At 44.0% G+C, this 111759-nt stretch overlaps 2 protein-coding genes, 1 long non-coding RNA gene and 1 pseudogene across 3 annotated transcripts; 2 read left to right on the top strand and 2 right to left on the bottom strand.

Annotated features, from left to right (window-relative positions):
* Nucleotides 1-5035: 5035 nt before the first annotated feature.
* On the bottom strand, nucleotides 5036-25882 carry LOC136159544 (zinc finger protein 420-like). The gene is made up of 4 exons (XM_065921887.1): nucleotides 25808-25882; nucleotides 13147-13273; nucleotides 5808-6798; nucleotides 5036-5471 (listed from the first exon to the last, which is right to left on the bottom strand). Exons 1-4 carry the CDS (start codon nucleotides 25880-25882, stop codon nucleotides 5036-5038), a joined length of 1629 nt encoding a protein of 542 aa, XP_065777959.1.
* Nucleotides 25883-46242: 20360 nt separating this feature from the next.
* Nucleotides 46243-59919, bottom strand: LOC136161717 (uncharacterized). The gene is made up of 3 exons (XR_010661762.1): nucleotides 59894-59919; nucleotides 59213-59425; nucleotides 46243-46879 (listed from the first exon to the last, which is right to left on the bottom strand). It is a non-coding gene; the product is annotated as an uncharacterized lncRNA (long non-coding RNA).
* Nucleotides 59920-85548: 25629 nt separating this feature from the next.
* LOC136157642 (zinc finger protein ZFP2-like) lies at nucleotides 85549-100779 on the top strand. The gene is given in 6 exon segments (XM_065919461.1): nucleotides 85549-85635; nucleotides 86272-87312; nucleotides 87314-87418; nucleotides 88969-89108; nucleotides 90149-90257; nucleotides 100618-100779. Coding segments are annotated over 6 exon segments (1644 nt in total).
* A 4071-nt stretch (nucleotides 100780-104850) lies between these two features.
* LOC136158909 (zinc finger protein 665-like) lies at nucleotides 104851-106977 on the top strand (annotated as a pseudogene).
* The last annotated feature ends 4782 nt before the right edge of the window (nucleotides 106978-111759 follow it).

Raw genomic sequence — 111759 nt, 5'->3', positions numbered from 1 at the left:
AGAGGGGCTTCAGAAAGCACAGAGAAAGTTGCCCCAGGATCTAAAAGGAAATCGAGGATTGGCCTCCCACAGTTATTAATACCTGGGGTTCCTCAGGTGTAATTAGGAGGGGAGCTTGTGTGGGGACCCCTGGGCACCTTCAGTCCTGATTGTCTTGAGAGTCCGACCCCTGAGACCTGCGCCTCTGGGGGCAGTCTCTCTTCCAGTGTGGTCCTCTGAAGACCGGACATGGAGCCGGGGGCAGCGTAGATGCCTGAGGGCAAACCCGCTTGAGTTGCCCCTCCTTTCCACAGTAATAGCAACTCCATCCCTTTTCACCTGGGTCCCTCTGGGCATCTTTCTCAGGCTGTTTAAGAACGGTTTTCATAGCCATTGTGAAGGCTTCCACCTGTTCCTTTGTCTTTTTCTGTCTTTCTCTCTTTTCCTCATAATCCCTACCATAATAGACTGTCTGAGCCAGTTGGAACAGATTATCGAAAGACTGATTTGGTCCATAAGCCCGTTTTAATAGCTTATGGCTGGTACCTAGACTGAGTGAGAAATCTATCCTTTAAGATCACTTGTCCCTCTTCACTTTTGGGATCAATCTCAGTGAATCTGCTTCTCTCCGTCTATCTAGGAATTTACCAGCAACTACCTTCTCCTCCTGTGCTATGTCTGCCAATTTGCCAGAGTTTAAAGCTTTAGTTTAATGGGCTTCCTGGTGGCTCAGACGGTAAAGCGTCTGTCTGCAATGCTGAAGACCCAGGTTCAATCCCTGAGTCAGGAAGATCCCCTAGAGAAGGAAATGGCAACCCACTGCAGGACTCTTGCCTGAAAAATCCCATGGACAGAGGAGCCTGGTAGGCTACATTCCATGGGCTCACAAAGAGTCGGACATGACTTAGCGACTTTACCTTAAAGGTTTAGCACACCCCTGCCTGAGTCCTTCAAGAATATATTTGACAAAATGACTCTGATCCCATCTTCCTTTAGCTGTGTTGTAGTTCCAGTCTGGTTCTGTAATTGGGACCACCTCATTCCCAGTGGGGAGGGCGGTTATCTCCCTCTTCCCTATTGATTCATTACCAAGCCATTCATCTCCATAAGCAACTGCTTTTCCGAAAACTTTTTTGAGTCAGGAGTCAGCATTTGTCCCAAGATATATATCACATCCTTCCAAGTAAGGTCATAAAGCAGAGTAACACCTTTAAAAGCTCTAACATATTTTTCTGGGTCCTCTAAATAGTCTCCCAGATCCTCCTTGATTTCTTGTATTTCTTGATTAGAAAAAGGCTTATTAGCTCTCATAGACTGATTATTTCTCCCAGTGGGTTCTTCATGAAGAGGCAGCCACTTCATGTGTGGCTGTTCCTTGGTCTCCCTGGCTGCTCTTCATATATGATCCCAGGGATAGATTGGAGAAACCTGCTTTTCTTTACCATTGTCTCCTGTCCTCCATCTCATCTAGCAAAGTAGGAGGACAGGAGGGAGCTGAAGGTTTCACAGCCAAATCTATACCCTTTGAACATAAGTCTGGCATTTTGCAGAGGGAAAAGAGCAACACATATGCTACTTCTACCCATTTCCCTTGTTTTCTACAGAACCAATCTAATTGTAAAACAGTTATTATACTTAAGAGACCCTCCAACCGGCCACCGTTCGCCACCCTCCAGTGGGTACCGTGGCCATGCAGTATCACATAGGAAGACCAGGTGTGTCTACTTTAAGCCCTGGGGATCAAATCTATCCCAGTTTTTCAGGATACAGTTCAAAGGAGTGAGGCTGCAATTGTTAGCTCCCATCTGTAAGAGAAAAGAAGCTAACAGCACCATCTTTCTACCGGAGGCGCCCCTCCCTACTCTAGATGGGGGTGTAGACAGTGTGTACACCACAGCTTCCCTTCCCTGGTCGGACTTGTTCTGTCCCTTACCGACCCAGGGGCCGTACTTGTTCCTCCCGGTTCTACCACCAAGACGGGGTGGAGATGCACCAGGGGTAGACCTGATGGCTTCCCTGACTGACGTCCAGTGCCTCACCATTAAAACCTTGCTTGCCTCTGATGCCACCGGGGGTGCAATCAGAATAAGCTTCCGGAACACCTCCCAGGCTAAACCGCTGGGGGAAACAGTTGTCACCTGAGTGTCTGTGCACGACCCTGATATACTTCTGACCACAATAAAACCGATATGAACAGAAAACTGAGATGTTACTTCCAAGCGTCACCTCACCAGTATACGAGCCTGCTCTGGTCCAATAAGAGCCCGTGTTATCAAAGGGAAGAAAGAAACCCATTGCAGTTCCAATCTGAGTGACCTTTAACCTCACAGATGCTCTTGTAGCTAGAACTCCATCTAACTTCCGATCTTTTGATTCCTATCACGGCTAGGTGCTTCCTGACTACCAATCCAAGTGTGAAACCTGCTGTGAACTGCTATGAGATCTAAGTCACAGTGCCAGTACAGATCACAAGACCCTTGAAAATCTATGATGTGACAGAATAGGTTAGTACTTCTAATTTCCAAGGAGTTATGAAATGGCCAAAGAGACCAAAAGTTTGATTGAGAAAGGAGAGTTCAGTCCACATGTTTAGCCCATCACTGGTCAGTCCCTGAAGGAGACGCTGGGTGCCTCTTGGCATTGGCAGGTTGGTATAAATCCCCGACAGGTTTCTGCCATCAGCCCTATGAGGTCACCACAGAACCGCAGAGCAGTTCACTTGCTTCATGCAGGGCATTTCATTCATTCACGCAAGCACACCACAGAATTAGTAAAGTACAGCAGAAAACTTTTTCGCTAGGAGAACTAGAGCTCCAAGCACCCTTCCCTTGTCCTGAAGAATCCCTGATGAGCCCCCAAGATGATAGGTTGTTGCTGAATCATGCAAAGAGGTTGGGGTTCTTGGCCTCTGGAGAATTCAATCTGAGGCCAGAGACAAGGCTTGATTGCTCAGACATTCTATGTAGTAAAGTTTTATTAAAGTATAAAGGAGACAGAGAAAGCTTCTGACATAGACATCAGAAGGGGACAGAAAGAGTATCTGCTTGCTAGTGTTAGCAATGGAGTTACATGCTCTCCAATGAACCCAAGGAATGTGTGGAGGTTGTAAAGACCTCACCAGATCTACTCCTATAATTTACATTTTAAAATAACAGGATTAGCCAGAAGGTTTAATCCAGAGACTGTCCTCAGGCAGGATACATTATTTTTTTTTTAGGATACATTATTGTTATATAATCGTAAGGAATGTAGAGGAAAGAGAAAAAGTTTGTCCTTTCTTCTTCCTTGAGAATTCCAGACCCCTCTTTCCTTGGGGACCCCCAAGCTTCTTCTCAACCTGCCTAGGAAATCACTCTCTCACTACAGACAGAAGGACCTTGAAAAGCTGAGAAGAACGACCTCTCCTGTCCTCTGTCTCAGAAGAGATTCATGAACAATCAATTCCTACCTGGAGACCAGCCTGTGAGCTAATTTCTTGATTGTTTTCTCCCCAGAGATAGCTGCTAACACTCTGCTCACACAGACGGTGTGAGGTGACTGACTTCCCCGGTCCAAATCCAGCTAGACCAACCCTGCGGCCTCTCCTTGGACTGAAGCTGGGCCTCAGCTCTCACAAATGGACCAGGAGCCACGTCCTTATCCCGGCCCTCCCCTTAGAATCCCTGGAGCACATCCTGAACACCACACTGATGCTCCCACAGGACCAAACTAGAACTCAGTTGGGAGGGCATCAGTGAGGTCATTTCCTGACACTCGTCACATTATCCTGAAGGGAAACCAGATGGAAACCTCTTGGATAAAGATTCTTTCTGAATCATTTCAATGAATACAATTCCCTGGTGCCCAGGTCCCCACTCCAAGAAGTTATGAATCTGCAGGTCTACAGTGGGGCCATGAAAGGAGTCATCAGCAAATCCCATTTTGTACTGATGCTTCTTCCCCAAAACCAATGTTCAGGAGTCCTGAGCTCAAAGCCTCACACTCAGCACAGGTAAGACCTCTCTGTAGGGGAGGATTTAGGGCAGGAGTTTCTGAGAGAGGTCAAAGCTGGAATCAGGCAGAGAAATCAAGACTACTTTCAGTTCAACTTTTATAATTTACCATGAGTAAAGTGCCTCGGACGCCCTAGGATCAGTGTGGATTAATCCATTCAAACCAAGGCAAGGATTCTGGTGAGCACTCTACGGACTATTTGAGTGCTGAATTGCATTCACTTCAAATAATCTCAAATCCTGTCATTATTAACAAACATACATACATTGCTAAGAATTGTAACTTTCTAACCATAAACCTTCATCTCGTGATTCATGCTAATATATCCATTTTCTATGTGTTTTAACTATGGAGTACTCCCTACAGTCATTCTCCTTCAGAGAAACTTCTGAAAACAAAACCAATGAAATGCCTTCTAGTATGCAATCTCTGGTATTTACTTTGATTTAACTTTTGATTAACAACCTTTCTACATATTTGTTACATCACTTCCATAGGTTTCTTATATAAACTCTTGTGTTTTCTGATGCATGTTCAGGGCAAACCTCTTCCATCACTTGTTCCATTACTAGGGTTTCTTTCCAGTGTGTGTTCTCAGATGTTTAGTGAGATTACCACCATGACTAAAGGGTTTGCCAAATTCTGTACATTTATAAGGTTTCTCTCCAGTATGAACTCACAAATATGTAGTAAGAATTGAATTCCGATTAAAGGTTTTGCCACATTCTGTACATTTATACGGTCTCTCCCTAGTATGGATTCGCCGATGTTTAGTAAGATTAGAACCCGTAAAGAAGGCCTTGCCACATTCTGTACATTTATAACATCTATCCCCAGGATGAATTTGGTGATGTTGAGTAAGGGCCGGATTCGTAGTAAAGCCTTTGTCACATTCTTCACATTTATAAGGCTTCTCTCCAGTACGAATTCGCTCATGTTGAGTAAGTTGCAAGCACTGAATAAATTCTTTGTCACATTCTTTACATTTATAAGGTCTCTCTGCAGTATGAATTTCCTAATGTCACGTAAGATGTGAGCATTCAATAAAGGTTTTGTTACATTCTTAGCATTTATAAGACTTCTCTCCAGTATGAATTCGCTGATGTCGAGTAAGATGCGAGTATCGAATAAAGGCTTTGTTACATTCTTGACATTTATAAGGTCTCTCCCCAGAATGAATTCGCTGATGTCGAGTAAGATTTGAGCAATGATAAAAGGCTTTGTCACATTCTTTACATTTATAAGACTTCTCTCCGGTATGAATTCGCTGATGTCGAGTAAGATGCGAGTATCGAATAAAGGCTTTGTTACATTCTTGACATTTATAAGGTCTCTCCCCAGAATGAATTCGCTGATGTTGAGTAAGTTGCCAGCACTGAATAAAGGCTTTGCTACATTCTTTACATTTATAAGGTCTCTCCCCAGAATGAATTCGCTCATGTCCAGTAAGAAGTGATTGATGACTAAAGGCTTTGTTACATTCTTGACATTTATAAGGTCTCTCCCCAGAATGAATTCGCTGATGTCGAGTAAGACCTGAGCAATGATGAAAGGCTTTGTTACATTCTTTACATTTATAAGACTTCTCTCCAGTATGAATTCGCTGATGTCGAGTAAGATCCGAGTATCGAATAAAGGCTTTGCTACATTCTTGACATTTATAAGGTCTCTCCCCAGAATGAATTCGCTGATGTTCAGTAAGTTGCCAGCACTGAATAAAGGCTTTGCTACATTCTTTACATTTATAAGGTCTCTCCTCAGAATGAATTCGCTGATGTCGAGTAAGACCTGAGCAATGATGAAAGGCTTTGTTACATTCTTTACATTTATAAGACTTCTCTCCAGTATGAATTCTCTGATGTCGGGTAAGATCTGAACACTGAATAAAGGCTTTGCTACATTCTCTACATTTATAAGGTCTCTCCCCAGAATGAATTCGCTCATGTCCAGTAAGAAGTGAGGGATGACTAAAGGCTTTATTACATTCTTGACATTTATAAGGTCTCTCCCCAGAATGAATTCGCTGATGTCGAGTAAGATTTGCGCACTTAGTAAATGTTTTGTTACATTCTTTACATTTATAAGGTCTCTCCCCAGAATGAATTCGCTCATGTCCAGTAAGAAGTGAGGGACGACTAAAGGCTTTGTCACATTCTTTACATTTATAAGGCTTCTCTCCAGAATGATTTCGCTGGTGTTCAATAAGATGTGAGTTGTAAGTAAAGGCTTTGCCACATTCTGCACATTTATAAGGTCTCTCCCCAGAATGAATTCGCTGATGTCGAGTAAGATTTGAGCACTTAGTAAATGTTTTGTTACATTCTTTACATTTATAAGGTCTCTCCCCAGAATGAATTCGCTCATGTCCAGTAAGAAGTGAGGGACGACTAAAGGCTTTGTCACATTCTTTACATTTATAAGGCTTCTCTCCAGTATGATTTCGCTGGTGTTCAATAAGATGTGAGTTGTAAGTAAAGGCTTTGCCACATTCTGCACATTTATAAGGTCTCTCCCCAGAATGAATTCGCTGATGTCGAGTAAGATTTGAGCACTTAGTAAATGTTTTGTTACATTCTTTACATTTATAAGGTCTCTCCCCAGAATGAATTCGCTCATGTCCAGTAAGAAGTGAGGGACGACTAAAGGCTTTGTCACATTCTTTACATTTATAAGGCTTCTCTCCAGTATGATTTCCCTGGTGTTCAATAAGATGGGAGTTGTAAGTAAAGGCTTTGCCCCATTCCGCACACTTATAAGGTTTCTCTCCAGTGTGAATTCGCTGATGCTGAGAAAGAACTGAGCGATGCTTAAACACTTTGCTACATTCTGTACATTGGAAAGGTTTCCTTCCTCTATGAATTTTCTTATGTCTACTTAGATGGCATGATTTACTAAACAGTTTCCCACATATCTTACACTTGTTTTCTTTCTGTGAATTCTGAACAGTCTGTGGTTGAATAAGTTCTGAAGACTGATTAGAAACCATACCATATTCAGTACAAGTCCTCCCTTCAGTACAAGTACTCTTAACGAGAGAAAAACCTGACATTTGATCAAAGGTATTGCTACATGTATTACTTTTAGAATCCTTGTTTGACGATTCGGGTCCCTGATGTTTCTTAAGACTGGAGTCCCCTACAACAATATATCCAATTTCATTTCCTGAATACCTTCTCAGTCCACCAAAAATACTCTTGTAATTATTGGAGCTGGAGCTCTTACTAAAGGTCTGACTCATTTCATTGCACATGGAAAGTTGTTGTGTACTGAACATACCACAATATGTATTGAACAATGATGGTTGGATTGCATCTCTTCCAGTATCATCAACATTATACATCTTTGAATGGAGAGAAAATATCTGTTGGGGGAAGAAAAATGAGCCCCTGCTCGTGGATCCCTCAAATTGATTAGATTGTGAGTTTTCCCACTCACTGTTAAATTGTAGGTGTTCAGACATGCTTGAATGTATGTTTAGTCGAAGCCTATGTTCAGAATTGTTTGAATGAATATTTGCAATAGAGACTAGATTACCTCCCAGATTTTCCACGTTTCCTTTTAGAGAACATGTATGTTTCAAAAAAGGATGGAAATCTTTTCTTAAACACTTACACATCTTGGCAAATGTTGAAGACTGAAGTGGGTGTTTCTCCCAACTTGACTCGGGTCGCTCAATTCTTTTTCCAGTAATGTTAGCATTCTGTGTAACTGTCTCCATTTCTTTAAGTCCATATAAAGATCCTCTCTGTCTTTCATATACCCATGTACATTCCCAGTCGTTCCTTAAATTTAAGTTTCTGTGGTGAAACATTTGATATATTCCTAGGTTTGCCTTTGGGGACACATCTTCTAATGCTGGATTCTTTGGCATCAAATCCTGGGTGTCTTGTGGAGACAAGGCTGAAAGATATCAAATAACAGGTAATTTCCCCTGCTATTCTCAGTGAATATCTTTAAACATTTAGAGAAAATTGATGACCATAGCTAGTTTAAAACTAAAATAGAGATAAAAGTAGAGATGGAAGCATCAAGATGCCAGAGGATTAGGCAGATGTGAAGACCATCTCTGTCTCCACAAACGAATCAGAAATGAAACAATTCTCACAGAGCCCAGCTGAACACTAGCAGGGACCACTTGAAATCTAAAAAAACAAGAAAGGTTCCTGCTGGGCCAGGTAGGACAATAGAAAGAAGAAGGAAAAGGAAGGGGAGAGGAAGTGGGAAGGGGCCTGCAACCTGGGGGGACATGAAAGTGAGGAGTGGTCTCCACATTCAGGGAAGCACCTCGTCAGGCACTCAGTCTGGACAGGAGAGCCTCACTCTTTGTGGGAGAGAACATGGCAACCAGCGTGTGGCAGCAAAACAGAGAGAGACCTGCACACGGGGTCCTGACCCTGCCCTGCCCACCCAGCCTGAGAGGCATGTCCACCACTGAAGACAAGGGCTGGGTGCTGAAATGTGGGGTTCGGAGAGCAGACCCAGGCAGAGGATTGAGGTTGGCTGTGAGGAAACATCCTGAAGCGATGGGGCTGTGGGAAGAGCTCTGCAAAGGGGATGTTAGTGGTGGAAGCCTGAACCACCTGTGAGCAGAGAGGCATTAGTGAGTGATGCCCAAAGAAGAAGCCCATTGCATCCCTTGTCCCTTCTGCTGGACGTTCTCGCCCAGGACTATGAAGAACTCCAACCATGTAGGACTTTTGAGCCCACAGGCACGGCCTCCCCCATCTACATCCTCCACAATCAGCAGACTCCTACGCTTTGGGGCAGCTCAGAAGAAGACACCTGTGAGTTGTCCACACGCTCAGATGGAGCTGAAAGCACAGCTGAGCCCCAGGGATGAAGAAGAAAAGCTGACACCTCTCCCTGCAGCAACAGAAGCCACGGTCTCACACCCACGACCGGCTATCTAACCTCAGCCCCTACAGAGCATCTGAATCACCTACCAGCGCTCTCTCAGTCAAGGCAGGGGTAGCTCTAGCTGCTGTAGACTCTGTGGGCTCCCACACAAGGGGGCTGGGCCAGGACAGAGCCTGAGCTGCCCCCGAGCACCAGAGGGTCCAGCTCCACACTGAATGCAATCCCAGGACCTGACTTCACTGAATCTATGCTAGTGACCTTGTGAAAACAACATCTGCGAGACCCCAGGGTGATGTGCCATCCTGCCCATGCTTAAGGTGGGGCCAAGAGCAGTGCCTACACTACATCACATGAGAGCCGGCAGAATACATGGGAGGAGGAACCAGAGCACATCCTGAGCGAACATCCCCAGAGGAGTAATACTCAGCGACTTTTCTCCATGTGCGGTGCTCCTGTCCCACCTGCCTCGCACTACAGATCAGAATCACAGCTAAGATTCAGGTCTGGGGGCTCTATTCCACCACACAGGGAGTAGGCACCACCAGAGAGAGGGCAGTAACAACCACAGAACAATGGGGAAGCAGCTCTGAATATCCACAGCAGGCCCTGGTCACGGTTAACAGCAATCAAAGCCCAGATCAAGAGGATAAGTGCACAAACCTTGGGACCAACTTCCTCCACCAAGGTGCAGAGACCAGAAGGAGGACTAAAGGTTCCTGTAGCCTTCAAAAGAGAGACCACAAACTGAAGCCGGACAAAATGTTATGGCAAAGACATAGGTTATAGGGGAAGAAACAAGATAAAAGCCTCCAATCACCACTGAATTCAGGGGTGACAGGCAATCTAGTGGTTACTTCCTGCTTTTAGTCCTCTTCAGTGCAGACAGCAAATACTTTCACAAATCCTAGGTGCTTAGTAATTCTTAAATACACTTCTTGCTATACAAGTTTCTGAGAATTGTCTATTAGATGTTTCAATCTAAAAATCATAAATGATAGTGACAGAGAACTCATCAGAAACTGAGGACACATAAGACATTGTCAACGAAGCTGAATACAAATAAGATAAACTCAATAAAGTACTAGTTTCAAGAAATTAAATGAGATACTTTAAAACCATGACTGAAAGACGGAACTCTACTCATTGCTCTGTGGAGACCTAAATGGGAAGGAAATCAATAGAACGGGAAAAACTAGAGATCTCTTTAAGAAAATTAGAGGTACCAGGAATATTTCAAACAAAGATGGGAACAATAAAGGACAGAAACGGGATGGGCCTAAAAGCAGCAGAAGATATTAAGAGAAGTTGGCAAGAATACATGGAAGAACTATACAAAAAAGATCTAATGACCAAGATAACCATGATGGTGTGATCACTCACCTAGTAACAGACATCCTGGCATCCAAAGTCAAGTAGGACTTAGAAGGCATGAAGACCAACAAAACTAGTGGAAGTGATGGAACTCCAGCTGACCTATTTCAAGTCCTAAAAGATGATAATGCTAAAGTTCTGCACTAGATAAACCAGCAAATGTTTACCACTCAGCAGTGGACACAGGGCTGGGAAAGGTCAGTTCACATGCCAATCACAAAGAAAGACAACGCCAAGGAAGGCTCAAACTGCTACACAACTTCCCTCGTTTCAAACAGTAATAAAGGCTCAAACATTTTCCTGGCAAGCCTGCAACAGTACGTGACCTGAGAGCTTCCAGATGGTCAAGCTGGATTTAGAAACAGCAAAGGAACCAGAGATCAAATTGTCAACATCCCTTGGACCATATAAAAAGCAAGAGAGTCCTGGGAAAACAACTACATCTTTATTGGCTAACCCACAGTCTTTGATTGTGAGGATCACAAGAAACTGTGGAAAATTCTTCAAGAGATGGGAACACCAGACTACCGTACCTGCCTCCTGAGACATCTGTATGCATGTCAAGAAGCAACAGTGAGAACTGGACATGTGACAATGGAATGATTCCAAACTGGGAAAGGAGTATGTCAAGGCTGTACATTGTCACCCTGCTTACTCAACTTATATGCACAGTACACATGCAACATATCAGGTTGGACGAAGCACTAATTGGAATCAAGATATCAGGGAGAAATATTCATAATCTCAGATGTACAGATGACACCACCCTTATAGCAGAAAGCAAAGAGGACCTGAGGAGTCTCTTGATGAAACTGAAAGAAGAGGGTGAAAACGCTGAGAAACTCAGCCTTCACAAAATGAAGATCATGGCACCAGTCAGATCGTTTCATGGCAATCGGCAGGAGAAACAGTGAAAGCACTGACTTTATTTTGGGGGTTCCAAAATCACTGCAGATGGTGACTACAGCTATGAAACTAAAGACGCTTGCTCCTTGGAAGAAAAGCTATGACCAAAGCAGGCAGCATATTAAAAAGCAGAAACATTACGTTGCTGACAGTGGTTCATCTAGTCAAAGCTATGGTTTTTCCAGTAGTCATGTATGGATGTGAGAGTTGGACCATGAGGAAAGCTGAGTGCCAAAGAATTAATGCTTTTGAACTGTGGTGTTGGAGAAGACTCTTGAGAGTCTCTTGGAATGCAAGAAGAACACATCACTCCATCCTAAAGGAAATAGGTTCTGAATATTCATTGGAAGGACTAATGCTGAAGCTCTGATGCTCTGGCCATCTGATGCAAAAAACTGACTCACTGAAAAAGATCCTGATGCTGGGAAAGACTGAAGATAAGACAAGGGGATGACAGAGGATGAGATGGTCAGATGGCACCACTAACTCGATGACCAACAGTTTGAGCAGGCTCTGGGAGTTGATGATGGACAGAGAAGCCTGGCTTGCTGCAGACCATGGATTGCAGAATCAGACTCGAATGAGAAACTGAACTGAAGTGACTGATATGTATAATTGATACTCTTTTCTCTATAGGAGGACAAAATTGGAAAATAACTATATTCCAATTAGAACATTTAAAAAAGATTTCTTTATATAACCTAAAAATTGTCATAGTTTGAATCAACTACTAATAATATAGTGGAACATGTGCCAAGAGTTTATGCCAATTTCTTTTAAAATTCTATCAGGTAATATAATATAAAAAATTATTTTAGCAAGTTAGAATTAGGGCAAATACACTTAATATATTAAATATGAGATCATATAAGTGAAAGAGAAACTTTGAAGTCAACCTGAGATGTGCATTCTTTCATTTTTATGAGGTTTTGTTTTCTGCAGGGAAAAATTAGTTGAATTTGAAATTTGTATAGAAGGTCCTATGTGTCATTCCCTGTGGATAGGAAATTATAAACCAGAGGACAAAAACCCATCCCCAGTATTCCTAGAAGTTTGGTAGTTTGTGTACCACTCCACTCACACACACACATTTCTGTCTAGAGGTAGAAGGAAAGTTGAAAGGAGTGTCACATATTTACTCAGAAATTGGCAGAGTTTTCCTAGGGCCCCCAAGCAATGGAAGAGCAATGAATGAATGCAATTTGTCACAAGCCAAGAGGAGACTATTAGTTCACACTGTGGTGGAGAAAACTAGTCACTGGAGATAAATTCATGAATGATTTAAGAGACAGAATGGGTTAGGTGATACATTTCTATGACAGTAGCATACACAAACCCAGGTTTTCAAACCATTTCCATTGAAGCAAATCTTCCAAAGCCATGTGATGAAGGATGAGTTCCTCGCTGCTCCTTGGACCACTCACCTGAGTCATCATCTCCAGCCATTCATACCTACCTGGGTAAATGGCTGTTGTCTCCATTCTCCATATATTCATGGGGTCCTTCAGTTGCTCCAGAAAGGCGACCAGCTCCAGCTTAGAAACAAGCCCTGTTGATCAGAGAAAGGAAAATTTGTGTTGTTAAAGATTCTTCACTATCAAATCGAAAATGTATTCAGGTGAGACGAGAACGCATTTTGCTCTAGAAAACGATATCCAGAAATACTTTATTCAAAGTCACTCTACAATTCTAACAAACACCTAACAATCAGATCCTGAGATTCTGGTCAAGGAATACTAAGGCAAAAGTAAGTGGCATCAATGTGAAATTAAGAGAGTGTGCAACTATTTAATACCACAGAACTTACACATATACCAGTAACCTAGAATGAAGGAGGCAGAGTACATCAAGGAAGAAAACCGTCACCAGCATAACGAATCATGAAGCCCTTCTTTCTAAACTCACAGATACTGATTTCCCCCTAGAAAGCAGAGATCTGGAACTACTGTGGGAAGCAGAAAATTTCAGAAGACATTCTTGAAATGAAGAAACCAAAACCTAGTGGGTGGGTGAGTGATTCTGGAAGGCAGTTATCCTCACCCAAGGAGGCCAGGTTCCCGTAGTTCTCTACCATCACGTCCGTGTACAATTCCCGCTGACCGAGGTCCAGGCATTCCCACTCCTCTTGAGTGAAGTCTATGGCCACATCCCGGAACGTCAGCCGTCCCTGAAATACAAAGCACAGAGGGCATGTGGCCGTGGGAAGACTTCCTTATGTGACCCAAGGTGAAAACAGCAAGTTCAGAGACCTAGTCATGAAGTAGTCGCTTGGCTGGTATTACAAAATATATTTTTTACACAGTAATCCTTTCTACCCAATTTCTAATGTTAAGAAAAGAGGTGAGTTATGATCCACAAGTCATTAGAGTAGCTATTCTCATCTGAAAGAGAAATTATATAATCATCAGGGCAACATTAGCATATTTACTTTTCAGTGTTCTATTCCTGTGACATAGGATAAATTGTTTATCAAAGAAACAGGAAAAAAAAAAATTTTAAGTGTATTCTGAGCCAAGAGTTCTGAAGTGGGGCCATAGTGCCACATATTTAGCAAGGTTATTTGAGTTAGTAATGTTGAAAATTCTGCTCGATGAATGACGATTTTGAAGCTCAATGAAATAGAATAGTAAGGTAAGAATTCATACTTAAGTTGGAACTGTAATTGTTTTACAGATTTTAGTGGGCCTAATAGGATAGTCTGGAAGCCTTCCCAAGTGGCAGGCACCCTTTGAATTAGCAGGAGTGGGGGAAGCTTGGTCCTTTCCACCCGTGAGAAACAGGAGTAGTCAGAAGGGAATCCTTGAGGATATTCAGGAGTGGGAGAAGCTTGGTTCCCTCCCCACCTCAGAGATTAGGTTAGTTAGAAATAATGAATATCAGTAAATAATGAATATCAGTTGCTCTTATACCTTTTGGCAAATATTAACAAGCAGCCATTAAATGGCAGAGCTTAAACTTTACTTCAGCTTAGGTACTTCAGATTTTAACTAAGAAAACACAGACAGATTCACAGAGACAATGCTAAGAAAAGGTGATAGAAGTTCCTGTAACTGTAAAGAACACTAAAGCCAGGAAAAGTTTTAGTCACTCAGGCCTGTCCAATTTTTTGTGACCCATGAACTCTTAACTTGCCAGGTTCCTCTGTCCAAGAAATTCCCAAGCAGGAATGCTGGGGTGGGTAGACATTCCCGTCCACAGAAATTCTATGAAAAAAAATAACCAGAAAAAGAAGAAGAAGAAGAAGAAGAAATAATTGATCAAGTCTTGTTTATATTTTCAAGCATACATTCCAGTTCAGTTCAGTCGCTCAGTCAGGTCCGACTCTTCACCACCATGGACCACAGCACGCCAGGCCTCCCTGTCCAACACCAACTCCCAGAGCGTACTCAGTTCATCTCACTGAGGACTGACCCACACTCCAACAGGGCTGTATGCTCATTAAGGGTAAGAGAGAAAAATTTCATGTCACTAAACTCAGGTGATTTTGAATGGATTCAAAATGTACATAATGTTTGATGATGATATTCTTTATTTAAAATGAACTGTATATTAAATTTTGATACAGATGACCAAAGATGAGGACTAATTAGATTCTTGTAAACATTTTGGAAAATACAAAACTGTGATGACACTCTGTGATGTGAGCATGGAATGTACTGGAAAAGATCAGATCTGGGCTTGGGATGAAAACCCCCACTCCCCAAACCCAGCACCTCTGCTAAACACACCTGAGTGTTCATTTTCCAAAGCAGAAAGAAACAAAGAAGACATGAAATTACTCCATTAATTGTGACAGTTTAGGTACATCCCTCACTTTTTCTTTCCAAGAAACTTGTTCAAGTCAAATGGAAAAAGCAAACTCATAGAATGGGAATCTCACAGAAACACCTAAACCAGTGAACATGAGTCATGGGGCAAGAAGTACATGGAAGAATGCATTATCACTGCATGGGTATTTTGTCACTATTATGGAAATTATGATCTGAATCTATCATTAGAAAATGTTAGTTGGGGGACTTCGTGATGATCAAGTGACTAAGACCCTGAGCTCCCAGTGCATGGAGCTCTGGTTCTTTCCCTCATCAGGAAACCAGATCCCACATGCTGTAGCTAAGAGTTTGCATGTCACAACCAAGGAATCTGAAAACTACAAGGATGACTGAAGATCCTACCTGCCACAACGAAAACCCGGTGCAGCCAAATAAATAAATATTTTTAAAAAGTGTTTTATGCAAATGTCACTTCATGTATGGCTTCCCTGATCTGTAGCCTAATACTACATTTAAGTAGTTAGTCTCACTTATCAATATAGAGCAGTCTCTGCAATGGTTTTATCTCTTAAACTTTTCTGAAGAACTGTGGACCACTTAGTTCACTCTATTTATAAGGACAATCTGTAACTCCTGCTCTAATGACCTGAACCTGCATCCAGATGTAAACTCATCTCGGCATTTCCCCTACTTCACTATGATCCTAACGCCAGACCACATCCCAATGGGAGTCTCTGGTCGTAGTGCCTCCCCGTGTTGATCTCGCCCTAAGGGCATATAGTGAAGAACTGAAAGTCACTAATTCATGTTGAGAATTCATTAGGCTCTAGAGAAAGCCGGGATACAGACAATGGATAACAGGCTCTGGGATTTAATGGAGAAGTTAGTCTAAAGAGCTGCTCTTAGAGAGTGAAGTAAGCCAGAAAGATAAAGAACATTACAGCATACTAACACATATATATGGAATTTAGAAAGATGGTAGCGATAACCCTATATTCAAAACAGAAAAAGAGACACAGAAGTACAGAACAGACTTTTGAACTCTGGGGGAGAACGTGAGGGTGGGATGTTTTGAAAGAACAGCATGTATATTATCTATGGTGAAACATACCACCAGCCCAGGTGGGATGCATGAGTCAAGTGCTCGGGCCTGGTGCACTGGGAGGACCCTTAGGAGTCGGGTGGAGAGGGAGGTGGGAGGGGGGATCGGGATGGGGAATACGTGTAACTCTATGGCTGATTCATGTCAATGTATGACAAAACCCACTGAAATGTTGTGAAGTGATTGGCCTCCAACTAATAAAATAACATTAAAAAATAAATAAATAAAGAGCTGCTCTTCACTATACTAAGAAAAAATTGAAAAACTAAGAGGTAGATAATAACAAACCACCCAGGGAGAAAACTTAGAATCAGAGAATGAAAGGTTTTCAGGTTCTCAGTCCAGGCATTTCAGGAGGAAAATCAGCATAGCCCCAGACCCAGACAGGACATTTACCTGAGAAGCTGCCATTTCCTCCTCTTCTTCTTGCTGCTCTGAGTCTTCTCTGGGGATGTTATGTCGCAAACTCACATCCACAGGTTGAGAAAATACCTTCAACGGCATCCACACAGCTCTTTCACCTGCAACTGCTGCAGTGAAAACGAAGAAAAAAGGTTCTGGTCTCTCCTGCCCTTTTCTGAGCCTTTTTTGGGCTTCCTCTGTTCCTGATCGGTAGGCGGCAATCAAGACTAATCTGACATGTTAATCACATTCTGTGCTGGGTGCTTACCTTTGATGCATTCTCTTTGCAGACCACCCCTGAAAGTTCTCCTTCCTTTTTGCATTCCAGAGAGCAGATCGCAGCAGAATTGACGGGAGACAACAGACTTGACTACTGGGCTAGCTGACATACATCTGAGGGTGTTTGAAACATGGCGGGTGAAGACCCGCATTTAGGAGCCCTGAGCTGCAGCCTCACACCCCGCACTCCTGAGAGCTCTGTGGGCGGGAACTTCTAGAAACAAAGGAAGTCGGGCAGATTGCCTGGGGAGGGGCTCTCTCTAGGATGGGTGTGGCCCTCCGCTGCCTCTGCCTCTGCCCTTGGGGGAGGGGTGGTGGGGAATGCCTGTTTGGAATAACCTGGGGGCGTTGTGTTCCTGCAAAGCTTTGCTCTCAGAATTCTTTCCAAAGATGTCTTGCCTTTAGCGCTAAGTCCAACTCTTTGCCTCCCCCTGGACTGTAGAACGCCTGTCTCCTCTGCCAGTGGGGACTCTGCAGGGAAGAATACTGGAATGGGTTGCCATGACCTCCTCCAGGGGATCTTCCTGACCCAGGAATTGAACTCACATCTCTTGGCGTCTCCTACATTGACAAGTGGTTCTTTACCACTAGTGCCATTGGGAAGCCACAGGATACCCTGAGTACTTAGGTTTTTCTACTACCCTCTGCAACCTGGGGACACAGGTTTTCACAAAATGATTTGAACTGTGACCGCCTGTCTGCAAGCGAGGGACCTCCAACTTCAGAGACCAGGAGGCTGGAGGTGTTTCGGTCATTGCAGAAACCAAGCACCGACTCTTGGAGAGTTGGAGATCTCAGGTTTACTATGCCGGGGGCCAGAGGAGTTAACACTCCAAGTTCTGAGCCCGAAAGGGGTTACAGAGATTTTATACGTGGACAGGCATGATTAAGAGAGTTTGCAGGTTTGCAGGGGCTAGGGCAATTGCAAAGAGGAGGACAAGGATGAGTTAGATTAATTCTAGTTCCTAGTATTGTGAGTCCGCACAATATGAGACCTTCGTGATCATAACTTTATAAAAGGGAAGCTGAGTTACAGAGGCAAAAGGAGAAGGAGTCTATGAAAAAATCTGTAGTTTTCCTTCTTCATTGCACCCTCTTGCTGCTTCTATCACTCATTGTAGAAAGCATCATCTCATGTTTGATAGGACATTCAGAGCTCCCCGTCGTTTAGGGGACTATATTGAGCTATTAACATTTGTAACTTTATGGATTCCCCTCGAGAGGTGATGAACTGGGTAATAACTTTGAGAATACAAGGGCCACAAAAAGGGCCTGAAAGGACATGAAGTGAGTACCGGTTAATGGGAGAGGCCACAATTCCCAGCTCCAGGTACTGTTCCAATTACCCCAGGACTTTGCTAGTTCCTCTCTGCTTTTCATGATTCATTCCATTAGCTGTTGGGCCATGTCTCTGACTATTCCTAATTGGTTTCCACAAAAGCAGCGTTCTTCGTTCAAGAAGAGGCAGAGTCCTGCCTTTTCAGCTGTCAGTAGGTGGAGCCCTCTCCCATTCTTTAAAACACCTCAGTCAAGAAATCTAGCTGCTACTGTAAGGCCCTCAAAATGTGGCTACTCTCTCAATGTTGTCTGTGTTGTAGCCACGCGTTCTGGGAAACAAACTCTTTCAGAAGGACAACGCAGATAGTGGAGTGCAGTTTATGACACCAGCAGGGCCAAGGGAGAGTCTCCTCTTAGACAAGGACCCCAACCAGGTTTTGTGAAAGCCTTATATTCCCTAAGTGTATAAGGTTCCCTGAAACTAGTCTGAACAATGGAAAAAGAATGATACAATCAAAGTTAACCAGCAATCATATGCCTGAAGCCTAGGTAGTTAAGCCTAGGTAGTTAAGACCAACAAGCCTGTGGTCATACCCAAAAAGTGTAATAGAATGTATGATTCCATTCGGTTACACAGATAACTAGGGTGTTCTTTTAGGCAAAGGAGAGCCCTGAGGTCTCCTGGGGGCCTTTGTTTTCCAGTTGATATGTCGTTTCCATAGATACTATGCATATAGCTCAAAGTCCACAGTCCGGCCCAAGATGGAGTCCTGCTTTCAAGACAGAGCCTGTTCTGTTTCCTCCTTCATGTGAAGTCCTCGGATAGTGTATGGTAGAAGGTGATTGATGAAGCAATGCCTCCTATTCCAATACTTCCACTAGCCAAAACTTCCAAACCAACCAGTAGGGGATTAGCTGGATGGCTCTTTTTGACCAAGTCTGTGCTGTCAGAGGTACAGTGAGAGTCTGGTTGTTAGGGTCAATATTCATCTGAGGATCGAGGAAAGCTAAGGTGCAGATACCCATCCATTGACTTGTAGACATGAGTAAACATCTGTCCCACAAACAAAGCAAAGGCCTTGATGGGGCGGCACCATATTGTGTCTGTTGCAAGATGAGTGGGCCACTCACATTTTACAGTTTGATTACATTCGTCCCTGGCTAAATTGCCTACAACTTCACTTCCTCCATCATTTGTAAAGCATTCTGGAGTCTTTTGAGTTAACTCAATTGTCCTTAAGACTGGCCCTTGTAAGGGTGGATCTATCAGAGTTCCCATGGCTGTTGCAATATTTAATGTTACTGGTATAGCTAAATACCATGAAGCTCCTAGGGATGAGCAAAGCCAGCGATCCCTGGCCAGCTGGGGTTGGTGTCGTATAGAAGGTGAGGAGTTGCATTGAGAATCTGTTACAGATGAAGGTTTAACGGGGAGTTAACTCTATAACCTGCGTCATACTACCAACAGGCAGAGCCTGATTTTTAAGGGCAAAGTTGGTCCGTGATTTCATTTGTCTGCATTATTGTCCCTGTCCAGTAGGTTTTTCCATTTATTTGGCAGACAGACAGCTGTTCTGGGTTGTAACATCTACATGGCATTTGGGCATAGACGGAGGTACAGGGGCATGATGGCAATGCCATGGTGTCGGGGTGCGGCCCGGGGTTTGGATCCTCTGGTGGGGGAAAGGTAGAGGCAGTGGGGGACACAGCTGGGAACAATTTTTGGCACTCAGGACCCTGGATATACACCGCATGGTTATGAAGGCAGAAGGTGATCGGCCTATAGGATAGGCTATCTCTATATTGCTCTAGCTGATGGTTGAGTAAGGGATTTTTCCAAGGGTTGACTGTAATATTCACAGGTGCATGATCGAAAAGGAATGGCTCCATCCATTACAGCAAGGGACACTAAACGGCTCCAAAGCAGCCTGCACATAACAGGTAATTGAGCACTTGCAAAAGGTTTTCTCCGCATCTCTGAGTTGTCACGGCTATAGCAACTGAGCCTATCATGAAGTGGGGTAAGCTATTCTGTTAGCGATTTAGATACGAGGGAGAATCAGTCATAGAAACATCTAATTAGGATGAAGCTTCCCACTTCGGTGAGTTAACAGACAGCTAACCGCACCTTCTGACCCATATCCCAGTCCTGGGGGCGTTACTGAAGCTAGTCCTGTAGCAAAGTGTACAACAATAATACCAATGAGCAACAGAGGCCAAAGTTGACAATAAAAATCCAGTGATATCTTGAGAGCCAGATTATCAAGCTTCCGTGAGTTGACCAGCCAGCTGCCGGAGTGTGGCTCGAACAAGGCTGAAGAATCCTCAAGCTTCTGCCGTGCGTGAATGGCACGTGACTAGTCAGCTTCTGGAGCGGCTAGAGCAGGCGCAGCATCTTTGGGGGGTGAGTTCCATTGTTTTTGGAACCAGACCTTGAGGGGCTTTCTTGGGTCCCAGATTGTTTTCCAGGTGTCCTCATCACAGGGAGCCGCTGCCTTCTTGACTCTGGTTTGGTGGATCCAAGGGATGACGCCCGTAAGTTTAAGAGCACTAGGGGTTGCCAGAACAACTGTGTGAGGGCCTGTCTCCTGGCTGACATGGTTCTTCTTTCCAGTCTTCAACCCCTACGTCTTCTCCTGGAGGCCTGGGATGAACCCAATTGCCCAAAGGAATGGCTGTCCTTTCGAAGATTTCTCGGGTGATATGGTGGAAGACTTTTCCCAGGAAATGGAGGTGTCAGGACATCTCCAGGTCAGCTAATTGTTGGGAGTTTCCCTTGAGTTTTCCTATCACTGGGGGTTTTCTCCCATATAAGATCTCAAAGGGAGAATAGCCTGAGGATTCAGGGTGCATCGGGCTTGGAGTCAGGCTGGGGGGTAACATGTCAATCCAAGATTACTGGTCTCCTGACAGAGTTTAGCAAATGTAGTCCTGAGGTTACAATTCATGCGTTCAACTTTCCCTGAGCTCTGAGGCCTGTAAGCGTTGTGACGCTTCCATTTGAGGCCCAGTGTCCCGGATGAGGTTTGGATTATCTGAGACACAAATGCTGGCCTGTTGTCAGACCCTAGGGAGAGAGATAGCTTATATTTCAGGATCATGTCTCTTCACAGGGCCTTGGCCACTTCTCGTGCCCGTTCAGTGCATGTGGGGTACGCTTCAGCCCATCCTGAGCAGGTGTAGACTACCACAAGGAAATACTTGTAGCCCCTATAGGGCTTGACTTCAGTGAAGTCCACTTCTACATCATCAAAGTGCAGTGTTCCAACGGTCAGCACCCCTGGGTTGGGTCTTGGTCCTTGACTGGCGTTTTTCTGAGCACAAGTCACAGAATTAGCACTGATCTGCACGCATAGGGCTGGGAGCTTAGGGACGAAATAGAAGTGGCTCAGTAAGCTCGCCAGCGCAGGTTTTCCTAAAGGAGTTTTCTCATGATGCTGTTTTACCAGCTGGATTTCTATATTGCTGGACACAAGGAGTCTTAGGTCTGGGAGCTTCTACCAGCTCTCCTTTTCTTTTATTCTTCCCTCATTTAGAGCCCATTGATCTTCTTCCTTGGCATATTTTGGGGAGGCATTTCTGGTGCAAAGAGGACCTTAACGATTGACTCAGGTTCCACTGTTGGCCTCGGATGGGTCGCTGCTTCCTTGGCTGCCTGGTCAGTCAACTGATCTCCGTTGCTGATATCACTTCCTCGCTGATGGCCTTTACAATGGATGACTGCCACTTGGCAAGGCTTCCAGACTGCTTCTAAGGGTGAAGAATTTCTTTTTTGTTTGTAATCTCCTCCCTCCCCCTCTGTCAATAGTCCCTTCTTTATAAGTAGCTCCATGGACATCTAAAGTAGCAAAAGGCATACCTTGCCTCGGTATACGTGTTGGCTCCTTTCCCTTCGGCATGCCTTAGCGCCTGGGCGAGTGCCGACAGTTCAGCCCTCGGTGCTGACCACCCTTGTGGCAAGGCCTCGGCCTTCACTATCTCATGGGTTCTTGTTAAGGCAGAGACTGCTCTGCGCTGCCCGTCTTGGATAAAAGTGCTTCCGTCGGTGAACAGTTCCAGTTCTCCATTCTAGTGGGGAATGTCCATCAGGCCCAGCCTGCTCGAGTAAATCTCATCTATGAGCTCCTTACGGTTATGATCGGGGTTCCTGCTTCTGTGGGCAAAAACTGGTGGGGTTCAGTGTCCACACAGTCTTGACTTGGACCCATGGGTTTTTGGAAAGCAGTTCTTGATAGTGAATCATCCTGGAGTTGGCCAGCTGGTGGAGTCCAACCCCAGCGGGCCCAGGAATACCCGAGGGATGGGTGGTGTCGGCGAAGAAGAAGACAAACACACAAAGACGGTTCCGTGGAAGAAAAAGCTTCTTTTTTTTTTATTTTTAGAACAGATCAGTTTTAATAGAATGAACATTAACTCCCCCTTAAGTCACCACATATTACATCAGATATTGGTTTCGTGCTTCTATCAATATTTTTCCTTCCCATGTTTCTCCCCTGTGTATTCATCTGGAACATTTCCGATTACAGGGCTTTTCCCTGAATGTCCCATACACTAGTCTTCTTGGCTCAATGGCCTAACATTTTCACTCTAACAAAAACAACGTTCCACAAATTTCAGATATAGCATGAATTCGGTAGACAATAAAACAATACATGGGAAGGGCTACACAAACATGTTTGACATTTCTCAGAATAGCACCATGTGAAAACATTGATATTTTTCTTTACCTAAAATTGCAAAGTCTACAGTGATTAAATATGAAGCAGTAAAACACCTCTATTAATAGTCATGTAATGGCAGTGAGCTGGTTAATATCAATCTTCTATTGAAATCCTATGTACCCAATTTCCTAACTCTACAGAAATACCCATAATCTTCCTTTTTTTTTTTTTTTTTTTTAATGTTGCTTAAAGAAAGGGAAACAATGGACAAATAGCAGCAAGGAAATAGCAGTAATGAAAACCCTCTCAACCAAGGAGCAAGTAAACTAAAGCAGTATATCTACTTCTAAATCTAAGTGCCTCTACTCTTTTCTATTCTAAAACATTATCATCTTTTAAGTAAGCAGCCAAACTATGCCTGTGGCCTTTTCCTTTCTTTAAATGTTTTTTTTTTTTTTTTTTTTTTTTCCTTTTCCTTTTTGACATGATGTTTATGGACATGTCCTCAGCAAGAGCAATCATGAGCATTTCTAAATAGGCTTGTACTTTTCCAGGGAGGCCTTACTACTATATATTACATTTCCAAAAATTAATAGAAAGCCCAACAACAGTGAGACAGAAAGAGGAAAGAGACATACCCGAGGGGAAGAGCTGCCTTGCAGGTTCCTCTCTCATCCCATGGCCTTGTCACGGCCTGGGTCCGTCCCGGTGACTCCCGAGGGCACACAGTGGGCCCCCGGGGCAGCCCCGTGTGAGGAACAGCTGCCTTGCAGGTTCCTCTCTCGTCCCGTGACCTTGTCACAGACTGGGCGCATCCCGGCGGCTCCCCACAGCCAGCCGCTTATGTGCCCTGTTTCAGGGCAGTACCAGCATGGGGAATCTTTACATTTACATTTTGTCCTAGTGTAAGCTTATCTGCTTCTCTGGCCAGAATCACAGTGGCAGCCAATGCCCGGAGGCGTGGCGGCCATCCCGCGGTCACTGGATCCAGTGGTTTGGACAGGTATGCCTCTGGGCCCTGCCATGGCCCAGCTGTTTGTGTGAGGACCCCCAGTGCAGTGTGATTTTGTTCATGTACAAAGAGGTTAAAGCCCCCTGTCTTATCTGGCAGCCCTAATGCTGGAGCGCTGCTCAAGAGTCTCTTAATCTCCTTGAAGGCCTTTCTTTGTTCAGGTTCCCAACCCAGGGGGTCCTTACCAGACCCTGCTGTGGCTATAAACAAAGGCTCCATTATTTCAGAGAAACCTGGTCTCCAGATCAGCAGAATCCAGCAGCCCCAACTCATGGACTCTTTCTTGGCTTTCAACCGAAGTTTTGAACAGATGGCTTCTTTGGTCTCATGAGCAAGTGCCCGATGCCCTTTGGAGATGACAAACCCGAGGTGCTCGGCCTCTTGTCTGCTGATCTGAGCCTATTCCCATGCACCTTGTGGCCTGAGGTGTAGGGTAGAGGCGTCGGGGCTCTGGTGCCTCCAGCAGTCCCCTGGGAGGGACCGGCTAGCACCAGATCATCCCTGCGCTGGAGTGGGGGTGCAGTTCAAAGTGTCTCTGGGAGAGGCAGCAAGGTCTGTAGCCACGTGTTCACCAAACAGGGCAGGTGAGTTCCTGAAGCTTGTGGCAGTCTGGTTCAAGTCAGCTGTGTCTTTTTCCCGGTGTGTGGGTCATCCCTCTCAGTCAAACGAGGGCTGGCTGGCTGGTGACAGTCGGAGGCAAAAGAATGCATCCTTGATGGAGGCAGGTGAAGAGCATGTCTGAGCCGCTAAGAAACTCAGGAGACTGTAAGGATTTACGACCAGTGGATTGATGATGATCACTGCACTGTTGACGGCTCGGGGGTTCTGGACGGGGCTGTAGTCATTCCCTCCAGACTTTTTGACTGGTAAGAGTGGGGTGTTCCAAGGAGACTGATATTTGATTACGATTTCGGCATCTCGTAGGCGCTGGCTGTGGTCCCGAATTCCCAGGCGTGTCTCCCGTGGTCCTGGATATTGTTTCCGTCTGACTGGTGTGGCTTCTGGCCTCGGGCCCACTATAATGGGCACATGGTTATTAACCAAATCTGGGAGCCCCTTCTCTGCCCAGACATCAGGGAATTCTATTAGCATCCTGGAGGGATTTATTTGTTCCCTCCCCGAGATATAGAGCTGTCTTTGATCTTCCCTAGGCAGGGTTGCCGAGGTCCAGCCCTGGCAGGACCAGGAATACGCAAGGGATGAGTGGAGTCGGCGAGGAAGAAGACAGACACACACAGAAGTTTGCGAAGAAGAGGTAGCTTTTCTTTTTTTTTTTTCTAGGATAGCTCAGTTTTTATAGAATGAACGTTGCCTCCCCCTGAAGCCACCACATATTGCATCAGATAGTGTTTCGTGCTTCTGTCAATATTTTTGTCCCTATGGTTTTCCCCTATGCATTCATCTAGAACGTCCCTGATTACAGGGTTTTTTTTTTTTTTAAATGTCCTATATATAGTCTTCTTGCCTCAATGGTCTAACATTCTCATTCTAAGAAAAATAATGTTCCATAGATTCCAGATACTGTATGAATTCTTTGGGTAATAAAACAACACATGGGAAGGGTCACAGTAACATGTTTGACATTTCTGAGAAGAGTACCATGAGAAAAACCTGATATTTTTCTTTACCTGAAACCACAAAATCTCAATTAACAATGATTAACTATTAAACAGCAAAAACACCTCTAAAGCAGCAAAACACCTCTATTAATAGTGAGAAAATGGCAGTGAAGCTGGTTAATATAAATCTTCTATTGAAATCCTATGTACCCCATTTTCTAATTCTACAAAAATACCGATAATATCCGATGTTGTTTAAAGAAAGGGAATCAATGAACAAATAGCAGCAAGGAAATAGCAATAATGACAACCCTTTCAACCAAGGAGCAAGTAAACTAAAGCAGTATATCTACTTCTAAACCTAAATGCCTCTACTCTTTTCTATTCTAGAACATTATAATTTTTTAAGCAAGCAGCCAAACTCTCCCTGTGGCCTTTTCTTTTTTGACTTGATGTTTGTGATCGAGTCCTGAGCCAGAGCAATCATGAGCATTTCCAAAAAGGCTTGGACTTTTCCAGGGAGGCCTTATTACTATATATTATGTTCCCCAAAATTAATAGAAAGCCCAACAAAAGTAAGACAGAAGGAAGAAAGGGACATGCCGGGCCCCCGGGACAACCCCGAGGGGAAGAGCTGCCTTGCAGGTTCCTTTCTCGTCCCGTGACCTTGTCACGGCCAGGGCACGTCCTGGCAGCTCCCGACACACGGCCATGGCCGTCATCAGAGACGATTGTCTCCCCAGAGTGAGGCTCACAGGATTTCCGGGGGAACGGTGATTTGTGTCCGCAGCTCTACCAGTAGGTCTCCCCCTAGCGGGGGAATGGGGCATTCCAGTAAGTAGAGAACTTCCTGAGTCCCCAGATGGCCCCCTCGCTGACACGCATGAGCCTTGTACAGTGAGCGGGCTGTCATGTCCCCCGAGGCCCCAGCAAGAGTCGCTGATCAGCCTGTGAGGGGAGCCACAGCTGTGGTTACTGCGGAGGGTTCAGCCCCGGCATCCACCGTCAAAGTCATTGATTGGCCCGCAACTTCGTTGAGATCGTGGGTTCCCGGGGGCCTAGGATCAGGGAGCTGGGTCTTCCCAACTCTGATTCTGCTCCAGCGAGTCCGATAAGGTTTTGCAAGGCCGGCTTAGGCTGGTACCTTTCTGTGTTGGGTTGACTGAACTTCTTGGACCCTTTAGATGTCCCTCTGCGATGGGGGCACTCTTTCTTCCAGTGTCTGGTCTCACTGCAGTGGGTGCGCTGGTCGTGGCTTAGAGGTGATCTCTTCTTCGTTTCCCCTCTCCACGCGGGAACAGCCTGTTTCGTTAGATCTGAGCTCCTCAATGCCGCTGCTAGCAGGGCTGCTGCATTCTTTTTTGTTTGTTTGTTTCATTCTCTCATCTGCTTCCTGTTGGACTTCATGGTTTCAGTTCACAAAGACTTTATTTGCTACCTCCAGAAGCTGTGTGGCATTCATCCCAGCAAAGCCGTCCAGCGTTTGGACCTTCCGTCGCATGTCTGCGCAGGATTCAGCCTCAGGGGCAGTGTCTATTCGTTGATTCTCAGGTGTCTAGGGTCGAACAGGGTGTATGTCTGGAACGCTTCACACAATCTTTCATAGAAATCTGGGGGCGTCTCATCTACTTTCTGTATTATCGCTGTACTGTTGGACATATTGGTGGGCTTCTTGACTCCCGCTCGAAGTCCACGTAGAAAGGCATCACGGTAGCCACCCAGGGTTTCTTATCTTCTCTGATATTGAAATTCCAATTAGGTCTAGGCTCTGGCATTGCTCCTCATGCCCATCCTTCTACATCTAACACCTCTGCAGGGGCTTGTCCTCCGAGCCATTTTGGGTTTCTGTCGAGATGCGTCGTCTTTCCCCAGTGGTGAAGGAAGACATGAGGAGCTGGTGACAGTCGCCCGTGTAGGCTGGTGGGTGTGGAAAATGGACTCAAGGGGTCAGTCATAGCCCGTGGTCTATCAGAGCAAGCTGGGTTATGGTGTTTCCAGTTTAGGGGCTCAGTAGTGCTGAGGGCTGGTAATAGAGGTCGGAGCGGTCAGGCTGGACTGAGTCATCCTCGGTCACTTGTTGAGGACCTTCAGTTTCTCTCAGTGATATCTGCCAGGCTGAGGCCAGCTGGTTAGATTGTTTGGCTGAGCGGAGCTGCGTCCCTCCTTGCTCGGGGCTGGAGTCTTGCTCGTGAGGTGGTGCGGGGCCAGGGAGGGAGGTGGACTGTCTGGCAATGGGTCTGGCGCTGGCTGGGCTGGGGCTTGTGGAGTCAGGGGAATGTGTGGCGGGGGCATCAGTGGGTCTTCTACTGCATCTCCCTGGAATATAGGGCTTTCCCCCCATCTTTCTTTTTTTCTGAGTGATTGGGCCACAGATACACTACGCTGTTCCTGTCCGTTTGGGCAAAATCTTGCCCATGGGGCAGGATCTGTGCTGTTAGAAACGAGGAGTCTGTGTGTGGAAACTGTCTGGATGTCCCGGAGGCCCAGTGACCACCTGGAGCGCGGCTTGGACCGTGGGCAGGTCGAGCGCCCTCTGGTGGCCACCCAGCAGCAAAGGCTGGCCAAAGGAGCTCACATGAGTCACAAAGCTTCCTAAGGGTCGTCTTGGCTCCAAAATCTCCTCCAACGCCCTTCTTAAAGTTCTTTCTCATGCAATGTAAAACTGTTGGTTTAGAGGAGCTTCCACCCATGTTGACAAATCTAATCTACTTGGCGGGGTTTTGAGGAAAACCTAATCTCTTAGATGTCCGCTCAAGGAGTCAGTCGACAGAATAACCAGTAACCGATCATTTCTCCCTCCCTGTGTACCCTGTCCGAGTCGGTGACAAAAAGACAAACAAGGGTGGGCGCCCCCTCCAAAGAGGAGACCGCTTAGGTGTCCACTTGGCCACGCCCCAAGGGAGTTCTTAGGTGCCTCTTAGCATTGGCGGATCAGTATAAACCCCTGATGCAGATCTGTCTCGCAGGGAGGAACTCGGTCCCCCAGAGGCAGACACTACCTTGAGCCCTATGAGGTCGCCATGGAACTGCAAGCTAGCGCCCACTCGGACTCCACAGCCATGAAGGCCGTGAAGCCACTCAATCGAGCCTGAAGCTCGAGGGAATCAGGCCACACACTCGTTCATATTCATTTTCCATCCGCCTGGGCCACTCTCCCGAGGGAGATTAAAGATGCCTCCCGCGCTGCAGGCAGACACTGTACCATCTGAGTCACCAGGGAAGCCCTCACTTAATACTGGCAGGTCGGTATGAACCCCCAACCCGAACCAGCCTCTCAGGAGAGATCATGTCCCCCAGAGACCGGCACCGCCTTTCAGCCTCCTGAGGTCCTCACGGAACTGCAGATTTTGGATCCTCTTAGGCTCCATAGTCCCTGAACTGTGAAGCTCACTTTCACTTCAATCAGCAATAATGCATACAAGGTCACTCAGAGCGTATCACAATACCGCCCTTTTCCTGAGTCCCCAGGCCTCCCTATCTGATGCTCCATTCCTGGGAGCTCCAAGGAGGTGATCAGTCTCTTCTGCTTATTGGGGTAAGATCTCCTGACTGGGGATTGGCCCCAGGGCTTTACCTGACCCGTGGCCAATCCTGGTGAGTTGGTCTATCCCTTGAATGGGTCCAATCAGGACTCGGCCATCCAGAAAGTTGGAACAACGCTCCGGGAATACGATCAGGTGTCACGCCTCCTTGTTCATCTGGGGGCTCCTTCATTTTGACCTGGCTGAGCCATCAGTCCAGTGGCTCAAGGGGCCAGCGTGGTTGGAATCTCGCTGGGCCCTCCAGAAATGTTGCAGAAACCAGTACTCGAAAACCAAGCACCACACTCAGAGACTTGGAGAACTCCAGTTCAGTACACTGGTGGGCCCAGAGGAGTTAACCCTCCAAGACCCGAGCCCCAAAAAGGGGTGCAGGAGTTTTCATACAGGCATGATTAAGCAGGTTTGCAGCTTTGCAGGTGGTAGGGTGGTTGCAAAGAGCAAGACAAGGGTGAGTAAGATAAGCTCCAGTTCCCAGTATTGTGAGCCCCATTTTTTAGACCTACCTGATACGGAATTTGCAAGAAGCAAGCTGAGTCACAGAGGTAGAAGGAGCAGGAGGTCATGTAAAAATTGAACTTTTTCTCTTGACCATCACACATTTCATTGAAACTAAACCAGGGGCAGCAACGAAACTCTGGGTAAAAATGTATGTGCCTATACGCTCAGTCATGTCTGAATCCTTGTGACCCTTTGGACTGTAGCTCAGCTGGCTCCTCTGTCCATGCGATTTTGCAGGCAAGAATACTGGAGTGGAATGTCATTTCCTCCTCCAGGGGATCTTCCTGACCCAGTGATCAAGCCCAGGTCTCTTAGGCCTCCTGCATTGGCACTTAGATTCTTTAGTCATACTGCAAACTTGGAAGTCCAAAAGTATGTATGGGAATGGAGAAATAGCTGTGAAAATGATGCCTTAAATGCATATCTCATGATCACCAAAGAAAATAATGATCTGAGTTAAGTAATAAGTGAGTAACTATAGCCTGAGAAAAAATACCCGTGGCCTGAACGTTGAGAGTTAGGTTCTATTTGGTGGGAATGTTCGGACTTGAGCCCAGGAGACAGCGTGTCAGGTGACCCCAAGCCAGATGATGCTGAGGAAGCAAGGCAGGAGCCACACTATATACAAGTCTGTAGGAAGGGGCAGGTAAGCTGAATATTAAAGGTGACAATGAATGGAAAGGAAACACATCTCTCACATGAAGAGATTTAATGATCTTCCTTGTATGGGAAGATGGAAGCATCTGAAATTATTGAAATGGTTTCTTTCATATGCATCTAGCTATCTGGGGCCAATGCTTCTTCCTTGTCTGTTCACATCCTGATTCTAAGGAGACGACAGAGGACTAGAGATTTTGATGGCATCACCATCTCAATGGACATGAACTTGAGCAAAGTCCAGTAGACGGTGAAGGAAGGGGAAACCTGGCATGGTGTAGTCCCTGGGTCTCAAAAAGTTGGACACGACTGAGTGACTGAACAACAACAAACATAGAGACCGAAGCCTATCATACCCTGACTTCTGAATGGATGAGGGGGCTCCCTGATCACTAATTCACACCCTCTATGAATCAGTCTATTCAAGGACCAAAGTCTGAGCAACAGTGGTGGGTGGCAATCTCTCACCCCACCCCATCCCCACGCGCCCCAGCTCCTCAGCACTTACCAAATGGGAAATAACTGGTGGCTTCTGAATCGCGGCCTTTGTTTCACCTAGGCTCAGAGACCTGCATTTAGAAAAGGTTTCTTTAGTGTTAGAGTCAAGATTGCCGCATAAACGCCAATAACCTCAGATATACAGATGATACCACTCTACTGGCAGACAGTGAAGAGGAATTAAAGGGCCTCCTGATGAACGTGAATGAGGTGAGTGAAAAAGCTGGCTTAAAACTCATCATTAAAATCTATGATCATGACATCTGGTCCTATCACGTCATAACAAATAGAGGGGAAAATTGGATACAGTGACAGATTTTCTCCTTTGGGGCTCTAAAATCACCGCGGACGGTCCTTGCAGCCATGAAATCAAAAGATGCTTGCCTCTTAAAAGGAAAGCTATGACAAACTTAGACAGTGTATTAAAAAGCAAAAACATCCTTTGCTAACAACGTCCATCTAGCCTAAACTATGGTCTTTCCAATAGTCATTTGAGATTTGGACCATAAAGAAGGCAGGGCACTTAAGAACTGATGCTTTCAAATTGTGGTCCTGGAGAAAACTGGAGAGTCCCTCGGACAGCAAGGAGATCAAACTAGCCAGTCCTCCTGAAGGAGGAAGCAGACAGAACAGGCTCCATCTTGAAAGCAGGAGTCCATCTTGGGTCGGACTGTGGACTCTGAACTATATGCTCAGTATCTATGGAAATGACATAGCAATGGAAAACCAGACCCCCAGATGAAGGAGCCTCAGGACTTGTACCTAGACTGTCCATCGCCTAAAAGAATGTGCTAATTATCTCTGTAACAGAACAAAGTCATAAATCCCATCATGTTTATCAGGGTATGACCACAGGCCTATTGATAAATGTCCAGTGCTTAACTATCCAGGCTTATGACACCTGAATCATGGGTTAACTTCAATCGTTTCTCTCTTTTACCTTGTCCAGACTAGTTTCAAGGAATTTGGGGAGGTGGGTTTGAGCACGTACACTTAAGGTATATAAGGTTTTTTGAAAACCGGTCGCAGTCCCTGGCTAACAGGAGACTCTGCCTTGGGCCCGCTGGAGTAATCAACTGCATTCCAGTATCTGCACTGTCCTCCTGAGTGAGTTTGTTTCCCAAAACATGTGGTTACAACACTAAAGGATATCAATCCTGAATATTCACCTCTAGGACTGACACTGAAGCTAAATTCCAATATTTTGGCCTCCTGGTGTGGAGACTTGACTCATTGGAAAAGACCATACTGCTGGGAAATATTGATGGCAGGAGGAGAAGGTGACGACAGAGGATGAGATGGTTGTTTGGCATCACCGTCTCAATAGGAAAAGTTTCAGCAAGCTCTGGCAGATGGTGAAGGACAGGGACCCCTGGCGAGCTGAAGTCCATGGGCTTGCAAAAAGTCAGATACTACTGAGCCACTGAACAAGTCATATCCTTTTATGACTACTGAAAAAAACCATAGCTATATTTGCTGAAAACAAACTGTCATATTGTAAAAATCATAATTTCTGTAGTCATCACTGCATTTCCCAACATCCCTAAAATCCAAACACCAAATCACGTCGCAATGGGAGTGCGGATAGGAGTCACTGATCTCTCACTAAAAGAATATTTTCAACAGTTGAAAGTTTCTTATGCATGTTGAGAATTCATGATACTCCAAAGAAAGTGAGGATGCAGACAATGGAGAAAATGGTCTGGGACACAAGGAAGTAGTCTAAAGGGCAGGTCATCACTATTACAAAAAGAAATAGAAAAAAATAAGATGATAACAAATGCCCCAGGAAGAAAAATTAGGAGCAGAGAGCTAAAGGCTTGCTCCTTCTCAATGCGGACATTTTAGAAGGAAAAGCAGATGCAGTCCCAGACTCAGGACAGGATATTGACCTGAGAAGCTGCGATTCCCTCCTCTTCTTTCTCCTGCTCTGTCTCCTCTGGGATGTTATGCTGCAAACGCACTTCTGAGTTTTGAGAAAGTACATTGGAGGGCATCAGCACAGCTCTTTAAATGCAACCACTGCTCCTACAGACTGAAGGACCTTGAAAAGCTGAGAAGACCGACCTCTCCTGTCCTCTGTCTCAGGAGAGATTCAAGAAAAATCACTTCATACTTGGAGACCAGCCTATGAACCAAGTTCTTGATTGTTCTCTGCACATAGAGAGCTCCTAATGCTCTGCTCACACGGACGATGTGAGCTGACTGACTTTCCCGGTCCAAATCCAGCTAGACCAACCCTGCGGCCTCTCCTTGGACTGAAACTGGGCCTAAGCTCTCACAAATGGAGCCAAGTCCTTAACCCGGGGCTCCCCTTAGAATCCCACGGAGTACTGCCTACCCACCAGACTGACCAACACAAAACTCTGTGGGGAGGGCATCAGTCAGGTAATTTACGAGGCTGGTCACATGATCCTGAGGGGAAACCAGATGCAAACCTCTCGCCTAAATATTCTTTCTGAACCATTTCAGTGAATAGAAATCCCCGGTGGTCAGGTCCCCACCCTAAGAACTTGTGAATCTGCAGGTCTACAGTGGGGCCATGAATGGAGTCATCAGCAAATTCCGTTTATTCTGATGTTTCTTCCCCCAAACCAACGTCCAGGAGTCCTGAGCTCAAGGCCTCACACTCATCGCACCTGAGACCCCTCTGTAGGGGAGGATTTAGGGAGGGAATTTCTGAGAGAGGTCAAAGCTAGAATCAGGCAAAGAAAACATGAGTACATGCAGTTCAGCTTTTATAAGTTACCCTGGGTGAAGTGCTCTGGGCTCCCTAAGCTGATTGCGGATTAATCCATTTAAACCAAGGAAAGGATTCTGGTGAGCTCCTTGAGGGTGCTGCAAGGTTGTTGCTGAACCACAAAGATGCCGGGATTCTTTGCCTCCAGTGGAGAAGAATTCAATCCAGGGCCAGAGACAAGGCTTGACTGGATAGAGCTCTTGTGTAATAAAGCTTTATTAAAGTATAAAAGAGATAGACAAAGCTGTTGACATAGACATCAGAAGGGGCAGAAAGATTGCCCCCTCGCTAGTGTTAGCACTGGAGTTATATACTTTTAAATAGTTATTACAGTGAATCAAAAGAATGTCAGGAGGTTGTAAAGACCTCACTAGACCAACTCCCATAGTTTATATTTTAAGGTAACAGGATTAGCCAGAAGGTTTTTTTTTCAGAGACTGTTTTCAAGCAGGATAGATTATTTTTATATAATCCTAAGAATGCAAGATGGTTGTCTGAGGAGGCCTTACAAATAGCTGTGAAAAGAAGAGAAGCAAAAAGCAAAGGAGAAAGGGAAAGTTATTCCCATTTGAATGCAGAGTTCCAAAAAATAGTCAGGAGAGATAAGAAAGCCTTCCTCAGATCAATGCAAAGAAAGAGGGGAAAACAACAGAATGGGAAAGACTAGAGATCTCTTCAAGAAAACTAGAGATGCCAAGGGAACATTTCACGAAAGATGGGTTCAATAAAGGACAGAAATATTATGGACCTAACTGAAGCAGAAGATATGAAGAAGAGGTGGCAAGAATACATAGAAGAACTGTACAAAAAAGATCTTCACGACACATAAAATCACGATGGTGTGATCACTCACCTAGAGTCACACATCCTGCAATGTGAAGTCAAGTGGGCCTTAGAAAGCATCACGAAGAACAAAGCTAGTGGATGTCATGGAATTCCAGTTGAGCTATTTCAAATCCTGAAAGATGATGCTGTGAAAGTGCTGCACTCAATATGCCAACAAATTTGGAAAACTCAGCAGTGGCCACAGGACTGGAAAAGGTCAGTTTTCATTCCAATCCCTAAGAAAGGCAACCTCAAAGAAGGCTCAAACTACCGCACAATTGCACTCATCTCACACGCTAGTAAAGTAATGCTCAAAATTCTCCAAGCCAGGCTTCAATAATAGGTGAACCATGAACTTCTAGATGTTCAAGCTGGTTTTAGAAAAAGCAGAGGAACCAGAGATCAAATTGCCAATATCCGCTGGATCATCGACAAAGCAAGAGAGCTCCAGAAAAACATCTATTTCTGCTTTATTGAGTATGCCAAATACTTCAACTGTGTGGATCACAATAAACTCTGGAAAATTCGAAAGAGATAGGAATTCCAAACCACCTGACCTGTCTCTTGAGAAACCTGTATGCAGGTCAGGAAGCAACAGTTAGAACTGGACATGGAACAACATACTGGTTGCAAATAGGAAAAGGAGTATGTCAAGGCTGTATATTGTCACCCTGCTTATTTAACGTCTATGCAGAGTATATCATGAGATACTCTGGGCTGGATGAAGCACAAGCTGGAATCAAGATTGCCGGGAGAAATATCAACAACCTCAGATATGCAGATGACAACATCCTTATGTCAGAGAGTGAAGAGGAACTAAAAAGCCTCTTGATGAAAGTGAGAGAGGAGAGTGAAGAAGTTGGCTTAAAGCTTAACATTCAGAAAACTAAGATCATGGCATCTGGCTCCATCACCTCATGGGATCTAAATGGGGAGACAGTGGAAACAGTGTCAGACTTTATTTTTTGGGGCTCCAAAATCACTGCAGATGGTGACTGCAGCCATGAAATTAAAAGACACTTACCCCTTGGAAGGAAAGTTATGACCAACCTAGATAGCATATTACAAAGCAGAGACATTACTTTGCCAACAAAGGTCTGTCTCGTCAAGGCTATGGTTTTTCCAGTAGTCATGTATGGATGTGATAGTTGGTCTGTGAAGAAGGCTGAGCACCAAACAATTGATGCTTTTGAACTATGGTGCTGGAGAAGACTCTTGAGAGTCCCTGGGACTGCAAGGAGATCCAAGCAGTCCATCCTAAAAGAGATCAGTCCTGGGTGTTCAATGGACGGACTGACGCTGAAGCTGCAACTGCATTGCTTTGGCCACCTCATGCGAAGAGTTGATTCCTTGGAAAAGACCCTGATACTGCGAGGAGTTGGGGGCAGGAGGAGAAGGGGACGACAGAGGATGAGATGGATGGATGGCATCACCGACTCGATGGGCATGGGTTTAGTAGACTCGGGGAGGGGGTGATGGATAGGGAGGCCTGGCGTGCTGTGATTCATGGGGTTGCAAAGAGTCGGACACAACTGAGCAACTGAACTGAACTGAATGTAGATGGGGTAAAAAAAAACAAACAAACAAACAGCAAACTTTTGTCCTTCCTTCCTCCTTGAGAATTCCAGATCCCTCTCTCCTTGGGGACCCCCGGACTTCTTATCAACCTGCTTAGATATTGACACACTCATTCCTTCCATTTCTTTTAGATTTATGCTTCCAAGGGAAAAGGACATTGTTTTCATTCCATAATTACTTCTGCCATTTGGGGATATGGTCCCTAAATTGTTGAGATAACATATTTTCAGTTAAGTATAAACTCTAATATATCTTTCTCCTGCCGCTAAGTCGCATCAGTCGTGTCTGACTCTGTGCAACCCCATAGACAGCAGCCCACCAGATTCCCCGTCCCTGGGATTCTCTAGGCAGTAACACTAGAGTGGGCTGCCATTTCCTCCTCCAATGCGAGAAAGTGAAGTCACTCAGTCGTGTCCGACTCTAAGCAACCGCATGGACTGCAGCCTACCAGGCTCCTCCATCCATGGGATTTTCCAGGTAAGAGTACTGGAGTGGGGTGCCATTGCCTTCTCCGATATACTTTGCTGGGTTCTTTAAATAGTCTCCCAGACCCTCCTTGATTCTTTATATTTCTTGATAAGAGTACAGCTTATTAATTCTCACAGACTATTTCTCCCGATGGGTACTTCATGAAGAGGCAACAGCTTGTGTGGCTGTCCTCAGCCTCTCTGGCTGCTCTGCGCATACCATCCCAGGCACAGATTGGAGAAACCTTTTTTTTTTTTTTTTTAATCTGTTTCCTGTCCTCCATCTCATCCTGTATTTCACCCTTAGTTTTTGCTGTCTGAGGTTCTCTTACTTTGGTGGTCTGAGTTTCTATTGAAACCAGAGCAGTCTGAAGTTGTACTGGGATAGGAGTTGTTTGGACCTCTACTTGGGCCGTTTGAACCTCAGTTTGTGTTTCTACTGAGATCAAGGCAAACCTTCCTGGGGTGGGGGGTGGGGGGCGGTTCCCTGACTTTCAGTTTGCTCAGGTGGGAGCCCCGGGTATGGGGGCAAAGTAGGAGGAAAGGAGGGAGCTGAAGGTTTCACAGTCAAATCTATACTCTTAGGACATAAGTCTGGCATGCCTCACAGTGAGAAAAAGGGCAACACATAAGCTACTTCTACCCATTCCCCCTGTTTTCTACAGAACCGGTCTAAAAACAGTACTATAATTAAGAGACCCTCCAACTGGCCACCGTTTGCCATCCTCCAAGCATACCGTGGCCATGCAGTATCACATAGCAAGATCAGGCGTGTCTCCTTTACGCTCTGGGGATCAAGTCTATCCCAGTTTTTCAGGATATAGTTCAAAGGAGTGAGGCTGCAATAGTTAGCTCCCATCTGTAAGAGAGAAAAAAAGTGGCCAGGGCCATCTTTCTACCGGAGGCGTCCCTCTCTGCTCTAGATCGGGGTGTAGACAGACTTTACTCCAAAGCTTTCCTTCCTTGGTCAGACCTAGTCTGTCCCTTACCGATCCAGGCGTCGCATTCATCCCTCCCGGTTCTGCCACAGAGATGGGGTGGAGATGCACCAGGGGCAGACCTGATGGCATCCCTGACTGACGCCCAGCTCCTCGCCATTAAAGCCTTGCTTGCCTCTGATGCCACCTGGGGTGCCCTCAGAGTAACCTTCCGGAATGCCTCCCAAGCTAAGACCTCTGGGGGAAACTTTCATCACCTGAGTGCATGGGCACAACCCTGACTATATTCCTGGCCACAATAAGACAGATACAAACATAAAACTGAGATGTTCCTTCCAAGCATCATCGCACCAGTGTAAGCGATAGCAAAAGAGATGGAGAAGGGCTCGCCTGTGAGGAAAAAGTGACTTTTGTTCTTGAGTTATTAGGGCCATCCTTCCAGCTTATTCCGATTCCACGGAAAGAACTAGGAGTTGGGACAACAGCTCCTGGAAAGCAGCCTCTGGTCCACTGAGAGCGTGTTACCACAGGAAGAAACCCACTGCACTTCCGATCTGAGTAACCGTTATCCTCAGAGATGCTCGTGGAGCGAGAGCTCCATCTAGCTTCCTGACTTCCCATACCTAGCGAAGCTAGGCGCTTCCTGACTTTCCATTCCTAGTGAAGCTAGGCGCTTCCTGACTACCAGTCCAAGTGGGGGAGCGAAGTAACAGCACACAGTAACAGCATAGATCACAAGTCCCTTGAAAGTCTAGGATTTGACAGATAGGTTAATCGTTCTAGCTCCCAAGAAGTCATGAAATGGCCAAAGAAACTGGAAAGTTTGACCGAGAAAGGAGAGTTCGGTCCACACGCTTGCCCATTTCTAGTCAGTGCCCGAAAGAGACATTGGCTGCCTCTTGTCATTGGCAGGTCGGTATAAACCCCCAACAGGTTTCTGCCCTAAGGCGTATGAGGTCACCGAGGAACCGCAGAGCAGGCCTCCTCGCTTGCTTCACGCAGGGAATCTCGTTCATTCACACAAGCACACTGCAGAGTTAGTGAAGTGTAGCAGAAACGTGTTCACTAGAGCACAACCTACCAGACCTCCAAGCATCCTCACCTTGCCCTGAAGAATCCTGGATGAGACCCCAAGATGAAAGATTGCTGCAGAACCATGAAAGACGCCTGGATTCTTGGCCTCCTGAGGAGAAGAATTCAATCTGGGGCCAGAGACGAGGCTTAATTGTTCAGAGCTTTTGTGTAACAGTTTTATTAAAGTATAAAAGAAATAGAGAAAGCTTTTGACATAGACATCAGAGGGGCAGAAAGAATGCATCCTCACTAGTGTTAGCAATGGAGTTATATCCTTTTAATTAGTTACTACAGGGAATCAAAAGAATTTCTGAAGGTTGTAAAGACCTCACTAGACCCACTCCAATAATTTACCTTTTAAGATAACATTATTCTCCAGAATTTTTTTTTTCAGAGACTGTTATCAAGCAGGGTAGATTATTGTTATAATCCTCAGAAATATAGAGTAAAAAAGAAAAACGCTTTTTCTTTCGAGAATTCCAGACCCCTTTCTCCTTGAGGACCCGCGGACTTGTCAACCTCCCTAGAAAGTGACTCTCTCAGTGTGATTGAAGAGGGTCCTGTGAATAGACCCTGGGGTTCAGCAAGACTGCTGATCTCAAGGAAGATGATCATCTAGTGCAGGTGCTCACAGGACTGCCTTCTCTGAGTTCAGGGAACTGCAGGTTACCTGCTCCCCAGACAGATGCTGAGGCAGCAACAGCATGGAGCAGTTTAGGGAAACTGTCAACAATACTCTATATAATCCTTCTTATTAGAACCATCACAGTATCCAAGTAGTTAAAAAATGGGAGAAGAGATACAACATAGAAATGAGGGAATATATATGAAGTTATGAGAAGTTTAAAGCCAGTGAGCAAAGTAATTTCCACATATGTCATCTCTCTGTGTTACCAAAGAGTTCGTTGTGGTCTCCTCACTACAACCTTAAATAAGGTGGGAGAGGTTATTGTTGCTGGTGGGTTAACATTTCATTCATTGCAATCAACTGAAACACTAAAAGTCAATCACTGGTATTCATAACCATCTGTTAATTTAACACATAGTTGAAATAAAACCTTTTACAATCCACAGTATGATCCATGATTAAATACAGATCAAAAGTACAGAGAGAGATATTCATCTTTCTGTTATAATGATGTGAGATTTGTGATTTTTACAGCTTACCAAACAAAGCCTAGGAAGCACTTACCAAGCATGGTATACACTAATTCCATGCCTTGCCTAGGAAGGGTTTCTAATACATTTATAGGTTGTCACAGAAGCTGTCTTTATTTCAACACTGTCAAGAAATATTCATGACTAGTGTTGATATTATAAAGATACATCAATATTGCAGTGAAGTGTCATTGTGTTCTTCTTACAAATCAAGGATATTACCATTGAAACCTTACCAGCAGCTTCTGCTTTCCTTTAATACATGGAAAGATTGAAAGATCACTGACATCATGGCAACTCCCAGATATTTCACATCAATGACAGACACCTCCATTTAGATGCTCACTGTCCATTTTACATCATGGTACCCTTCATCTTCTAATGGAGGATAGATAGAAATGGTTGCAACACAATATAAAAAGGCTAATCTTTAATAAACCGTCAAAAACCTCCGTTTGCAAACACACCAGAAACAAAGCATAGTATGCATTACTTGAGTGCTGAGTCACATTCACTTCAAATACTCTCAGTTCACGTCACTGTGAACAAGCATACATACATTGCTAAGAATTGAAACGTTCTAACCATCAACCTTCATCTCACAATTCATGCTAATATATCCATTTTCTATGTGTTTAACTATGGAGTACTCCCTACAGTCATTCTCCTGCAGAGAAATTTCAGAAAAGAGGATTGATGACATGCCTTCTACTATGTAATCCCTGATAATTATTTCAATTTAACATTTGATTAAATACCTTTTGACATATTTGTTACATCATCTCTGTAGGTTTCTTATATAAACTCTTCTGTTTTCTGATGCATGTTTTGGGAAAACCTATTCCAGCACATGTTCCATTACTAGGGTTTCTCTCCAGTGTCTTCTCAGATGTTTAGCGAGATGACTACTCTGACCAAAGGCTTGGCCACATTCAATACACTTTTAAGGTCTCTCTCCGGTATGCACTCGCTGATGCTGAGTAAGAAGTGAGAGACGAGGAAAGGCTTTGTTACATTCTTGACATTTATGAGGTCTCTCGCCAGTATGAATTCGCCGATGTTGAGTAAGCGTTGAGTTGTAAGCAAAGACTTTGCCACATTCAGTACATGAATATGGTCTCTCCCCAGTATGGATTCGGCAATGTTTAGTAAGACTAGAAACCTTAATAAAAGCCTTGCCACATTCTCTACATGTATAACGTCTATCCCCGGTATGAATTTGGTGATGTTGAGTAAGGGCCAAATTCGTAATAAAGGCTTTGCAATATTCTTTACATTTGTATGGTTTCTCCCCAGTATGGATACGATGATGTGCAATTAACTCTGAGTGACAAATAAAGGTTTGGCCACACTCTGCACAATGATAAGCTTTCTCTCCAGTATGAATTTGCTGATGTTGGGTAAGATGTGAGCAACGGATAAAGGCTTTGCTACATTTTTTACATTTATAAGGTCTCTCTCCAGTATGAATTCCCTGATGGTAGGTTAGAGATGAGTATTGAATAAAGGCTTTGTTACATTCTTTACATTTATAAGGTCTCTCTCCAGTATGAATTCCCTGATGGTAGGTTAGAGATGAGTATTGAATAAAGGCTTTGTTACATTACTTATATTTTTTTACATTCTTTGCATTCTTTACATTAAGGCTTCTATCCAGTATGAGTTTGCTGATGATCCATTCGTTCTGAGGAACAGACAAAGGCTTTGCTACATTCTGTACATTTATGTTTCTCTCCAGTATGAATCCGCCCATATTGAATAAGACTTGAATTGTAAGTAAAGGCTTTGCTACATTCTGTACATGTATAAGCTTTCTCTCTAGTATGAATCCGCTGATGTTGAGTAAGAACTGAGTGACCTTTAAAACGCTTTGCTACATTCTGTACATTGGAAAGGTTTCCTTCCTGTATGAATTTTCCTATGTTTATTTAGATTGGATGGCTTACTAAATACATTCCCACATGTCTTACACTTGTTTTCTTTCTGTGGATTCGGAACAGTCTGCAGTTGAATAAGTTCTGAAGACTGACTAGAAACTTTACCATATTCAGTACAAGTCCTCTCTTCAGTACAGGTACTCTTATTGAGAGAAAAACCTGACATTTGATGAAAGGCATTTCTACCTTTATGACTTTTAGAATCCTTGATTGAAGATTTGAGTCCCTGATGTGTCTTAAGGTTGGAGTCTCCTTCAACCCAGTTTCATTGCCTGAATACGTTCTCAGGCCACCAAAAATACTCTTGTAATTATTGGAGCTGGAGCTCTTACTTAAGGTCTGACTCATTTTATTGCACATGCAACGTTGCTTTGTATTAACCATATCACAATATGTATTGAACAATGATGGATTGCATCTCTTCCATTGTCATCAACATTATATATCTTGGAATGGAGAGAAAATATTTGTTGGGGGAAGAAAAATGACCCCCTGCTCACGGATCCCTCCAACTGATTAGATTGTGTGTTTTCCCACTCATTGTTAAATTGTAGGTGTTCAGACATGCTTGAATGTATGTTTAGTCGAAGCCTAAGTTCAGAAATGTCTGAATGTGCATTTGCAGTAGAGACTAGATTACCTTCCAGATTTTCCAGGTTTCATTTTAGAGAACATGCATGTCTCAAAAAGGGATGGAAATCTTTTCTTAAACACTTACACGTCTCGGCAGATGTTGAAGACTGAAGTGGGTGTTCTTCCCAATTTGACTCACATTGCTCATTTCTTTCTGCAGTAGTGTTAGTTTTATGTGTAACTGTCTCCATTTCTTTATGTCCATGTAAGCATTCTCTCTGTCTTTCATATACTCTCGTATATTCCCAGGCTTTCATTAAATTTACTTTTCTGAGGTGAAATATTTGACATATTCCTAGGTTTGTTTTTGAGGATACATCTTCTAATGTTGGATTCTTTGGCATCAAATCCTGGGTGTCTTGTGGAGACATAGCTGAAAGGTACCGAATAACAAATAATTTTACTTGCTATTCTCCGTGAATACCTTTAAAGATTTAGAGAAAATTGATGACCATTAGCTAGTTAAAAATAAAATAGAGATGGAAGGATCAAGATGCCAGAGGCATAGGCAGATGTGGAGATCATCTCTCTCTCCACAAATGAAAGAGAAATGGAACAACTCTCACAGACCCCAGCTGAACACTAGCAGGGATCCCTCGAAATCTAAAGAAACAAGAAAGATTCCTGCTGAGCCAGGTAGGACACGAGAAAGAAGGAAAAGGAAGAGGAGAGGAAGTGGGATGGGGCCTGCAACCCTGCGGGGAGATGAAAGTGAGAAGAGGTCTCCACATTCGGGGAAGCCCCTCGTCGGGCACTCAGTTTGGACAGGAGAGCCTCATTCTCTGTGGGAGAGAACATGGCAACCAGCGTGTGGCAGCAGGACAGGGTGAGACCTGCACACGGGGTCCTGACCCCAGCCCTGCCCACCCAGCCTGAGAGGCATGTGCACCACTGAAGACAAGGGCTGGGGGCTGAAATGTGGGGTTCAGAAAACAGACCCAGGCAGAGGATTGAGGATGGCTGTGAGGAAACATCCTGAAGGGATGGGGCTGTGGGAAGAGCTCTGCAAACGGGATGCTTGTGGTGGAAGCCTGAACCACCAGAGAGCAGAGTGGCATTGGTGAGTGATGCCCAACGAGTAAGCCCATTGCATCCCTTGTCCCTTGTGCTGGACCCTGCTCGCCAAGGACTATGAAGAACTCCACCCACGTAGGTCTCTTGAGTCCCCAGCCACGGCCTCCCCCATCGACCTCCTCCACAATCAGCAGACTCCTGTGTCCTGGAGCAGCTCAGGAGAAGACACCTGTGAGTTTCCCAAATGCTCAGATGGAGCTGAAACCACAGCTGAGCCCCAGGGATGAAGAAGAAAAGCTGACACCTCTCCCTGCAGCAACAGAAGCCACGGTCTTACACCCACGACCGCCCGTGCAACCGCAGCCCGTACAGAGAATCTGAATCACCTACCAGCGCTCTCTCAGTCAAGGCAGAGGTAGCTCTAGCTGCTGTAGACTCTGTGGGCTCCCACACATGGGGGCTGGGCCAGGACAGAGCCTGAACTGCCCCCGAGCACCACAGCAGGTCCAGCTCGACATTGAATGCAATCCCAAGACCTGACTTCACTGAATCTATGCCGGTGACTTGTGAAAACAACATTTGCGAGACACCAGGGCCATGGGCCATCATGCCCATGGTTAAGGTGGGGCCAAGAGCAGTGCCAACACTACATCACATGAGAGCCTGCAGAACTCATGGGATGGGGAACCAGAGCACACCCTGAGTGAACATCCCCAGAGAAGTAATACTCAGTGACTTTTCTCCATGTGCGGGTGCTCTAGTCCCACTTGCCTCACAACACAGATCAGAATCACAGCTAAGATTCAGGTCTGGGGGCTCTGTTCCACCATGTTGGGAGCAGGCACCACCAGAGAGAGGGCAGTAACAACCACAGAACAATGGGGAAACAGCCCTGAATATCCACAGCAGGCCCTGGTCACGGTTAAGAGCAATCAAAGCCCAGATCAAGAGGATAAGGGCACATACTTTGGGACCAACCTCACCCACCAAGGTGCAGACAACAGAAGGAAGACTAACTAGGTTCCTGTAGCCTTCAAAAGAGAGACCGCAAACTGAAGCTGGACAAAATGATATGGCAAAGAAACAGGTTATAGGGGAAGAAACAAGATAAAAACCTCCAAACACCACTGAATTCAGAGGTGATAGGCAATCTAATGATTACTTCCCGCTTTTAGTCCTCTTAAGGGAGACATCAAACACTTTCACAAATCCTAGGTGCCTAATAATTCGTAAATCTACCTCTTGCCTCACGTGTTTCTGAGAATGTTCTATTAGATGCTTCAGTCTAAAAATCATAAGTGACAAAGAACTAATCAGAAACTGAGGACACATAAGACAGTGTCCAAGGAAGCTGAAACAAATAAGAGAAACTTAATAAAGTACTAGTTTTAATAAATTAAATAAGAAGAGAGACTTTAAAACTATGACTAGAGAAAGGGGGAACTCTACTCATTGCTCTGTGGAGACCTAAATGGGAAGGAAATCAATAGAATGGTAAAGACTAGAGATCTCTTTAAGGAAATTAGAGGCACTGGGAATATTTCAAGCAAAGATGGGAACAATAAAGGACAGAAACAGGATGGACCTAAAAGGAGCATAAGATAATAAGAGAAGTTGGCAAGAATACATGGAAGAACTATACAAAAAATCTGAGATAATCACTGAGATAACCACGATGGTGTGATCACTCACCTAGGAACAGACATCTTGGCATCCAAAGTCAAGTCGGTCTTAGAAGGCATTACTACCAACAAAGCTAGTGCAGGTGATGGAACTCCAGCTCAGCTATTTCAAGTCCTAAAAGAGGATAATGTTAAAGTTCTGCACTAGATAAGCCAGCAAATTTTGAAAACTCAGCAGTGGCCTCAGGATGGGAAAAGGTCAGTTTTCATTCCAATCACAAAGAAAGGTAATGCCAAAGAACACTCAAACTACTACACAATTTCTCTCATTTCAAACAATAGCACAGGCTCAAAATTCTCCCAGTGAGGCTTTGACAGTACGTGAACTGAGAGCTTCCAGATGTTCAAGCTGGATTTAGAAATGGCAGAGGAACCAGAGATCAAATTGCCAACATCCCTTGGATCATATAAGAAGCAAGAGAGTTCTGGAAAAACAACCACATCTGCTGTATTGACTACACCACAGGCGTTGATTATGTGGCTCACAAGAAACAGTGGAAAATTCTTAAAGAGATGGGAACACGAGACTACCTTGCCTGCCTCCTGAGAAATCTGTATGCATGTCAAGAAGCAACAGTGAGAACTGGACATGTGACAATGGACGGATTCCAAATTGGGAAAGGAGTACGTCAGGGCTGTATATTGTTACCCTGCTTATTTAACTTATATGTACAGTACATCGTGCAACATTCCAGGTTGGATGAAGCACAAATTGGAATCAAGATTTCAGGGAGAAATATCCATAATCTCAGATATACAGATGATAACACCCTTATAGCAGAAAGCGAAGAGGAACTGCAGAGTCTCCTGATGAAACTTAAAGAAGCGGGTGCAAAAGCTGGCCTCAAACGCAACCTTCAAAAAATGAAGATCATGGCACCAGTCATATCCTTTCATGGCAAACAGTGGGAGGAACAATGTTAACAGTGACAGACTTTATTTTGGGGGTTCCAAAATCACTGCAGATGGTGACTACAGCCATGAAAATAAAAGACGCTTGCTCCTTGGAAGAAAAGCTATGACCAACCTAGGGAGCATATTAAAAAGCAGAAACATTACTTTTGAAAATGGTCCATGTTGTCAAAGCTATGGTTTCTCTAGTAGTCATGTATGCATGTGACATCTGGACCACGAAGAAAGCTGAGCGCCGAAAAATTGATTTTGAATTTTGAACTGTGTTGTTGGAGAAGACTCTTGAGAGTCCCTTGAACTGGAAGATCACACCGCTCCATCCTAAAGGAAATCAGTCCTGGATATTCATTGGAACAACATGGTGAAGCTGAAACTCCGATACTTTGGCCACCTGATATGAAGAACTGACCCACTGAGAAAGACCCTGATGCTGGGAAAGACTGAAGATGAGCGGACAAGGGGACGACAGAGGATGAGATGGTTGGATGGCATCACTACCTCGATGGCCAAGAGTTTGAGCAGGCTCTGGGACGTGGTGATGGACAGGGAAGCCTGGCTTGCTGCAGACCATGGATCGCAGACTCAGACTCGACTGAGTGACGGAACTGAACTGACTGATATGTATAATTGGTTCTCTTTGCTGTTTAGGAGCACACAATTGGAAAAAAGCTATATTCCAATTAGAACTTTTAATAAGGATTTCTTTATATAACCTAAAAATTGTCATAGTTTGAATCAACCATTAATAGTATAGTGGAAAATGTGCTGAGAGTTCATGTCAATATATTTTAAAATTCTATGAGGTAAAAGAATATAATAAGGTATTTTAGCAAGTTAGAATTAGATCAATACACTAAAGATATTTAATATGAGATCATAAAAGTAAAAGAGAAACTTTGAAGTCAACATGAGATGTGCATTCTTTCATTTTCACAAGGTTTTGCTTTCTGCAGTGAAAAATTACTTGAATTTGAAATTTATTTAGAAGGTCATATATGTCGCTCCCAGTGAATAAGAAATTATAAATCAGAGAATAGAAACCCATACCCAGTATTCCCAGAAGTTTGGCAGTTTGTCTACCACTCCACTTACACATTTCTGTCCAGAGGTAGAGGGAAACTTGAAAACGACTGTCATACAGTTACTCAGAAATGGGCAGAGTTTTTCTAGGGCCCCAAAGAAATTGAAGAGCAATTAATGAGTGCAGTTTGTCACAAGCCAAGAGGAGACTTTTAGTTCACACTGTGATGGAGAAAAGTAATCACTGGAGATAAATTCATGAATGATATAAGAGACAGAATGAGGCAAGTGATACATTTCTATGACACTAGCAGACACAAACCCAGGTTTTCAAAAACCACTTCCACTGAAGCGAATCTTCCAAAGCCATGTGATGAAGGATGAATTCCTCGCAGCTCCTTGGACCACTCATCTGAGTCTTCATCTCCATCCATTCATAACTCCCTGGGTAAAAGGCTGTTGTCTCCATTCTCCTTATATTCCTTGGATCCTTCAATTGTTCCAGAAAGGTGACCAGGTTCAGTTTAGAGACAAGCCCTGTTGATCAGAGAAAGGAAAATTTGTGTTGTTAGAGATTTATTAGTATCGAATCCAGTTTGTATTCAGGTGAGACGACAACGCATTTTCTCCTAGAAAACATTTCCTGAAATACTTTATTCAAAGCCATCATACAATAGTAACAAACACCTAACAATCAGATCCTGACATTCTGGTCAACTAGTACTAAGGCAAATGTAAGTAGTATCGATGTGAAATTAAGAAAGTGTGCATCTATTTAATGCCACAGAACTTACACAATTACCGCTAACCTAGAATGAAGGAGGCAGAGTACCTCAAGGAAGAAAAACATCACCAGCATAACGAGTCATCATGAATCATCACTTTTCTTCCTAAAGTCACAAATACCCATTTTCCCCTAGAAAGCAGAGACCTGGAACTACTGTGGGAAGCAGAAAATGCCAGAAAACATTCTTGGAATGACAGAACAAAAACCCAGTGGGTGGATAAGCGATTCTGGAAGGCAGTTATCCTTACCCAAGGAGGCCAGGTTCCCGTAATTCTCTAACAACACGTCCCTGTACAATTCCCGCTGACCGAGGTCCAGGCACTCCCACTCCTCTTGAGTGAAATCTATGGTCACATCCCTGAACGTCAGCCATCCTTGAAATACAAAGTACAGATGCCATGTGGCCGTGAGAAGTCTTCCTAATGTGACCCAAGATGAATACAGGAAGTTCAGAGACCTGGTCGTGAAGTAGTGCCTTGGCTGGTGCTACAAAAGATATTTTTTACACAGTAATCTTTTCTACCCAATTTCTAATGTGAAGAACAGAGGATGAGTTATGATCCACAAAGCATTAGAGAAACTACTCTCATCTGGAAAAGCAATTATAAAACCATCTGGGAAACATTAGCATATTTATTTTTCAGTGTTCTACTCGTGTGACATAGGATACATTGTTTACCAAAGAAACAGGATTTTTTTTTTTTTTTAAGTGTATTCTGAGACAAGAGTTCTGAAGTGGGGCCAAAGTGCCACATTTTTAGCAAGGTTATTTGAGTTAGTAATGTTGAAAATTCTGCTCGATGAATGACGATTTTGAATCGCAAGGAAATAGAATAGCAAGGTAAGAATTCATACTTAAGTTGGAACTTTAATTGTTTTACAAATTTTAATAGGTCGAATAGAATAGTAAATTAAAAGATGCTTAGTCCTTGGAAGGAAAGCTATGACCAACCTAGACAGCATATTAAAAAGCAGAGACATTACTTTGCCAACAAAGGTCCATCTAGTAGAGCCTATGGTTTTTCCAGTTGTCATGTATGGATATGAGAGTTGAACTGTGAAGAAAACTGAGCACGGAAGAATTGATGCTTTTGAACTGTGGTGTTGGAGAAGACTCTTGAGAGTGCCTTGGATTGTAAGGAGATCCAAGCAGTCCATCCTAAAGGAGATCAGTCCTGGGTGTTCACTGGAAGGACTGATGCTGAAGCTGCAATACTTTGGCCACCTCATGCTAAGAGTTGACTCATTGGAAAAGACCCTGATGCTGGGAGTGACTGGGGGCAGGAGGAAAAGGGGATGACAGGGGATGAGATAGCTGGATGGCATCACCGACTCGATGGACATGAATTTGAGTACACTCCGGGAGTTGGTCATGGACAGGGAGGCCTGGTGTGCTGTGATTCATGGGGACATAGAGAGTCGGACACACCTGAGCGACTGAACTGAACTGAACTGAATAGGATAGTAACCTTTCTTGTGGTCTGGGCTCGGGTTGGAAAAGAATTTCCAGACATGAGACAAAATGAGAGGGAAATAAAGTTTATTAGAACGGGGGACGCTGTTAGAACAGCAGGCCAGTTCAAATGAGAAAGGATGTTGATCAGGGGTCCTCAGTCCACTTGCATAGCCAGGGTACAAAGAGTGGGATAGGGGTCTTGTTGATCATTTGCTGAATGGATGAGGCACATATACTAGGTGGGAGGCAGAGTAAGAAAAATACATTCTCCTTATGGGGTAGGAGGGGAGACAGTTTATGCTGCTCAGAAGGACCTGAAATCCATCAACAGCTACAACGTGGGGGAGGGAAAGATGCTAAGGGGTCTTGTTTTTCCATTCCTGCATTCCAAGACCCTCCTTGGTTTTATCTACTCTTTTGTCCCTGGGTCACCACATACCTCCCTCTCTTTATTTTTAGGGCCAATACTTTGGCCCTTGTTTGTACCCTGTTCATGTCTAACTATCTACCCACTTCCCTTGTCACACATTTGGGATTCCAGTTTCAAGGAAAAAGGGGCGATGACCGCTCTGGCTTCTTCAGGCTGAGCAGGGGTGCCATGGGAATCTGAGTTCCCTTTGCCTGTTCTGTCAGGGTGCATTTATGGAAGGCAATGAGAGTCCATGGAATGATAAGGTGACTTGTTTCCACATTGTCTAGGTGTTGGTCAGGGAATATTCTTGCACGACCACTTGGACATTTGTGGTATTTTAGAAGAAACAAACTTTACAAGAAAGTTGGGTACTCTTTTGCCCCCTTCTGATGCCTATGTCAGAAGTTTTCTCTATCTCCTTTATACTTTAATAAAACTTTATTTAAAAAAAAATACTAAAGTTAAGGGTACATGACCCAAAGATGAAAAAAAGTAGAAAAGTTGCTCATAGGCTAGCCAGGAGAACCAGGACTGGACATTGGTTCGTGACGCTAGTGTTGCTCTAGGCACAAGAAGAAGCAAGAATTTGTGCTCATAAAATCTTTACCTGAAAGTATCTGACTATCAGAAGGCCAGTTCTTCTGGGTTTTTCCCAGAGCACAGAGTGCCTTATTTCTGATCTCTACTCTGAACTCCTTTTGTGGGATGTTGAAAGTCAGGAACTTGCAGTGGTCATGATGTCATCTTTGTAGAGACAGCTGGCAGAGTCCAGTCAGCAGAGTCCCTTTGTAGCCACATATTTGACCATGCTTTGGGGGCATTTCTTGGCCATTGTGTCCCACAGCACTGGGAAGGCTCATTCCCAGGCCTAGGGAAGGTTCCACTGATAGACCACTCAATGTGCTGTTTCTAGAGCAGGCCTTGTGAGTAGCAAAAGTCTTTGGATCATACTTGTCTTACTAGCCTCTTGGTCCCAGAGAATATTCCCTCTTGTTCCTTCTTCCCATATCTAGAGTTACATTATTACAACAATTAATAGCATATGGAACTGCATATCAACATTTTATCACAGGCTCAGTCACAGATTTAGTAACCTAAGAAACCATCTTCTGAAAGAAGCAACATAGAAAATATAGCTATAGCTAGCAGTTAGTAGTCAGGTCATAAGTAAGAATGGTAAATCAAGAACTTTCATTAGGTAGAGCAGTATACCCCAGGTCATCTGACTGGTTGTATCTCATGGTTGTAAATCACGGAGCATCTAATCTTTATCTGAAAATTGTTTACTGAGATTAGCTTTAGAAAAAAACTTATAGTATCCTTTTTAACAATTTAATTAAATCTTTAAGAAATATAACATAACAAGAAACTATCTCAGAAGTAAGTCTTAGTAAACACTAGACTTTAATTAACAAAACTAGAAACTTAGTTTAACAATGAACAAAATTTAATATTCAGTGAAACAATTTTTTTTCTTTATGAGGGCATTAACCCTGTAGCCAGGGAAGGCTTTAACACATCAAATAAAAGTGAGACTTGTCAGGGAACTGGGAGAAGCCAGGCAGCCATCTTGGATTTCCCATAGCACTGACTCTTTGATTTACATCTATTGTTCACCCATTTTTAATTCTGCGATTCAGGAGCAGGCTATGGCCATGTTTTAAGGACATCAGGATGGCAAAAGCATAACCATGAGGGGTTATTTTTTTACAAGAAGAATGAGCTTTGTTTACATGTACCATAATCTTAAGTAATGCTTATTTACTTTACCAAAGTAACAAAAGATTTTTAAAATGAATATAAATCACTTAAAGGCAAAGAAATTCATAATGTCTTCTTGAAAGCTGCATTCTAAGAAAACTCTGTTCTATTAGCATAGAGAGAAGACTAAATTCCAGTCTGGTACCAGCTTACCAGATAGCAAACAAAACTTGTTCATCGGTTAACCATAAAAAATCTTTTCCATAAATCATGAAGTAGCACTATTCTTACAAAGGCATCAGAGTGAAACCACCAAAGGCATGTTTAAATCTGATAAAACTGCAACTGACAATGTAGCTTGGTCATTGCTATGACTTGTAACACTTTAACAGGATAACTAGAATTAGAGTTGACCACATTTTATTAGGGCATATCAGATCTATATGAACTCCACATAAGTTTAGGATATCTATATTAGTAACATCCACCATATAGTATAATCTGAGAAGATTTATCACCCCTTCAACAGTACTTCCCATATAATTTAACATGTCCAATGAACGCAGGTAGTTTAATAGCTCCCTGGGATGTCTCAGGGGCCCTCTGAAGAATTCCAAAGTCAGCAAGAAGTCAAGTTATTTAGGAAGTTTTGTTGACCAATATCAAAAGGGGTATAAAACTCAAGTCAGATAAAATCATATAGATCGCTCGGAAATATTATATTCACATAGCCAAAGTAACAAAGAAGATTTCAAAGGTAAACATAGAGCAGATCACTTCAGAAGTAAAGGAACTTAAAATCCATCATCAAAGGCAGCTCAACATCTCAAGAAAACGTATTTATGAACAAAACTCTTCCCTTGGGGTCCACTTTCCATGAAACCTTCTTATCACTTTCTGTGCCCATTAGTTTGTTCTCCCACCCTGAAACAGCCACCTGTAAGTCAGACCTACTTGCTTTTCCCTTCATAAAATGTAATTTCATTCCTCATACCTTCTTTACTGAAAATATACATCCTACTATCCTTAAGCAACCAAGAACTTGAGCATTCTGTACATTGGTGAACATAAATACCAGTGATAATTTCTAAAAAAAAAAAAAAAAAAAAAAAGTTCTAGAGAACATCTCAGGATGGCATCAAGCATTATTCATGAATAGTCCAAAATCTCTAGTTTCTCTGTAAGAGGAAGTTAGTCCTTAGGAATGAATGTTTCAGAATCTTCTTTTATTTGGAAATGACCTAGATATTCAATAAACTTCCATCACTTAGTTTAGCACAGTCCTAGAAATTCAGGTTACCACAATCTAGAGGATGTTTTAGACAGACATTTCTAAAGTATAATTATTCTTAAGAGTTTCTCTGAAAGCTCATATCTCTTTTACATTTTCTTTGAAGTTTTTTTTTTTCCTTTCCTAGAGATACTTTCCTTGTTGACAAACTTGTAACAGATATAAAAATATAACAACATTTAACTTATAATAAACCTAGGCACAATGAAAACACTGTGCTTAATGAGTCTTAGACATATCTACATTAGATTAGCAAACAAACATTAATACTCAGTATTTAATATTGAATATTTCCCAGTTCACATGCATCTGAAATTCATTTAGGTTAATTTCTCTTGCAGTTAAAACTGTCTGATTTGTAAGCGCTTACTTTTCTTTAGGCTAATTAAATTAGAACTCATTTACAACTTCAGCAATATTATGAAAATTAAAAAAAGAGCACACACTGAGACATACGTAAATCCAAACAGACAGACAGACAGAGACCTCATAGTTTCCTGCCTGAGAGTTAAAACATCTCATTGACCCTTTTTTGTTTGTTTGTTTGTTTGTTTGGCCTGATGTTCTGATTTGTCCAAGGCTGAGTGAGGTCTCAGGCAAAGTGGGGAGTATATTTCAAGGACTAGGAAAGGGTTAACTTCAACCTTTTCCCTAGGCAGGCCTTTTAACAAGCTAGTTGGTTTTAAATGCATATGCAAAAAGAAACGATTTTGTAGTTTCCAAGGGAAAGAAAATTTCATTTTAACCAGTTTTCTCTAGAGTCTAAAGAATGTCAGGGTCATCCTGTGTCAAAAAGCCATTATTTGTTTCTGTAGTCTTAGTTTTCTAGCTAAAATATAGACCAAATAATGCTCAAATTGACTCTGATATCAGGGGCAGCTCAGCTGATAAAAATTTTGGACTGTCCCTCTGGTGGGAACTGAGGTCTTTGTCCCATGAGGAGAATCTGAAGGGTTAAGGGAATTTGCAGGAGTGGGTGAAGCTTGGTCCTTCCCAGCCCTGAGAAACAGGAGTAGTCAGAAGGGAGTTCTTTGGGATGTTCAGGAGTGGGGGAAGTTTGCTCCCCTCTCCACCTGAGAGATAAGCTTCCTTCGAAGGGGATTCTTTAGAATGATAGGACAGTTTTTGATCCTTCAGGCTTTGGAATATAGGAGAAAGACCTGGACCAAAAGGAATCTCAGAATCTTTTCCGAGAGATCATGTGGATTTGAAAGGTCGAGTAGGGGTCATCTAGGAAATCTGTGGGAGAGAGACAGAGGGGCACAGGAGACAGGCAGGCAACAGAACAGAAGGAAATTTGAGTCCTTTCCCGTCCTTTGGCAAAACCTGGTGTGCCACTCAGAGGCCATTTCTGGGGGGACCCTCGTTTGTGTAGGAGCCAGGCCTTTTGGAGGGTCAACATTTCCCAGTTTCTGAGAATGGAGCCGAGGGTTGAGTATGAGAGAGCGTCCTGGGATGAGAGAGAACCCGCTCTTAGCCCACCTACCACAGAAGGGGCGAACCGAGTCACTGGCTGACAGGAAGGCGGCCCTTTTCCCCCGTCGTCTCTCCCTGCGACTGACGCACAAAATGGCCGCGCGGCCCAGCAGTCGCGTCCAACAGTGCAACGAGACCTGAGAGAGCCCTGCAGCGAGGCCACCAGGCGACACGGGCAGAGAAAGACAGAGATGCCCGGGAGCAACCTGGCGACTCACCGTTTGGTGATTCCCTGAAACGGGGAAGGCACGCTTGGGATGGCTCAGAGGCAACACCCAGGCTCCCGTAAACCAATCCAGACCAGAAGGGAGAGAAGTGACAGTGACAGGGAAGAAGCCTGAGGAATCCGCCTTGCAATACATCCAGGAGGCGGTGGCCGGGGACGATGGTCTCTGTTTTGCTTCAACCACTATGGGCCTGACATGGTGGACGGAAGTTGTCTTGCTGGGGGCGGATGCCCTTGTGGCCTGATCCGTTCTCTGTCCCCCCATCCTCACATGGGAGTCTTTCTGGGGCAGGCGCCCTAGTGGCTTTTATGTGTCTGACCTGCGCCCACACAGTATTGGTTGGCATAGGCCTCACTTGCAAGAAAGGCAAAGGAGAGACCCTCACCCATTCAAGCGGCAGCTACTTGGGGTGCAGTGGGCAGTGAGGCCTTTACAACACTCCAGAGGGTAACCCTGGCCAGAGTGCCTCAGCTGCTGCCACAGCACTTGCTGTTGGCAGAGGGTCCCTATGAGGAAGGAGGAGCAAGGAGATGGGGAAGAGACTCTAAGTCCCCAGACAAGCCACCCAAAATGTCATGGTCTGGGTGCGAGTTGGAAGAGAATTTCCAGACATGAGACAATAAGGGTCTGGTTTTTTAGTTTCTGCATTCTAAGACCCTCCTTGGTTTTATCTGCTCTTCACTCTTGGGGTAACCAGAACCTTGGCAGAAAGAATCATTTTAGCTATTTAGTATATATTCAATATCTTTCTGATGGTTTTTATCAGAGTCTTGAAAGGACAAGAGAAATAACTAAAAATCAGTAAAGTTGCTCTTGTACCTTTTGGCACATATTTTAACAAACAGCCATTAAATAGCAGAACTTAAATTTCACTTTAGTTTATGTACTTTAGACTTTAGCTAATAAAACACAGAGAGATTCACAGAGACAACACTGAAAAAAGTTGATAGAATTTTCTGTAACTGTAAAGAATACTAAAGACAAGAAAAGGTTTAGTCACTCAGTCCTGTCTCATTCTCTGTGACCCCATGGACTCTAACTGGCCAGATTCCTCTGTACAAGAAATCCCTAAGCAGGGATACTGCAATGGGTAGTCATTCCCTTCCCCAGAAGTTCTTCAAAAAACAAAGCAAAAAGAAAAGAAGAAGAAAAAATTGATCAAGTCATGTTAATATATTCATACATACAGTCCAGTTCAGTTGCTCAGTCAGGTCCGACTCTTTGCGATCCCATGGCCCACAGCACGCCAGGCCTCCCTGTCCATCATCCACTCTAGGAGCTTCCTCAAACTCATCTCCACTGAGTACAGACATACACTCAAATGGGGCTATGTGCTCATTAGGAGGAAGAGAGAAAATTTTTCATGTCACTAAACTCAGGTAATTTTGAATGGATTAAAATGTATATAATGCGAGAGGATGATACTCTTGATTTGCACTAAACTGTATGTTAATTTTAATACAGTTGAGCATAGATTAGGACTAATTAGATTCTTGTAAACATTTTGGAAAATAGAAAACTGTGATGAGACTCTGTGATGTGAGCATGGAGAGTACTGGAAAAGATCAGACCTGGGCTTGGGATGAAATCCCCCACTCCCAAAACCCAGCATCTCTGCTAAACACACCTGAGTGTTCATCTTCCAAAGCAGAAAGAAAGTAAGAAGACATGGAGTTATGCCATTAATTGTGTGAGTTTAGGCACATCCCTCACTTATTCTTTACAAGACACTTGTTCAAGTCAAATGGGGGAAAAAAAAAAAAAATCATAGCATGGGAATCTCACATAAACACCTAAAGTAGTGAACATGAGTCATGTGGTAAGAAGTACATGAGGAATGCATTATCACTGCATGGGTATTTTGGCACTATATGGAAACTATGACCTGAATCTATCATTAAAAAAATGTTAGTTCAGGGACTTTGTGATGATCCAGCGACTAAGATCCTGAGCTCCCAATGCAGAGAGCTCTGGTTCTTTCCCTGATCAGCAAACTAGATCTCACGTGCTATGGCTAAGAGTCTACATGTCACAACCAAAGAACCCGAAAATTACAAGGATGACTGAAGATCCTACCTGCCACAAGAAGACCCAGTGTAGCCAAAAAAATAAATATTTTAAAAATGTGTTGTAAGCAAATTTAACTTCATATATGACTTCCCTGATCTGTAGCCTAACGTTGCAGTCCTTTAATGGCCCCGAACCGGGTGGTCCGGAGTCGACAATAAGAAAGCAAAAGACAAAAAGAGGCTGATATTCCCTGGTTTATGCAGAGAACCTATAAAGCCCTTGACACAGGGCTTGTACCACTCACGAAGGCACAGGGCATCCTCTCAAGGAAGTCTTGAAAGCCCGGGTGAGAAAGTTAGCTCGTCAGGTTTCCATGCTCCAGAGAATTAGACTGAGAGGGAGACAAAGAGAGTGAGAGAGAGTGAGAGAAAGAAAGAAAGACACAGAGACCCAAGCTCTGATGGAACAAGAGTGATTTAATGATCTTTGTGTGAGCATATACAGGCTGTTAAGGAATTTCTTTGACAATAATAAAGATCAGAAAACCAAACATATAGTAACCATTACCAAGGAAACAAGGAATTAACATTGGTCATAAGGTCAGAAGAAAACCCGTATCTCAAGACGGATGGTCCTGACTAAGCAGATTTACTTAAGGGAAAGAGTTTACTGAAAGAACTCCATGCAGGCGATTCATCTCATTATCTCAGTCCTGGGAGCAGGACTGAACTGGTGTTAGAGTATAATATGACTTTTACACAGCAATATTTTCTACCGTAATCCTAAGCCAAAAAAAGATGAGAAATGACCCACAAACCATTTCAGAAACTATTCTGATCTGGAAAAGAGATGATAAAATAATAAGAACAATATTGGCATATTTATTTTTGAGTGTTGTATTTGTATGACACACGATGAACTGTCTGTCAAGGAAACAGGGAATATTTCTAAAAAGCATACTCTGACCCAAGAGTTCTTGAGTGGGACAAATGTGCCATTTCTTTTAGCAAGCTTAACTTTTTTCTTAGTATTGTTAACAAGCTTCTTTTCACTAGTGGTGTTCAAAATTCTGCTCCATGAATGACCATTTTGAATAGTTACCAAATACAATAGTCAGGTAAGCATTCATGCTTACTTTTGAACTTCAAGTGTTTTACACATTTTACAGTTCAAATATGATAGCATCCTCAGTAGCAACAATCATTTTAACTATTTAGGATATGCTATTTATCTTTCTCAGAGTTTTGACAGAGTCTTCCAATTATGTTGCTGTTCCACCTTTTTGCAACTATGTAGCAAACATTCCGTAAACAGCTTAAATTTACGTCACTTTATGTACTCTAAACTTTAATAACACACAGACGAATACATAGGGACAACTCTAAAGAAAGTTCACAGAAGTTTCTCTAACTGTAAAGAATACAAGAAAAATAACTGACCAAATCATATGAACATTTCCATGCATACATCTATTAAAATGGAACTATATATTCATTTCACTAAAATGAAACAATTGAAGGCCATGGAAAATATGTAAGAACAGTTTTCAAAGGTTAGAATCAATAAAAATATTCATGAACTGATGATGGCTTTTAAATAAGCCCTAGGTTTCTGCCTGCACACACAGATGCACACATAAACACACTTCAGGTAAAAGTAAGCTTCCATAAGTAACAGATCTTTTGGAAGAAATATTTTTAATTCGCCTTTCTTTAAAAAAAAAAAAAAAAGAAAAAAAAACTCATGTATTTTAGAATTTATGGTAAAACAAGCATTTACAAATTGTGCATGAATGCATGTTAAGTGACATGTTTCACATCTAACACTTTGCGACCCCATGGACTGTAGCCATCCAGACTCCTCTGTTCATGGGATTTCCCAGGCAAGAATACTGGAGGGGGTTGCCATTTCCTTCTCCAGGGGACCTTCCTAACCCGGGGATCAAACCCAGTTCTCCTGCATTGGCAGGCGGATTCTTTACCACTGAGTCACCCGGGTTCACTGAAAACAAATTTTTCTCTTTAGTAAGAATGATCAAAAACACAATATGAGAAATAGTGTACATTTTATTAGCAAATATACCATGACACCTATGTAGAACACATTTCCAGACCTATGTGAAGAAACTGTAAACCTTTACTGAAGCACATCAAGTCTGAATATCACAAGTTTTACTTGGAAGATGTGGTGACATAAAGACTTCAGTGACTCCAAATTCAGAACAATTGAAACTCAAAACAAACATGGATATTTCAAGTATAAGGCTCAGCTGTATCTAGGAGAGCCAACATAATTTTGAATTTAAAAATGAAAAAAACGTAAATAGAGGGAAATTACAGATTTCTGTAATTACAATCTGTAAATCTGTAATTCTGCCAAATTACAGATGAAGTTATAACTGTATAGACTAGTAAAACTTCAAAATAAATGAAGCAAAATAGTTACAATGTAGCCAAAGAAGCTCACCTAAAGAGAGACTTAGAGACATTGTTTTGAACAATAAAATAGAATGTAAACACAGCAAAATATTTTTTTAATATTGCAACAGGTGAGGTATTCCAAAGTAACAACAAAAATCAGAGGTGGAAAAAAAGTCAAAGGGCATAAAGGAAAGATTTAGGTTTCAGCGTTGTGTAATAAAGAATTTAGGGACTTGCCTGATGGTCCACTAGTGAGAACTTTCCCTGTCAATGCAGAGGACACAGGTTCCATCCCTGGTCAGGGAAGATCCCACAAGCCTCGGAGCAACTAAGCTAGTGTGCCACAACTGCTGAAGCCCACATCCTCCAGAGCCTGCCAGGGATTAATACAACGACTGAACCCGTGCCTTAGAGCCAGAGCTGCACAAGAAGATAGTGGCCCCTCCTAATCACAACAGAGAAAGCCCAAGACCATCAGAAAAATCCCAGTATAGCCAAAACTAAATAAATACCCAAACAAAACAACAACAAAAAAAGAATTTGGCAGGCTTTGGTCCCCAGGTTCTGGAAGTTTGTTAACTACGCTTGGAATTTAACTTTTTTTTTTTTTTTTTTCTCTCTCGGAATTTCCTTAGTGACTGAAGTAGCTTTATTACTCTCCGTGGGCCCTGATAATTTATGCTAACAACATGACCTACGGTCGGCTCCTAGTTTAATAATGAGATGACTCAGGTGGTGAGGCTGGGCATTTCACATAGACCAACGAAGTGACTAGAGATTTGGGGCTTTGAGCCAGGTGGGCTGATTAGCCAAACCTCTAAGGAGGGGAGAATGCTGGAGATGTTATCAATTCCACCTATGTAGCTAAACCCCAATAAAAACTTGGGACTTAAAAGCTTGAGTGAGCTTCTGTGCCTGGCAATACTCTGTCTTCTGTCACACCGATATGCCAGGAGGGCAATGGGTCCCTTGGGATGATGACTATGGGTAGGTTCAAACAAACCCACTCAGAAGTCAAGGAGCTTATCAAGTCCAAAGAAACAGCATTTCAGCAAAGAGAGACAGAACAAACACGGACTATGCCTCTTACCTGGGAATGAGTCATTTCTGCCTCCTTGTTTCCTTCTCCTCTGGTCTTCCTTCTCAGGTAAGATCAGTCTTGGGAAGTGACCCGAGTGTTGTAAACAGGCTGTTCAATACTTAGAAAACCACAGCGAGCTCCCTGTAACACAGCCCCACACAGAGGGAGGATCTCAACAGGTACAAATCACAATCCTCCACGGCCACTGACACAGCAGGGATTCTGGAACACAGAATCAAACGAGGTGTTTTTAGTTGTATTCTTTTCTTCAGAACTCGCGGCCCTTTCTGTGAAAACCACGCGTTCTAGGCTGACCCTCCCCTTCAAACCTTAGGCGAGACCCTGACCAAACTCCATACAGAATAGAGCCTCCTTCACCTCTTCGTGGATCAGGGACCTAGGGGTTGGGCAATGCAGGACTTGAAGCAGCGGTCTCTACAAGTTAGAAGGCAGAACTGCCAGAGAAGGACATGGACTCTAGAACGATGCTAACAGGAAGCGGACGTGGGCCCCAGGGACCCGGCAGCTAAGCTAACGGACCTCAGACCTTCTCAGGGCGATGCGAGGACACACTGGGGACAGGAAAATGGAGGCGGTACCCTGAACATCCGCAGAGACCCCCGAAACCCACGTGGGACAACAGGCCGTGGGACTACGACATCCGGGTTTTAAACTAACAAACAAACTCACCAGAACTTTCTGTCGCTCATTTAAACACAACTCCGGGTCTGCAGGATACTGCGCACGCGAGGGCGGAAAATCCGGTACAGAGGAAGTGAGTGCGCTGCCAGGGCCAAGGAGAGGTGACGTAAGGGAGAGGGTGGGACGAGGCCGGAAGCGCAGGTACGTAGGGCGGGGCCAGTGGGGGCGGAGCCTTACCTCCCTTCACCCCTCCCCAGTCCGTTTTGGGTCTGTTGGTCCTTCTGTCCAGCTGTGCTTCCTTTCTCTGCTTTTTATGCCTTTAAATCTCTTTGCCTTCCTCTGGAGCAGAGTTGCTTCCTGCCTTTTCTAAGTTAGTGTTTCACACAACTTAAGGCAAAAGAGAAGAATTTTAGAGCTGCCTCTATGGGAACCCGAGATGTTTACAGCAAGTTGAAAAACAGGGAAAATTCAAAAGCCCTTTGTGTGAGTGTGTGAAGATGGGTGTCTCCTCAGTGACGAAAAGTAGAACGTAATCACTTCAGCAGCAGCAGCAACAACAATTAACACAGGTGTATGGATGTGAGAGTTGGACTGTAAAGAAAGCTAAGCACTGAAGAATTGAGGCTTTTGAACTGTGGTGTTGGAGAAGACTCTTGAGAGTCCCTTGGACTGCAAGGAGATCCAAGCAATCCATCCTAAAGGAGATCAGTCCTGGGTATTCATTGGAAGGACTGATGCTAAAGCTGAAACTCCAATTCTGTGGCCACCTCATGCGATGAGTTGACTCATTGGAAAAGGCCCTGATGCTGGGAGGGATTGGGGGCAGGAGGAGAAGGGGACGACAGAGGATGAGATCGCTGGATGGCATCACCGACTCGATGGGCATGAGTTTGAGTAAACTTCAGGAGTTTGTGATTGACAGGGAGGCCTGGCGTGCTGCGATTCATGGGGTTGCAAAGAATCAGACATGACTGAGCGACTGAACTGGACTGAGGAACATATTTTGTGATATCAATCCTTGCATCTCATGACTAGAGAAGCACTAAATCCTTTCATGGTTATATCAGATCCTCATGATTAGCAAGAAACCTTCTGTAAAATGAGTGCTCAATGGCATTGAACTCCCCCTTCACCAAAACTTTATACATTGACCTTCCCCCACTGCCACTTTGGAGCAGTCCCTCACAACTATCTGAAGTTCTCCCTCCCAGGCGGCAGTCCACACTTTGCCCCAGTTCAGTCCAGTCGCTCAGTTGTGTCCCACTGTTTGAGGCCCATGGACTGCAGCATGTCAGGCTTCCCTGTCCATCACCAACTCCCAGAGGTTTCTCAAGCTCATGTCCATCGATTTGGTGATGCCATGCAACCATCTCATCCTGCCTTCAATCCTGCCCAGCATCAGGGTCTTTTCCAGTGAATCCTTTCTTTGCAGAAGGTGGCCAAAGTGTTGGAGTTTCAACTTCAGCAAGAAGAAAGCGATAAGGAACGATAGAGCCTCTTGCTGAAACTGTAAGAGAAGAGTGAAAAAGTTGACTTAAAACTCAACATTCAGAAAGCTAAAGTCATGGCATCCAATCCCATCACTTCATGGCAAATAGATGGGGAAACAATGAAAACATTTTGTCCCAAATAAAACTTAACTTGCAAATCTCAAGTTGAACATCTTTTTACTCAACACTAGCATCAGACTGTTTTCCAGTGAGTTGGCTCATTGTCAGATGGCCAAAGTGTTGGAGCTTCAGCCTCAGGATGAGACTTTCCAATGAATATTCAGGGATGATTTCCTTTAGGATTGACTGGTTTGCTGTCCTTGCAGTCCAAGGGACTCTCAGAAGTCTTCTCCAGCACCACAGTTAGAAAGCATCAATTCTTTGGTGCTCAGCCTTATTTATGGTCTAACTATTTCATCCATACATGACCAGAAGAAAAACCATAGCTTCTGGCAAAGTGATGTCTCTGCTTTTTAATATGCTGTCTAGATTTTTCATAGCTTTTCTTCCAAGGAGCAAGTGTCTTTTAATGTCATGGCTACAGTAAACATCCACAGTGATTTTGGAGCCCGACAAAAGTAATACAGTCACTGTTTCCACTTTTCCCCCATCTATTTGCCATGATGTGATGGGACTGGAGGCCATGATGTTAGTTTTTCTGAATGTTGAGATTTAAGCCAACTTTTTCACTTTCTTCTTGCACCCCTATCAAGAGCTTCTTTACTTCCTCTTTGCTTTCTGCCATTAAAGTGGTATTATCTGCGTATCTGAGATTGTTGATGTTTGTCAAGGAAATCTTGACTCTACCACAAAAGAAAGTGAAAATTGGTTGCACAGTCCTGTCCCACTCTTTGCAACCCCATGGACTGTAGCCCACTAGGCTCCTGTGTCCATGGCATTCTCCAGGCAAGAATACTGGAGCGGGTTGTCATTCCCTTCTCCAAGGGATCTTCCTGACCCAGGAATTGAACCCCAGTCCTCTGCATTGCAGGCAGATTCTTTACCAAGCAAGCCACTAGGAAAGCCCTACTACTAAAAATCCTTTTGTAAATGCAAGTCTCTGGGCTCAGGTGAAACAAAGCCAGCTATTGAGAACCACGGGCTATTTCCTACTCGCTAACTGCTGGTGGGGGTGAGGTTGGGGGCGAAGGGCCATGTGAGAGGAGTCCAGCTGCCTCATCTACCTTCTCTTATACCATACAAGGAATAAGGATGCGAACAATCGAGGAAGCAAGATTCCTTCCGGATAGCTAGATGCATATTAAAGAAATTATTTCAGTAAGCCTGGACACTTGCATCTTACCATACAGAGAAGATCACTAAAGCTCTTCATGTGAGGGATGTTTTTTTTAATTATTGTAACCTTTAGTAATCAGATTACCTGCCCCTTGCTGCAAACTTGTATACAGTCTCTCTCCTGCCCTGCCTCCTCAGAGTCAGCTGTCTCAAAATCACTTAACATACTGTCTCCTGGGGTCAAGACCTAACATTCCTACCAAATAAAACCTTATTCTCAACTTTGAGCTCGCATGTCTTTTTTTCTCAGCCGAGAGTTATGTCACTTATTACTTAACACAGGTCATTATTTCCTTTGTCGGCCATCAGATATGCACTTAGGCCATCATATTCACAGACATTTCTCCATTCCCACGCACACTTTTGGGCTTCCCAGGTGGCAATACTACTAAAGAATCCGCTGGTCAGTGCAGGAGGCCCAAAGACCTGGGCCTGATCCCTGGGTCGGGAAGATCCCCTGGAGGAGGAAATGGCACCCCACTTCAGTATTCTTGCCTGGGAATTCGCATGGACAGAGAGGCCTGGTGGACTCCAGTAAAAGGGGTCACAAAGACTCAGACATGACTAAGCGTCTAGGCACACGCATTTTTAATCCAGTGTTCACTGCTGCCCCTAGTTTATTTTCAAAGAAAGCTGTGATGGATATACCTTCAGGCTCCTGGTCTCTGAAGCTGGAGGTTCCTCACCTGCAGGCAGGTGGTCACAATGCAAGTCATTTTATGAAAATCTGTGTCCCCCAGGCTGCAGAGGGAGTGAAAAAAACTAAGTACTCAAGGTATCATGGGGCTCTCCAGGTGGCGCTAGTGGTAAAGAACCCACCTGCCAATGGGGAGATGTCAGAGATGCAGGTTTATCCCTGGGTTGGGAGTATCCCCTGGAGAAGGGCATGGCAACCCACTCCAGTATTCTTTCCTGGAGACTCCCCATGGGCAGAGAAGCCAGGGAGGGCCACACTCCATGGATTCCCAAAGATCTGGACATTACTGAACAATTTAGCATGCAGCAGACAGGGTATCGTTAGGAAGAATTCTGAGAACAAATCCTTCCAGCAACCGAAGACCCCCAGGTGATTCCCACCAAGCAGTCACTCGCCATCAGTTCAGTTCAGGTCGGTTCAGTCTCTCAGTCGTGTCTGACTCTTTGTGACCCCATAAACCGCAACATGCAAGACCTCCCAGTCCACGAACAACTCCCGGAGTCCACCCAAATGCATGTCCATTGAGTCGGTGATGCCATCCAACCATCTCATCCTCTGTCGTCCCCTTCTCCTCCCACGTTCAACCTTTTCCAGCCTCAGGATCTTTTCCAATGAGTCAGCTCTTCGCATCAGGTGGCCAAAGTATTTGAGTTTCAGCTTCAACATCAGTCCTACCAATGAACACCCAGGACTGATCTCCATTAGGATGGACTGGGTGGATCTCCGTGCAGTCCAAGGGACTCTCAAGTGTCTTCTCCAACACCACAGTTCAAAAGCAGCAATTCTTCTGTGCTCAGCTTTCTTTATAGGCCAACTCTCACATCCATACATGACCACTGAAAAAAAACATAGCCTTGACGAGACAGGCCTTTGTTGACAAAGTAATTCTGCTTTTTAATATGCTCTCTAGGTTGGTCATAACTTTCCTTCAAAGGAGTAAGCTTCTTTTCATTTCATGGCTGCAATCACTATCTGCAGTGATTTCGGAGCCCAGATGAATCAAGTCAGCCACTGTTTCCACTGTTTCCCCATCTATTTGCCATGAAATGATGGGACCGGAGGCCATGATCTTGGTTTTCTGATTGTTGAGCTTTAAGCCAACTTGTTCACTCTCCTCTTTCACTTTCATCAAGAAGCTCTATAGTTCTTCTTCACTTTCTGCCATAAGGGTGGTGTCATATGCATACCTGAGGTTATTGTTATTTCCCTTGGGATCTTGACTCCAGCCTGTGCTTCCTCCCACCCAGCATTTCTCATGATGTACTCTGCCTATAATTTGAATAAACCCGGTGACAATATAGAGCCTTGACGTACTCCTTTTCCTATTTAGAAACAGTCTGTTCTTCCATGTCCAGTTTTAACTGTTGCTTCCTGACCTACGTACAGGTTTCTCAAGAGGCAGGTCTGCTGGTCTGGTATTCCCATCTCTTTCAGAATTTTCCACAGTTTGTTGTGATCCAGAGAGTCAAAATCTTTGGTACAGTCAAGAAAGCAGAAATAGATGTTTTTCTGGAACTCTTGCTTTTTCGATGATTCAGCAGGTGTTGGCAATTTGATTGCTGATTCCTTTGCCTTTTCTAAAGCCATCCTGAACATGTGGAAGTTCATGGTTCACGTATTGCTGAAGCCTAGCTTGGAGAATTTTAAGCATCACTTAACTAGTGTGTGAGATGAGTGCAATTGTGCAGTAGTTTGATCATTCTTTGGCATTGCCTCTCTTTGGAATTGGAATGAAAACACCTTTTCCAGTCCTGTGGTCTCTGCTGAGTTTTCCAAATTTGAGGCCATATTGAGTGCAGCACTTTCTTTTTTTTTTCTTTTCAATTATTTTTATTAGTTGGAGTGAGCGCAGCACTTTCATAGCATCATCTTTTACAATTTGAAATAGCTCAAGTGGAATTTCATCACCCACACTAGCTTTGTTTGTAGTGATGCTTGCTAAGGGCCACTTCACATTGCAGGATGTTTGACTCTAGGTGAGTGACCACACCACCGTGATTATCTGGGTCATAAAGATCTTTTTTGTACAGTTCTTCTGTGTATTCTTACCACCTCTTCTTAATATCTTCTGCTTCTGTTAGGTCTATACCATTTCTGTCCTTTATTGAGCCCATCTTTGCTTGAAATGTTCCCTTGGTATCTCTAATTTTCTTCAAGAGATCTCTAGGCTTTCCCGTTATATTGTTTTCCTTTATTTCTTTGCATTGATTGCTTAGGAAGCCTTTCTTATCTCTCCTTGCTATTCTTTGGAGCTCTGCATTCAAATGGATCTTTCCTTTCCTCCTTTGCTTTTTGCTTGTTTTCTTTTCACAGCTGTTTGTAAGGCCCCCTCAGGCAGCCATTGTGCTTTTTTGCATTTCTTTTTCTTGGGGATGGTCTTGATTCCTGTCTCATGTACAATGTCACAAACCTCTGTCCATAGTACATCAGGCAATCTATCAGTTCTAGTCCCTTAAATCTGTTTCTCACTTCAACTGTATAGTCATAAGGGATTTGATTTAGGTAATACCTGAATGGTCTTGATGAAAATGAAAGAGGAGAGTGAAAAAGTTGGCTTAAAGCTCAACAATCAGAAAACTCAGATCATTGCATCCAGTCCCATCACATCATGCCACACAGAGGGGGAAACGGTGGAAACAGTGGCTGACTTAATTTTTCTGGGCTCCAAAATCACTGCAGATGGTGATTGCAGCCATGACATTAAAAGACGCTTACTCCTTTGAAGGAAAATTATGATCAACCTAGACAGCATATTAAAAAGCAGAGACATTACTTTGCCAACAAAGGTCCATCTGGTCAAGACTATGGTTTTTTCCAGTGGTCATGTATGGATGTGAGAGTTGGACTATAAAGAAAGCTGAGCACTGAAGAATTTGTTATAGCCATGCTTTCTGGGAAACAAACTCACTCAGAAGTACAATACAGATAGTGGATTGTAGTTTATTACACCGGTGGGCCCAAGGCAGAGTCTCCTCTTAGCCAAGGACCCTAACCAGCATTTGTGAAAATCTTTTATACCCCACGTGTATGTGTCCAAACCCACCACCCCAATCCCTTGATGCTTACAAAGGAAGGGTAAATACAATCACAATAACCCCATCATTCATGTGTTATGTGTTCAAACAGTTAATAATCAATAAGCCTGAGGTTACATTCCAACGAGTTAATAACCAATAAGCCTGTGATTGCATCCTGATAGATACTGTCTAGAGGCAGGGGTGATTAGTGTCTGTTTTCTCTTAGGTGATCAGTAACCTGGATATGATCTTCAAGGTTCCCCTGTACGGAGGGGGTCTTATCCTTCCATTGTCGTTCCCACAGGCACTAAGCAGAGAGTTCAGAGTCCACTGGAGAGGCGGCCGAGCACGTTCAGCACAGACAGGCCTGAGATGGCGTCCAGGCGCTATGAATTCCTTCTTCATTCTCCCCTCTTGATGCTCTTAACTCATATTATGAGCATCCTTCATAGGGATATATTGCACCCTGGCTCTCCAACTGCCAATTAGGGAGAATGACATCAACCTTCGGGTTACAAAGTTCATAATACATTGTAAAATTCAGCGTCCACAAAGGAGAACTATCAAGGCAACTATAACAGTGGTAAATACAGTTTTCCACCAATTGCTCTTCACCCAAGATAGGCTCGAAGTCCAGGAAGGAATGTTCTCATTTGACATTGCTTTTACCTGCTTTTTCATGTCATCTAAAGTAGTCAATACATTGTCAGAGAAGTCAAGAATGTATATACAACATTCAACCTTAATTATAGCACAGGTGCCTCCTTGAGCTGCTGTGAGTATGTCCAAAACCACTTTATTATGAATTACTGCTTTTCTCATTTAGATTTGCTCTTCATTTAAGGCTTGGGTGGCTTCTGTTTTATCTAGGAGCGCCTGTTTGTTAAATTAGTCAAGACCTCTACTTTAATCAAAATATATTTTTTATCCCTATAGAGGGTACGAGAAAGGCAGCAATATACGCATACCATTGAAACACAGATCTTGTCCACCTAGCATGTAAATAAGGTATATTTACTGGGGTTGTTGTAGGTTAGGCTTTAGTTACACTGGCATTTATATCAAATGTAACCCCATGACCCGAGTCTACTGACTGTAGGTCTTACACCAAGAGAGCAAGGAGAGGTTATGATTGACAAGAGAGAGGAAAGTCTCTTTGTCATCCCAGAAAAGAGCAGAGTGGTTTAAAATCTGCTTGGTGGAGGGGTGACACCCACCAAGGAAGTCCATCCTTCAGAGACAGAGGCAGAGTCCTACATACCCAGAAGTTGTAGGTGTTGTGGAAGTCCGTGTAGGAATGTGCCCATGATGTGAAAACGTTGTCCTGAGTTGAGACAGAAGTTAAATTCAAAATCACGTTGATGAGGCCAAGCAGCAGGGGTTGATTGTGCGGCTTCATCCTGAAGGGGCTCGTCTGGGATCTTCTTTTCCTTCTTCTTAAGGATGGTCTTAGTCTCCTGAGGATCAATGTGGTCCCTCTGTGCAGTCCACTCAGCGTTTTTTGGGTGTGCGTGGTATGCTCTCTTCACCCTCGTATGATGGATCAAGGGACAATACCTGCAACTTTAACTGCAGTAGGGGTAGTTAGAATAGCATAAGGGCCCTTTCACCAAGGGGCTAGTAAGTCATGGTTCCAATCTTTGACCCATACTTGGTCACCAAGTGTGAACTCATGACTCTATCCCCCAAGGGGAAACGGCACCCTTTCTTGTACAAACTTAGTTACCCGATTTATTACCTTACCCAGTTCCATCTGCTGTGAAATCCTATCCCCCCTTACCTGAGGCAAATTTGTTGACACCTGTTTTATTATGGGAGGAGGCCTCCCATACACAATTTCGTATGGAGAATAGCCTTGGGACTGTGGGGTCATCCTAAGACTGAGCAGAGCCGTTGGAAGCAAGTCCACCCAGGAGCAGTCAGTCTCTCTGATCCACTTGGAGAGTCTCTAAGTGTCCGGTTGGCTCATTCCACCATCTCAGAACTCTGGGCCTATATGCAGTGTGCAGTTTCCACTTGATGTTTAAAGTTTTGCTTACTTGTTGTACTAAATCAGCTACAAAAACCGGGCCATTGCCTGATCCAATGCTGGGAGGGAACCCAAATCTGGGAACCATTTCCCTAAGCAGGCACCAGGCTACTTCTGATGTTCTTTCAGTCGCGGTAGGAAAAACTTTTACCCATCTCGGGAACGTACATACCATGACCAGCAGGTAATGGTAGTGTCGGTGAGGTTTCATTTCAGTGAAGTCCACTCCCAGGTGGTCAAGGGGCAGTGTGCCTTTCAGCTGAATACCCGGAGGATTTTGTCTGAATCCCTGAGAGGCAGCATTCACCTGTGAGCAGGCAGCATGGCCTAGGTGGGTCACTTGGTGTGTCTGGCTTACCAGAGTGTGTGCCAGCTCCTCCAGTACCAAAAATTTGCCATTTGGCAATTCCCACCATCTCTTTTCAGTCTTGATGGCCCCTTCCGCTCTGGCTAACCTGACAGCCGTTGTCCTTGTTTTTTCAGGCTAGTGCCAACAGTATCTAGGACCCAATTAGAGTCTGGAACCTTGAGTCCTTCTTTAAAACAAACCCCAGATACCTTACCTCCTCTTTGTAGATCTGTGCCTTCTTCTTCGACACCCGGTAACCTGCTTCCATCAACAGCTGGAGCAGTGCATTTGTCCATTTCCAGCATTTTTCCTTGGTCTCAGGCAGCCAGCAGCAGCTCATCCCTGTATTGTAGGAGCCGACATCCATACTCTTTCGGATGGAATGAGTCCAGGTCAGAAGCCAAGGCTTCCCCAAAGATGGCTGGGAAGTTTGTAAACCCTTGTGGGGGAGTCCAGATGAGCTGTTTTTGGTGCTCCCGATTGGATCTTCCCATTCAAAGGCAAAGATGGACTGTGAAGCTGGTTGAGGTGTATGCAGAAGAAGGCATCCTTGAGATCTAGGCAAGTGTAAACTTTAGTCCTCGGTAGGAGGAGGCTAAGCAAGGTATAGGGGTTTGGAACAGTGAAGTGTAAAGTCACAGTAGCCTGGTTGACTAGCCTGAGATCTTGTCCAGGCCTATGGTCCTGTCCTCCTTCCTTTTTGACTGGCAGGATTGGCGTATTCCAAGCCGACTGGCACTCTACTAAAATGCCTGCTTGTTTCAATCTATTGATGTGGGGCAGTATGCCAGCTCAGGCCTCTATCCATAGCGGGTACTGGCACTTTCTAACCGGGATGGTGCCTGGTTTGAGCTCTATTATCACTGAGGCGTGATGTTTTGCCAGCCTGGGGGGAGGGGGGGTGGTCTTCCACCCAGACCTCAGGGAATAATTGAGTTAACTCTCTCTCATTCTCTTCCAGCCTACCCGGTTCTTCCTTCGGAGGCTCATGCAACCTCCACTCATCCTGGGATGGTATTGAGAGAGAGGACAAATAAGTCATAGGGTCCATCCAGAAGGCAGGCCTCTCCTCAGGGGAGAAAGTCACTTGTGCTCCTAGTTTGGAGAGCAAGTCTCTTCCCAACAGGGGTACTGGGCACTCAGGAATGTAGACGAATTCATGAATCAGTTGGTGCACCCCCCCCCCTCCCATCTGACATTTTCTGGGCTGGCAAAATGATTTAATCCTCTCTTCTCCTGATACCCCAGTTACAGCAGTAGACTTTTTGGACAGAGGTGCCACAGGTTTTGTTACTACCGACAGTTCTGCTCCTGTATCCACTATGAAGTCAATGTTTTGGTCCCCCACTTTTAAGGTTACCATGGGCTCTGAGGGGCCTGATATTTCTGAGCCCTGGCAGCCCTAGTTAATTTCCAAGTCAGTAAGCCCGACAACTGCAGGAACTTCCTCTTCCTTCCTTGCCTTAGGACATTCATTCTTCCAGTGGCCAAAAGCTTGCACCGGGCACACTGGTTTGGCTGTAACGGGGACCGGGGCCTCCCTTGGGACCGGTTCAAGGACTGTCCTGTCCCTGGGGCAGTTGAGGTTTTCCGGACGACCCGAGATAAGACTTTCCCAGAGCAGCAGCTAGCACTGTAAATCTCTTGTCTGTTCTCTTTCATTTCCTCCAGCTCTCTGGCAGAGCGCAGTCTCTGCTTAATTCCAACGTCTCCCTCCCCTTCTTGTCAGTACTCACCGGGAGAGGCGGGTATAGCTTGGGCGGTTCGGTTGGAGCCGGATCCTGGAAGTGTTGGCCAGAGGCTTCTGTCACCGGGATCAGAGCCTGCCAAAACGGCGGCTCTAGGACCTGCGGGAGAGCTGGCGGAAGAGCATTGGCGGCTGCAGAACTTCACCTGGCTCAGGATCGGGCATTAAGGAGGCCTCCGGTCCTGGTGGAGCACTGGGAGGCAGGCATGTCATTATCCAGCATAGGGGAGGGGTCAGGTCATCCCCGTCCAAATCCTGTAGAATTTCCTTTTTTATTATCAGTCAATTTTTGTGCCATTAATCATTTTCCCTTTCCCTTCTGGATACAGAACCTTGCCCAAGTAGGAGGGTCTCAAGCTAACCCTAGGATGCAGATTGATCCAATAGATGGAGATTGATCCAGGTGTCCTGGCTCTCCTGTCACTACTGTGTAGACTGCTTCCACTATTGTTGAGTTCCTGGTGTTCTCTGGTGACCATCCTGCTCCCATAGAGGGCCATTTGACCACAGAGTATGTGGAGGTGGTTAGGCTTCATCTTCACCCCATAGTCTCCTCCTAATCCCTTCTTTAAATTTTTAATCTTGCACTCCAATACACTTGCCTTAGATTCACTTCCCCTCTTCTTGCTTACCTTCTCGGACCTTCTTCTATATTTCCTTTTCGTTCTGTCTACGAAGTTCTCAGTACCCTATGTACGTCTGATATTTCCACTCAGTGACACTTAAATTGCCATTCTGCCTCCTTCCTAATTGGGGTTAGAAGAGCCTTACCTGCCAGATCCCAGAGGGAGAAGGGGGATCGGCGTGTCTTCACCCGCCGGTCAGCACAGCCAAACCAGAACATCACATGGTCCAAGACAGTTTCTCCCTTAAAGTCCGTCTGCCTTGGTGGGCTTGATCAGGTGTGGATGAAAACACAGATGGGTTAAATATCCCATGTCCCAGGCCATCTCCGGAAAAACCAATTCATACTCACTTCTGTATCCCCCTCCTTCTAGCCTAACAATTCCGAGGGGTCAAGAATTTCACAGCAGACAGGACACCTCCTGGGGGAGGGCAGAATATGAGCACGCAAGGACCAGTTTCCTATCCTAAAAATCCCCTGGCGATCACTTGGTAATAACTTTCCCCGAGACAGCGTGGACACACCTCCTAAATGACCTTCACAAATTAAATTTTTAAACCCTAGCAAGCTCGCCGACCTGTGTACCAAGCAATCGCCGCCTGCCTATTCCAAGCTCCTGTGGGTCCCCGCTCCTTCTAGTCCCTCCCAGGGGGGTGATCAGACCCCCTCTTCCACCCTACTGGGTGGGTTCCTCCTCCTCACCTGAGCGTTCAGTTCACCTGCTGCCATCCACTACCTGTTAATATGAAAGGTCCGGGCCTTGAGAAGCAGAATCCTTCCAGAGGGGCGAGGCGCCTTCCCTACTCTAGGAGATTCAAGCTACAAAGCCTCGGGGTGGCCTCAAATGAGACCAGTCTCCTCAAAGTGAGGAGTTTCCCGGCCCATGCACCAAATGTTATAGCTTTGTTTTCCGGGAAACAAACTCACTCAGAAGGACAATACAGATAGTGGATTGCAGTTTATTACTCCAGCGGCCCCAAGGCAGAGTCTCCTCTTAGCCAAGGGCCCTGACCAGCATTTGTGGAAATCTTTTATACCCCACGTGTATGTGTCCAAACCCACCACCCCAATCCCTTGATGATTACAATTGAAGGGTAAATACAATCACAATAACCCCATCATTCATGTGTTATGTGTTCAAGCAGTTAATAATCAATAAGCCCGCATTTACATTCCAACCATTAAATCACCGATAAGCCTGTGCTTACATCTGATAGATACTGTCCGGAGGCAGGGGTGATTAGTGTCTGTTTTCTCTTAGATGATGAGTAACCTGTGAAGGAGTCTTTTGGGCCTAGAAAAGAGAACTACAGTCTCAAAGGCTTCTTGCTGAATCATCTATCTTCGGAGAAGACAAAGCATAACTTTAGTTCCATCCTGATGCTCCAGGCCAGTTGCATCTATCTGGAACTTATCACCCCCTGTCCAGAAACCTTCCACCCCCTACACCCGCTCAGAAGACTTATCACCCCCTGCCCAACTACAAGTGTCATCTCAACAAAAGAATACTCAAAATATCCCACTTGATTGACGTTTCCCTTATCGCTTCCACAAACCTTCCTATAAGTATGAAGCCTCCCTGATCCCTTTCGGCGCTCAGCTTGGTCGTTTGGCCGACTGTCGCCCCTCCTTGCCTGAATAAAGGTAACCTACTTCTGTTGAGGTCGTCTTTCCTTTTCTGCCTCGCCGGAACTATGCCTTACATTTTTGGTGCCGAAACCCGGGAGGGGGCGAGGCACTCGTCTCACTCTCTCTCCCTCTCCCTCCCTCTCACTGTTTTCCCATTTTCCCCAGAGTCTGGGAGCGCAAACATCCTCCGAGCTCACTTCTCTGCCAGGGCTCTTAAGTTCCCCTCGGGGATGCCTAGTGCCTTCGTGAGCAGTGCAAGCCTTGTGCTAAGGCTTTATTGATGATTTGCGTACCCCCAGGCCTTGGCTTTACCCCCTTTCTCTCTCTCTCTCTGACGACCTCCAGAATAGGGACCTCTTGCCATTCGACCACTCTACATGCAACACTCCACTCAAGCCGGCCCCTAGATCAAGGTAAGATCCGATCCGGACGGAGTTCTAGAGGCACCCTAGACTTCAGTCCTCTCTGGGTCCCGGGGACCCCCGGCCCAGGGCCACTCTGTAGGCGACAGTGGGGCACGCTCCACCTCGACACAGAGCTCTCTTCTCATAACTCCTATTGCAACTGCGGGTGACGACTCGAGTTCCCAATAGGAGCCTCTGCTTCCCTTTCAATTATGGGGTCTGGCCAATCTGTCCCAAAAGATTCTCCTCTGGCCTGTGTTCTCAAAAATCTCAAACCACTCTCACTCACTGAACTCAAAGCTAACCGCTTAAAGCAACTCTGTACACAGATTTGGCCTCAATACCAATTAGACAATCAAGACCGCTGGCCTGAGGTTGGCACATTTGACTTTAACATTCTCCAAAATCTCACTGACTTCCTAAAACGGAATGGCAAGTGGTCGGAGATCCCCTATGCCCAAGCCTTTTGGGCCCTTCGGAGCAGGCCCTCCCTCTGCCAGGCCTGCTCCACCCACGAGGTCCTTCTATGCACCTTGCCTCCCAAGCAAAAGGGCTCTTCTTTCACAACTAACTGCAGACCGCAACCTTCTGCACCCCCAGAGTTCGACCCCGCTGACAAGCCCCCTCCCTGTCCGCCACCCCGCTGCCCCTCTCCTTCCCCTTCATCCAACTCACCTACTGGCACTGAAACCTCTCCTGACTCCCCCTCCCCCCTTCCTTCTCCGCCTGCCACACAGTCAGGTACCCAGCACATGTTTCCCCTGAGAGAGGTGGCAAGACCAGAGGGCCTCACCCGAGTCCATGTGCCATTTTCATTGTCAGATATGAGCCAAATAAAAGAAAAATACTCATATCAATATCAATTATGATAAAGTCAGAAAAATCACCCAAGGGACAGATGAAAATCCAGCCTTATTCTTGGCACGCCTCACAGAGGCAGTCCAAAAGTATACCAACCTAGATATCACTACCCCTGCTGGGTTACTCTACCTTCATGTTCAGTTCATCAGCCAATCTGCCCCTGACATCAGACGCAAGCTTCTCCAACTAGAAAAGGGCCCTGAGACCCCCCAGAGAGACCTTCTAAAAGTAGCCTTCAAAGTGTTCATTAATAGAGAGGGGGAGGCTAAGAGAGAAAAAGAACATAAAAAAAAAAAAAAAAAAAAAAAAAAGCTAAATATGCCCTTTTGGCAGCAGCAATTAAAGAAAGCGATCAGCCTGGCCCAAGTCATCCCAGAACGGGGTTTAAGACTCCCCCCGGACCCTGCTTCCGATGCAGCCAGTCAGGACACTGGGCAAAGGCATGCCCAAACCCGCGGCCCCCACAAAAGCATGCCCAACCTGTGACCAGTGGGGACACTGGAAGATGGACTGTCCCAGCGGGTGCCCTGGCACCGCTGGGGAGGTCCCCACCTCCCAGACCTGTAGAGTGGAATGTCCACAGGGACGCCCTGGTGCATCTGAGGAGATCCCCACTTCTCCCCAAAACCCCAGCCCAACTCTACAAGAATTGTTCCAATGTTGGGGCCCATGTCCTGAACACGGGCTCGAAACTTAGGGTAGACGGGGTAGTGGCCGGGAAAAAGACCTCTTTTATAATAGACACTGGAGCCACTTTCTCTCTCTTAACTTCCTACTCTGGCCCAACTCAAGACTCAGAAATCACAATCAAGGGGGTCTCTGGAGTTCCCCTAAGGCCAAAAATCAGTCCTCCATTACTCTGTCAATTTGGAAAATCAACCCTTATACACTCATTCCTCATAATGCCTCAGTGCCCAATGGCACTTCTAGGGAGAGATTTGTTATCCAAATTGGGGGTCTTTATTACCATACCCCCCCTCGATACAGTCTCTATATTCTGCATGCAAATGTCACCTGGGCAGTCCCTATCCCTCACCCCTGACCTTCCCTTGGATCTACCTGCCTTAGACCCCCAAGTCTGGGACACTGATCACCCATCAATAGCCAAACATCATCCCCCAGTCCACATTATCCTAAAAGACCCCTCGACTATAATCACCAAACAACAGTACTCTCTCACCCCGGAGGCCCACAAGGGACTTAAGCCTATCATAGACCATCTTCTTCAAGCCTCTATCCTAATTCCTACCCATTCACCACACAACACCACTATTCTGGCAGTAAGAAAGGGACCAAACTCTTGGAGATTGGTCCAAGACCTAAAAAAAATCAATGAGGCTATTATGCCGACATTCCCAGTAGTCCCTAACCCTTACACCCTTCTGTCTACCATACCCCCGACTGCAACCCACTTCACAGTATTAGATCTCAAAGATGCTTTTTTCACCATCCCCCTCCACCCCCTTTCCCAACCTCTTTTTGCCTTCACCTGCCAAGACCCCGAGACTCACGTTTCCCAACAGCTAACATGGACAGTTTTCCCCCAGGGGTTTAGAGACAGCCCCCACTTTTTTTTAGACAGGCTTTACAAAAAGACCTACAGACTCTCAACCTAGCCCTGAGTCATCTCCTCCAGTACGTAGATGACCTCCTCCTTTGTAGCTCAACCCGAAAACTCTGCCTCCAACATACTGCCAAACTCCTTGGGGCCCTGAGATCTTGGGGTTATCGGATATCCCAATCTAAGGCCCAAATAGTCCAGACAAAAGTCACCTACCTGAGACTTTCCATATCCCATCAACAAAGAACTATTCCCCCAGATAAAATCCAGGCCTTAATTAACTATCCACTTCCAAAAACAAAAAGGGAAGTCTCATATCAGCCTACAACAATGCTACAGACCAGAAGACAAAAGAGATAGCCCTGTCCCATCCTTCCCTCCAGTGCCCTGTCATCTTAGCTCTGACTCCACCCGACCCTCCCACCACCAGAGAAATCCTCTCTTATCTACACTCACTTTTTCATCCCTCATCCAAGACACTCCAACAGTTCCTCCGTAACCACTTCCCCATATCCAATGCTGACCAACAATATTTAGATAACCTTACCCGCTCCTGTCAAACATGTCAACGTACTAACCCCAATTCCAACCTTAAACCGACATCCTTTCCAACCCGTCAAATGCGAGGCAGCCTCCCAGCACAGGATTGGCAGATAGACTTTACTCATATGCCCCGGGTCCGGAGAGTCAGATACCTACTAGTCCTTGTAGACACCTTTTCAGGATGGGTAGAAGCATTTCCCACTACAAACAAAAGAGCCCACACAGTGGCCCAAATCCTCCTCTCAGAAATTATCCCCAGGTTTGGGCTGCCTTCATCCTTACAGTCTGATAATGGCCCAGAATTTACATCCAAAGTCACCCAACAACTTGTCCATTTTTTACAGATACCCTGGAAATTTCATATTCCATACCATCCCCAGTCCTCAGGAAAAGTAGAAAGGAGGAACAGAATAATCAAAGAAACCCTTACCAAATTAACCCTCGAGGTACATCTAGATTGGACTAAACTTTTACCAATTGTTCTCCTCAGAATACGGGCTTTGCCCAAAAAGCCCCTGGGGCTGAGCCCCTTTGAGGTAATGTATAAAAGGCCCATGCTCCCTCCTGGACTCTCCCCTGAACCTCCTCCCATACCAAACTTCCTACACTCCCCTCTGCTGGCGCAACTCCGCAAGGCCCTCTGGAGATATGTCAACCACAATCTGCCTGCCCCTGACCCCCAAGCCTCCCTGCCCCCTTTACAAACTGGGGACATGGTCTATCTGTCTGATAATCCCCAGGGTAACCTAACCCCAAAGTGGCAGGGACCATTCAAAGTCATCCTCCTTACCCCAACTGCAGCTAAACTCAAAAAGGTCACCTCCTGGGTACACCTCTCTCGTCTAAAATGGGTCACCTCCAATCCTGCGCTGCCCTCCTTAAATGACACCTATCAGGTCTCCCTCACAGGACCCACCTCCTTGAAATTCACCCGGCGACAACTCCTGTCAACCATCCGAGAGGACACTGAATGACCTAGACTCTCTTCAACCTACAACTGTTCCTGACCCAACTACTGCAAGACCTCTGGATCAGCGCCCCGACAGGAACTTCCTTCAAAGACCTGACTGCACTGGTGTCTCAACTGTGGCTCCAGGGAACCTTCTACAACCTGGCTCCAGACGAAATTGATTTCTTCACTCTTATTCTCTACATCATTCTACATCCTAATGAGCCCTGTTCCTCCTCAGATTCAAACCACCACCAACTAGGGGCCTTCTGCCCCTCGCCCTGACTGGCCTCTCCCTGTCTCTCTAACCATAGCTGCACTCCTAATCTTAATCCTTGCAATAGGCCTAGTAACTGTCTCCCCTCAGGACCTTCTCATTGCAAAAAAGGGAGGGACCTGCCTTTTCCTAAGAGAAGACTGCTGCTATTTTGTTAATAAAATGGGCATAGTCCAGGGCCGAGTCAAAGAACTTAGAGACAGAATTAAACGCCGCAGAAAAGAGTTACAAAACCTTTACCCTCCCCAAAACCTGTTCCAACAGACACTCCCTTGGTTGCTCCCTTTCCTGAGACCATTGGAACTTATCATTCTATTCCTCTTATTTAGACCCTGTCTCTTTAATCTCTTTCAAAGGTTTCTCCAAGAACGGATACGGGCCATCTCTTGAGATCAGGTCAAGACCATTCTTCTTCTCGAGAGCCTCACCTCAAGCTTAGGAAAAGAAGACCGTGGGCCCTAAGATCCTCCATTCCAGACCCAAAACCATCGCCCATGTCCAGCAGGAAGTAGCCAGAGAGATACGGCGCCCTTTTTCCCTTTTTTTTTATGATTTCAGGGTCTGGAATGAAGGAGTCATTTGGGCCTAGAAAAGAGAACTACAGTCTCAAAGGCTTCTTGCTGAATCATCTAACTTTGGAGAAGACAAAGCATAACTTTAGTTCCATCCTGATGCTCCAGGCCAGTTGCATCTATCTGGAACTTATCACCCCCTGTCCAGAAACCTTCCACCCCCTACACCCGCTCAGAAGACTTATCACCCCCTGCCCAACTACAAGTGTCATCTCAACAAAAGAATACTCAAAATATCCCACTTGATTGACGTTTCCCTTATCGCTTCCACAAACCTTCCTATAAGTATGAAGCCTCCCTGATCCCTTTCGGCGCTCAGCCTGGTCGTTTGGCTGACTGTCGCCCCTCCTTGCCTGAATAAAGGTAACCTACTTCTGTTGAGGTCGTCTTTCCTTTTCTGCCTCGCCGGAACTATGCCTTACAACCTGAATATGACCTTCAAGGTTCCTCTGTCTGGAGGGGGTCTTATCCATCCATTGTCGTTCCCACAGGCACTAAGCAGAGAGATCAGAGTCCACTGGAGAGGTGCCCGAGCACGATCAGCCCGGACAGGCACGAGATGGAGTCCAGGCCCTATGAATTCCTTCTTCTAAATGATGCTTTTGAACTGTGGTGTTGGAGAAGACTCTTGAGAGTCCCTTGGACTTCAAGAATATCCAGCCAGTCTATCGTAAAGGATATCAGTCCTGGGTGTTCATTGGAAGGACTGATGTTGAAGCTGAAATTCCAATACTCTGGCCACCTGGTGTGAAGAGCTGACTCATTGGAGAAAACCCTTATGCTGGGAAAGACTGAGGGCAGGAGGAGAAGGCGACGACAGAGGATGAGATGGTTGGATGGCATCACTGACTCAATGGACATGGATTTTGGTGGACTCCGGGAGTTGTTGATAGACTGGGAGGCCTGGCATGTTACGTTTCATGGGGTGGCAAAGAGTCGGACATGACTGAGTGACTGAACTGAACTGAAGTGAATGGATTAGACGTTTCCTCTACTTTCCTGCATTTCAGTGTGAATTTGCCAATAAATAGTTATGGGCACAGATACTAGGTCTTGGAGGGCCACACACATCCTAGAAGGAGCCCCTGCCCAAACAATCAGGCGGACATTCTTTGTTTCTAGAAGTTCCCGCCCTAAATGCTCCCTTCCTGAGTTCACAGGGGTGATGAGTGTGAGGCTGTAGTTCTTGGACCTGGGTCTCCCTCTTACATTGTTTCAGAAACCCTCACAGGCTGGGTCAGGTAACCTGGTAGTTTTGTCTGTTCTGTCTTGGGAATTGTACTGTGGCCTGCACTCTGTAAGGCAGAAAGAAAGGAGAAGAACTAGCAGGGGTGGTCTGCATAGAGAATGCAGGAAAGGTAAGCATCAAACAAAGGATGTGATTAGCATATCAGGTTAGTCTGGATTATCCGCTGCAGACCGGGAAGGAGAAAGTAAAAAGAGGAGCTCTGAAAACGGCAAAGGGAAACAAGAAAACTATTTCTTCTCGATCATTGCAGCAGTTGCAGATTCAAGAGTTGTGTAGAAGCATTTAAAGTTATTTACTTAACACCCAGATGTGAGTTTGTGATAAAAATCCCCAGAGGAGAGGCAGAGCTGGAGGAAGAAGAGGAGGAAATGGCAGCTTCTCAGGTAAATGTCCTGTCCCGGTTCTGGGGCTGTGTCTGCTTTTCCTCCTGAAATGTCTGGTCTGAACATCTGCAAACCTTCAATTCTCTGCTTCTAATTTTTCTGCCTAGGGTGTTTGTTGCCAACTGCTTATTTTTCTCCAGTTTTTCTTGTGTTAGAGGAGACTGGCTCTTTAGACAGTTTCTTCCTTATGTCCCAGAGCCTGTTATCCAATGTATGTATCCTGGCTTTCTATAGAGCATGATGAATTCTCAACATTGTTCCGTCAGTTTCAATGTTGAACATATTCCCTCTGTGAAAGACCAACACGGGGAGACACTGGTATAAGGGATTCCCAGTGGAATGCTGTTCTGTGTTGGTATCCTAGGGAAGTAGGGGAAACGCCATGATGAGTTTATATCTTGATGCATCTTCAGTTCTTTAAAACAGGAGCAAAAGGCAATGCCCTTGGAAATAGAAGGACATTAGGAAAATAGGACTCAGTGGTCTAGATTTTTTTTTCAGAATATTTTCAAAAACAAAAGAAATGTAGTTGACACAATCCTCTTCCTCTGTGTCTATAAGAAAGACTTACTAATTAAATGTGGTATTAGGCTACATGTTACGGGAGGTATATATGAAGTGAAATTTGCTTAAAACTAACATTTTTTAATGATGGATTCAGATCATGGTTTCCATAATATTGCCAAAATACCCGTGCAGTGGTAATGCATTCTTCCATGTGCTTTTAACCCCATGGCTCTGATGGTCACTGGTTTAGGTACTTCTGTGAGATTTCCATGCAATGCAGCTCATGTATTTTCCTTTTGTCTTTAACAAGTGTCTTGGGGAAAAGAAGTGAGGGATGTGCCTAAACTATCGCCGTTAATGGGGGAATCCGATATGCTCTTAAGTTTCTCTTTGCTTTGGAAGATGACTGTGTTTAGTAGAGATGCTGGGTTTGGGGGATTTTTGTCACTCCAGCCCAGGTCTGATCATTTCCAGGTACACTCCATGCTCACATCACAGAATCTCATCACATTTTTGTATTTTCCAAAATGTTTATAAGAATCTTATTAGTGTTAATCTATGTTCAACTATATTAAAATTTGAACTATAGCTCTTTGGAAATGATATAGATTTTCAGGAAATTAAAAAATTCAGAACCAGAGCTGTACTTTATGTTACATCATTCTCTATGTCTGTATTCTAGTTTATTTAAAGAAATAAAATAATATCATCCTCATATATATAAATATGTACAATTTTAATCAGTTAAAAAATTCTATTTGATTGGCATGACAACTTTTCCCTATTAACTATTAATAAGTATATAATCCCATTTTAGTTTATGAGTCTGTCCACAAACCTGTTAACATGATTTGATCGCATTTTTCTATTTTTTTAAGATTTTCGGAAGAAGGGAGTAGCTATCTACTCTAGTATTCTTGCTTGGAGAATCCTATGGACAGAGGAGCTATTATTTCTCTTGCACATTCATGATTATGTAAGAACTATCAGAAAGATATATAGTATACACTAAATAGTTAAAATGATTCTTGCTGTAAAGTTACTATCCTATAAGACCTCTAAAATCTGTAAAAGAATTAAAGTTCAGACTTAAGTATGAATTCTTCCCTACTATTCTCCTTTATTGCTGTTCAGAATGGTCATTTGTGGAGCAGAATTTGCAATATTACTAGTTCAAATAAGCTTGATAAAAATGTGGCACATTTTCTCCACTCCAGAACTCTTGGATCAGAATCTGCTTTTTAAAAATGTTTCTTGGTTTTTGGTAGACAGTTTATCCTGTGTCACACAAATACAACACTCAAAAATAAATATGCCAGTGTTGATCTGATTACATTATAGTTTCTCTTCCACATCAGAATAGTTTCTTGTGAATCATATCCTCTTTTCTTGGGGTGAAAAATATGGTAGAAAATGTTACTGTGTGATACCAGAAACTACACTAAATCAAAATCAGTTCTCTGAAATTGCTGCTTTCGTTTACGGTCAGGTTAGGAAGTCTTCGCTTGGCCATATGACAGTCGGTCAGTCAGTCAGTTCAGTCATTCAGTCATCAGTCCTGTCTGACTCTTTGCGATCTCAGTTGTGTCTGACTCTTTGTGACCCCAAAATACATGCATGTGTACTTTGTATTTCAGGGACGGCTGATGTTCCAGGATGTGGCCATAGACTTCACTCAAGAGGAGTGGGAATGCCTGGACCTCAGTCAGCGGGACTTGTACAGGGATGTGATGTTAGAGACCTACGGGAACCTGGCCTCCTTGGGTGAGGACAACTGCCTTCCAGAATCCCTTTTCCACCACTGGGTTTGGTGCCTGCATTTCTAGAACGTCTCCTGGAATTTTCTGCTTCCACCAACACCTTCAGATCCCTGCTTTCTAGCAGGAAATGGGTATCTGTGAGTTTAGAAAGAAATCCTTCATGGGGATTCAGTATGATTCTAACCTTTTTCTTCCTTGATGTAATCTGCCTCCTTCACTCTAGCGTGGTGGTGATTGAATCAGTTCCATGGTATTAAATAGTGACACCTTCCTCTTAAAATCACATTTACATTACTTACTTTCGCCTTGTAGTACTTGACCGGAATCTCAGGATCTGATTTTTATGTATCTGTTAGTATTGTAAGGGTGCTTTCAATAAAGTATTTGGGGGAATCATCCTCTAGGCTACATTAACATTCACCCGTGTGTTCTCTTCTCACCGAAATAAATATTGGGTTGGAAACTTGTGAATCTCTAGCAAAACAGCTACTCCTTTCTCTGATGAGCAGGTCTTGTGGTCTCTAAGCCAGACCTGGTCACCTTTCTGGAGCAAATGAAGAATTCCTGGGATGTAAGGAGAACGGACACAATAGCCACACACAATAGCCACATACGCAGGTAGGTGTGAATGGAGGGAGCTGATGACTCAGGTGAGAGGTCCAAGGAGCAGTGAGGAAGTCAGCCTTTGTGCTGTGGCTTGGGAAGCCGTGCTCCAGTGGAAATGATTCTGGAGAACTCTGGGTTCATTTCTGTTGCTGTCATAGACGGACATTGCCTGGCTCCTTCTGCCTCTCAATCATTCATGAATTCAGCCCCATGATTACTTTTCTCATCCACAGTGAGAATTCAAATTCTCTTCTTGGCTTGTGACAACTTGCATGAGTTGGCTGCTCTTTCATTTCTTGGGGGTCCTAGGAAAACTGCCCATTGATGAGTAAATATAAGATGCTCTTTTTAAAGTTTGTATCTACCTCTAGAAAGAAGTGTGTGAGTGGAATTGTAAACAAACTACCAATACTCTAGGAATATTGGAGACTGAATTTATTTTCTGATTTATATTTTCTAAAATGCTAGAAGCTACAAATATGACGTTATAAATTTTAAACTCATTTCAGTGTATAAAGCAAAACATCCATAAAATGAAAGAATGCAAATCTCTGAGTTACACCAATGTTTCACATTTCTTTATGTGAACTCATTTTAAATATCTGAAGTGTATTTGCCACAATTCCTCAATGGTAAAACACTTTAATATGTTCAATTAACTCAAAGATTTCTTAAATAAATTGGCAAAATAATTTAGAACATTTTCCACCATATTTCTAATGGTTGTTTCAAACTATTAACATTTTAGATCATATAAAGTCCTTTTAAGTCCTTTAAATCCTTATTGGATTTAAATCCTTATTGTTTTACAATGTTGTGTTCTTGTACAGCAAAGAGAATGAAGTATACGTAAAAATAGCCACTCTTTGTTAGATTTCCTTCCCTTTGGGTCTCCACAGGGAACTGAGTAGTGTTCTCTGTGAACCCAACATATTTTTTAAAATCTCACTTTTTATTTAATTGCTTAAGAGTTTATTATCTCATTTGTTATCAGTTTCCAATGGCCCTCAGTTTCTAATTAGTTTTATGCCAATATCATTTATCACTTTTAGATACAAACATCTAATAGAATGTGTTCAAAGAGAGCACAAGTGGTAAGAAGTGGATTAAAGAATTGGAAGGCACCTAGTATTTCTGAAAACGTTTGGTGTCTCCATTTAAGACGACTTAGGGCAAAGGTAATCATTAGACTGCGTGTCTCCACTTCATTCAGTGGTTCTTGTAGCTTATTATTTTGCCTCTTCCTCTGCTCCATACTCTTTGTCCTCTGGTGTTATTACATGTTCTGTTTGTGTGGTCTCTGCCCTGAAGGCTGCAGGATCCTAGATCCTCTTGTTTCCTGTGTCTGCCCCTTAGGGGCTCAGTTTGATCCTGATTTGTGCCCTGATCCCCTTGATGGGCACTTGATTGCTGGGACCCCAGCCTGCCCTGGATATTGAGGGGAGCTTCCCCATCGCTCTGTGGCTCTCACTGCCCTGTCTGTGGTGGGTCTGCGCCCTGGTTGGTGGAACAGAGTCCCCAGATCTGTTTCTTCACTGTGATCCTGATCTGTGTGGAGGCAGGTGGGATTGGAGCACACCCCCGGGAGAGAAGCCCCTGAGGATTGCTGCTCTGGGGATGTTCCCCTTGGGACGTGCTCTGTGCGTCACTTTCCCCCATTGGCTGAGTCCCGTGTGACCCTGGTTGGCACTGATCTTGGCCCCAGCTCAACCATGGGTATGCCGGCACACGGCCCTGGGGTCTCTCGGATGTTGTTCTCCCCGGGTCACCAGCATAGATCCCCTGAACTCAGGGCCTAGGTCCCACGTGCTGTGGTGCTGTGGGGGCAGCTCAGACTCCGGCCTGGCCGCGTCCCCTCGTGTCCGAGCCCACAAAGTCTACAGTTGCTAAAGCCACACCCGCTGTGACCGGGGGCGTCCCCCTTCTCCTTCAGAGGCTCTGCAGGGGCTGAGCTGACAAAGCCGGTTGCCTGTGTAAAAGCGTGGTTAGTGCAGCTGCGAGCAGAGACCTCAGCTTTGCTTCCTAAAACCTGGGGCTCAGCTCTGCTTTCAGCTCCCTCTGAGCATGTGGGCCACCCATGGGTGTCTGCTCCAGAGGCTGCCCCAGGGCACAGGGGTTTGTTGACGGGAGAGGAGGGGCATGGGGGAGGCCGTGGCTGGGCCCCAGTAGAGCCCACCGGGTGGCGGTCCTCCCTGCTGCCAGGGATGAGGGGCCAGCACGGGGGAGAGAGGCTGCGGTGGGGTTCTTCCCTTTGGGCCTCACTCAACAGTGGCGTCTGCGCTTTGGTGGTGCAGGCTTCCTCCACACGCGTCCCATTTGCAGAGCTCCTCCCGCCCTCCCCCGTCCCCTCAGGATGTCTCCTCATGGCCAACCGCAGTCCTCTGCCTGGGTCTGCTCTCCAAAGCCCACGTTCCAGCACCCAGCCCTTGTCTGCAGGGGTGACACCCTTGAGGTGGACACCCTCTCAGGCTGGGTGGGCAGGGCAGGGGTCAGCACCCCCTCTGCAGCTCTCACTGTCCTGCTGCCACACGCGGGTTGCCATGTTCTCTTCCACAGAGAATGAGGCTCTCCTCCTGTCCAAGCTGGGCTCTCCCAGTGAGGGGCTCCCCCGGATGTGGACACCTCTTCTCTCTTCAGATCCCCCCAGTGTTGCAGGTCCCATCCCAGTTCCTCTCATCTTCCTTCTCCTTCTTCTTTTTTGGTCCTACCTGGCTCAGCAGGAATCTTTCTGGCCATTTTAGGTGGTGTAGCTTCTTTCCTAGTATTCTGGGGGGCCTCTGTGAGAATTGTTCCAATTTTGATGTGTTCTTGATGCATTTGATGAGAGAGATGAACTCCAATCTACCTAATCCTCTGTCATCTTGATCCTTGGGTCCCCATTTTCTCTAAATCTTCAAGGATATTCACTGAGAATATGAGGTAAGAAAGTTTTCTTTTGGTATCTTTCAGCTGTGTCTTCTCACAACACCTATGGTTTGATGTCAAAGAATCCAAGGTTTGAAAATTTAATCCAAAAAGCAAACCTATATGAAAGAGCTCACCTCGGAAATGAATATTTAACCAAAGCCTGGGGATATACAAGGGCGTGTGAAAGACTGAGAGGATGTTTATATGGACATAAAGAAATTGAGACCATTTCACATACCGTGGACATGACTGCCAGAAGAAATGAGCACTGGGAGTCAAATTGGGGCCAGCACCCGATTCAGTCATCACCGTCTGCCGCGCAGTGTATCATTGTAAGCAATGACTCACATCAGTTTTTGAAACACACACGTTCTCTAAGGGGAAATGTGGAAAATCTGGAACGTCATCCAGTCTCTATTCCAAAGGCTTGTTCAGACCACTCTGAACATAGACTTCGATTACACATACTTTCAACCACGTCTGAAAAGGAGAAGTTTACATGTGATGGGGAAAACTCACAGTATAATCACCTTGAGGGATCTGTGAGCAGCGGGTCATTATTCTTCCTCCAACAGACAGGTTCTCTCCAATCCAAAATGTGTAATGTTGATAATAATGGAAGAGACTTAATTCAGCCATCACTGTTTGATGTATATCGTGATAGGGTTAATATAAAACAACTTTTCTCGTATAATAACAAGTGTCAGGCCTTAAGTAGGAACTCCAATCCCAATAGTTACCAGAGTATTTATGATGGAGCAAGAGACTGTTCATGCAATGACAGTGGATATAACATTGAACAAGACTCTGATCTTAGGAAGCATCAGGCACCTCAATCTTCAGATAAGGATTCTAAAAGTAATACAGGTAGGAATCTCTTTTATCGAGCATCATGGCTTTCACTAAATAAGAGTACACATACTGGAGAGAAGACTTACAATTGTAGTGAATATGTTGTTTCTTATCAGTCTTCAGAACTTATTCAACAGCAGAGTATTCAGAATCCACAGAAAAATTACAAGTGTAAGAAATGTGAGAACGTCTTTACTAACACACTCAACCTATGTAAACATAGGGAAATTCATACAGGCTGGAACACTTTCAAATGTACAGAATGTGACAAAGAGTTTAATCAGAGTTCAAAACTTAGTCAACATCAGCGAATCCATATTGGCCAGAAGCCTTATAAATGTAAGGATTGTGGCAAAGACTTTATTCAACACAGAGATCTTACTTGCCATCAGAGAATTCACACTGGGGAGAAACCTCATAAATGTCAAGAATGTGGAAAAGCTTTCAGTCAATATTCAACTCTTACTCAACACCAGCAAATTCATACTGGAGAGAAACCTTATAAATGTAAGGATTGTGGCAAAGAGTTTAGCTGGGGCTCAGGCCTTATGTATAATCAGAGAGTTCATACTGGAGAGAAGCCTTATAAATGTAAGGATTGTGGCAAAAGATTTAGCTGGAACTCAGGTCTTACTTGCCATCAGAGAGTTCATACTGGAGAGAAGCCTTATAAATGTAAGGATTGTGGCAAAAGCTTTAGCCGGCTCTCAGTTCTTACTTGCCATCAGAGGGTTCATACTGGAGAGAAGGCTTATAAATGTAAGGATTGTGGCAAAGGCTTTAGCCAGCACTCAGGTCTTACTTGCCATCAGAAAATTCACACTGGAAAGAAACCTTATAAATGTCAAAAATGTGGAAAAGACTTTAGTCAACACTCTACTCTTAGTAAACACCAGCGAATTCATACTGGAGAGAAGCCTTTTAAATGTAACGATTGTGGCAAAGGCTTTAGGCACCACACAGGTCTTACTCGGCATCGGAGGGTTCATACTGGAGAGAAGGATTATAAATGTACGGATTGTGGCAAAGACTTTAGCCAGGGCTCAGACCTTAGGTACCATCAGAGAATTCATACTGGAGAGAAGCCTTATAAATGTAAGGATTGTGGCAAAGGCTTTAGCCAGCACTCAGGTCTTACTTGCCATCAGAGAATTCACACTGGAGAGAAAGCTTATAAATGTCAAAAATGTGGAAAAGACTTTAGTCAACCCTCTACTCTTGCTCAACACCAGCGAATTCATACTGGAGAGAAGCCTTTTAAATGTAAGGATTGTGGCAAATGCTTTAGGCACCGCACAGGTCTTACTCGCCATCATAGAATTCACACTGGAGAGAAACCTTAATAATATGAAGAATGTGGAAAAGCTTTCATTCACTATGCAACTCTTGCTAAGCACGAGCGAATTCATACTGAATAGAAGCCTTATAAATGTAAGAATTGTGACAAAGACTTTAACCCAGCACATTGGTTTTACTTACCATCAGATAATTCATACTGAAGGAAATCACATAAATGTAAGGAAACGTGCAAAGGCTTTAATCAGCTCTCTCACCTCACTGGACATCAGAGAGCATGTCCTGGAGGGAAACCCTAGTAATGAAGTAAGACATGGAAGAGGTTTGTCCTGAACATACAATTCAGGAGACAAAAGACTTATTTGTATAAGAAAGATATGGAATGATGAAAAGAAACTGTAGAAAAATATTTATAAAAAATCAAATCTAAATAAATATCAGGAAATGCATACTAGAAGTATTTAATAAATCCTGTTTTCTGACGTTCTTCTTAGGGAGAAATATTGTAGACAGTGATTCATAGTTAAAATAGATAGAAAATTGATATGTTAGTATGGATCACAAGATGAAGAGGTGATGTTTAGCCATGTACAGTTACTAGCTTTGTATGTTTGTTTATATTGACATGATTTGTGATTATTTGAAAACCAAAATGAATGAAACTGAATTCTCAAATTGCTCCATGCTACACTTCATTTCTAGTGTGCATGCAAAGTTATGTTTTTGATGGTTGCTACCTCAAAAATGAGAAAAGCCCTTCTATCTCGGAAGAAAACATTTGCATTTTTCTCCATTATAAGATTAAGGACACAGGAATGTAACATGTACAGTGAACATCTAAATGGTGGTGTTTGTCATTCATGTCACACATCCCTGTAAGTCACTGTGATGTAAGTGTTCAGGGAATAATTCCACAGATTAAAGTAAGATGTCCATTTTCAATAGCTACATCACTTGCTTTTAAAGTAAAATATAATGACAGTTCACTAAAATCTTGATGCATTTTATAATATGAACAGAAGTCATGACTATCAGTTGATGTATGTCAATTAAAGACATCTCTGCTACCCTAGAAGTGTTCGAAAAACCCTTCCCAGAAGAGTCATGTAATTAGCGTACGTCTTCTTAAATGATTAGCCTCCATTTTGTAACCATAGAAATCACAGTTCTCAGATCATTGTATCAGAGGAAAGATTATCATTGTTGGTGCTTATAATCTGTATTTGAACCAAAGTTACATAGCAGAGTGTAAAAGGTTTTATTCTATGTGTGATAAGCATACATGTTAATCAATAAAACTGAATGGTTGCTTGTGTAAATGTTGGTGTGTAATGAATGAAGTGTTAGCCTAGGAATTTAAGGTTGCAGGAAAGAACACCTAACGAGAAACTCTTCGGTAGCATAGAAGGGTGATGTTTATAACAATTAGTTTCCTTCCTGCCCTTAAGTTTCAAATCATTTGATCATGTATTTCCCATCATTTCTCCATTGTACTTTCCCCCTCTCTTTAACCGCAGGGACATTGTGACGGTTCTAATAAGAAGGATCATAGAGTACTGTTGAGAACTCCCCTGAACTGCTCCATGCTGTTGCTGCCTCAGCATCTGTCTGGGGAGCAGGCAGCCTGCAGGTCCTTGAACTCACACCAGCCAGTCCTGTGAGCACTTGCACTAGAAGACCCCCTTCCTTGAGACCAGCAGGCTTGCTGAACCCCAGGGCCTATTCACAAGCTCCCCTTCAATGCCATCCTCACAGAGCCACCAAAATCCTAGTCCTTTTGGTCTGAATGGACCCATCCACACTCAGCCTGGGGAGCCCACAGCACTTCGCTCAGGGCCTCTTATAAAAACCTGAACCGCAATTACTGCCTCTTTCTCTGCTCACTTCTATCCTTGACCTCACTCAGAGCTTGCTGTGAATTCGCTCAGGACCTAGAGTCATGAACTCACCTTCTTCAGTTGCCCTTTGTTCTTCTGGTGAGCTAAGTGAGACTTTTCATGGGCTCATTTAAGCAAATGTAAACTTAACATTTGTCACAAGAATACTTAAAAGCCATGATGGTAAATTTCTGAACGAAAATTTATAATATTTTACCCTGTTTAATTCTTTCCACATGTTTCTTGCCTTAGCTTAAAGGAACAGTTTTCTCATGGCTGTGACTTACATTTGAGGCAATATATAAATATCTGAAAGTGTATATGTCATATAATTTATATAACATATATTGAGTAGAAAAACTAAGTATCTGAAGGTATAAACGCTAGCAGTTAGAAACACAAGGAACATGTGAGTGTGTTTGTATTCATACATATTTACTCAAAGGATTTAAAAATGCTACGCCACAACTGCTCATTTCAGAAGTGCAGATGGTTTACTAAAACTGCAAATCTTATAAATTTGTCAATTAATCTATTTTGTCTACTATTCTGGGCATTCATTTCCTTAAATGTCAGGAGGTTACATTTTTTAAAAACTTCCACACTGTCCTCCCAAGTGACTGCACCCGCTTACATTCCCTCCAGCCATTCAGGAGGTTCCCTGATCTCCAAGCCTCTTCAGCGTTTATGACATTATTAGTGGGCTCTCTGCTAGTTGTTATTCTGACTGGCAGGAGGTGATGTATCACTGTCGTTTTGTTCTGCATTTCTCATTATTTAGTGATGCTGAGCATCTCTTTTGCCTCGTGCCCATCTAAAGGACCAAGTCGCCCCCCACCCAGCCTCAGCAGCTGAGGCGCACAGGCTTCGTCTCCCCAGAGCGCCTGGGGTATTCCTGGACCAGGGATGAGGCCCGAGGGCCCTGCACTGTCAGGGGGGCTCCTAAGCACTGCGTTATGTCCGGTTTTTCTTTTTTCTTTTGAGATGAATCGATATTTTTTGGAATATAATTGCATTACAATGTTGTGTTAGATTCCGCTGGACAATTTCATGAATCACCACAGGTATATGTACGCCCACTCTCTCTCGAGCCTCCCTCCCACGATCTCCGTGTCCCCCCTCTAGCCATCACAGAGCCCCGTGCTGAGCTGTCTGTACTATGGAGCAGCTTCCCACCTGCTACCTGCTTTACACATTGTGGTGAATATATGTCAAGGCTATTCTCTCAATTGGGCTGCCTCTCATTCTCCCGCTGTGTCCACAGGTCTAATCTCTACATTCGTGAAAATATGGCATTAACACACACACACACACACACACACACACACACATATATATATATATATATATATATGTATATGAATCTAGAAAATGTTATTGGTGAACCTATTTAATAAGCAGACTAGAAGGCAGGTATTAAGCTTTTTTATATTAAACTTTCAAGGTGTAAAATACATGGACGATCATTCCATGCATTTTACTATGTGAAGGAAGCCCATCTGAAAATGCTACAAAAAGTATGATTTTTACAATATGGTATTTTGGTGTAGGTAAATGTTTTTATGTGCTCCATTGTGTCTGAATCTTTGGGGCTCAATGGGCTGTAGCCTGCCAGGTACCTCTGTCTATGAGATTTCCCAGGAAAGAACACTGGAGTCAATGGTAATTTCTTTTTCGAGGGAATTCCTTACCCAAGAATTGAATTTGCATCACTTGGGTCACCTGCAATGGCAGGTGGATTTTTTACCACAGAGCCACTTGAGAATCTAGTCGGAAAAGTAGAAGAGATTAAAATGGTCAGGGGTTGCCATGGGTTTCAAAGGAGGGGTTATGAATATCCTGAGTTCAGGACCATGAAATCATTGTGTTAAATTGTTTTAATGGACACAAGTTATAAATTTGCCCAGACCCATAGAGTCAGTCAGTTCAGTTGCTCAGTCATGTCTGACTCTTTGAGACCCCATGGACCACAGCACGCCAGGCCTCCTTGTCCATCACCAACTCCCAGAGTTAACTCAAACTCATATCCATTGAGTTGGTGATGCCATCCAACCATCTCATCCTCTATTGTCCCCTTCTCCGCCCACCTTCAATCTTTCCCAGCATCAGCGTTTTTTCCAATGAGTCAGTTATTCACATCAGATGGACAAAGTAATGGAGTTTTAGCTTCAACATCAGTCCTTCCGAGGAAAACCCAGGACTGATCTCCTTGAGGATGGACTGGTTGGAACTCCTTGCAGTCCAAGGAACTCTCAAGAGTCTTCTCGAACACCACAGCTCAAAAGCATCAATTCTTGGGTGCTCAGCTTTCTTTATAGTCCAACTGTCACATCCATATATGATCACTGGAAAAACCATAGCCTCAACTAGTCAGACCTTTGTTGGCAACGTAATGTCTCTCCTTTTTAATATGATGTCTAGGTTGGTCATAACTTTCTTTCCAAAGGGTAAGCATCTTTTAATTTCGAGACTGCAGTCACTATCTGCAGTGATTTTGAAGTCCCCCAAAATAAATTCTGTCACTGTTTCCACTGTTACCACATCTATTTGCCATGAAGTGATGGGACCAGATTCCGTGATCTTCGTTTTTTAAATGTTGAGCTTTAAGGCATCTTTTTCACTCTCCTCTTTCACTGTCATCAAGAGAATCTTTAGTTCTTCACTTTCTGCCATAAGGGTTCTGTCATCTGCATATCTGAGTTATTGATATTTCTCCCGGCAGTCTTGATTCCAGCTTGTGCTTCTTCCAGCCCAGCATTTCTCATGATGTACTCTGCATAGAAGTTAAATAATGACAGTGACAATAGACAGCCTTGACGTACTTCTTTTCCTATATGGAACCAGTCTGTTGTTCCATGTCCAGTTCTAATTGTTGCTTCCTGACCTGCACACAGATTTCTCAAGAGGCAGGTCAGGTGGTATGTTATTCCCATTTCTTTCAGAATTTTCCATTTGATTGTGATCCACATAGTCAAAGGCTTTGGCATAGTCAAAAAAGCAGAAATAGGTGTCTCTTCAGAAATCTCTTGCTTTTTCTATGATCCAGCAGATGTTGTCAATTTGAGAGCTGATTCCTCTGCCTTTTCTAAAAGGAGCTTGAACATCTGAAAGTTCGTGGTTCATGTATTGTTGAAACCTGGCTTGGAGAATTTTGAACAGTACTTTGCTAGCCTGTGAGATGAGTTCAATTGTGTGGTAGTTTGAGCCTTCTTTGGGGTTGCCTTTCTTAGGGATTGGAATGAAAACTGACCTCTTCCAGTCCTGTGCCCACTGCTGAGTTTTCCAAATTTGCTGGCATATTGAGTGCAGCACTTTCACAGCATCATCTTTTAAAATTTGAAATAGTTCCGTTTGAATTCCATCACCTCCACTAGCTTTGTTTGGAGTGATGCTCCCTAAGGCCCACTTGATTTCACATTCCAGGATGTCTGTACACATCCCTAAAAGAGAAGCATGAGGTGAAACTAGAAACTTTACTTAATGTCTGTGTAGATTTATCAGTGACACAAATGTATCTTCAGGTGGGGAAAGATAAGTAGGGAGATTGTCTACGTGTGGGAACAGGATGTATATGGGAGATCTCTGTACCTTACTCTCATTTCTGCTGTGAAACTGAATCATCTAAGATATTGGAACTGGTACATGCACACTGAATATTTTTTAGAATAGACACTATTAGAAAAATGGACATGCTCCTCTATTTAATTTTTCCTTAGTCAGTTACCCCTTAAAGATGTGAGAGAACAGAGCTATTTAAAAAGAGCAGACAACAAACTGTAGTGTATGATTCATAAAACCTAGAAATACAAACATGAAGTAGAGCAGCAACATTTTTCTGTGTTGAAAGTGAAAGTGAAGTCGCTCTGTCGTGTTTGACTCTTTGTAACCGTATGGACTGTGGCCCTCCAGGCTCCTCCATCCATTGATTCTCCAGGCAAGAATGCTGGAGAAGGTTGCCATTTTCTTCTTCAGGGGATCTTCCTGACCCAGGTATCAAACTTGGGTCTCCCACTTTGCAGGCAGACTCTTGATCATCTAAACCACCAGAGAATCCCTTTCATGGATTAATTTACGGGTAAATTCACTAATGACATAACACTGATCATTATTTCCTCGGTTGGTCATCAGATAGCTTTTAGGGCATCATTTTGAAAGGCATCTGTCCCTGCACATAGACTGTTAACCTAAGGTCCACTGCTGCCTCTGGTTTATTTTTAAAGAAATCTGTGATGGAAACACCTCCAGGCCCCTTGACTCTGAAGTAGGAGGCCTCCCACCTGCACAGAGGTGTTCACAGTGCAAATCATTTTGTGAAAACCAGTGTCCCCAGGTTACAGAAGGAAGCAAAACAACAACAAGAAACCTAAGGACTCAGGCCATCTTTCCTAGAATCCTGAGAGCAAAACCTTGCAGGAACCCAGGGCTCCCAGGTGATTCCCACCAAACACTCACCCCTCCCTCCCCTCCCCCAAGGGCACAGGCACGGGCCACACCCACCCGAGAAAGAGCCCCTCCCCGGGAATCAGGCTGAGGTTCTTTGTTTCTAGAAGATCCCGCCCTAAATCCTCCCTCCAGAGCTCTGGGGCAGGCAGAGTTGAGGGCTCAAGCTCAGGGCTCCTGGAAGGTCTGCCTCCTGCATAGTTTAAAAAGTTCGCAGAGTCAGAGTCAGGTTGCTAGGGAGTTGGGTCCTTGTTCTCTTGTGAATTGTTCTGTGGCCTGCTCTCTCTAATGTGAAAAATAAGAGAACAGATAGCAGGGGTAGCCTGCAAAGAGAGTGGGGGAAATGAGCACCAAACCCAGGATGTGATTAGCATATCAGCTTCATCTTGATTAACCCCTACAGCTCAGGAAAAGAGAAAGTGATCAAAGAGCTCGGAAAAGGGAGCGAGAAACACTGCAGCAGTTGCAGGTGAAAGAGCTGTGTGGATGCTGTTTTCTCAATACGTAGATGTGTTTTTGCTGCATAATATCCCCAGAAGAGACACAGCAGGAGGAAGAAGAGGAGGAAATGGCAGCTTCTCAGGTAAACGTCCTGTCCCGGGTCTGGGGCTGTGTCTGCTTTTCCTCCTGAAATGGCTGGACTGAGAATCCGCAAACCTTTACTTCTCTGATTCCAGTTTTTCTCCCTGGGGATTTGTTGTCAACTTCCTCTTTTCTCTTTTTTCTTATAATCGTGAAGGCCGGCTCTTTAGACTGCTTCTCGCTTGTGTCGCACAGCCTTTTCTTCTTTCTGTCCTGATGAACCCTCGACATGAATTAGTGACTTTCAACTGGTGAATATATTCCCTTTGTGAGAGATGAACACAGGTGTCTGAGACTCCCGTTGGAATGTGGTTCGGTGTTGGGATCCTAGGGAAGTCGGGGAAATGCCATGATGAGTTTACATGTGGATACAATTCATTTCTTTAGAACAGGAGTTTAAAATGCCCTCATAAGTAGGGTGAACTCAGCAGTTGAGAATTTTTCAGAAAATTTTCAGAAATGAAAAAAGTACAATGACTAGCCTCTATATCGGTAAGAAAAACTTACTATTAAATGTACTATTAGTTTCCAGATCATGCGAGGTGTATATGCAGTGGAATTTGCTTAAAACTGGTATTTTTCATAGTAGGTTGAGATCATGGTTTTCATAATATTGCTAAAATACCTGGCAGTGATAACGCATTTTTCCATGTACTTCTTACCCCATGACCTCAGATGTTCCTTGGTTCATGTGCTTCTGTGAGATTCCAGTGCATTTTTTTTTTTTTTTTCTTCTGTCCTCAAAAAGGGTCTTGGAAAGAAAAACTGAGGGATATGCACAACCATCACAGTTAGTGGGGAAACTCTTTATCATCTTGGTTTCTCTTCGCTTTGAAAAATGAACACTGTTGGCTAAAACAGACCCATAACTTGAGAATTGTGAGTTAAGTTTTATTTAGAGCAAAATAAGGGCCGCAACCCAGGAGACAGCAGCTCAGATAACTCTGAGAGACTGCACTAAAGAGGCAGCGGGGAAGGTCAGTATATAAGATTTTAGTGAAGGGGGAGTTCAGTGCAGTCAAGCATTTACTTTAGAAAAGCTTTTCTGCCAGTCGTGAGGAGCTGATGTCGCCGTTCAGGGATTTGGTGCTTTTCTAGATATGAAGGGGCTTCCCTGATGGCTCAGATGCTAAAGAATCTGCCTGCAATGCGGGAGACCTTGGTTTGATCCATGGGTTGGGAAGAGCCCCTTGAGGAGGGCGTGGCAGCCCACTCTGGTATTCTTGCCTGGAGAAAGCCCCCAGACAGAGTACAACTAAGTGACTAAGCCCAGCCCACACAGAGATGAAGAGATGCGGGGATTGGGATCATGAAATCAGCTCCTGAACATATCTAACTCTCTAAAGACCTGTTCCACCGGATTCCCTGGAGCAGAGTGCCTCAATGCAACCTGAGCTCCCTCAGGGGCGGTTGAAGTCAACACTTGAAGCACCGTAGGGTTCATTTTCCACAGAGGCAGATGACAAACGCCCTTGTTGTTGTTCGGTTGCTGGCAATGCTCTTGGCAAGTGCCAGTTTGTAGTTGACAACACTCGCATGTGTTTAGTAGAGATGCTGGGTTTGGGGAGTGGGGGTTTTCATCACTCAAGCCTCGGTCTTATCATTTCCAGTACACTCCACGCTCACATCACAGACATAGTTTCATCCTATTTCTGTATTTTCCAAAATGTTTACAAGAATCATATTAGTGCTTATCTATGTTCAACAGTGTTGAGTGGTTGGTTGTTTTTTGTTTCCTTCCCCTGTGTCAAGTTCTAAAATATAGTTCATTGCAAATAATACCGGCTTCCAGGAAATTTAAAAATTCACAACCAGAGCTCCACTTTATTTTATATCGTTGTATATGTCTGTACCCTAGTCTATTTTTAAAAATTAAAATAATATCGTCCTCAAATATTTATGTATATTTTTAATCAGTTAGAAATTATCCTGATATTGTTGACATGACAGGTTTTCTCTATTACTCTTACTGAGTATGTAGTCTCATTGCAGTATACGTCTCTGTGTATAAACATGTTAGCATGATTACATCGAATTTTTTCTTTTTTTCTTTTTCCCTAAGATCACCAGGAGAAGGGAATGGCTACCCATTCCAGTATTCTAGCCTGGAGACTCCCATGGACAGAGAAGCCTGGCAGGCTCAATTCCCTGGCGTCCCAAGTAGTAGGACACAATGGAGTAACTAACATTTTTCTCGTTTTGAGTATGATTTACAAATACAGAAGTTTCTATTAATTTTCATTAGAGTTGTCTTTGTATATTTGTCTGTGTTTTATTAAAGTCTAGAGTCCATCAAGTGAAATAAAATTTCAGCTCTGCCCTTTAAAGAATGTCTGTTAAAATATTTGTCAAACGACACAACAGCAACATTATTCATTTTCAATTATTTCTGTTGCACATTGAAGACTCTGAAAAACTGTCAGAAAGATATATTCAGTTCAGTTCAGTTCAGTCGCTCAGGCGTGTCCGACTCTTTGTGAACCCATGAATCACAGCATGCCATGCCTCCCTGTCCATCACCAACTACCAGAGTCTAACCAAATCCATGTCCATCAAGTCGGTGATGCAATCCAGCCATCTCATCCTCTGTCTTTCCCTTCTCCTCCTGCCCCCAATCCTTCCCAGCATTGTGGTCTTTTTCAATGAGTCAACTCTCTGCATGAGGTAGCCAAAGTACAGGAATTTCAGCTTCAACATCAATCCTTCCAATGAAAACCCAGGGCTGATCTTTGGGATGGACTGGTTGGATATCCTCGCAGTCCAAGGGACTCTGAAGAGTCTTCTCCAACACCACAGTTCAAAAGCAACAGTTCTTCGGCGCTCAGTTTTCTTTACCGTCCAACTCTCACATCCATACATGAGTATTGGAAAAATCATAGCCTTGACTAGAGGGACTTTTGTTAGCAAAGTAATGTCTCTGCTTTTAAATGTGCTATCCAGGTTGGCCATAACTTTCCTTCCAAGGAGTAAGCGTCTTTTCATTTCATGGCTGCAATCACCATCTGCAGTGATTTGGGAGCACAAAAAACAAAGTCTGACACAGTTTCCACTGTTTTCCCATCTATTTCCCATGAAGTGATGTGACCAGATGCCATGATCTTAGTTTTCTGAATGTTGAGCTTTAAGTCAACTTTTTCACTCTCCTCATTCACTTTCATCAAGAGGCTTTTTTGTTCCTCTTCACTTTTGGCCACAAGGGTGGTGTCCTCTGCATATCTGAGGTTATTGATATTTCTCCTGGCAATCTTGATTCCAGCTTGTGCTTCTTCCAGCCCAGTGTTTCTCATGATATACTCTGCATATAATTTAAATAAGCAGGGTGACAATATACAGCCTTGACGTATTCCTTTTCCCATTTGGAGCCAGTCCCTTCTTCCATGTCCAGTTCTAACTGTTGCTTCCTAACCTGCATACAGGTTTCTCAAAAGACAAGTCAGATGGTCTGGTATTCCCATCTCTTTCAGAATTTTCCACAGTTTATTGTGATCCACACCGTCAAAGGCTTTGGCATATTCAATAAGGCAGAAATAGATGTTTTTTCTATTTTGTTTGAGGAAGCACAAGCACAACTCTCTTGCTTTTTCGATGATCCAGCGGATGTTGGCAATTTGATCTCTGGTTCCTCTGTCTTTCCTAAAATCAGCTTGAACATCTGGAAGTTCTTGGTTCACATTGTTGAAACTTGGTTTGTACAATTTGGAGCATTGCTTTGCTAGCATGTGAGATGAGTGCAGCTGTGCAGTACTTTGATCATTATTTGGCATTGCTTTTCTTAGGGATTGGGATGAAAACTGATCTTTTCCAGTCCTGTGGCCACTGCTGAGTTTTCCAAATGTGCTGGCATATTGTGTGCAGCACTTTCACAGCATCATCTTTTACGATTTGAAATAGCTCAAGTGGAATTCCATCACCTCCACTAGCTTTGTTCGAAGTGATGCTTTCTAAGGCCCACTTGACTTCACATTCCAGGATATCTGGCTCTAGGTGAGTGATCACACCATCATGATTATCTGACTCATGAAGATCTTTTTTGTATAGTTCTCCTGTGTATTCCTGCCACCTCTTCTTCATATCTTCTGCTTCTGTTAGGTCCATACCATTTCTGTTCTCATTTTCTTGAAGAGATCTCTAGTCTTTCCCATTCTGTCGTTTTCCTCTATTTCTTTGCATTGATCGCTGAAGAAGGCTTTCTTATCTCTCCTTGTTATTCTTTGGAACTCTGCATTCAATGGGTATATCTTTCCTTTTCTTCTTTGCTTTTGGTTTCTCTTCTTTTTACAACTATTTGTAAGGCCTCCTCAGACAGCCATTTTGCTTTTTTGCATTTCTTTCGTGGGAATGGTCTTGATCATCCTGTACAATGTCACGAACCTCCGTCCATAGTTCATCAGGTACTCTGTCTATCAGATCTAGTCTCTTAAACCTACTTCCCATTCCACTGTATAATCGTTAGGTCATACTTGAATGGTCCAGTGGTTTTCCCTGCTTCCTTCAATTTAAGTCTGAATTTGGCAGTAAGGAGTTCATGATCAGAACCACAGTCAGCTCCCAGTCTTGTTTTTCTGATTGTATAGAGCTTCTCCATCTTTGGCCGCAAAGAATATAATCAATCTGATTTTAGTTTTGGCCATCTGGTGATGTCCATGTGTAGAGTCTTCTCTTGTGTAGCTGGAAGAGGGTGTTTGCTATGACCAGTGCGTTCTCTTGGCAGAACCCTATGAGTGTTTGCCCTGCTTCACTCTGTACTCCAAGGCCAAATTTGCCTGTTACTCCAAGTGTTTCTTGACTTCTTACTTTTGCCCTCCAGTCCCCTGTAATGAAAGGGACATTGTTGGGGGTGTTGATTCTAGAAGGATTGGTGGTGGCCTGCTGTAGGGTTGGGGTCACAGACTAGCAGGGCACGAATGGGATATTTTGAGGAAGGTCATCATTATCCTCATTCCCTCAACCACAATTTAGTGAGTGAACTCAATCAGTCGTGTCCTACTCTTTGTGACCCCATGGACTATAGCTTACCAGGCTCCTCTGTCCATGGGGTTTTCCAGGCAAGAGTTCTGAAGTAGGTTGCCATTTCCTTCTCCAGGGGATCTGCCCAACCCAGGGATCAAACCCAGGTCTCCCACATTGCAGGCAGATGCTTCACCATCTGAGCCACCAGGGAAACAAACCATAGTTTGACCCCAGGTAAATAGCAGGGAGGGAACAGGCTCCACCCTGTTTTCAAGAGAAAATTGGATTCAAGAATAACTGAGCATGGCCCTGCCCACCAGGACAAGACCCAGTTTCCCCCTCAGTCTGTCTATCCCATCAGGAAGCTCCCACAGGCCTCTTATCCTTCTCCATCAGAGGGTAGACAGGTTGAAAACCACAGTCATGGAAAACTAACCAATCTAATCACATGGAATACAGCCTTGTTTAACTTAAGGAAACTATGAGCCATGCTGTGCAGGGCCACCCAAATCTGGTGGAGAGTTCTGACAAAATGTAGTCCACTGGAGAAGGGAATGGCCAAACACTTCAGTATTCCTGCCTTGAGAACCCCATGAACATTATGAAATGGCAAAAAGATGAACTCCCCATGTTGGTAGGTGCCCTATATGCTACTGGAGATCAGTGGAGAAATAACTCCAGAAAGAATGAAGAGCCGGAGACAAAGCAAAAACAACATCCAGTTGTGGATGTGACTGGTGATGGAAGCAAGGTCCGATGCTGTAAAGAGCAATATTGCATAGGACCCTGGAACGTTAGGTCCATGAATCAAGGTAAATTGGAAGAAATCAAACAGGAGATGGCAAGAGTGAACCTCCACATTTTAGAAATCAGCAAGCTAAAATGGACTGGAATGGGTGAATTTAAGTCAGATGACCATTATATCTACTACTGTGGGAAGGAATCCCTTAGAAGAAATGGAGTAGCCATCATAGTCAACAAGAGAGTCTGAAATGCAGTACGTGGATGCAATCTCAAAAACGACAGAATGATCACTGTTCATTTCCAAGGCAAACCATTCTATATCATGTTAACCCAAGTCTATGCCCCGACCAGTAATGCTGAAGAAGCTGAAGTTAAATAGTTCTATGAAGACCTACAAGACTTTCTAGAATTAACACCCCAAAAAAGAAAATACTACTGTGTAAAGGTTATATTCTTGGGGAACAGCAGCCACTCGCCTAAAGGAAAACCAGGTCTCTGAACTTGCTGTTTCCATCATGGGTCACATTAGGAAGTCTTCTCACGGCCACATGCCATCTCTACTTTGTATTTCAGGGGCAGCTGACATTCTGGGATGTGGCCATAGACTTCACTCAAGAGGAGTGGGAATGCCTGGACCTCGGTCAGCGGGAATTGTACACGGACGTGATGGTAGAGAACTATAGGAACCTGGCTTCCTTGGGTGAGGACAACTGCCTTCCAGAATCGCTTATCTAAACCTCAGGGTTTTGGTTCCTTCATTTCTAGAATGTCTTCTGAAAGTTTCTGCACCGCACATTTGTTTCAGATCTCTGCTTTGTAGGTGGAAATGAGTATCTGTGAGTTTAGAAAGAAAGGCTTCGTTATGATGATTCATTCTGCTTGTAACCTTATCTTCCTTTATGTAATCTGCCTCCTTCTAGGTCATTGGTAATAGTGTAAGTTCTGTGGTATTAAACAGTTGTACCTTCTCTTAATTTCACATTTCCACTACTTACTTTTGCCTTAGTGGCACTTGACCAGAATCTCAGGACCTAACTTTTTTATATTAGTTAGCATAATATAGGTACTTTCAATAAAGGATTTGGGGGGGGGCAGTATTTGGGGAATCATTACCTGGGCTGTTTTTAACATTCACCCATGCATTCTCTTCTCGCCTGAATACATATTGGATTGGAAACTGATGAATCTCTAGCACAACAAATATTCCTTTCTGTGATGAACAGGTCTTGTGGCCTCTAAGCCAGACTTGGTCACCTTTCTGGAGCAAATGAAGGATCTCAGGAATATAAGGAGAATGCAGACAACAGGCATATACCCAGGTAGGCGTGAATGGATGGAGCCGATGACTCAGGTGAGAGGCACAGTGAGATACCTACTTGGGAAGGAAATCTAAAACAGAGTGGCTATATATACGTATAGCTGATTCTGTGAGGATCAGTGAGGAAGTCATCCTTTATCATGTGGTTTGGGAAGATCTGCTTCAATGGAAATGATTTGGGAGAAGTCTGGGTTTATTTCTGTTGCTGTCATAGATGGCTATCACCTGCCCCATTCTGTCTCTTCAATCATTCATGAATTCATTTCCAGTGATTGCTTTTCTCACTCACTCACAGTGAAAACTAAAATTCTCCTCTTGGCCTGTGACAACCTGCATGAGTTGACTGCTCTTTCATTTCTTTAGGGTCCTAGGAAAACTGTGCACACTTCTGAGTGGCTATATGATACTCCTCTTAAAGTTTCTTTCTACCTTTAAACAGAAATGTGTAAGTGGAGTCATAGACATACTGCCAAAGCCCTATTAATAGTTGGGACAGGTTTTGTATGTTTGTTTGTTTTGTTTTTCTGATTTATAGTTTCCAATCCACTGGAAACTGCAGATATGCCCTTATTCATTTCAAACGTAAGTAATGTCTTCACTGCATAAAGCAAAAGCTCCCTAAAATGGGAAAATGAAAGTCTCATGGTTACTTTAAAGTTTCTCCTCTCTTTCAATTACCTCAAAGAATTTTAAAATAACGTGGCATATAGAACTTAGAACATTGTTCATATTTGTAATGGTTGTTTCAAACTGTTAAGATTTTTTGATAAAATATAGAAATCTTTTTATTAAATTCTTAGTGGAGTGTAGCTGTTTTACAGAGTTCTGCTGTTGTACAGGAAACATTATCAATGATACATACATATAGCCACTCTGTTTTAGATTTCCTCCCCAGTTAGGTCTCCAAAGAGTACTGTGTCGAGTCCCATATGTTTCCATCATATTTTTTTTTTATTTTTAGAGCCATCATATTTTTAAAGTCTCACTTCTTATTTAATTTCTTAAGAACTACTACTTTGCTAATTTGTCTTCTTCGTCGTGAGCTTCCCTGGACTCTGTCTTATATCTTCTCACTTGCTAGGACATTGTTCTATGTCATATCATTTATGATTTTTAGATTCAAACATCTAATAGAACATTCTCAAATAAAAACGCAGGTGATAAGAAGTAAATGAAAGGATTAGAAGGCACCTAGCCCTTGTGAAAATGTTTGGTGTCTCAGTTTAAGAGGACTTTAAGCAAACGGTAATCATTTGATGGCCTCTCTCATCTTCACTTAGTGTTTATCTAGGCAGGTTTTGATCTTGCTCCTTCCTCTACAGCACACTTCTCTGTCCTCTCATTTTGTCACATCTTCTGCGTGTGTGGTCTCCGTTCTGCAGGCTGTAGGATCCTAATTCCTCTTGCTCCTGGTGTCTGTCCCCTGGTGGGTGAGGTTAGTCCAGAGGTTTGTGCCCTCACCCCCTGGATGAACTTTTGACTGCTGTTTCTGTGACCTGAGCCTGCCCTGTATATTGAGGGGAGCCTCCCCATTGCTCTGTGGCTGTCACCGCACTGGCTGTGATGGGTGTGTGCCCTGGTTTGTGGAACAGAGCCCCCAGATCTGTTTGTTCACTGTGATCCTGATCTGTGTGGAGGCAGGTGGGATTGGAGCACACCCCCGGGAGAGAAGCCCCTGCCGATTGCTGTTCTGGGGATGTTTCCCTTGGGGAGTGCTCTCTGTGTCACGTTTCATGCCTTGTGCGAGCTCTCATGTGACCCGGGTTGGTAATGCCCTTGGCCCCACCTCATCCATGGGCATGCTGGCACATGGCCCTGGTGTCTCTCAGATGTTGTTTTCACCAGGTCACCAGCATAGATCCTTGAAGTCAGGGCCCAGGATTGCATTCAACATGGAGCTGGACCTGCTGTGGTGCTGTGGGTCAGCTCAGATTCCGGCCTGGCCCTGCCCCCTAGTGTGGGAGCCCACAAAGTCTACAGCTGCTACAGCTACACCTGCTGTGACTGGGGGAGCCCTCCTTGTCCACTCAGACGTTCTAAAGGGGCTGAGTTCACAAAGACAGCTGTGATGGTATAGAGATGAGTTTGTGCAACTTCCAGTCGAGATATCAGCTTTACTTCCTTAAATTGCCAGACCCTGGGGCTCAGCAGTGCTTCAGCCCGCTCTGTTCATGTGGATATACCAAAGGCCCCTGCTCCCGGGGTTTCCCAGAGTCCATCAGTCTACCCTGGAAGTGAGGGGCCCAGAGGAAGAGGCAACAGCTGGGTTCATGAGAGCACCCACCCTAATGGAGCCCTTCCTCGTGCCTGGTGAGGAGGGACCAGCACAGGGGGAGAGAGGCTACCAACAATGGTGGGTCTTTGCTTCCGGCATGACTCAGCAGTGGCGCTCTGCTCTATGGTGGTTCAGGCTTCCTCCCCAAGCATTCCTGTTTGCAGAGCTCCTCCCTCCCTGCCATTCCCACAGGACGTCTCCTCACAGCCCAGAGCAGTCTTCTGCCTGGGTCTGCTCTCCAGACCCCACATTTCAGCACCCAGCCCTTGTCTGCAGTGGTGGACACCTTCTCAGGCTGGGTGGGCAGGGCTGGGGGCGGTACCCCGTGTGCAGGTCTCCTCTGTCCTGCTGCCTCTGACTGCTGCCGTGTTCTCCTCCCACAGAGGATGAGGCTCCCCTTCTGTCCCAACTGGGCTCCCCCAGTGAGGGCCTTCCTCGGAGGTGGAGACCTCTCCTCTCTTCAGATCCCCCCAGGGTTGCAGGCCCCATCCCATTTCCTTGCCTGTTCTTTTTCTTTCTTCTTTCTTTTGCCCTACCTAGCTCAGCAGGAATCTTTCTTGTCCTTTTAGATTTCCAAGGTCCTCTGCTAGTGTTCAGCTGGGCTCTGGGAGAAGTGTTCCATTTCTGATGTATGCTTGATGCATTTGTGGAGAGAGATGAAGTCCATGTCTGCCTAATCCTCTGGCATCTTGATCCTCCCATCTCTATTTTATTTTTATGCTAGCAATGGGTTCATCAATTTTCTCTAAATCTTTAAGGGGATTCACTGAGAATAGTAGGTAAAAAAAAAACTTCTTCTTTGGTATCTTTCAGCTATATCTCCTCAAGACACCCAGGATTTGATGCCAAAGAAACCAAGGGTAGAAGATTTGTTCCCAAAAGCAAACCTAGGAATATATGAAAGATTTCGCCTCAGAAACTTGCAATTAATAAAAGACTCAGAACATACAAGGGCGTGTGAAAGACAGAGAGGATGTTTACATGGACATAAAGAAATTGAGACAGTTACACATAATGCAGACATTACTGTAGAAAGAAATGAGCTACTTGAGTCAAATTGGGGGAAACACTCATTTCAATCTTCAACATCTGCTGAGAAGTGTACGTTTTGCAGAAAAAATTTGCATCGTTTTTTGAAATATACTTGTTCTCTGAAAGGGAATGTGGAAAATCTGGAAGGTCCGCCAGTCTCTACTATACATTCTCTTTCAAACCACTCTGAGCATAGGCTTCGATTAAACATATATTTAAACATGTCTGAAAACCAGAAATCTAAAAATGATGGGAAAAACTCACAATATAATCAATTTGAGGGATCTGTGATTAGGAAGTCATTATTCGTCCAGAAACAGATATTTTCTCTCCATTCCAAGATGTATAATGTTGATGGTAATGGAAGAGATGTAATCCAATCAGCATTGTTCAATACATTCCATGATATGGTTAATAGGGAAGAACTTTCCATGTGTAATAAAATGAGTCAGACCTTAAGTAAGACCTCCAGCTCCAATAATTACACAACTTTTCATGATGGAGTGAAGGTCTATTCATGCAATGAAACTGGGCATAACTTTGAACAAGACTCAAACTTTATGGAACATCAGGGAGCTCAATCTTCACACAAGGATTCTAAAAGTAATAAATGTAAGAATATCTTTTATCAAGCAACAGATCTTTCTCTAAATAAGAGTATTCATAGTGGAAAGAAAACTTACAATTGTAGTGAATATGGTAAAGTTTCTAATCAGTCTTCAAATCTGATTAAACAGCAGAGAATTCAGAATCCACAGAAACATTACAAGTGTATTAAATGTGGGAAGGTCTTCAGTAACTCATCTAATAGAAGTAAACACAGGAAAATACATTCAAGAAGGAAACCTTTCAAGTGTACAGGATGTGCCAAAACCTTTCATCAGAGTTCAAGTCTTAGTCAACATCGGCAAATTCATACTGGCAGGAAAACTTATAAATGTAGGGAATGTGGCAAAATGTTTATCTATTTCTCAACTCTTAGTCACCATCAGCAAATTCTCATTGGGGAGAAACCTTATCAATGTGCAAAATGTGGCAAAGCCTTTAATCAGAACTCAAATCTTACTCGACACCAGCGAATTCATACTGAAGAGAAACCTTATAAATGTAAAGAATGTGGAAAAGCCTTTATTCAATACCCAGCTCTTACTAAACACCAGCGAATTCATACTGGAGAGAAGCCTTATAAATGTAAGGATTGTGGCAAAGCCTTTAGCCAGCGCTATGATTTTACTCAACATCAGTTAATTCATACTGGAGAGAAACCTTATAAATGTGAAGAATGTGGAAAAGCCTTCAATAAAAACTCAAATCTTACTCAACACCAGCGAATTCATACTGGAGAGAAGCCTTATAAATGTGAGGAATGTGGCAAAGGCTTTAGCCGGCACTCAGGCCTTATGTCCCATCAGAGAATTCATACTGGAGAGAAGCCTTATAAATGTAAGGATTGTGGCAAAGACGTTAGATGGCACTCAGGCCTTATGTCCCATCAGAGAATTCACACTGGAGAGAAACCTTATAAATGTCCAAAATGTGGGAAAAACTTTAGTCAACACTCTACTCTTATTCAACACCAGCGAATTCATACTGGAGAGAAGCCTTATAAATGTAAGGATTGTGGCAAAGGCTTTAGGCACTGCACAGGTCTTACTCGCCATCAGAGAATTCACACTGGAGAGAAACCTTAATAATATAAAGAATGTGGAAAAACTTTCAGTCACTATGCAACCCTTACTAAGCACAAGCGAATTCATGATGAAGAGAAACCTTATAAATGTAAGAATTGTGACAAAGACTTTAACCCAGCACATTGGTCTTACTTACCATCAGATAATTCATACTGAAGGAAATCTCATAAATGTAAGGAAACCTCAGAGGCCTTAATCAGCTCTCTCACCTCACAGGACATCAGAGAGCAAGTCCTGGAGGGAAACGTTAGTAATGCAGTAAGATATGGAAGACGTTTTGTCAGGAGACAAAAGACTTATTTATATAAGAAAGATATGGAATGACATAAAGAAAATGTAGGAAAATATTTATAAAAAATTAAATCTAAACAAATATCAGGAAGTTCATACTAGAAAGTATTTCATAAATCCTGTTTTCTGACGTTCCTCTTAGGGAGAAATATTGTAGATAGTGATTCCTAGTTAAAATAGATAGAAAATTGATATGTTAGTATGGATCACAAGATGAAGAGGTGATGTTTAGCCATGTACAGTTACTAGCTATGTATGTTTGTTGATATTGACATGATTTCTGATTATTTGAAAACCAAAATGAATGTAACTGAATTCTCAAATTAGTCCATGCTTCACTTCATTTCTAGTGTGCATGCAAAGTTATGCTTTTTATGGTTGGTACCTCAAAGATGAGAGAAGCCCTTCTATTTAGGAATAAAACATTTACATTTTTCTCCATTATAATATTAAGGACACAGGAATGTAACATGTACAGTGAACATCTAAATGGTGGTGTTTGTCCTTCATGTCACACATCCCTGTAAGTCACTGTGATGTAAGTGTTCAGGGAATAATTCCACAGATTAAAGTAAGATGTCCATTTTCAATAATTACATCACCTACTTTTAAAGTAAAATATAATGACAGTACACTAAAATCTTGATGTATTTTATAATATCAAAAAAAGTCATGAATATCAGCTGACATGTTTCAATTAAAGACATCTCTGCTACCCTAGAAATGTACGGAAAACCCTTCCCAGAAGAGTCATGTAATTAGTGTATGTCTTCTTAAATGATTAGCCTCCCTTTTGTAAACATAGAAATCACAGTTCTCAGATCATTGTATCAGAGGAAAGATTATCATTGTTTATGCTTATAATCTGTATTTGAACCAAAGTGACATAGTGGAGTGTAAAAGGTTTCATTCTGTGTGTGATAAGCATACATGTTAATCAATAGAACTGAATGCTTTCTTATGTAAATGTTTGTGTGTAATAAATGAAGTGTTAGCCTAGCAATTGAAGGTTGCAGGGAAGAATACCTAACAAGAAACTCTTTGGTAGCATAGAAGGGTGTTGTTTGTAACAATTAGTTTCCTTCCTGCCCTTAAGTTTCAAATCATTTGATCATGTATTTCCCATCATTTGTCCATTGTACTTTTCCACTCTTTGTAACCGCAGGCACATTGTGACGATTCTAATAAGAAGGATCATACAGAGTACTGTTGAGAGCTCCCCTGAACTGCTCCATGCTGTTGCTGCCTCAGCACCTGTCTGGGGAGCTGGCAGCCTGCAGGTCCTTTAACTCACATCAGACAGTTCTGTGAACACTTTCACTAGAAGACCCCCTTCCTTGAGACCAGCAGGCTTGCTGAACCCCAGGGCCTATTCACTGGCTCCCCTTCAATGCCACCCTCACAGAGCCACCAAAATCCTAGTCCTTTTGGTCTGAATAGACCCATCCACACTCAGCCTGGGGAGCCCACAGCACTTCACTCAGGGCCTCTTATAAAAACCTGAACCCCAATTACTGCCTCTTTCTCTGCTCACTTCTATCCTTGACCTCACTCAGAGCTTGCTGTGAATTCTCTCAGGACCTAGAGTCATGAACTCACCTGCTTCAGTTGTACTGTGTTCTTCTGGTGAGCTAAGTAAGACTATTCATGGGCTCATTTAAGCAAATATAATTTTAACATTTGTCACAAGAATACTTAAAAGCCATGATGGTAAAATTCTGAACTAAGATTTGTCAAATCTAACCCTGTTTCTTAGCATATGCTTTTGTAAGGCTTAAAGGGACTGTTTTCTCATGGCTATGACATTCGCAATCCAATATATAAATATCTGAAAGTATATATGTTATATAATTTATATAACATACATTGAACACAATAAATAAATATCTGAAGGTATAAACACTAGCAGTGAGAAATACAAGCAACATGTGAGTGTGTGTGTATTAGTACACATTTACTTAAAGAATTGAGGAATGCTAGACCACAACTGCTCATTTCAGAATTGCAGATGATTTACTAAAAACTGCAAATCTTATAAATTTGTCCACTAATCTCTTCTGTCTACTATTCTGGGAATTCATTTCCTTAAATGTCAGGAGGTTATATTTTTTAAGGAATTTCCACACTGTCCTCAGAAGTGACTGCACCAGCTTACATTCCCTCCAGCCATTCAGGAGGTTCCCTGATCTCCCAGCCTCTTCTGCGTTTATGACATTATTAGTGGGCTCTCTGCTATTCTGCCTGGCATGAGATGATACGTCACTGTAGCTTTGTTCTGCGTTTCTTACTATTTAGCGATGGTGAGCAACTTTCTTTTGCATCTTCCCCATCAAAAAGGGCAAGTTGCCCCGCCCAGCCTCAGCAGCTGTGGGCACAGGCTTAGTCTCCCGACAGCACGTGGGGGATTCCTGGGCCAGGGTTGATGCCCGACGCCCCCACACCATAGGTATATGCACACCACTCTCTCTTGAACCTCCCTCCCACGATCTCCGTCTCCCCCCTCTAGCCATCACAGAGCCCCGCGCTGAGCTCTCTGTGCTATGGAGCAACTTGCCACCTGCTACCTATTTTACACATTGTGGTGAATATATGTCGAGGCTCTTCTCTCAATTGGGCCCCATTTCATTCTCCTGGTGTGTCCTCAGGTCTAATGTCTATATTTGTGAAAATATTGTATTAACATATATATATATATGTATATATATGTAATCTATAAAATGTTATTGATGATCCTATATAATGAGCAGGAATACAGTTGCAGACGTAGATATTAAGCATGTTTATATTAAGCTTTCAAGGTATAAAGTACATGGATAATCATTCCATGCATTTCATTAAGTGAAAGAAGCCCATCTGAAAATGCCACAAGAAGTCGGATTTTTACAACATGGCATTGTAGTGTAGGTGAATGGTCTCATGTGCTCCATTGTGTCTGAGGCTTTGGGACCCAATGGACTGTGCCTGCCAGGTTCCTCTGTCTGTGAGATTTCCCAGGAAAGAACACTGAGTGGGTGGCCGTTTCTTCTTTCAAGGGATCTTGCAGGGGATCCTTACCCAAAGATTGAACACACATCACCCGGGTCACATGCATTGGCAGCTGGATTGGTCACCACAGAGCCACCTGAGAATCTAGTCAGAAATGTAGAAGAGATTAAAGTGGTCAGTGGTTGCCATGGGTTGCAAAGCAGGGGCTATGAATACCGTGAGTTCAGGACCATGAAGTCATCCTGTGAAACTGTTGTAATGGACACAAGTTATTATACACTTTCCCAGACCCTAGAGTGAACACCCCTAGAAGAGAAATATAAGGTGAAACTAGAAACATTATTTCATGTCTTTCTAGATTCATCTCTGGTAACAAATGTAAACACTGGTGGGGAAATAAGTAGGAAAATTGTCCACATATGGGAGAAATATGTATATGGGATATCTCTGTACCTTACTCTCAATTCTGCTCTGAAACTAAATCACCTAAGATATTGGTACTGGTGCATGTACAGTGATCATTTTTAGAATATATACTACTAGAAAAAAGGATATGCTCCTACCTTAGTTTTTCCATAGTCAATTATCCTTTAAAGATGTAAGAAAATAGGACTCTCCATAAAGAGCAGAGAACAAACTGTAGCAAATGATTCATAAAGCCTGGAAATACAAACATGAAGTAGAGTAGCAACATTTTTCTGTGTTGGAAGTGAAGGTGAAGTCACTCAGACCATGTCTGATTCCTTGGGACTCCATGAACTGTAGCCCACCAGGCTCCTCTGTCCATGGGATTTTTTTGGCAAGAATACTGGAGAGGGGTGCCATTTTCTTCTCCAGGGGATGATCTTTCTGACCCAGGGATCAAACTGGGGTCTCCCACATGCGGGCAGATTCTCCTGTCTGAGCCACCACAGAATCTGTTTCATGTGTTAATTTATGGGTAAGTTCACTTATGACTTGTTTCCTTGGTTGGTCACTGGATAGATTTTAGGGCATCATTTTCAAATGCATCTGTCCCTGCACATACACACTGTTAATCCAACGTCCACTGCTGCCCCTGGTTTATTCTCAAAGAAATCTGTGATGGGAACACCTCTCGGCTCCTGGTCTTGCTGTAGCAGAGCCCCCACCTGCAGAGAGGTGGTCACAGTGCAAATCGTGTTGTGAAATCTCTGTCCCCAGGTTACAGAGGGGAGTAAGAAACAAACCAAAACTAAGGACTCAGGCCATCTTTCCTAGAATCCTGAGAGCAAAGCCTTGCAGGAACCCAGGGCCCCCAGGTGATTCCCACCAAACACTCACCCCTGCCCTCCCTTCCCCCAAGGGCACAGGCACAGGCCACACCCAACCGAGAAAGAACCCCTCCCCAGGAATCAGGCTGAGGTTCTTTGTTTCTAGAAGATCCGGCTCTCAACCCTCGCTCTGGAGTTCTGGGTCATGCAGAGCTGAGGGCTCAAGCTCAGGGCTCCTGGAAGCGGGTCTTCCTGCTGCATTGTTTCAAAGACCCTCAGAGGCAGAGTCAGGGAGCCCAGAAGTTGGGTCCCTTGTCTCTTGTCAATTGTTCTGTCAGGGGAAGCACACTGATTGAAACCGCCCACCCTGGCCAGGCACCATAGTAACCGTTTGCATGAGCTGTTTATGACAACAGATCCTGATAAGGAATACGGAACTAATAAGCCACTGCCAACCGGAAGAGTTCGGGAAAGGTCAAAGGAGACACCGCGTGTCTGTACACTTCCCAGAATCCCTCTCTCTAGCATCCATCTTGGCTGAGCAATGCGTGTGCCACCAGGAAAGACTCTGAATAAGAAGGATTGGCCAAAGACCACCCAGAAATGAATCCCATCACCCTAAAACCCAAGACTGTGAGCCACGCAGCAGAGCAGTTCTCCTGGGTTCCCTTACCTACTACTCCCCACCCGGGCGCCCTTTCCAATAATGTCTCTGCTTTGTTGGCACATGTGTCTCCTCGGACCATTCCTTTCCGAGGGTTAGACAAGAGCCCAGTTTGGGGCCCTGGAAGGGGTCCCCCTTCCTGCAACAGGTCTGGGGCTTGGTATCTTTAATGTGAAAAGAAAGAGAACTCTCCGGGTGGTCTGCAAAGAGAGTGGGGAAAGTGAGCA

This window comes from Muntiacus reevesi, chromosome 2, assembly GCF_963930625.1.
Source record: "Muntiacus reevesi chromosome 2, mMunRee1.1, whole genome shotgun sequence".
NCBI lineage: Eukaryota > Metazoa > Chordata > Mammalia > Artiodactyla > Cervidae > Muntiacus > Muntiacus reevesi.
The sequence above is the reverse complement of the archived record's forward strand: the minus strand, read 5'-3'. Positions and strand labels throughout refer to the sequence as shown.

Excerpts from the sequence above, each read along its gene's own strand:
- LOC136159544 (XM_065921887.1), bottom strand. The coding sequence starts at position 25,882 with ATGGCCGTGTGTCGGGAGCTGCCAGGACGTGCCCTGGCCGTGACAAGG. Across the intron at positions 13,274-25,807 it reads ACGAGAAAGGAACCTGCAAG|GGACGGCTGACGTTCCGGGA; the intron begins GCAGCTCTTCCC and ends TTTGTATTTCAG. Across the intron at positions 5,472-5,807 it reads AGAATTCATACTGGAGAGAA|ACCTTATAAATGTCAAGAAT; the intron begins GTCTTATAAATG and ends TTCTGGGGAGAG.